The 112,410-nt window shown below is 39.7% G+C and overlaps 2 protein-coding genes and 1 long non-coding RNA gene across 5 annotated transcripts; 2 read left to right on the top strand and 1 right to left on the bottom strand.

The window, feature by feature from the left end:
* Positions 1-3,996: 3,996 nt before the first annotated feature.
* Positions 3,997-16,444, bottom strand: TMEM175 (transmembrane protein 175). Its single transcript, XM_033084831.1, has 10 exons — positions 16,287-16,444; positions 15,957-15,995; positions 14,790-14,887; positions 13,644-13,695; positions 12,779-12,814; positions 11,363-11,446; positions 10,593-10,757; positions 9,221-9,299; positions 6,759-6,900; positions 3,997-6,209 (listed from the first exon to the last, which is right to left on the bottom strand). Exons 1-10 carry the CDS (start codon positions 16,398-16,400, stop codon positions 5,546-5,548), a joined length of 1,473 nt encoding a protein of 490 aa, XP_032940722.1. The 5' UTR covers positions 16,401-16,444; the 3' UTR covers positions 3,997-5,545.
* Positions 16,445-16,529: 85 nt separating this feature from the next.
* Positions 16,530-38,120, top strand: LOC117010400. Of its 3 annotated transcripts, XR_004420655.2 has the most exons (7): positions 16,530-17,309; positions 18,320-18,425; positions 19,523-19,607; positions 23,445-23,522; positions 28,193-28,410; positions 29,823-29,995; positions 35,162-38,120. It is a non-coding gene; the product is annotated as an uncharacterized LOC117010400 (long non-coding RNA). The 3 variants fall into 3 exon arrangements; XR_004420654.2 differs by lacking the exon at positions 35,162-38,120 and having other exon boundaries at positions 29,823-31,546; XR_004420653.2 differs by lacking the exons at positions 28,193-28,410; positions 29,823-29,995; positions 35,162-38,120 and adding an exon at positions 23,616-25,448.
* Positions 38,121-40,960: 2,840 nt separating this feature from the next.
* On the top strand, positions 40,961-109,494 carry GAK (cyclin G associated kinase). Its single transcript, XM_033084757.1, has 28 exons — positions 40,961-41,294; positions 47,334-47,395; positions 49,251-49,310; positions 50,211-50,325; positions 50,754-50,896; positions 53,115-53,240; positions 54,328-54,417; positions 61,838-61,973; positions 62,411-62,523; positions 63,083-63,194; positions 65,364-65,487; positions 73,117-73,166; positions 73,253-73,401; positions 77,087-77,209; positions 78,973-79,106; positions 80,103-80,297; positions 80,864-80,981; positions 83,313-83,392; positions 83,739-83,932; positions 85,752-85,910; positions 86,678-87,151; positions 89,088-89,258; positions 95,708-95,842; positions 96,160-96,279; positions 98,836-99,048; positions 101,018-101,166; positions 102,300-102,476; positions 104,051-109,494. Exons 1-28 carry the CDS (start codon positions 41,153-41,155, stop codon positions 104,150-104,152), a joined length of 3,966 nt encoding a protein of 1,321 aa, XP_032940648.1. The 5' UTR covers positions 40,961-41,152; the 3' UTR covers positions 104,153-109,494.
* Positions 109,495-112,410: the final 2,916 nt, after the last annotated feature.

The following is a 112,410-nucleotide window of genomic DNA, read 5'->3' as shown; positions in this document are numbered from 1 at the left end:
ATCTAGTAAGAGGTATCCGCCCATGGCAGAGGGATGTTGGGACTAGATGATCCTGAAGATCCCTTCCAGCCCTTAACATTCTATGAAACTCCCCAGTTAAGCCATTTAAGTAACAGATTCAGGCAGTCAGTGCCTTGCCAGTCTCTCCCACCTGCCCATATATATAAAATTATATGTTTTTTCTGATCACAGTCATTACCTGCAGATAATAGCCAGCAACTGGCTATTCCTGGGCGAATAAAATGGGGTGTTTCAGTTGCAACAATAGCTAGATTGTGACAGCTGCTTCCCGTCACATTCCGTCCCTATTTCTGCTGCTGTTCTGTGCAATTAACTCAAAAAATACCAACTGAAGTGTAGCAAGTACTTTATTGACAGAATATCACACAAGAATTCAAAGACCACTGGACAGCTCAGAGCCTAGCCATTTATTTCCATGTGTGAAATTCAGATGAAATCCGTTGTTTATTTCAGTATGGAATCTTCACTTGCTAAAAGGGAAGAAAATACAAACATGGTTAGGACTATTAGCCACTCCCATGCAGAACTAAAACATGCAAAACATTGGAGCTATCAAACACTTATCGTTATGTAATTTCTTTCTGCCTAGTATTTACGATTCCCACTTCTGTTTATTCAGCAAAGTTGTAATTCACAGCTATAGGGTGAAGGCAAACTTTTAAGTTTACTCAGTAACAGAAAACAGTTTTCTGAACTGACAAGTCAAATAAGCCCGGAAAAAGCTATCACTACAGGTACGCCCATCTTTAAGGAACAGTCCTCAGCAACTGCACTGTACATAATGAGAGTTTTAACAATTGCTTTTCTGAAAAAAAACCAGACAAAACCCATTGTTGAGAGCAACAGACCTGTCAAATTTATGCCACTTTTAAACAGATTAAACATTTTACAACAATAATCAAGAAAATTTCCTTACTAGGTGGCCTAGCAACATTACAGCATAGCCTCTAACTAAAAATTCAGAAAGTTTCATCTAACTAGAGCACAGATTCATTTAGTCCATGACTAATAAAGATGATGTATTCAAGAAAGCAAAACAGCTTTATCGCTAGTAAGTCATATACAAAACATATTTGAATTTCTGTGTGTGTATTTAATTTTAGTGTTTTGTTCAATGCTAGTTTTGTTTAGAACAATGCAAATATCACTCTTTAGCATGGAAAGAGTTACTGAGCATGTGTCTGCACCAAGAACAGCCCGAGTTATTAATCAATTTTCTTAAAATTCTTCTTTGTTCTAAGCCTATCTAAAAACCCTAGGTGAAACAAAGCCAGAGAGCACATTCCTCTGCATGGCAGCAGGGAGGGAACCCGCTGTTATAACTGTACAGGGAACACCAGAAATAATCCTAAGGACAAGGGAAACAATGCTGCAGCAGGAATACTACAGGCGGAAGGGAATGAGAACAAAAGCAAGCAGTATTAGTTGCAAGTGATGCCCTCTAGCACACCCTCTTCACGTGAGATACAACAAATGAACCTGTCCTCTAACACTGAAAGATACTGAAAATAAAAAAAAACAAGCTGACCTCTAACAATACGCTGTGACGCCACCTAAAAGTCTCAAGTTGCAATTAGGTACCGTTGCCTGTGTCCTACATTCAGCCATATTTATGAGGTTTCTACATTGCATGGAGAAAAGGGTTTGCACATCCAACTGAAAATGGGACATACTGTCACAGTTGATATATGGGTTCAATTATTCCTCACAGAATAACCAGCAGCTTTCAGTCGTTTGCTTCCTCACTGGAAATTCAGCTGTGGCACAAGTGTTAACTCTTGCTCTGGCGAGCTTTTCAAAATGTAGGCATAATTAAACAGCAGCAGTATTTACTCCTCACACGGCCCTAACCACCGCCTCCAGGGATTAGCTGCAGGCCTCAATTTCTCCTAAGAGCACGGAGGTGGAACACCAGTCCTGCAGCCTCACACCTGCAGGACAGCGTGGAATGAATACACTAAACGGAGGAACTACCTTCTGCAAGCTCTTTTGCAATCCGCTCCAGTTCTTCACGTTTCTTTTTCTCCTCCGCCTCTATTCTTCTCTCCTCTTCAGCAATCGGCTTAAGGTAGTCTGCCATCAACACAATTCCCTTTAAAACACAACCTCCCGAACCCCCGGCGGAAAGCTCCGCTTCTGCGGGCTCGCTCAAAAAGGAGCAAAAGCCAGTTTTGCTGGCAGAAAGGCACATTTCCCAGGGATCTGTGGCTTCACACCAGCGAGGCCGTTCTGGCAGGGCCTTGGCCGGGCCGGGGGAGGGAAATGGCGGCCGGGCCATTTCAAGGTGCCCTTGCGGGGCGGGCGCGGGGGAGCGGGGAGCGGCCGCCCGGGACGCCGCACTCACCGTATCGCTTCTTGCCGTAGATCATCCCCACGAGCAGCGCCGAGTACCGGGTGAACTGCGGGAGGCAGAGACAAGGACGCGCCCTTCGCTGAGCCCACAGGCACGGCCGCCCCTCGCCCCGGCCTGCCGGCCCGGGCAGCCCTCCCCACGTTCCCGGGACAGCCCGGGAGAGCTCGGGTGATCCCCCACCACCCTCACCTTGATGAGCGGGGACACCTGCACCGGCGGGATCATCCTGGCTGCGGACGGACCTGAGCGCGGCGGGAGGAAGGGGCGGGGAGGGAGCAGCCGTGACCGGGAAGCCGAAAGCTGCGACTGCTCTGCTTCCCGAGCGCGGGCGAGTCCGTCACTCAAAGAGCTCCGGCGGCGCGGCCCGCAGCGCCCCCGCCACAAGGAGGGGCTGAGGGAGCTGAGACTGTGCAGCCTCTGGGATCCCTGGGGGATCTTATCGATAACAAAAATAGACACTTTTTTTTTTTTTTTTTAACTCCTAAGGGTAATTTGATATTAAAACCTGACGAGCCCTTGGAAAAAATTATTTTTCACTGTCAGGGTGGTCAGGTGTTGGCGTTGGCCAGGGAGGTGGTGGAGTCAGCATCTCTGGAGGTGTTCAAAGGCATGAAGATGTGGTACAGGTGCTGTGGTTCAGTGGTCTGGGGGTTACAGTGGCACTGCCGGGTGGAAGGCTGGGCTGGGTGATCTTAAAGTTGTCTCTTCCAACCTTGTTGATTCCATCATGCCATAGGCTGTTGAGTGGTTCTGGTGTCTCAGTCTGACTGAACACAGACCTCTGCACCCAACCAGTCTAGCCAACCCCAGTTTAAACGGGAGGGCTGGACTAGATGGTCTGCAGAGGCCCCTTCCAATGACATCCATTGTTGTGATTCTGGGATTGTAATAATTACTGTACTTCAATTTGATCTTCATAGATATCAGAGCCTGTGGTCATTAGTAATTCTATAAAGAACTACTAGTTACAGTTACATTTGGGAATGATGTTTCTATTTGAGAATGACACAATTCAAATGAATGCAGCTTATACAAAGTCTCATACTATGTTTGTCCTCAGGTTTAGGTTCTGAGATATTACCAGATTTGGGTTGAATAATGCTATCTTGACTACACGCAAAAATAAAATTGTTCTTTCTGCAGAACAAATTACTTATTTGTAAGTGGGGTAAACAAAAAACCCCAAACCAACCAACGCAAAAACTCAACCCAACACAAGCAAGCAACCAACCAGAAAGATACACACACACACACACACACACACAAAATTAAACAAAAAATAAAAAGGAAAAGGCAGTATTGAGCCAATAGAGTGCCTTGTAATACTTACACATTGCTTTATACAAAGCATCCTTATAAACACTGGAATTAAACTCCTTGGTCAGATTCAGTTTTTGGGTTTCATTTTCTTCAGGTACCATAAGAAGTAGAATCAACATCTCTTTACATCAAATTAGAAAACATTTTGCTGATTTATGAAAAAATATAACCCACAAAACTGCTGAAACTACAAGGGACCCTGGTGATCTTGTAGGAAAAAAACCATCTAACATAATTTTAATTACAGACATCAGCCTTAAAGTTCACCTACAGATAAGAAATAAATGGCTTGAAGTTTTGTCTTTTCACTGATTGCAATTTATTACAAATACACATATTCACTACTTACTCTGTGCACATTAGACACAAAACCATACAGAACCAAAAGTGCTTTTATTAAGTATCAGAAAAACTGCTATACACAACACAATGCAAGTCATTTAACCACAATTAGGTATAAATCCCCTTAAATAGCTGAAGATAGTCTTCACAAGAAGTATGTAATATTCACAATTACATATTTCGGTATCAAGGTGCTTCAAAACAAAAGCACAAGTGCTTTCAAGACTGATCTCAACTGTAACAAGATATTTGAATTTGTTTTCACCTATGATTTCTTCAGGCATATTTTGCCACTTTTTTTTTTTTTTAATGATGAACAACAAAATTCCCCAAATGCCTTTAATTATGGCATTAAAGTTGTCAGGCACTAAGAAAATTCAAGATACAAATTAATCATTCTGACAAAAGGAAATGTAATGGCTTCAGCTGGAGGTTAGATGATTTGAAAAGCACAAAACTTATCCAGCTGCATGTAAGTATTAAAAAAAAAAAAAAATTAAAAAATCAACATATCGTGGACAGGAACAGGGATTAGTTTCTTCTGCTGTCTTCCTGAGACTCAGAAATCTGTGGGATCCCTTAGTTGTCCACAACTCAGGAGAAAGCTCAACTCCCTTACCTGATGTGGAACTCTCACACATTGCAGTCTCATAATCTCCTTGAATATGGCACCATGCCTTCCAAGCAACAGAAGGATGTTCCACTGACAGACACAAAACAGACATAAAAAAAGCCCAAGAAACTCCTCAGGTGAGCAGCTTCTGCAGAACAGGAAAAACCTTAAGTCTAACCACAGAGCTCTCTTCCGTCAGAAAATATCAAAGCTGGTTGAAACTTGGATGCAAAGCCACAGGAATTCTCATTTGTTACGTCCTTTTAAAATAAGAATAGATATGCCCAAAGAACTTGTGTTCAGATGGTTTGGAAGACTGCTATCACTTGCAGTGATACCAATTGCAACTCCCATCTAAACTCACACACAGTTAGATTTCCAACTGCTATCCCCTGTTTATAACTATGCAGAACAGACAGTGAAACCATTGAAAAAAATTAAAAATTGAAAAAAAAAAAAAAAAAAAGGAAACCAGTAACTTGTATGCACATATGTTCTGCTATGATGTGCTATCCAGAATGCAGAGGTCTCCATGTTTTCCATGCCTCACATTCTCTTACATAGAAGCTCAGCCAACTTCTGTGCCTGTGTTTGGCTGGGTATCTGCATACTTCTTAATCGATCATTGCTGCATTTACATGTCAAGCAGCATTTTTTCCTATAGGGCAACCCTAAAAGAAGGGAAACATGCTTTTATTTGCATCCCCTGTTTACCCAATATTTTCAAGAGCAGATTTTGGAGAAAGGGTCTTGAGCATGACCAGCTTAAACATAAATATGCCCCAGTTATGGTCAATACAGGCTTTGGTTTACATCAATATAATCCACACATGAATATAATGCGAGTCAGAGGAACTGGAGTTGATCTCGTAACTTCACATGCACTGTGCAGAAATTTATGACAGTGTTTCATTTGGAGACAAACATGCCTCCTCTTCTTCTAACAGTACAACCTTCCGTCTGGAGAGAGACATCACAGACTTTATGGCAGTTAAAGAAATTCTAACAAAAATGCGCAAAGCAAGAAAAGCAAATGGGATTACAATCTGCATAAGATGGAAAATTGCTGTGCTAAATTCACTCAACAGGCAAGTTAGAAAGAAGGCCCCAAGGCTTACACAAGGGTAGAGAGCCAGCTTGGCAAACATGAAGGCATGCTCCTTGCCACCATATCTAGCAAAGGGGTGCAAAGTTTCCTCTTCATTGAGAAGGGCTGTAGTCCATATTGCAAACTGAAATATGCTGGCAAAGAAAGTGATAACGCAGCTGACCTGAATGGCTTCTATTTCATTATGAGACTTTTCTGCAAATTCACTGGTCAGCTGGTAAGCTAGTGGAAGCCCTCCAATGAAAGCCAGTGAAAGGATGTTGAGCAGTCCCATTAATCGGGTAGCTTTTGTTACATAAAGGAAAAGAGAGTGATGGACAAACCACAGGAGACCAATTGTAACAAATGACCCAAAGTAAGCAAGGTAGTTTGGCCCATATTCACTTAAAGCTTCAAGAAGACTGCCATGGAACTTCTCCTCAACTTCTCTGGGATCAGGAACATTGTCTTCACTGTGGAGAGAAAAATGACTTTACTTTGCATATTATTGTTATTGAACACATCTGGGGCAAGATTGAACTACGATGCCTTACTTTGAGCAAGTAGTGAACAACAGGACTCCTTACTTCCCTAATTCATAATTTAGAAACAGTGTTTCAAATAACAGCTCTGCAAAGAAATTTTATATAAAAAGGAAACTTGAATGCCCTTTGGCATTCCTTTGGGTTAATAAAGTTGCTACAGTGACTAAACAGCTTTTTTTGATAAAAGGCTTTCATCTGAAAACATAACTAAGCAAAAAAGGAAGATTTGTTCTTGAAGACTATACACTCCAACATGTATTATGCACACTGATGATCATTACTGCTCTGGAATGTGGGTGTTAGAAGTATTTATGGTTTGTGCTCTGTGTCCTTCCTGAAAATCATACTTTAAAGTAACCACTGCAGATTTTGGAAGTCAAAGACAATGTTTGATTAATTTTATTTTCTCAAATATTACACACAGACAAAAAAATATATTTAACAAGACAAAGTGTAAGAACCAGCACAAAGCCTTACCATATATCCAAAATGAGCAGGGTTGCTACAATGGCATAGACTCCATCACTGAATGCTTCTACTCGTTCCTTACTTAGAGGCTCACTGAGGTAAAAAGTGAAGGTTTCTAAGCTATGATGTTCCTCCTCTTCACCTCTCCGACCTGGAAAACAAATCCACAGGCTTAATAATGAAAAGAAATATAAAATAACATAGTTCAACAACCTACTGTGACCATCTTTTTTCCCCATCTGCCAAAACTTTTCTTTAGACAAGAGGATGCCAGCCATCCACACGTCAGTGACTTCACTTTTTCTGGCATGTGTGCCTGTCCCTGAAATTTATGTTTCCTTCACGACAAGTGCTTCAGGAACAACAAAACAAACAACCACTCTGTCCTTTAAACTGTATGGCAAACCATTTCCACCAAGTGAATAATGACTCAAAATTGAACAAAACAAATTAGATGCTGTGCCTCAGGAAGCCCAAATAGCTGTAGGGCCTCTAGGACAGCTTGGAGAAGTTACGCTACATGGCAAAAAGACACGTGTCTTGCTGAGCTGGGATATCAAATAATCTCATTAAAAAATAATTCAAGCCTTTGATCAGAAGGTGTAGCTTTCATAATAAATGTCGAACACATCTCTAAAGACTGAACTTAGAACTGCCTGGCTAGCCAAAATACACTGCTTCAGCTGTACAGAGTGGACAAAGAAAAAGGTTAAGGTTCCACAGGAATGGAAAGCAGGTGTCATCACAAGAAATCCAATAAAGCAGTATTTTAGGCATCTGACAGGGTGAGAGGTGGAGATGGTACCTGACCGCAAACCACAGCAGTCCCATCGCAATAAGCATGGACAGTATTTGTACATGTTTATTCCCAGGATCTCAGAGTCTGGCTTCGTCCTTTCAGAGCATTTCTGCCTCCTTGTTATGCTGCCACATGGGGGAGTGAAGAGTATACTCCCCTTTGCACTGTAAACAGACAGACTCTACTAGTCTGAACAGCAGCAGTAGAAGTACCAGCTTGGTACTTCTTTTTCTGACACAGCTTGAGAGAGTGAGTTCCAAAGACACTATCTGTTCAGTGGTTTTGTGGCCCTTTGCAGAGGGACACTGCACCTTTCGACCAAGTAGGTTGCATGATATCCCCTTCTCCTTTTATTTTAGCAATGGCAACCTCTTAGCATTCAAGAGCAGCTCAGGTTGTTGCTATGGTTATGCAATTGTTAGTCCTGACACAGGGAGGACAGAAAGCATGTGAGTGAAGGAAGCGTGGTTTTAGGCTAACTTAGGACATGTGTGAAGGCACCTCTTTAGGTCATAGCAGTTAGATTAATGAGATGCAATTAATCAGAATCCCTGATCAGTTAGCTGTTGGGAGAAAGTTTGGTTTACAGGTGCAGTGCTTGCCTATTTGAAAACGTGCGACTGGTCAGCATTGCAGCCAAGAAGGTGATAAAGGCATAGAGCTTGCTTCTTTATCTTCTTCCATTTCCATGATCCCTCTTGAGGAGGGAAAAGGGATAGATAGCCTGCAGCCATCATTCATGTATCTACATGCACTCATATTATCAGGACAAACCAGAAAGGTTTTGCACCAGGCAACGATCTTTAAATGTGTTGTACCTTACACAAATCTCATCACAATTATGGGAAACCACGGAGCAAGGGAGACACTGTTCAGAAGCATACCAATAAACCCTAAAATCACTATGTTCTGAGACCGAAAATGAAAGCAGAACTGAAATTACAGTAATTTTATGACTATAAGGCACACCGGACTATAAGGCGCACCTCCAGGAGCTGGCAAATTTCACAACTTTATCCATTATATAAGGCTACTTTTTTTTTCAGCAAGGAGATGCACCGTGTTCAACAAAGTAACAAATTAGAAATGGAATTGCGGGATCATGTGGTTTACTGGCAGGTGCTCAATTTGCAAACATTTTTCACAGATTGGCATAGCCTTTAAATGCAGTCCCAGGCGCCCTCCTTGTGCCACGGGCCTCAGCACTCCTGCACGGTGCCGGCTGGCGAGGAGCAGCTTGGGGCAGCAGCGGCTCGTGGTGGTCCGGGGTGGCTCGGGGCTGCTGTGGCACGGCCGCTGCTCGCACTTCCAGGTTGGCTCAGGGTGACCGTGGTTCGCAGCTCGGGGCTTCTGTGGCCACCTGCTCCCTCCCTCCCCGCACGGCTCCTGCCGGGCCGGGGCCACTGGCTCCCTCCTTACCCGCGTGGCTCTTGCCAGCCGCGGCCACCCACTCCCGCCCCACCTCGCAGCTCGCACTTCCGGGTTGGCAAATTTCGCAACTTTGTCCATTATATAAGGTGCACCGGACTATAAGGCGCACTTCCGGGTTTGGATCAAAATTTTAGTCAAAAGGGTGCGCCTTATAGTTGTGAAATTACTGTACTTTGTTCTGGGCTGTCTGCATAACATGACAGCCTAATCTGAACATGTGCCTAGGAATTTTGTTACTCACCAAGAACTTTGTTTTTACACCATGTAATTACTCGAGTAAGATGCGGAAAAACAATTACGAGTCCAAGTAGTACGTAAGACTGTTGGAGAAGAAGATGAACAGTTTAAATACAGTTATCAAAATACAAATTACCTTCCAGATTTAATATAAATCTCAATCTTAGAACTAATTGCATCGAGAAAAAGAAATCTTGACTTTCAAAAAGGCTCAGCTAAAATGCTCATGCACCTCCTGAATATTGCATGTGGAACCAAACACTGCTTTTTCCTAGCTAATTTAGTACTATTAATGGGGTAAACTAAAGCAAGGAAATAATTTTGCGAACAAAAAGTGCGGGAATAACTGCTTTGGAAGTTGAAGTATGAATCCTGTATAATCCTTTGGCTCTTTCCAATTAATGATATTCTAAGATTCTATTTGTGTCACAAAAACACATTGGTGGGTCCTAAGTGGTTCACAGACTTTGCACGGGTCTAAGCATAGGAGCAACTTGGAGACTAATTTCACCATTGTTAATATTAAAAACAAACAACCAAACTACAGTGAACGGAGTGTGGAAGAGGAAAACATATTTTCAGATAAAACTAGGCTTTTTCATGTTTTGACTCATAACTCTTCTTTCATCCAGAGCAACCTGATTTCTCTCAAACTTGGGGTTTATTTAAATACTGCTAATTCCTGTGGAATCTTTCCCAAAATGCAGTTAAGTACATCTTTTCCTAAAGAACAAGAGGCTTGGAAGCTCAGGATACATTCAAAAACTGGATTCCAATTCCAGAATAGGGCTTCCAGAGTAGGGATTCCAGAAAAGAATTAAAGCTATTAATAAGCAGGAGCAACTCACTGACATGAAATAAAGATGGAAGAGAGAAAAAGGCTATGTAAAAGCAGTCCTTAGCCAAAACTATTTGTTTTGAGATGCAGGTGGGCTAACTGGTCTCCCTACTCTGTTTGCTCTTGCACCCTAAGAGTATACAGCAATTGCATTCACTCTTCTTCAGTTTGTGCAATGTTGTGCTCATTTCATTTAAGTTTCTATATTACCTCAACTACTTCTGAAGCACAAAAGACTAAGGTAGAGTTTAGAAGACCTGCTTAAAACAAACAAATAAAAAAAGCAGGCATAGCAAGTAATATTGAAGCAGAATATTCTTTTTTAAAGATACAAACTCATGGATCAAGTTACAGGTTGATACATGTGTATTTAATCACATACACTCAATGCAAAATAGTAGTCATGATTACAACGCCCTAGAACTGGCAATTGAGAAAGTCTGCATAATTAACATGGATGTCATTATTTTCATACACAATCCTAAAGACAGCTAATACAAACTGCTGCACCTGTTTTCTGTTAACTGAGGGAACTTACCAAAGGAATAAAGAAGAAAGAAAAGATGGCTGCTAAAAAGCATAAAACTGGTCCTCTTAGGATAATCTTTAAGATATGACGTTTGTAGAAATTCTGATTTTCAGACTCCTGTATCTGTTGATTCAGTAAGTGTGGGTGATAGAATCCATATGCTACTATCACAGCCTGCAAGGAAAAGAGCATTGCTGAACTTATTACATGTAAGTATATGCAGGATTTCAAATATAAGACATAGAGCTATAAATCAACACATTCCAAAACACTTTCAAACTTATTCTCCCATATGCATTTGACAATACACTGCATGTGAAAATTTTAGTCTCCTCTGCAGAGCCAGTCATGACCTTTGATCCTTGATGAGGAGGAATGAAGACCTCTGGAATAAGGAACTAAAGCAACAAAGCACTGCACCAGGAGGAAGAGTGCTGCTGGACTTGAGGCTGGAAAGCCTGTGTTCCCTCACTCACAGCTGCATGGCTCAGAAAGACATCAGCAGGAAAAGTCAATTGCTCTTTCCCCAAGGCATTTTTACTAAGAGTGGGAAAGGAATTCTGTGAACACTGAGATCAGCTGACTTACTTGGATAAAACAGCTTCACGGGGCAATGAACTTGTGTCTTACATACAGGTACTGTATTATCATAACGGGCACAACTTGGAAAAAGAATGCTATACAAATAACATATTTAGCAATTTGTTAAGACACTTAATTTCAGTTCTACACAAGAAAGTCTATTTTAAAGTGAAAATGTAAATGGATAGCTGTAATACCTGTATAAGGCCAATGACAACAGCACAGACACTGAACAGGAATATGCCAAAAGGTATCCCTGGAAAGGAGGCCATTAAGGAAAACTGGAAAAAAAATCAACAAGATCATATATTTAATTAAGAAGCAATGTAGGAATACCAGTAGAGAAACAGAAGTACTCTTCATTCAATATCGAAACTTATAAATCTAAATAATAATTTGCATTTCATCATAATTCCATTAAATGCAATTTCTAGCCGCAAATACATGCAAGCATCCCAACTAAAGGCATCTGGAGAGATGGTTTTGTTCTGATGTTGACAGTGCTAAACCTTAGCCTCTTTGGCACTGTGCCTCCTTAATAATTACAGCATGGCTTGTACCTGAGCATAAAGTTTAACTGGTTTTGGATGACATGATGTCATAGCTTTGAAAATCCTTGATACCAGGATACCTTTTTGAATCTTTGTCTGCCTTCATAGCTTCCTGTTGTATTAATTTCTGCAGCCTCTTTAAGGGAGGATAACAAAGGAAAAAAAAAAGCAGGGCGTACTATTAAGGTAACATTGACAGCTTTCCAAAAGTAATTTCAGTTTCAAGGCAAAATGAAAAGTATGTTCTCCTGCTGATAAAGATCATCTTACTGACCACAGCCTTATTTTTTGCAGATGAAATGTAAGACATAAATACCCACAGAGAAACAGGTGCCTGTCTTACACATACAACAGTAAAGATGCTGAACTGTTTTGTTCTGTTAATATATTATTCATTTACAAATATTCTTTGGAGGTCCAATGACCAAAAATTGTGCAGATTTTAAACATGAACCATCAGCTGCCAGAATCAACCATGCAGAGCAAATCAGAAGTTATACCACAAACTGGGTCTAAATTACAAAAGGAAAATGTCTTATCTTATAAGGAGGAGCTTGAAACACAGTTTTATTTATCCTACCAAAATTCTTTCCAGATAACCTGGACCTTTTTCAATACAGTTGCTTTTTTAAAAGAAATCATGGGGAATTTTTTACCATGAGGGTGTTGAAATATTGACACAGTTGCCCAGTCCCTGGAGACATGCAAGGTGAGGTTGGATGGGGCTTTGAGCAACTTCATCTAGCTGAAGATACTCCTGATCTTTGCAGGAATCTTTAATGGCCCCTTCCAACCCAAACTATTCTATGATACTATAACTTTCCAGGACTGTAAATTTTGTTTCCAGAATACCTGCCAGGTCTAAAACATGCAATATCTGAAGGTTATAAAGTAGCTTCATGAATTTTAAAGATGCAACACTTGACTACAATAATGGGTTCAGGGTTTATACTACAGCAACACTTTCCTGGATTTCTAAATACTTTGGTAAAGTCTTTCCAAATAAATGAAGAAACAAACACCGTAATTCAAACATATGTCAGATTTTAGAAAATTACTTACTGTATATGGCAAGAAGGTTATGATCATCATACAGGCCTAAAACAGAAAAAGCATATTGAAACCCTATGTATTTTCGGGACACATCTTCAATGAGGGCATTATTTGCTTTGTATTTTACAAGGAGATCAAATGCATGTGCTGCATAATGAAAAATACCCACATTTCTGAAGTTGCTGAGTTTTGACTACAACAAATGTCTGGTTTTGTACACATCTTCCATGTTCTCTATCCAAATTATACACACTTATTTTAGAAAACACTACGGTTTTGTTACTAATACTCCAGCTAAAATTTTTGCTACCGTTTTTAAGAGACTTCTTTCTACAGTAGCAATGCTAAGTGTGCCACACCTTCAGTGTGATATTTCTGATTTGTCAAGAACATTAATATCTGATCGTAAATATTTCATATCTAAAAAAGCAACATTTAAAAAACCCAACTGAACAAACAAAAGCATAAAGAAATGCACTGCTTCAAAAGCTACATTAGGTAAGAATTAGATGTCTTAGGCTATTTCACGGAGTTCCAAAAGTGCTTTTATTAACAAAATCAGAATAACTGAATGGTTGCATACTTTCAGAGAACAGAGCTTAAAATAACATTGCAAAATACTCCATTCCCTGAATGGAGATGAACTTCAGACTAACCTGCTGCAGAACTTCTTTTGGTTTATAGTAAAACATTTGCAAGCTAAAGCAAGTTATTTATCAAGCAGTCACATTGAAACTAAAGATCTTTGCATTTTCCTGACTTGGAAATACGTCAGAGTTACGCTATTTAATGTAGAAACTTCTGGATACTCACAGACACACTTAAGTAACCTGTATCTGCTAGTTAACCATCCAGCTTGCCTGACAAGACTCACCAGATTTAGAAGAGCCAGGACATCATCTATATGCTCTATCACCTGAAACAACCTGTCAAGGCAAGGCAAAGTAAGGTTATCATGAACAAGTCAACTCACAAAATGTATTTTACATATATAAACACTACATACACATTGTACATTCATGGTAGTTTTATGATAGTATGATAGATACAGTTCCTTTGCCCCAGAATTATAAAAGTATTCCAGGTGCTAACAAAACTCACATAGCTCAAATATGAAAGTAATTTGTTAAAAAATCTTACAAGCAAGATACAATCAAGTTCAATCATGGAGCAGTTATTAAGAACCTGGCTTCTATTTGAATGGCAGAGTATTTTCAAAATCTTAAGGCTTAGAATAATCTCTCCTGAAGACACAGCACTCAAAGAAAAAGCTTTCCTTGCAAATGTCCCCAGATTTTGTTAATGAAACTCCTCATTCACAAAACTGTCACTTAGAATCAACAGTACCCATCACCCTCCACAAAACTGGGAGACTTCAGTGTTTACTTATACAAGCCAAGAAAAGCACTTGGAAGGGATGTGAGGTATCAGCTTCAACTGCTGAATTACAGGCTGCACGCCTTTATCAGAACACAGCCAATCCACTTGCATAGTGACATTTGTAAATTAAAAAATTCAAACAAAACCTCCCCTGGTTCCTGTGTGACGCCTGCATGCCAATTTCTTTTTGACCACCAAGAAATGGCAGGTGGGGGTGTCCACAGCTCTACAAAGTACAGAGTCTGCAACATTACAATCGCTTTTGTGACAACTACTGCTGAGGATAGAGAGACAAGCTTCAGGCCACCAGTACTATATCTGTTCCTTTGTTGTGGAGCATGCAAGTTACAAATTCATGTTTTCCCAGCATAATTAGAAGTCTAATTGCATCTAGCCTTCACGGTAAGATGAAAAGTAACTCTAGAAGATACATAATGCTTGTTTTTCTCCCTATCACCGTGGTAGCAGAGTAAGAGTAGCCATTCACTGCTAAGGGTAGCATTTCTTTACAATGATTTTCTAATATTATTCAACAAAAGACAATTCAGAAGTCTGGCAGCAAGACAGAGATACACCAAATACATAGTTATCTCCTGTACTTTCTAGCTTTTAACTTTAGATTTAAACACTGTGCTCCTACCTTACATGAGCTGCCCATGCCACTGTGACTATTAAAAAGGTCATCAAGTAGACTGCAATTTTTGCTAGAAGAAGTTGCTGAACACTTTCACCTAATTTCTGAAACAGAAAGTGACACCCAAGGAAACAAAATTTATGTTACAAAATTTATGTTACAAAATTATTATCTGAAAAAGAGACGTACAGTAATGTAATGTATTTTTGGAAAATGCCTCCCAAGAATGCAGTTCCCATTCAACAATCTCTTTGGTACATTGCAGAGAAGCCAATTTATTAGGAACTTGTTAAGTAGGCTGAAATATGGCACTTGATGTACCAACACAGCTCATCAATCTGTAAAAGGGCTTCCCAGTGCTCTATCCAACTTGATTCCCATTTATGCTCTGTCACTACAATAATGCATTTTACAGGATGGGACACAATATGCCTCTTTTACTTTCACAGCATTGATTTCTGTAGTAGAAGCATCCCAGAGGTTTCATGTGACAATTGTTAACAAGGAGAAAGAAGAGGGCTTAACCTCAGCAAATTTTGCAAATACCACCACAATGGCTTAAATAGACTCCTATAGTATATATCTGCTGATCTTATCTGAGCTTCCTAAACTAAGATTTAGGTCTGTTTAAGAGTAGGAAAAAAATAATTATAAAAGAAAAAACCTGTAGAACTATTAATGTTTCCTCAAATTACTAGGTATTCTCAGAATTAATTTCTTTTCTGTAGTATTCTTTTTCACCTTTTTAAATGCAAATTACATTTATTACGAACCCAACTTTAAAACTAGCACTCAGACTGTGCTATATAAGTGGCTTCTCTCAGTGACATTAAAAGTTAGTTAAAAGCAAGAAGACCAGATGCTTTCTGAAAGATCTTTCGGTCAGATGGGCAGTTCATTTATCACAGAAAAGCAACTAGATTTAATCTACGGCCTACAACATATAGCTCATTCAGGCTTTATACCACAACATCTGCATATAACGCAAGTCTTAATCTAAAAGTTTTGCACCCGAAATTCACCAGCTTCTCGCCCTGTGCGAAATTTCTCTTAGGTTTAATGTTGGTTAATGGCTTCTGCTTTTGAAAGTAACTGGAAACGAAGCGGGCGTGCTAAACGAGGATGTTACATGTACTTGCGAGGACACAAGGAACAACAAACGGCACGTGATACCTGGTCAGGATGTATTTTTGTGTGAGCCACCGGCAAAATCTGAAACAACAAAACGCTTATTAGCACATGACGTTCTTTTCCTTGTGGAGCACTTCCCTAAAACCACACAGCCTCGGGGTGCCCGCGGATCGCGCAGCCAGGAGCAGCTCTGGAAGCCACAGCCGCTCTCGGGGCGCGGCCCGGCCCGCCACGGCCGCCGACATGTCGCGACAGCGGGGCGGGCGCGGCCCCGCGGGCGGGCACGGGCGCCACCCGGAAACCCGGGACCAGCCGCGGCTGCCCCAGGCTGCTCCCTCCGTCCCTCCCTCCCTGCGGCCGCCGGGCGCTCACCATCACGGTGGCGATGATGGACAGCAGCGCGTCGCTGTAGGCCAGCAGCCGGTGCGAGGTCTGCGTGCTGCTGCCCGGCTCCGGGCCCAGGGCCGCAGCCCGCGGAGCCGCCATAGCCCCGCTGCGCTCGGCGGCGGCGGGGCGGTGCTGGCCCTGCCCTCAGAGGGGCGGGGAACGCTGCTCTCGGGGACAATGGGCAGGTGTCCGTCAGTCCGCGGCCGGGCAGCAGTCCCGTCTTCAAAGGGCCTTCCAGTTCACCTCTCCGTCCTCCTCAGCAGCGTCCCGAATCTAGTGACACACACCGGTCAGGAAACATCAACAGAAGAGGCACAGGAAAGCATCCCTCTTACAAAAGAGACTGATATTCCTCAAACAAATCCCCTTTTTAAAATGGCAAGGGCATGTCAGCAGTTGAGGGAGGTGATCCTGTCCCTCTGCTCAGCCCGGGTGAGTGCTGCATCCAAATCTGAGCTTCCCGGGACAAGAGAGACGTGGAGCTCCTGGAGCGGGCCCCGTAGGTGCGACAGAGGGGATTGAGGCACTGGAACATCTCTCTCACCAGGAAGAGCTGGAGGAGGTAGGGCTACTCAGTCTTGAGACGAGGCGACTGAGAGGAGAACCTCAGGAATGTCTGTAAATATCTAATGGGTTGGTGCCAAGAAGATGGACATGGGGTCCTCTCTGTGGTGCCAAGCAATAAGATGAGAGCCAGCAAGTAGAAAAACTGCACCTGAGTATGAGGAAGAACTTCTTTGCCGTGTGGGTGATCACAAACAGGAGCAGTTTGCCCAGAGAGGTTGTTGGGTCTCCCTCGGTGAAGATACTCAAGAAGCATCTGGATGCAATCCTGTGCCATGGATTGCATAACCCTGCTTGAGCAGGGGGATTGGACCAAATGACCTGCTGTGATTCCTTCTGACCTTAGTCATTTTGTGATGCTGTGATCTTGTGAAAAAAAAGACCTGTGGAACTACAAGCTAATCAGTCACCTCTGTGCCTGGTGAAATCCCCATGGAAACTATGGTAAGGCATATGGAAAGTAAGAAAGTGGTTAGTGACAGCCAATGTGGCTTATTGAGGGCAAATAATGGCTGACGTGTGATCGTCTTTTGCAATGCGGTTACAGAGGTCATGGGTGAGGGGAGAGCTAGAGCTGACATCATCTACTTGGACTTGTGCAAAACATGTGCACCCAATGCCTTGGGTTGGAAGGGACATTGAAGATTGACTGTTCCAACCCCCCTGCTGTGGACAGGGACACCTTTCACTAGACCAGTTGCTCAAAGCCCCATCCAACCTGTCCTTGAACATTTCGAGGATGCAGCATTCACCACTTCTCTAGGCAACCTGCTCCAGCGCCTCACCACTTTTATAGTGAGAACTTCTTCCTAATATCTAACCTAAACCTATTCTTTCTTCAGCTTAGAGCCATTCACTCTTGACCTGTCACTACATGCTCTTGCCCAAAGTCTCCATTTTTCTTGTAGGCTCCCTTCACATACTGGAAAATGACCTTCTCTTTTCCAGGTTGAACCTTCCCAATATTCTCAGCCTTTCTTCATAGGAGAGGTGCTCCCTCCCTCTGATCATCTTGGTGGCCTTTCTCAGGACTCATTCCAGCAATTCCATGACCTTCCTGTGCTGGGACGCCAGCACTGGTTGCAGGGTTCCAGCTGGGTCTCACCAGAGCAGAGCAGTGGGGCAGAATCCCCTCCCTCCCCTGCTGCCCACGCTGCTTTGGATGCAGCCCAGGACACGTTTGGCTTTCTGGGGTGGGAGTGCCCATGGCTGGGTTATGTCCAGCCTCTCACCCACCACAGTTGTCCTGATCCACATAATACTTTCCAGAGGGGTGGTTTTCACTGTTAGTGACTGGCCTGTTGCAGCACACTAGCTATCACTTGTGCTGGCGCAGTTAGGCTGCTTCTCCAGTCATTGCAGCTGAGATACAATTTTACTTTATTTTTTTTGAGGGTTGGCTTTGTCTCATTTGTTCAAGTGCTCTGCCTTCATTACTGATTTTATTACCTCAGGTACCTCACTACTGGGAAGTCTTCTGAAGTGAAGTTGTGCCTTTTCCTATAATTGAAGACTTCAGAATAAACACACATCTCTTGTGAGATGTTTGCTGGTGGCCTGGTAAGCAGTGTAGTTTACTCATGGTGGACAGTTGTGAATCCTTCTGTTGTCAGTGAAGTTGCACCTGCATTTCAGTACCACTCTTGATGCTCTGTAACATGCATATGTTTTGGAGTGACATTTTCAGAAGTGACAAATGATTTAGAGAAGCTGAACTCATCATGATGTATAGCAGCAGTGTAGTGCTCAGAAGATGAGGGTTTTTAAGACCAGACACAATTGTTGTTATTCCTAGGCAGCTTTTTGACACTGCTGTATTCAGGCGTTCTGGTGTGTTGTCGCCCTGTGAAACATGCCAAAGGGAAACAGTGCTTCCAAATGGGAAGCCCTTCTTTGCTTAGTTTGGGTACTTGAGTCTATCTGTTTCCTACTAGTTTCTGTCCATTGAGACAAAAAGTATAAGTCTTTAAAATTAATTATGAGAGCCTGACCATTAACAAATAAAAAATTTATTGAGCTAGGGTATAGATTTCAGTTTCAGAATTCAAGGTAGCAAACTTGTAATGAACCCACTGCCTTCATCCCTGCATCTAACAGAGCATGCTGTTTTGTTGTTCTGCAGCTCCTGACTTAGCCACAGTATTGTGGAAGGAGAGAGCAGTTCTTCCATCTGGAGCTGTTACGAACATTTGTTCTCACATAAAGACTTTTCTGCACTGTTAACTACTGCAGCTGAGTAAGAAGTATGGATGCCTAGTCGAAACATCATTTACCCCTAAAAATTCAAATAAAATCTGTGTTCTGTGTTACTATCTTAAAATGCTTTTTAGTTAGCACTTAGAATAAAGAGTAAGAATGGAGGCTCAGGAAGTCTGCAAGATCACTGAACTTTGGATTAGCTATGTTCACATTTCTTTCATAATGATACACTTCTGCACAGTCTAGGAGGTTAACCTCACTGGAGTCTTAGGAAAGAAATCTTTGTAGCAGTGCATTGTAAAAGCCACACAGATCAGTCTTAGCTATGGAACCTTTGGAGAACAAGCAGGGAGGAGCAATGACATCATCTGTTTGCATTAAGACATTAACATTTCCACTTCACCTTCTGCCTTTGTTTCTTCTGTGGTCCACTTGTTCTGGTTCTTTCTCATTTGCAGGCCTGCTAAAGATAACAAAACATGTCAAAGAAAAGAAAAAAACTCTTTTTTTATACCTCAGAATCTGTTGCTGAAGGACATTCTGGTAAGTAAAAATGCTGATTGTATCTTTGCTTTTATTGATGCTCACAATGCTCATCAGAAAGCTATCTGATGAAAGTTCAATGATATCCCTCCCAATGGAGAAAAGAAAAAACAAATTACAGTAAATTCACGAATACAAGCTGCACTGACTATAAGCCGCATCTCTGGGTGTTGGCAAGTATTTTGTTTTTTGTCCATAAATAAGCCGCACCTGAATATAAGCCGCTCTGTTGTTCGCAGCGAGGACCCACGTGCAGCAAAGTTGCCAAATAGTAACAGAACGGCGGCAGGGCGGGGTTTACTGGCTCAGCTAAGGCTGTGCAGGCTTGGCCCGCTAGGGGCTGCCAACGGGGCCAGGTAGCCCAGCCCGGCGCTGCCACTCGGCGGGGCCACTGGGGGCCAGCCGCCGCTGCCACTGGGCTCAGTCACCACGGCCCGGTGCTGCCCTGTGGTGGCAGGCAGGGACGGAGCCCCCCCCGCTCCTGCGGCGGCGGGCGGGGATGGAGCCCCCTGCCGCCTCCCTGGGCCGCGGCACTGGCGGCGCAGGGCCCCCCCGTCTCTCCCCCGGGCTGCGGCAGAAGAGGGAAGGAAAGAGCTCTCCCTCCTCTCTCCCCGCCCCCCGTGCTGCCTGCAGGCAGCCAGGCTCCATCCGCGGTGCAACAGAGTAACAATTTCTAACAATCGCAAAATGACGACTTTGCAGCAGCTCGGCTCGGCACTCTGGCTGGCACTTCTGAGGTTGTAAATGTCAGAAAATTATTCACATATTAGCCGCTCCTGAGTATTAGCCGCATTTCTGGTTTAGGAGCAAAATCTTAGTCAAATTGGTGCAGCTTGTATTCGTGAAATTACTGTAATTATTTTGAATAGATTTTGGATCACTGTCTTTTTTTGCTTGATGAGTATTTGTCTTATTTGCATAGCATGCAATATAATGTGACATAGGTAACTTTAAACTTTTGCTTGAGAAAAGCATGGGTCAGTCCACAGGTAGAAGTGGAGCTGCCATGTATACTAATGCTGCATTTTTTAAAATTCTGTAATGAAAAAATGTAGTACTTTGTGCACATATATATTATAGGTGATCTTTCAACTTTGATTCTCTGAAATGTTTGGAATATTAAGCATTAATTTGCATGAGAGCTGCATTCCAGATGCTGCTGTAATATTGCATATGTCTATTTGTCACATTGTTTTTGGTAACACAAGTTTACAAAAAGTTTAGAATGTATAAAACCATTGTATTTTCCAGGTCTTGAACTGCAAGATAATGCTTCAGCTCTAATTGGTGACTAAATTCAGCTATCTGTCATACAGCTTTGTTTGCAATAATATTTATTTAGAAGCGATGGTAACTGAGTCACTGAAAGAAGTTTGGACCTCCAAGACACATAGTAATGACTCAAATTTACAGTAAAGATAGTACTTTCAAATGGAGCATTTTAATGTTCAGAGTAAAATAACATTACCTCTTACTTTTTCCATAGTAGAAGAAAACAAACAAACAAATAGAAAGTGATAAATAGAGGATGGTGTCAAATACCAAGGGTTTGCGGTGACTTTTTGCTGTGCATCCATATTCTTACTCATTAGAGGCAGTGGTACAGTGTGAGTCCAGCTATACTAGCCTATCTGCCCTGCCCCTAATGAACAGCCTAACAGCTCTGAGACATCTGCAACTTATGGCACCATATCTTGAACCACCACTTGTTTGCTGTAAAACAGTGCACTGCATGTTGTAATGGTGCACATAGGCAATGAAACTTACCAGTGGTTAAAGATTATGCCGTTCCTGCTTGAGCCTTTGGTGTGAATGAGTTTCTCAGTCTTCAGACCTCGGTTTTCCTCAGGTTATCAAACTCGCCAGGTGATGTGGCATTCCTAATTTTATGCCTGCTTGCACAAATAACTTCTGGGTGTGAAATTATGACCATGTGTTGTTTCTGCCTTTTTATCTTATGTCCATGTGTCTTCAATCAGTGGTCAGTTTTTATCAGTGAAGGTGAAGTATAACTTACAGAACTGATCAGAATTCTTAACCTTTGAGTGGCAATAAATTTCAGGAAGATAATGCTTAAGGTGGGAAATAAGGCAGCACAAAGAGCTGAAGACAGGATTTACAGTTATCAAGATGGTGGGGTTTTTGTTTTGCTTTTTTCTAAGCCTCTAAATTGTTGGACTTACTTTGCAAACAATTAAGAAATGCAGTTAGATATTTACCTTTAGCTTGTTTGGGGAAAATTATAGAAATAAAATGTGAAAAGTACAGAAATTGCTGATTCACATTGTGAAAATTATGTCAGTGAAGAACCAACCTGTGCATTTCCATGAGGAAATCTCATTAAGACATTGAGACCACTGTAGCCTGTGTGAATAGAAGCACCTCATGTATTTTTAGCACTCATGCTTTGCTTTTGGATATAATTTGTATTTGAGTGTGGTGGTATTGATGGCACAATGGTTCATCAAAACTACCTGCTAGCATTTCTCCCTTTTCCTTGCTTTTAGATTATGATGAAAGATAATTACAGTTATCATACTAAAACTCTATTTATACTTAAATCCTACTTTGAATTACAGATCTTCTGGAGTACAGAATAGCTCTGCTCTTGATTTATAATTTCATCCTGATGTTCATATGCTTCGAGGCCAGATTATCTGTAAAAGTAAATAAGTAGGTTAAGGTGGCTATTCAGTCATGCTTCTTCATTTATTTTCTCTGTGAGCCCTCAAGAGATGCTGTTTTTAATTGGCAACTATGTGTATAATTACATAGACTGTTACAAACACTGTGGGCAACTGGTTCAGTACAGACGATCTTGCAGATCCAGCTGTGTATCTGTGTGGCTGAACATATTTTGGATGGCTTTTTTTTTGTAATGATGGTGGGTGAAAATTAAGTCATATTCCTCATGTTGGTTTTGAAGATATGCTACCTCTCTCAACTTGTAGTTTTGAAGTGATAACATGGATTGCTTGCACTGGTTCAGTTATCCTGATGAAACAATACCAATTTGTCCTCTAAATTGTCCATTAACTTTTAGCAAACCAAACTCATTTGATGTACTCAGGTCTTGTGTGGAAAATAGGTAATAGGAACTAAAGATAGTATAGGTAAAACTTTTTTTCTCCAGTGGTTTCTTCATGAAACAGGAAGACCAGGATTTCAGAAATATAATGGTAAAAACTTGCGAGGGGCCAATGCTTGACTCTGAGAGAATGTTTGCAGATGATTTTCTGAACTTGAATGAGCCAGATAGCAGTGCACAATTGTAGGAGCAAACTTCAACATGATGTACCCTTTTTTAGGGATAACTATTCCTCTTGTTATCCAAAAAAACTGACACGTGATATTTCAGAGGTCCACACAGCATGTACAGAAGGGATGAACACTTGCATAAGTGCATGCCTCTGACAGCTATAAGATGCGGATCAAAACAGGTAATACACACAGAAAATACAACACAAAGTTTAAAATAAAAGAGGAGAAGAATGCAAAACTGCCTAAGCTTAAATACTTGTTCCAAAATTACTGCAAAAGTATTTTATTATCCTGAAATTATCCTGATTATTTCAGATGCCTTTGTAGGATTTTTCATTGTCCCCTCACCAAGGAGGCTGCTGGCCTGTGCAAGTGATAGTAAAATGTCAGAACTGACTTGAGGAGAGGAGTGAAAACAGGGTAAGATGTACCTTTTAGAATGTAAGTTGATAAAATTGCTTCTTGGCAGATGCCCAAAAGTCTCTACACTCCTGGAAATTATAATTTATTAAGAAATCCAAATTTTTTTTAATCACAAAAACGAAATGTGATATCTGCCTTATTTTTATCTTCTAGATAAGTTGTGTGATAAGCTAAGTGATGCTGTTCTAGATGCTCATCTCAGAATTGGTCCAGATGCCAAGGTTGCCTATGGTAAGTACAATACAGATAGAAAAACAGATTAATGAAGTACAACATGTAATCGATGTTTATATAATTCCTTTTGTTCCGTAATTTCTCCAATAGCTGGCTGCCAGTCAAGACTTTCACAGTCAGTAAAGAACTCAAGTGTGGCATTCTGATTCAGAAGGGAAGGTAAAGCAGGAAAAAAACTGCAAAAAATGAAGAGAATAAAGGAAAGAAATAGTACTCCAGAGCAAATTTAAAATTATGAAATATAAGAAGTACGCTAGGTGGTATAATGGAAAAGTTGGGTTATCAGGGTGGGTGTTACTGAGGAATCTAAGAAAAGCAGGGAAAAATTGAAATGTGGAAAGATACTTTGCACAAAGTGCATGTCTTCACAGAATAATTAGGGTGATCACCCTTGTTCACAGGAGGATAAGATCATTTGAATGTGATTCTGATCACGTTCTGATCACATTCTGATCACATTCTGATCACAGTGGCTTGCTATTTTCTGTGGCTTTCCATTAGGACTGTGCACAGATGTTGTCACTAGCAATAGAGGCTGTGAACATGTTACCAAATTGGAATGAGCTGGATTGCCACGAAAAAAAAAGAACACAGAAAGGGAATGTACCTAAACAGTTTTGCAAATGCAGTGATTTTCTTTCTAGAACAAGCCACCAAGGCCATAGTTACACAGAGGACTAGCTGCATCTCATAAACACAATGATCTAATATTTTTCATCTGAAACCTCTCATGATCCTTGGTACACAGATTTGAGCAATGAGATGTGAAGAGAGGGTTTAGCATATGTGTTAGACTTGATAAAGCTTGGATTTCAATACTTCAAGCAGTTACATTTCTAAAGCTGCTCAAAGTTGAAAATGGTAACAGAACAATGCTGCAAAAATGTCAAGAAAAATGTGTGAAAGAGATGTGAGAAACAGGTGTGACATGACAACATAGATCTAGTAGATCATATTGTTGTACCAACATTTTTTGTGATTTCTGCTGTACATTTTTACATAAAACAGAAACGTTTGCAGACCAGATGGACTCTGGAAATAAAACAAAATAAAATATTAAATGATTCTGCACAAAATCTCTAATGAAGAGATCTCAAATCTCTTCACAGCTTCTTGCTCCAGGACCTTGACGAAGCTAAAAGTTTTTGTGGTTGCCAAGGACAAATGTACTGTACTGTAATAAAAATATATTTAATATATTGAAGATTGGTAATACCATCTGTTAATAAATTATGTTCCTTTTACTTAAGGAGAACACTGAGCTGAAATTCTTGCATTTGGAGAAACAGCCGCACATACTTGATCTGCTCTTATAGACATTTGCTTCTAGCCAATGTGAAGATAGAGTAATTGGCTATGATGGGCCCCAAATGTATGCAGGCTTTTAAATTTTCTTATCAGCTGAAGAGAAGAGTTGTTGGACACACAAAGACCTATAAGTGTGCTAAGGTTTTACACAGAATTTCCTCTGTGATTAATCTTTTGTTCACAGAATCATCTTCAGGATCTCTCTGTTTAACTGTAAAAAGCATAAATAAAATTCTGACATTTTACTGACATATTTTCTCCAGAGTGTGTGGCAAAAACTGGACTGATTTTGCTCTGGACAGAGATGACATCTCAAGGTATAGTAGACTATCAACAAATTGTAATGAGACCCTTAAGAGGATAGAATACGATGACTCTTCCAAAGGTGAATGACATGCATGGTGCTGGTAATACTGATTGTGGGTTCAAATGATGTATGGATGTATGCGCCATTCACTTAGGAATTGGACTTGATGATCCTTGTGGACCACTTCCAACTCAGAATATTCTGTGATTCTCTAATGAGATCCTACATGATTCATGGATCTGTTCTGCATGTGGCCAAAGTCATGTTTCTGAAGAATAAAATGAAGTGCGTATCTGGGCCTGGGAGAAGTCTCACAATTGTTGTTGATATGTGTTTCTCACTGATGATATTGAAGGAGCTATTTTAAGGTGGCATACTTGTAAATTACTTATTCTTGAAAGTGTCAGGTATCTCTTGCTTTTCTGATGCAGAACAGCTAGTATTTGGACAAATATCAGGAGGTGGTTACATCTGTAGGTTTGTACAATTAAAACTTTAACACTCATGTTCCTTGTCGTTGGGGTGCACAAGCCTGTGACATTGGAATTTCACACCAAAGGAATTCTTTATGTATTCTTTATATGTATCCCAAAGGAGTTTCCTTTCAGCAGCTGAACTACTTACATCACTACTCCCCTCCAGTCTTCCCTTTTCATGTATGATGTGTACGTTTTCTTTTAATTCAATTGAATTCTAGAACATACTACAAGAAAAACTGAATACCAGTTTCTGGTAACATTTTCCACACTCCTCTCCCAGGTTTAATACCCAAACGGTTTTAACCCTAGACAAAATAAGTAATGCCATAATAAGCAATATCATAATTAGCATAACAAGCTTTGGCAGAGTAACTTGTAGGATTGCATGTATTCTATCAGTTTCAAGAATTCAAGTTTGACTTAATAGCAATAACTTATCCTGAAACTGTTAAATAAATGTGCCGATTGTCTGCTTCTGTTAGCAATAAAAAATATATAGTATAGGAAGCTTACATGTATAGAATTGTAGAAGTTTTAGCCACAATAACTAGATAATCCTTAAAAACTTCACTAGCAATTTGTGAACTCTCAGGAATGTATGAACTAACTTTACAGTAAGACTGTACTATAAGACTTGCACAATTTTAGTTGTCCTAGAACAACAAGGTAAAGAAATCAAGCAAGCTATCTCCCATGGCAAGAGTGACGATGACATTGTAGCAGGGGATCGAGTAATTCCAGGCACTTACTCAAATCTAGTTTAAGCACAAGCAGTTACAATTACAATTGACAGGAACGTTAAAAACTATTATGCAAATTGCAAGAATTTGGAGTTGAACACTCAGTAATCACTGTGCACTCTCTCAACACCAGAAGCGTGAACACAGCCTTCACCAGTTTCAAGGAAGGTGGTTTTCCCCATATTCAGTGGCCTTTACAGGATAGAGCCACAACTGAGGTTTTTGTCAGTTCTCTAAGTTTGAATCTTTCAAGTCCTTCAGCCTGGCAGCAATTTCTGTGTCGAGAAGACTGAGTGGTCTTGATGAGCTTTATGTTAATGAAGCCTTTGCAGTGGGTTCTTATGGATGTGTAAGGCAGAGCCATTTTTGGGAACTAGCCCCTGCTGTGGCTGTAATTTTTGCAAGTAAACGTTATTTGGGACTGGCTGTGTGTGAAGGTTATTAACTCTGCGTGTTACTGCTGTCTCTTGCTAAGCTTGCATGATTCTGAAGTACTATGAGGCAAAGACAGGTGCAGAATGCAAAAAAAGAGCATGGAAATGGGTGGCTTATGTGCTCATTTTTCAGTGCAGTTCCTCAATTAATGCAGGGTTTGATGTTTGGCTATGCCACTGATGAAACTGAGGAATGTATGCCCTTAACAGTCCTCCTGGCACACAAGCATTAAGGGCCCTGGAACAGAGTGGAACGTGGCCCTGCGTCAGACCAGATAGGAGAACATGGGTTTGTAACAGATGCAGCAGCTGTAAGGGTGAGAAACAACAGAAATAATTTACCCTATCTGCTACTATATTAGAATTTATGTTTGTGAAAAATGGTGCTGTCATTCTCATGTTCCAAGGTGATGTGAATTTCATAGGGTATCTTTGTATATAGCACATATGTTTGTTTAAACTGTTTTATCAGTGTCTCATAAGGTGTCTTCAAAACAATACTTGTATCTTCCTTGTTTTCCCTTGGAGATATGGAACATTAACAAATTACCAAGAATCAGGTTTGGAGTTTTTTTGAATGATTACAATCTGCTGGCAGCTGTGTTGCTGTGCTCAGTGAATTACTCACTGAGCCTACTGTAAGAGTGAAGCACTTTGTTTCAAAGACAGTAAACTCTCTGTTTTCTGGGCTGTGTAACCTTTTGGACAGGAAAGGTAAACATATATGTGGTGTTTCAATTACAACAAAGTGTTTTTGTCCTAATTTCTTGGATCAAGCGCACTGAGTTTTACTGCTGCTGTTGTTGCAATACATGGATTGTGCCTCTTGTTAGGAGTGTACAGAACATGTCAACAGATGGATTTATGATGTGTCTATTCAAACATGTTTGAAGAATAGGAAAGTAGAGGGGCTGCTTTGGTATGTGAGAGAATGGGTACTAAGGATGGAGCACTGCTAGTTTATACCTGGATGTACATAAAAGCCATGTAGAAAGGAGCAAAGGATACAGCCTATCATATGATCTACAATTGTTCATTTTAGCAGGGCTCTCCAAAATTTATTTTGCCTTTACTTTGATAATGCACAATTTGAAGTTATGTTAACCTAGCAAACCAGATTAATTAGCATCAGCTGCTAACACCATGGGATTTTGTAGCTTTCTTCTTGTTATTTTAATTCTCTATGGCAGTACACATAATATCCTGTAGTTAATCCTTTTGGTAGTGTTTTTGCTTTCCTACAGTGAGTTTAAGCATTGACAACAATCCATCATTTTTCATCCCATTTCCCTTCATCTGTTTATCTTTAGTTGCAGAAAGTAAGTGAGGTTAATTTCCAGCTTTCAGACAGGTGCTTTTGGCCCTGTGTGGTTATAATTCCTTTTTTTTTCCTCATTAGGTCACAATGAAATACAAGGAATGTAGTGGTGCACTGGAGCCCATCCTAGTGCATACACTTGTGATTTCAATAAATCATGCATGAACATACTGCTACAACAAATAGACAATGGGCGGATGGATAAAGTTGTTTAAAAAGTCATTCCAGAGAAGTATCTTGATGAGGATACCATTTATCATCTCCTTCCAAGGGACAAGTTTGTAGAAGGTGGTCCTAAGGTAGGGTACTTTGATAAACAACAATCTATCCAGACTTGGACTCCACCACAGGCTTGTAAATGTTCTCTTGAACAGTAGTGCAATGGAATGGTATACCTTTAACCAAAAAGTCTTTGTATTTTTAAGGAAGCTTCAGTTATTTCTACTAGAGCTTTCCTACTGGACAGCTGTCACCTTAACTAAAGCTATACCTGCTTAGAGAGCCACATGTACACATTCCTGGATCTTTCTCTTGCTTCCAGAAAGTATTTTAAGTAACGAAAACCCAATTCTTAAGTTATGTATTAAGGTGGGTGGATGGAAGTATCTCTTCACTTCCACAATAAAAACCAAAACCAGAAATACCAATCAATCTGGTGTCTACACTGAAATTATTCACAAAGCTGAACAAATTTCAAGGGAGACTTAACACATTAAGTATCAATAGTCATTAGAATTTGATGTACGTTCTGCTTTCCAGGTGTTTGCTCTAGATAAGAAAGCCACTGCTATGAAATTGTAAAAATTCACGTTACACAAAACTGTCTAGTTTGTGTAAAGCGTTCAAAAGGATTAAAACTACAAGGTGTGCTTTTAATCTGGGATAATGAAGGGATATCACTTCAATAGAGAAATAAATGTTGACTTTTCTCCCATGTTACTTATTTTCAGATTTAAAAATAGTGGATTAATGCCATTTATCCTCTTTCAGGATGGAATTTTTCAGCATTCTGGAGTTCAATTATCAGCATGTAGTTGCCAGCTTTATTAATCTGGCAGAGAGGCTGTATATCTCTCTTGGTTGAATAAGTTGGATCAACTCATAAAGTTATAGGAGGCAGACAAATCTATGCAAGAATTTGGGACCATTGTCAGGGGCACAGGAAGGAAGAGGGAAGTGTAGTATCACTTGTGTAGTGTAGTATCACCACTGAACCATTAATTTGACCTGAGCTTGAATTTCTCAGTACTCTTGTGCTGACAACATTGAGCTGCAGTGGTGTGAAGCCCCTGCTTCCCATTTAGTATGTGTATCTAGGTGAAGCTTGTTAACCTTTTAGATAGTATGTGGTCTGTTTTTGTCTAAGTTCTTTGCCTTCATCAAAGTGTTGCTGAGTAAAGACTGACCAGTAACCCAGAGAGAACATTTCATAATTGCTGATTTGAAGGGAACATTCTTTTTGTCATGTTCACAGTTGTGCTGCATTGTTAAAGGTTTTCAAAAGTGACTGCAGAACAGATGGCTTAGTAAATTTCTGAAGAGTACTCCATCCATCTAGTGAACTCTTTCATTAAGCAGTTGCATGAGAATGTGAACACTGTGAACAGTGTCCTATACATGACAAATACTAAAGAAAGCTTTACTCAATAACGTAATATGGGATTGGAAGAGCTATTGTGTCTTGTAATAAATTTAGTTATTTGTCCTTCAGGCTGATGCTGGACTGACTGGGCATAAGATCATTTCTGATAGCTGGGGAGCCCATGGTGGAGGTGGATTCTCTGAAAAGATCCCTCCAAAGCTGATCATTCTGTAGCATATGCAGCTCACTGGATTGCAAAATCTCTGGTGAAAGCTGGTCTCTGAAGAAGAGTATTAATCCAGGTAAGAGCAACTGTAAAAGTAATACACAAAATTCTGACATACAAATTCTTTCTCAGAGTACACTCCACTATCACAGCCTCTCTCCAAGTTCAGAAAATCTTTTCTCATAGTATAATGGGGCTCCAGGAATTTTTTAGGAGCCTTATGAGGGAAGCCAAAGATGACATGGGCCAGGATGGTCCTGAAACAAAGACTGTTCTCAGTAATGTTCTTTCTCCAGCTCCTTAGTCATGCCAGGTCTAGGTACTTCTTTACATCCTCCTTGCATTTTGGGTGTTCTGCACACACCTGCATGCCCAGCACCGCAGCCTGGGCTGCACAGCACATTACAGTTATGAGAGCACTTCCTAGGTGTGGCTGTTTAACTTGAAACTTGCAATATGGTCATATTGGTTGTAACCAAATGTTCTGTTTTAAGATGCACTTGAAATTACCTCACTTTGTTCCTAGTATTCTCCTCTGGTATAGGGTGTAACTAAAAGCAAAATTTAACTGTTTTAGAGTTGAAGACAAGAACAACTTTCATTAGTCTTATATGCTCAGACAAAAACCAATGCACTTCCTCGTGCATGATTTTTTTCCTAACTAAGTCAAAGAAGTAGAAGTAGATATTTTACTGACACCTTGACACTTCCACATTAACAGACTGTGACTATAAAACAGTGACATTTGCCAATTCAATTTGCAATACTAGTTTATACAAATACTTATTCTGAGTAGCTGCTATGTCCTAAGTAATTACACAGTATTTCCTAAGTAAGTTCAATGTAGCAGCAATCTGGCCAATGTTTTCTTGCAGTGGTGTGGTAAAAACTTCTTGCTTTCTCTATGGAGCAGAGGAGAAGCCCACTGGATGTGATTATGATCAACAACACAGTATCCAGACATCCCAATTAGCAACAAGGCTTCTTGCTCCAGACACTGTGCATGTGTTTGACACCTGATAGTTTGCAGCTTCTCAAGAAAATGGTAGACTGGGAATAAGCCAAGCATAAATGACTTTTAGTTAGCAAATTTTTGATTTTTTTTTTTGAGGGGAAAAAAGGACAAACTTCTGATATCTTTGTATGCACATTTTGAGGGTTATTTTTGAACATCTACATCACTGATGTTTTTTTCGTTAAGTGGGAATGTTGTTATTCCAGTAATTCTCAAAGACCCTTCTTAAATACCCGAACCTGTCTCTAGACAAGGAATGAGTGATCTCTTTAACAGCAAATTATGGAGATCTCAGATATTAGCAATGAAGATAAGATGGCAAGATAGAAGACCAGAAAAGCCAATGTCCTTTGAAGTCTTGAAGGCTGCATTAAAGATTAACAAAAGGAAAAATGTGGAAATGCAAAAGTGATTTCAGCCCACAGTCTGTGTGCTACACTGAGACCTTGCCAGCCTTCACTGAGGCTGACAACTGAGCTGCCTCTCCTTTGGATATTGTTTTCATGCTAACCATCTCTCACAACAAAAGGGAAAAAAATGGATAATAGAGGTAACTGCAGTCTAATTAGATGCATATTAACACAATATTATTTGTATATCACACAATGTATATAGCACAATGTTATATGTATATAACACAATATTATTTAGTGTTATAAAGAATTGTCAGCTTGTCGGTTAATAGTAAACAGACATAATCTCATAATTAGCTAAGGGGAAGATAGTCACGATTAGAATTGCTTCTAAAAAACCAAAAGTAATGAAAAAAACTGCAAAATCAAGGCATACATATTTATAGAATTCAGAGCCTTTAAGGCACGAAATCCTTGCATCGAGCTGAAACTGAAAAATGGAAAATGGCAGTAGCTGAGGATGACAGAAAGTACCTCTTTTGTTTTAAAGGAATGTCATCTATGTCTGATATTTGACCAGGTTCTGAGCAAAACATAATTTTTTAAGATAAAAGATACCTTTTTTTAAGCTAAAAGGTATCTCCTAACTTTCCTTATGGCGACAAGATGTTAATAAACTCTACTCTGATACATATGATAAAAGCAGGAAGGACTGTATTAATTGTATTTGGGTTGTATGCCTTTGTTCTACAGCTATCATATGCTATTGGTTTCACACCCTCTTGCCATCTCAGTATTCCACTATGGAACATCAGACAGATCTCAAGAAGAACTGCTTGAAATTGTCCAGAAAAGCTTTGATCTATGCCTTAGAGCTATTATAACGTTTGTGTGATGTTAGTACTTACTGTATGGAATCATATTTTTAATGCTCTCTCTTACAGTTTAATTATCTGGCTTATAACCATATGAAAGTCATCTCATCATAAATCTCTGATTGATGTAATTTCTGCTCTTCCCTCATGCTCTTCTGCTCATGCACCTAGTACAACATACAAGAGCCAATTGATAAATCAGGTCACAAAGTACACTGGATAAGTAAGACCAGGTTAAATTACACCATGTATATCTAGCAGTAACCTGGTGGTGAGCTGTGTTGCAATTCATTAACCAGGTGGTAGTGTGCCTGTTGAAGCAGAATTAAAAGTTTGACATTGGACATAGGCTTTCCAGTCTGTTTACAGGGTGTGTAGGGCTCCAGATCTCTACCTTATCTGAAGGGCAACAGAAATACTGGCTCTTTCTGAAAAAAGTGTTGGGCTGTGTGCCTTTGATATTCAGGTGGCAACAACTTACGAGACAGCTGAAAGGCTTTGGTGCTGTCATATCACAGTTTGGAGTCAATTAAACTTAACTAAAAAGGAATCCATGCTTCTTAAATGCCCTCTTAAGATCTGAACTACCGTAATAAAACTATTCTAATTGAACTATTGTAGAAATTTAAAAACCAGAACAAGGACAGCCATGAAATAACATTATTGAGGTGAAAATTCACTTGCGATCAGAAGTGTCACTGAGGCTGCCGTGAAATCGGACAGGATATACAAACCTATTAACACTGCCTTTTGCAGCCCAACATTTCTGGAATATTTCTGGGCCTGACATAGCAGGTCTGTTAGACAAATACATTCCTTGCATTTAAAGAGGAATGGGAATTGCTCTTTTCTTTGGGAGAAGAAAGGACTGGAGGAGAGGAGCAGATCAGTACCTTTCCTTATCAGCCGTTAACAACTTACATTCCAGTGAGCTGTAATGTGACCCTAGCATTTTTCACCGTTTTTCCCCCATTTGTGACTAATTCATTGGATTCTTTATGTAAACTTCAAGGCAGCAGAACTTCTTGCCTTTTTGTAGTACGGCTTCCTGAGACCTAAGGGTACAGGTTGATCTTCTCGGTCCTGAGTAACTTCCTAATCTCTTGGCTGATTTTCACCAAACCTGATAGACTGGACCTCTTAGACGTTTTGTGAAATATTGAAGTAATGGAGAGAAACACTATCTCTTTCTGCCTGTATGGAAGCAACCTCATTGTGAGTTCCTCCTCTGTTTTAAGTCTGTGAGACTCACGCAGGCGTTCAAGCCTGAGATAGATACCAGCAAGAACTCGAGTCCATGCACATACTTATTCGTTTTGAGCAATGCAGATTTTAAAATGTTCTAAAATGCCAAAACATAAATGCTACCAATCTCGTTATTTGAGGAAAATGCTTTCAATGATTCACTTCTGGTTTAAATCCAGAGCTACTAAAATTATTACATAATTTCTCTATATTCCAGAACAATCTTGAGCATATTTGTCTCTGAGGGAAAAAAATATCAACATGTTACTGAATGGGAAGTCTCTTTTTTTCCATTGTAAAGGAAATACTTTTCTGACAAGCTATATTAACATTCTGCTGGTGTGCTGAGCCTTTTGCATTACTTTTCAGAGTATGCAATATATATGCTGAGGGCAGAGCTGACTTATAACTTTCATAGTCAAAGATAATGCAAGGAATGATGGCAACTTCTATTGCCATAAAGGAATGTTTTCCAAGTGTAATCAGTTCACAAATATAATCAAAACTGTTCTTTAGCTTTATCATTATGGCAGTTCCTCGCTAATAATTTGTGGCGATTTATCTTGATTTGTTATATTGAAAAATGCTGCATTTTAAAACTATGCTAAAATAGTCCTGAAAGTGGTGAAAGCAAGCAGGAAAGGAAAAAAGCAGGCAATAAACCATGAGCATTGTTGAATGAATATTTCCTTGTTAAACATCACCTTGCAATATTTAAAATCCTATAAATGATGCTGGCTGTCCATTTTAATCACCTATTCATTGACATAGTTCATGATGTCTTACTTTTCATTTAGACAGCTGTCGTATTTCAATGGCATTTGGCTTAGGATCAAGCACACATGATTCCTACCATAGCCATTGGAGCATGGGACCATGGTCCACAAAGTATTACCTGAAACAAGACTTAGCTGCTCTACATCATAAATGTCTACATGACTGAAAGAATGTGTATTTATTATCCTGTCAGTATTTCTACTTCTTTCCTTCCTTTGTCATTTCTCCACCAATCTTCTCTCCAGCAGTTTACGACATGAATCATCTATTTTAAGTGTGCTTTCAAAGATAATTAAAGCAAGGTAATACCAAACAGAAGAAAGCCCAAGCAGACAAAAATGTTTCAGGTCTTTCATGAAATGAAGAGAAACTTCTATAGATACCTGTAGTTAATGATTTATCGAAGCTGCAATCCACTATGTTATGCAGTCTAAAAGGCGGTAAGCATGACTTACACCTTCATTATGATTTATATGGTCATAATTATGTAATGTAAAGCTCTATTCTAAACAGAGACTTTGTGTCTCTACATAAGCAGTTCAACTTCCACAGTTACTTAATTTAGTAGATCATCATCACCTTTGACAGCTTCTTTTGAGATAATTCTCTTTCTGCCACAGAAGCATTAAAAAAAATTCCATACAATACTTGAAATAATAGAAAACACATTGATGCTTGCCCAGGTATAGCTGAAATTTTTTCTTTTAAAATGCTTCTGGACTGTAACATTTATAAAGACTACAGGCATACTTACTACATCTCTTAGACATTGGAGGAAAACTCACTATTTCTAATCACTTAAAAATTAAAATTATAAGCTCTCTATTTTTCTTTCTGTAAGTCTATGAAGGGAAGGAAATAACACCTAAGTTTTATTATATTCTAGGGATGATACTGATAATCCTCCAGATATATCTAGATCATAATGTATACTGGAGTAGAGTTAAGTGTAAGACTGTTCTTTTTTTTTCATTTAGGGAGCTATATTTGAAGAGGCCAATTTATGAAAAAACAGCATGCTATGGGCACTTTGGAAGAGAAGAATTTACATGGGAAATACTCAAAAAACCTTGTGTTTAAGCTTTTCAAAATGTTTCATGTTATTGACATGCATTTTAATAATCAGGTAAAATTCCAAGCAGTCAAAGAAAAGACTATATCTACCTTTTTTAAAATGGCATTCTGTAGTCAATAGATACTCTAAAAATTACTTGTGTTTGATTTCTAACTTTCACGGTCTCCTTACAGTTTTAATGCATGCAGCTCTATCTAGGATAGTATTCAGCTTTGATTGGGTAACATATGAATAATTTAGGCCTTTGACATGATCAGACATTAAAATGGTTGTGGATATTGATGCCATTCCTATACTGCCTGAGAAATCTGCTATTGTGTGCCCAATTAAGTTTGTAGTGGATGAAGCTGGTGAGGTAACTTTAGGAGCTCCCTGTGAGAGGAGAGCAGAAATAGCACAAATTGCTGTAATTATTTCACCCAGAACTTCCACAACTTGAGTTAAGGTTCTTCAGTTATGTAACACATTAGAAGATATAACCCTTTCTGAACATTGGTCATTGTAGCCCTACATATACCTAGCTCTTAGGTAGTGCTATTAGTTTGCTTTGAACCCTATGATTTTGTAATTGTATCTGTGAAAATTGATGAAATCCTACATTGTAATTTTTTGATTTATTTATAGTCATTCTTTCAAACTTGAATTTTCCATGTCTGCATGGATTGGTTGTATAAATTTTCAATTAAGTTTATTTTGGCCACTTCTGAAATGTAGTAAAATGTAAAAAAATACTTGGAGGACATGACTTTCCTCTTACTTTCCTGACTGAAAGCATAAAATGCAAAAAGGGCATTCAAAATCATTTAGCTTCTCTTCAAGAACTAGAGAGGATGAAAATGCTTGAATATCAAAAATAGCAATTCTGGCAAGCAAATTTATTATTAAATTGGTAACTAAGACACAACGTTGAAATGCTGTAACTTCTGTTATCCCTGGGAATTTTAATAAACAGCTAAGCAATATGGCTAGCTTGCCCCTTTTAACAGAAAGATAAAGACTCCGGTGGTAAGTCTAAACAAGTGCAAGTAGCTAATTATATCCTTTGTCTCATGCAAGTTTTGAAAAGCTTCTTCCTTTCATGCAAAGACTGATCAATCCACTGCTCCATAGACAGACCAAAGCTGAAGTGAGGTCACTGTACATCTGTCCCTACACCTTACCTGTCCTGGTACAGTTTACTTGATTTAGCACAGGAATGCTGCCGTCAGTCCTTGTGACCTCCTATACCTGAGGCACATTTTTCTTCCATAAGAAAAGAAAACGAATTTCTGCAATTATTTTGTGGGTATTTTTTGCAGTTTTTTATCTAATGACAAAGTTTCCTTTTTAATCACAGGACCCTGGACCCTATCATTGCCTGAAAATAACCCAGTTTAGTTTGCATATGGCCATGTAGGCATAAAATCTATCATTAACCTTTATGAAAATTTGTTCAAATTGGTATTGTCTCAGAAATGGTAATGTATCTGGCTAATTCTGAAATGACAGAATAACTTCCACTTTTAGTAATGTGGGGGTACAATGTTTAAATGGCAAGGGATTACCACACAGTAAAATGACTATAATGACCTTTTGAAAGGAAGTTCAATAAATGGATATATAGTGTCAATTTTACAGCTAGTATCAATTTTACTGTCATAATACTTCACTCTTCCAAAGTGAAACAGTCATGCTTTAGTTCTCACAGAAGAAGACCATTTTGATAAAGCCTTTTGTTAAATTTAATAAAGAAATTATTTGTTCAAATGAGGTATGTGTTAATCCTGGTTTACCATCAAACAAAGAAACAAACAAGTAAAGCAGCACCACCCAAAAAAGCCACAGCTTATTTCAGACAGTAAGAACATTTTCCTGAAACGCTTCTTTCACTGTGCTTTCTGGCTTCAAAGTTAAATACCTTTTCTTCAAGAAATTGGATAGACTCCAACTCTTTCTTTCCCTTGATTGGTGTTTCAAGGAAGTCAGGGGCACTAACTGTAGAGGAAATCCCTAACTACAGACTAGAACAGGTGCACTGTACATTCAATCACCAGAGACCCTGTCCACAAGTTTCACCAGTTTTCTAATAACCAGTAAATTAATTTTATTTATACAGGGTAGCTAATTTTTCCTATATAAAATTTTTCTAAAGAAGAGCAAAAAGATATATGCCTTGTTTGAAGCCAGCAAACAGAGAAAAGATACATCTGCTAACTTTGTAGTGTCTAATCCAAAGCTAGAGACAAAACTATTGCTCCACAAAACCAGTGAAGTAACTTTTTAAAAATCATTGGCATATTTTCCTATTATCAGGCAAGAATAACGTAAGCTAGAAACTCAGATGTAAAGAAAGGGTTCCCAAATCAATAACAGCAGTTATTGCTGAAAATTTAGCAAAATTAGAATGTAGCATACATACATAAAGATCAATTGAAACATCCCTATTTCCAAATGCTTCAAATACTGCTTTGTTAACCTGGTTATTTTAATATCAAATGAACAGACTCTTATTTGAAATATATGGCTAGGGTGCATTATAAAAATCTCCTAATATATAACAGGTGATAATCTGCATAAGAAAAAGCCCATACATCAGAAGAACACAATAGCTTATGCCTTGTGTTTTGCAGCTAAAACAAAAAGAAACATGAATGAAAAATTAGTGCTGCACAAAATTACCTGGCTGTAACATGGAAGTGCTACTGGCTGTTCACTTCCCAAAGCTGCTGATTCTTGCTGGTTGTGGGAGGTAGAATGAAGCCTAAATATTTCAAAAAAGAGTAGTTTCACTCAAACTTAGGCTAGCCAGTTGGGAAAGAAAATGACTGAACAGAATCGCTGTTGAGGTAGGCATGACATATGAATAGACACACAGAAGGCCAATATCCACCCCCTTTTTTTTAAATTTTTTTTTTATTTTTAAAATTTTTAAATTTTTTTTTTAATTTTGAACCAAGAATGCAGCTGCTAAGGATTTTGCAGGGCCCTTGCAAAAATCCAAGCAGACAGCAGAGGGACAATATTTCAACTTACAAAAACCCATTCAATTATTCTCATCTTCAAACTTAATGCTTCGACCCACCTGGTGGCCAGTGTCTGCCACACATTCCGCTTCAGTTATGGGACCATCCATCCTGTTCCTTCCAGTGTGGTCCAAGTACAGCTTAACACAGTGAACAGCAGCCCAATGAAGGCCATTCTCTGTCAAAACAAACATATCTGTCTTCCCCACGCTATTAACTCTACTGGGCCAGTCCCCATACCAGTAATTAAATCCTTAACCCTTATCTTAACATCCTTATGAAAGTTCAGCTGTTTAGAATTTAAAGAAGAAAAATAATGAAATGTAGGAGACAACTGTGAATCAGGCGAAGGGTGCAAGAAGTTTAACACATAAACAGTTTTATCCAATCTCACTTGAGGTGGTTCCTCTTTGCAGGATAGAAGTGCCAGCTTGGCTCTCTAAGAGTGCCTTAGGTTGTGATCTGAGTAGAAATGGAGGGTCTCTGCATGCAAATCAAAACTATTAAATTAAGAATGGTCAAGCCTTTTCTGTTTGCTTTCTGTTTGCTTTATGACTCATTCTTTTGGACTACATCACAAAAGCAATTGCAATAAGAAGTACAAACACTGAAGAAGTATTTAATCTTCCTTCTGAGATGTACTTCTAAAATAGATTTTCAGCTGTGCTGAATCTAATGAACCCTATATAGATCTATGGAGACATTATTAAGTGTGCCATTTTCTAGCTATATTTTGATTAAAGGTTATATAGAGAAAAACAAAGTAGAATGCTAATTCATTGCAGTTTAATTAATATAATCCCTAAGAAGCTGAAAGCAATTACTGGAATGAAAATTAAAGTGCTATCTTTACTACATGCTAATAGACAAAAAGAACTTTTCATTTAATAATTCCCTAGTTTATGGTTCTGCCCTGCCTTGACCTTATGACACAAGAGGAAATCCCTTCCTTACCACCTTCCCCACCCGAGGTTTTTGGCCAGATGGATTTGTAGTGCATTCTGGGTGAAGCTGTAGAAGAAAGAAGACTATGTGAGAGTTAAAAGGGGAAGGCTGGAGCAAAGATTTTAAATCAGGAGCTCAAACATCCCACTGGAGTACAGTGTGGTTGTCAGAACTGGAATGCAGACTAGTAACAGATGGCACAACCTTGTTTCCCTCTACTTTTCAACAGGAAATGTGCCAGCATATAAATGGATAAGACTTACAACCTCTGGAAACTTGAAAAAACCCCATAGGCCTCTAAAGCTCTATAAAAGAATACTTTACCTTTTTCTGACCAAATATTCTTAAAAACGGTAGCATTTTACCACACTTTTGCCTCAGCAATATATGAAAATGGGGTCAGGTCTCACCACCGCAGAGCCTTCTGGACTCAATGAATGATCTGCTTGACCTCTCCAGTATAATCCTGGATATTTAAAACAACAGGTCAGTAAAATATTACCCAGGTTTTCTTTTAAAGTTTTTAAATCTAGAAAACGTCATTCATATCAAGGCTCTCCTATCTTATCTGCAGTAGTTGCAGTGCCAAATCCATCCTGATTTTTTCAAGGGTAAGGTTCCTGCTGCCTATCCTACATTTTTTCTTGTACCTCCTTCACGTGACCCACACCGCAGCAGTTTTGGGAGGACTGTCTGCCCGTGGGGGAGATTCACATTGCAGCAGCTGTTGGAGGACTGCTACTCCTGCGATTTGGAGCCATGCTGGAGAAATTCACAGAGAATTGTCTGCCATGGGAGGGACCCCATGGTCTCACAGGGGAACGACTTCTCTCTCTGTGCAGCAGAAGAAGACCTTAGGTGATGAACTGACCAAAACCCTATGCCATGTGTCCCTGCACTGTCGGTGGGAAGGAGGGAGTGGTTGGGGGAAGAAAAGTTGTTTTTAAGGGCTTATACTACTTCTTATTATCCTCCTTTGATTATGTTAGTAATAAACTCACTTGGTATCTCTAAGTTGAGCCCGTTTTGCCCTTGGCGTGTTTTCTCCCTGTCCTTATCTCAACTAAGAGCCCTTCGTTAAAAGTTCCGCTGCTCTGCCCAGCTGTAGCAGAGGCGTGTGAGGGCACGGCTCCCGTGGGTGCCTGGCATGTCGCCAGTGTCACAGCATGATAGTGACTCAGGAGAGCCTCCCCACCGCGCCCTCGCGTGCCCTCCGGGCGGCGAAGGCAGGGCAGCGGCTGGCCCGTCAGGATCGCGGGGGAAAGCACCACACGTGGGAAGATCCCGAGGGCAAACGAACAGGAAACGACGGCAGCAATGCTCTGTGTGAGAAGCGCAGGTGCTGCTCAAGCGCCAGGGCTGCCTGCGGACAGGAGAACATTTATCTCTCGTCGACTGCCAACCTAAGGGTTAACATGCGGAAACACACCGCTGCCTGGGGAATGGGGACTCTTCCTGAGGGAAAGCGCCGCGGGCACGGCGAGGAGAGCTTGGCGCGTTCCCCGCGGCCTGCGGGAACCCGGGCGGGAGACGGGAGCGGGAGGCGGTGAGGGGAGGCTGCAGGAGCGGAGCCGGGCGGGAGGCGGTGAAGGGAGGCGGTGAGGGGAGGCTGCAGGAGCGGAGCCGGGCGGGAGGCGGTGAAGGGAGGCGGTGAGGGGACGCTGCAGGAGCGGAGCCGGGCGGGAGGCGGGGCGGGATCCCGCTCCCCCCGCGGGGCGGGGCCGCGCCCGGCCGGGCTGCGGCGGGCGGGCGGTACCGGGAGCGCGTAAGTGACGCAGCGTTCCCGGAAGCTGCCCGGAGCCGAGGGAAGAGCGGCTGAGGAGACAGCAGGGGAGGCAGGTGGGCTCTCGCCGCGGCTCTTGGTGGCTCGGCGGAGCCCTCCAACTCCATCCCTCTCTATTTCCATCCCTTCCCGTCCCATTCTATTCCGCTGCCTGCTGGGGGCCATGTCGCTCTTCCAGTCCGCCCTGGACTTCCTGGCGGGCCCCGGCTCCCTGGGAGCCGCCAGCCGCGACCAGAACGATTTCGTGGGGCAGACGGTGGAGATGGGCGACATGAAGCTGCGCATCAAGCGGGTCATCGCCGAGGGTAAGAGCGGGCGGCAGGGCCGGGCCTTGTGGGGCGGACCCCGGCGCTGCGGGGCTGGGATGGGCTTCCCCGCGGGCCTCCCGCTCCCGTTTTCCAGTCTCCTATTCCTGGACCGGGAAGGTTTCCTCCTTGGCAGGCCGCGCCCGGGTGGGGGCGGGCGGGCGGCGGCCGGGGCGGCGGTTCCGGCCTCCCGGGAAGGGCTGGCGGTGTCCGTGCCGCTCCGCGCCCGGCCGCTGTCCGGGCACGGTGTGCCGGGCCCGGGGGTCGCAGCAGTGCCTGGTGTTACTGTCCCGCCTCAGGAACCGCCGCCGAGAGCCGCTGGGTTGTGTGGCCGCTTCCTCGCTTGCTTCGTGGTTTAAAATGCCTTCACCCCGTAACAGAGCTCAGGGGAGTTTGTAACATGTCAGGGTCTTTATAATCTACCGAGGACCTAATGGAAATTCTGGATTGCGTATTTTGATTAATTAATTAATTTATTTTAAATGACTATGTATAATATTATGCCAAACATGCAAGGTTGCCTCTGTTGTTTGGAGTTGTTTGGAAGACGGCGGATTGCAGGAAATGTGCTTTAAACACTCGTGTCAGGAGGCTGATCTTACTGTGCACAGAGACTTTGCTAGAGTACAAGGAGTTAAACGCCTGGGCAGTTTCCAGTTTCAGTGAAGTTTTGGGCAGGTAGCCTGGCGCACGTCTTGTTAATCTGTTTCAGAAGAAACGATGTTTGGTAGATGCAAATTACTTGGATATTAGCAAAAATTTAGATTGTCTTGTGCTTGTGGTCAGAGAAAATATTTCCTCAAGCAGAAGAACTATTGAAGCTAGTCTCAGAAGATTGTAATATGGACTTTTCTGTAATACTGCAGTTAAATATTTCATTAACTTTGTTGAGATAGTTGATGTTATTTAGGGTAAATACTTCAAAGCTCTGTTGAGAGCTCTTTTTCATTATTGGAGTTTGCTTCTATAGTTTCTTCTGTTGAAATCTTGGTGATCAGCATAGAAGAAAGATTTGGTTAAGGTTATCTACTTCAAACCATTTGTTAGCTACTTAAAAATTTTTATGCTATGGAACAAAAGCAACTAGGTCTTCACCACTACTTTATCTTCTTAAAGGCAATAATTTGTCGCTTGAATGTTCAAGTACTTTTGGCATATGGTCTTGGAGAAAACCTGGCAAATTGCATTTACAACAGTACTAAATGTCATATCCTCCTGTTCCGCCTTCAGCCTTTACTTACAGCTTCTTTGCAGTCAGAATTGTGACTGAGATGTAGACACTCGGTGGGATGTGAATGCTAAGAGAACTGTCTGTGCTGCTGATACTGTGACATTCTTGCCAGCAGTAACCACAGCAGTTACCAAAGGACAAAGGAAAGTTTGGGCAGAAAACTATTTTTGAGGCATATGTGCTATTTGGTTCTTGGTTCTGGAGCAGGTATTTTAATACTTTGCTTTGACAGCAGCCTACTGTTTCCCAGAATCTGACATAGGCATTGTAAAATGTCAAGGGAAAGATGCCAGGTTAGACGACTTAAAGCAAATAGAGACATGCTTTAACTCTACAGTTCTTGACAACTTGTCTGTAACTGCTACTTTGTGTTCCATGTTTGTCTCAGTGCTATGGTTTTATTTTATGTAGGTTTTTTTCTTATTTTGCTAACTAAAGTTGGGCTAGCTGCTTGCTTTTTCTGGAAAGTATAATTTTCTAGCCAATGTAGCTGGTCTAAAAGAACCCTTGTGGTATATTGAGTATAAAGATAAAATAGATAAAAAATACAGAATGTAGAATATCTCCTGCTGTTTTCAGACTTGAATTTGTAGCATATAGTTTATTTCGTCACTCAAGTTGCATTTATCTTTCACCTCTGTTGTGGTCCCTTCTAATGCATGGGTCCACAACTGTGGCTTATACGTATTGCCTTCCATGGTTACAAATATAGAATCTGTTTTTCTTGTAGATCAGTTCTTAGATGCCAAATTCCCTACTGGAAAGTCCAGTGCTGCTTTCTGAATCTGGATTTCAAATCCCTGGTGGACTGTGTGTCATCTGCCAATGCAGACAGAGACCGTTTTCTGTAGGCTCAGCTTTGTAGCTGGTGTGAACAGAGCCTGTGGTTTAGCATTGCACAGTCTCGTGTGGCAGCACAGGTTCAGTTGTTCCCGTAGCCCACAACTTCTTCCAGCTCTGTAGTGTGCAGCAGTGCTGGTGCAAATCCATATTTTGCTGTCTCTAAGGCAGACTTGTTGCACAGGTCGCTTGGATGCATTTTCCTGGTGTGGTGCTGGGGTGGGATTGGGCTGATGGCAAATACAGGGTACAGCTGCAGGAGTCTGACAGTAACTTGTGGGGGATGAGCTGGTGATGATCTCTTGTGCTGATACTGCCTCTAAGTGCAAGAACAGACTAAGTGTGTCATAGATTAGCACTCCTAGAATATGGTATCCTGCTTTCTTTTCTGCTTGGACATTTCAGTAGCTCACTTCAGATAAGATTTTAGAGGATCTTGGTGGGGGCCTTAACATATAATTCCTACTTGCTCTTGGTATGATGGTGGCTTTGGGGGTCATGGCTCTCTTGCATCCTGTGGTTATGTGCACAGACACACTCACAATTTTACTTAAGTAGAATAGTTAGATTTTCTGCCTGATTTTCCTGCCTTCTTTTGTATATGAGACTGAGCAATTTAGAATAAACCAGGTATTTGGTTGCATGAAAAACAGGGAACAAGCAAGTTCTGTAGCACACGTTTAACAACCATTCTTCACGTATAATGAATTCTTATACTTCCTTTGCGTTACAAACATTGACAAAAGAGCACATAAGAAGAGAAATATGATGAGAAAAAGAATGCATTATTCAATCTGTTTGATCTGAGTCTAAAGCTTTTACCATAATGAAAAAATCATTCAGAAAGAAAAATAAGTCAGAAAGCTAGCAATAGGCTACAGACCTAAATGGGCATAGACTTTAATTTTTTTTTTTTTTAGTTTAAAAATAGATATCATAACTTAAAGCCACCTCAGTAGGTGACTTGTTACAAGCTGCTTTCTGCCAAGGTGAAACTTCTGCAATTAAAGCAGCTTTTTCTTTTCTTTGATACTTCAGAGCTTCCTAAGTATTTTGAGTGTGAACAGGCAGTATTACAGTTTGTCAAGCTTATAGAAACAATTCTATGGTCTCTGCAACTACTGGATTTGTGGGATAATGATAACCTAATTCTGTCCAGGTTTTTGGGTGTAAACCTCTAGCAGCAGAGGCACAGTGAATGCTTAATGTCAAATTTGTGTGAACATTGTTAGTTTTATTTGCTGACAGATAAGGGAAAAAAAAGATGATTCCTAAAGAACAACTAAAGTACCTGACCTAGCGGCTTTCCAGTTTACATTCTCTTTCCTGTAAAAATGTAGACAATGTTTTCAACATGGAACAGGACTATTCTGGTTTTTAGAGCTGTTGTTTCTTGGCTGTGGCAATTCCTGCTTGCAGGGGAGCTCTGAAAGTTTCAATATATTCTACCTTTCTGCTTCTCAAGGGTGTGGGAAAATGTACAGACCTTTAAGTTTGGACCATCCTTCATCCTTGAGGCAGTTTCATCATGTTACTAGGACTTCACAATGGACACAAATGCATGACTGGACTTAAAAAAAGTGCTTGTGGTTCAGTGCTTGGCAACAATAACAGAACATCTTTTCTGTTTTGATACCCGAAAGCTTTTCTATCAGAGTAAGATGCTCTAAAACTTACAGTCCAGGCTAGAATTGTAGTGTTTCAATCAAGTTATAATTGAAGCATAAACCACTGAAAGTTGATTTGAAAACAGATTTGGTCAGTATTTGGGAGGGGATTAGACAAGTCTTATCAAATAGTTACAAACAGGAAGCTGCTCACACCCTCACTTTCTCGTGACTACTTAAGTGTGTAATGAAATGGAGTGAATTACAGTAGCAAGCAGTGTTATGGCGTGGTTGATATCCTTATTTTGGTGCTTCTCCAGCTGTCATTTTACTGAAGCTGCTTATCTGAAAAAGTAATTTGTGAAGAAATGAAAAACAGGGACATGATAAAAAAGAACAGTTCCAAATCCATCTTGATGTGTAAATGCACTTAAGTTAATCAGTATTGAGTGATGCCTAGTTTTAACTTGAGGGTGCACTACAAATCTCTTGGTTGGAAAAGCAAAGGTCTTCAAATCTCTGTAAGAGAATGATGAAGTAGTGACAGGAGCACTGCCTGAGGCCTGTGGTGGTGCAAGGGTAAGTGTGGAGTGCTCGCTAATAAAGCAAATGAGGTGGAGTTAGTTCCTGGTTTTCATGAGTTGGTGTGGCACTCTGTAGTGAACCTTGATGTATGAGAGCTTGTGTCTACAGAGAAGAAATAAACCCAGTTTTCTTCTGTAATTTCTGTACTAGAAAATAACTCTCTGAGACGGCTTTGGAGGTCTTGGGCTGTCTTCTGAGAATGGGGCTCTGAAATGCCTCAGCAATGCAAAACCTGTCTCTCTGGGCAGTAGCTGGGATGGGTGTGTACATACCTGTACACTGGTGATCTGTGTGGGGGAATACTAAGATGATTTTGCTGATACAGAAAGCCTCAGAAAACTATCTACAAATCACTTACATGAGTGGAAAAAATGTGTGAAAACACCCCAAATGTAATTACATTCTTTAGATAACCCTAGAAGCTGGTCTTCTCTTAACTACTGTTTTACCATTTGCGTCGTTTACGTCCATTGAGGCTTGTTGAAAGTGCTTTGAAAATTATTTTTTCTGAATGTTTGCAAAATATATTGGTCAGGAGGCTTGGAGTAAACTGTTATGGCAGAGGAGAAGTTTTGCCAGTAAACTTGTCCCTACTGAGGGTATATTAAAACCCTCAGGGAGCCAGCATCAAACTGTAAATGAAACTGCTTTTAAGATTGAAGCAGTAAGGACTAGTTTTGCCTTTTGTGTAAGAATTGTTTTCACTAATAACAGATGGTTTAAAAAAAATTAAGTTAGAAGTACCTTCATAACATACTCTAACTCCTTTGGTATCTCATAAAATCCATTTGATTAAGCATAGTATGTGCTGTAGTGCTGCAGTAGTAGTGAACCAACTGCATGGAATGAGCTGAGTTGTATGGAGCTGAATTGTGTTCAGGTGAAAGAGTGAAACGCCAAAATGGGAAACTTATTTGAAGCTGATGTTTTGAGAGGGGCACAGTTGTGAAAGGTGACCTAGTTGGCCACAGCAGTTGGGTTCTCTATAAGGCAGGTGCAATGAAGGAGGAATTAACCAGGCGTGATACCACTGACTTTTCTGTGGAGATCTGCAAAGTTTAATGAACTCCATTCTATTTAGCATTTCAGTAATTGATAATAAGGTAAAATCACTGAAGTAGAAAAGTATATTTTAAGCTAGTTATGTACTCTCAAACAATGAGGTTTTGCTCACTTGTTCTTTAGCAAAAGGAAGTGTTTGAGAAAATAGATAGTTTGACAAAAGGAGTTGGAAGGGAAATATTTTATGGAATAACACATTACAATTTAGTAAAAAAATTATCCTTATTGGAATGTGTGCTTCAGTGCTTGAAAATCTTTCTGTTTTTAATATGAAGCCTGAAGCATGACAATGATCTTAAAAAATAGGAGGTGTATACTATCTTTCGTAGTTGTTGCTGTTTTTTATACAAAGTGTTAGCAGTGTAATACCAAAAATTTTAATTGAAATAATCAGGTAATATTTACATTTAATTACATACAAAAGCTGTACTGTGTTTTGGTTTTATAAGGTCCTTTCTTAAAAAAATGGCATATTCAGACTTAACAAAATTCAGGGAAGTAAGAAAGTCAGTGTGCTCTTGGTGTAGGTAGAAGAAGGGAATAGAATATCTGAACTCTTGCTAAGTAGCAGCAGTCTTGACCAGATGCTGAAAAATGTGTGTTTGGTACATTCAGAAATGTATCTAAATTAATGTAGTGATTTTAAAGAGACTAAAAAGAATGATGTGCCTGAATATTGAAATTAAAACTGACTAATGTACCTTCTTCTTGTAGGGGGTTTTGCTTTTGTCTATGAAGCTCAAGATCTTGGAAGTGGCAAAGATTATGCTTTGAAGGTAATATTAATTTACTTCACTGTAGGTTTGTAAGGTCTGTCTTTTAGCTTGGTATTTTTAGCATGACAGTTAGTGCTTGATGTGTGCCACTGAGCAAGTAACTTGAAAAAATCCAATATATTAGTGGTGTTTGTAGCCCACTATTTAGAATGATCATTCCAGTTAGAACCCTGCACTTCTTACTTAGGTGACAATTGTCCTTTTAAGTGCTCCCGGTCTTTATTTTTAATTTGGTGTAGAAATTCATTATCCTGTCCAAAACATTTTGTTGCTTGGATAGAAAGAATATTTCATAGTTACCTGAAGGGGAGTACAGGTATCTTTTTCACTCATCAGAAGCAGATTTAGCCACCTTCTTACTTTAAGAGTAAATTTCCTTAGTATTAAAATTAATGCTCCATACTTCGACTCATTTTTTAAACATTCAACTTGGTAGTTTAGAGACACTTCTCTGGATTCTTGGTTTCTAGAAGCTTCTGGTAATCAGCTTCTGGTAAACAGTAGTTGTATGAGGGATGGGAGAGGTTGTTTGGCATTATACCACCCGGAATAACTTCGGCTTTTTCCATTTCATTCCACATCCTACAGTAACAAAACATGTCACCAAAGCCATACACTATACATGTTCAAAAGGTCTTTTAGAAGTAGCCCCATTAAAAAATACCCAGTAGAAGGTGAACCATTACTGTACTTCCTCTGTTCTGTAAAACTGGTACTTTTGTGGCAAATGCTCAGGCTGATTGTAGTGAAATGCTGCTTGCAAATCCAGGTAATACTGGAAACAATAATGCTTAATTTTGCTACTGATTATACGTAGCCTAGCTTTTTCAATGGTACTTGTAATCTGGAGCAGTTTAGTCTAAAGTGAGTTGAAGGTTGTTGCCGAATGTTTCAGACAGAAGGTGACTCTTGCCCTGTTAGCCCGCAGTGCTGCAGCCAGGAGACTCTAGGGCTTTAGATATCAGAACTGTCAGAGTACAGTAATTTCATGATTACAAGCTGCACCGTTTTGACTAAAATTTTGCTCCCACACCGGAAATGCGGCTTACACTCAGGAGGGGCTAATATGTGAATAATTTTCTGACATTTTCAACCCCGGAAGTGAAAACCGAGGTGCCGAGTCAAGCAACCTGCCAGTAAAACCCGGCTTTACACGATTGTTACACATTGGTTACTCTGTTGCGCTGCGTGGAGCCAACCAGGCTCCCTGCAGGCAGCGCAGGGCGTGGGGAAGGCGGGGGACTCCCTCCTTCAGGCAGTCCAACCCGGGGGAGAGATGGGGGGCCCCCTCCTGCTGGCCCCCCGGCCCGGGGGGCAGGCAGGGGCTCTCTCCTGCCGAGCGGCAGCGCCGAGCTGGGCCCCACGTGGCCCTGTCGGCAGCCCCGAGCCCTCAAGGCCCGAGCGGAGCCAGTAAACCCCGCCATGCCACGATTCAGTTACTATTTGGCAACTTTGTGGCACGCGGGTCCTCCCTGCGAACAGCAGAGCGGCTTATAATTGGGTGCGGCTTGTGTATGGACAAAGAACGAGATGTTGGCCAACACCCAGAGATGCAGCTTATACTCAGTGCGGCTTGTAATTGTGAAATTACTGTAGTTACTTTTGAGAGTGTCAAAAGTTACAACTGTCCAATTATCACTAAACCTGAATAGTCTAGGTAACTGGAAAACTGGGTATTATTTGTGATAGAATGTGAAAATGTCCGATAAACCAGCCTTGTTTACTGCCCCATTACACTTCATTAGGTTTGTGACTATAGTTTACCCTTCATATTCTGTGAAAAAAAAAATCTATGCACTGTTGCTCTGTAAGTTTCAGTAACTGTATCTTCTCAATTACTTTGTTTTTTTGACAGCGATTGTTGTCTAATGAAGAGGAAAAGAACAAAGCCATCATCCAGGAAGTTTGTTTTATGGTATCCTTTTCTGTAACATACTTGACTACCTGAGATTTCTGGGAAACAAAAGATTGCTGTACAGATTCTTCTTTTTCTTCATGCCTTACACTGCCTAAGAGGTTGAGGAGACGTTGTGGAGGTCTGGGTTCATGGTTATAAGAATACATTATAATATATAATTTTCTATACATTTTCTGTCTACTCTGACATTATCTTGCCAATAATCCAATGTTCTTTGGATGTTTTTTACAGTTCAGAGTCAGTAAAGCAGGTGTACAACATGGTGAAGGGTTAATTGTTGCTAACTTTCTGAGATAAGTCTGTGAAGTGCAATAAATTCCTGGAACTCTGAATAGAGATGCATTAAGATTAGATTAATGTGAATTGTGTTGATCCAACTTGCCTTTTTTTAATAGCTTTGTTCTACTTCCAGTGTCTTTGCTTTTCTCTCTTCAGACTTGGTGAATGCATCCTGTGAGTATATTGTGTTTGTCTCACAGTCAGTGTATGCACAGACAGGCATAATGCAATGTAACTTCCACTGGCAGGAGCTAAGATCACTTACATTGTACTTCCCTTTCCATAGCTCAAAAATGATACCTCAGATTTTTTAACTGAAAGGTTTTAGCATGAAAAATTATTACTAATGATGAGAGGGTAAGTTCCTTGCCCTTTTAGACCACTTAATTGTTTTGAATTCTATTTTAATTACTTAAAATTGAAGGTTGGCATACTTAATGCTTACCCTAGATTGCTTTCTCAGATTTCTTACAGCTGAGACATGTATTTCCCTGCTTTGCCTAGGGTATTGATTGCAGCTGTTATGCTTTCTGTGGTTTTAAGCTAACATTTCAAGCTACTGGGTGCAATAGTATCAGTGAACCTGGGAGTCATCTTCCTTGAACGTGTTATCTCCAGAAAAAACTTTCAGGTCATCCCAACATTGTCCAGTTTTGCTCTGCAGCATCTATAGGAAAAGAAGAATCAGACACGGGGCAGGGAGAGTTTCTTCTGCTTACAGAGCTGTGTAAAGGTAAACTTTATTTCTTTTCCCAGCAGTGCGCATTGCTTCTGGCAGCTGTTTTGCACAGGTTGCTTGTTAACTTACAAGCTTAGAATGGCTGTAGAAGATAGCATGGCTCAGTGGAGCTAGAGTTCAAACTTACCTTTTATAGGATAAAGATCGTGGTTTTTAGGCTACAGTTTAACCTTGTCTTAAATATGAGGTAATCATTAAGTTTTTTGTGTTTGAGACTAGTCAGAGAAGGGAAGAGTTGGAGTAGTTCCTTAGTGCACTCTTTCTTTTGTGACTGTAGTCAGTATGGACTTGCTATTTTCAGAAAATCTATTTAATACAACTCAGGACTGTAACTCTCTCTTGACGAGGGTCTATTTGTGTCACGCTTTCAGAATTTACGATGTTCCCCATGTGCTTATGTGAATTTCTCTCATTTCCTGCAGGACAGCTGGTGGAATTCTTAAAGAAAGTAGAATCCAAAGGACCTATCTCTTGTGACACAGTTTTGAAGATCTTTTATCAGACCTGCAGAGCAGTGCAGCATATGCATAAGCAGAAGCCCCCTATTATTCATAGAGACTTAAAGGTATGTTACAATATTTAAATAAAGGCTGAACTTCTGAATAGCAGAGGAGCCTCTTGGGCTGGATTCTTGAGCATAGCGCATAGATCTATTGCATTGCCATAACTGCTGAGTGTTAGTGAAGGTCTCCACTGAAATTCTTTGCATCTCTTCAGACAACGTCTTTTCCTTGTGCTTGCAGTTAGGAACCGCTTGTACTCTATCCAAAACAAGCTGGCAGAAAAGTAGTGTATCATGTTTTGCTGATTGAGTTACCCTGAGTATTTTGTATTTGGTAAAATAGTTAAAACTAGTGAACTGCAGTTCTGGTTAATTAGATGTCTTAATGGAAGAGTTAAAGCTTTGAAGGGGAAGAACGTTGAATTATCTGTGAAGGATTGCATTGCCATTAGGACTGTGTAGTAAGCTGTTAGTTTTAGAACTGGTAACTTGCATTGTGTATCAGTACTTGTTTTTAATTTGAATTGTAAAATTTGGTAGGCATTATTCATGTTAGACTTTTGTTTCTTAGTAGTATTTGTTTTATTAGCCTTTACCTGGGATCTGTAGGGTTATGCTGTATAAAATGTTCTACCTTTAGGAACTTTGGAGATTTGAAAGGACTTACCTGAGTTTGAGTTTTGTATTTTGAAGGTGGGGTTCACCTTTACCTGTTCAATACACTTTAAATGAAGAAGCCCTAATCATCAGTGAGATTCTGCTATACTGTGAATAGATTTGAATTTTCATTAACATAAAAAAATAAGGCAGAGGAGATTTTTACTCTTGGAATAGCATTTAAATTTCACATGTCTGTATCCAACCTGATCTGATTTCATTTGAATATAATAACAGGAAAATTTGTTCCTCCTTAAGTAAACATGTACTCAGTTACTTTGGGGAAAGGAAAATAAGACCACTTTTCTAGAAGTAAATGTGTTACTTATTTTCAACACTCCTGATGAAAGTTTTGATGTTAGCTATTAGTATAGCACATAAATATAAACCTAGATTTGGTGACAGAGCTTTTTTATTTGCTTTATACCAATGAACGGGCTTTCAGGTCATGAAGTTGTGTCAAAGACATGTTAACCATTCCTCACTGAAATTTCTATATGCCAGCCTCTAGCTTTTGTAGAAAAGGTGCGTCTCTCTTCTGGAAAAAAAAGTAAAAAAACCTATTTACAAATAAATATACAATTTCTTTCATAACCAGTTGCATAGACATTGAGCTAATGCTGTAATTCAGAATGTTTTTTTCTTCTCAAGGAATGTACCTTCCTGACAGAGATAAAACATGGGAAAAGACAGGAATTTGGTTTTGTGCTGATCCCCTGTTGCTGAAGCTACAAAACAAGATTAAATGATTGTTGTGTTGCAGGGGGCAGAAGCCTTACTACAGTCAGGAGCCAAATAGATTTCATTTAACTGCACTACCTTTTTTAGCAGTCTAAACTAAGATCAGCTTAAGGTAAACTATGCAGCATAGAAAACCGTTAAGTCAGAGTTTGGAACCAATTAACTTTGATACCTTTTCCTAACTTTATATAGAGGTACAAGTTTTATTTTTCAGTCCTTTCATGATTATGACTTCAAGTACATCTGCCCAATACTTTTATAATTTCCTTAAGTTTCTTGCACATTTCGATAAACAATACAGGACAGTTGGAATTTATGAAGGAGAAAAAGGCAGGATAATGGATGATGAACTGTTCAGGCAGCATGTGGTCCTCAAACAGTTGTTTTTTGTCTCTGCACAGAGTCACAGTTGCCTCTTGGTGGGTGTCTCCTAGCAGCCTGCTTCCCTACTAGTACCTTCCTGGTTTTTGTCTGTAGCAGTCCTAACCTCCATTCCACTAGCAGTTAAGCTAGCAGTGTTCAGTTTTGTGTCTGAAAACATTTGGATTCTAAGACACTGCTTCTAAAGTTCTCATCTGAAAAACTGGCTTTTTCTTAGGCTTTAATGAAATTACCTTTTTTCCCCCCCGGGTTTATTTCTTGCTCTCCTAAATATTTCCTGCTCCTGGTGTGCTTGGTGCTTCCTTTTGAAACTTGCCTATGTTGCAACCATAGAAAATGACAGTACTCTCTGAAATCTTCGTTCTCCTGTAAACAATATTTTTGGCTAAAGTGATTAATTTTTAAATGTATGCACAAGTGAAAAAATGTGTAAAAGTGTGTTTAGAATACAGGGCAAAAAAGGGCACTTTAAAAAAATCTATTGTTCTACATCTTTTTGAAGGTGGAAAACTTGCTTATCAGTAATCAGGGAACAATTAAACTTTGTGACTTCGGTAGTGCTACAACTATAGCTTACTATCCTGACTACAACTGGTCTGCCCAGAAGAGAGCACTGGTTGAAGAAGAGGTGAGACTATTTTAATGTGATTTAATTTAATATCAACAGTTGATTAATTTAGCTATTACTGCTAATCTAGTATTAATTCATGAGGCACCTCTAAGAAAACGGAAGATGTTTTCAGTTAGTGTTATTTGTAAAGTTTTGATTTTATATTTGTTTTGTCAAAGTTCAAAAGCTGTCTGCAGTTATAATCATAGCTTGTGTTCTTTTGCTACATGTAGAAACACTGCTTCAGCATGGTCAGTGTCCATTCTGCAATCTGCTGTGAGAATAGAAGTGTTTACTAGGGCTTCTTCTAATTGCACTCTTGACAAGAAGTTGGTTGTGCCACACTGATTCCCATCTTCCTTCCAGTCTGTTTTTCTCAGTTGAGTGATATGTCAATGAGAGGGAAGTCTGCTCAGCAGAATAGGAATGGCAGTATTGCTGTGCCTTGGACTACAGTAACCAAATCCAGCATGCAGTCTACTTTGGCAGTTGCTCTTAGTTTAGAGTTGCAAGTAATTCTAGTAAATTTAATGTAGTACATCAGTGGGAGAAATACATTGAAGTTCGTGTGTACAACTTCTGACATCACAAGTCCCCGTTTTGCAATCTGGTGTTCTTGGAAAGAATATTCTTTTCACTGATGAAATGATGATGTCATACCACTGTCTTGTATAGTCTGTGCAAAAAGGTACTAGAAAAGGTCTTTTCAGGTGTTCTTATGACCAGAGTTTCATTTTGAATGTTATTTGGATATACTGTTATCAAGTGTGCTGGTAAAGTGAGAGACAATTCACTTATTATCTTTTTCTTTACTTTTGGTATGTTTTCCTGTCCATTTTTACCTCATGTAGAGCAGTCACTTTATGTGCTTTGCTGTTTGGGAGGACTCTTGACTATCACAGTCAGTTATTTGAGTATTCCTGTCTTCATGTGACCTTATGTCAAAGCTGTTGTGACTATTGCAGGATTCAACTGATGGCTTTTTCCTTGACAAGTGTTTCTGAATTTATTTTAAAAATGGACATATTATCCATTCTACTTGGAGAGCTGTTTCCTTGGCTGAATGCTGATAAAGCTCATTGTTCCAATAAATTGTCTTCTCCAGATCACAAGGAATACAACACCAATGTACAGGACACCCGAAATGATAGACTTGTATTCAAATTTTCCAATTGGTGAAAAGCAGGATATTTGGGTAAGAAGCTTTTTTTTTTTACCTTACTGGATCATGGTTGCTCATGTCATAGTGAAACTGACTTTGCTGGCTTTGTGTTGGCTTTTTGATTAAATAACTAAAGTACCAAAATAAATATAGGATAATGTCTTATCAAAATAAACTTAAATAGTATGGACTCTGTATCTAAATGTTAAAAGAATGAGATGTACTGTTCAAAGTTTTCTCCCAGATCAAGCTTGACTTCCATTTGAGAGGCAATGCGTAACTTCTCTAACATTCAGTAGAGTTGTTGCCTAGTGAAGCTTCTCACCATAAATCCAGAATACCTGGAATCCTTAGATTCAAATTCTTGCCTTTCATGCTCTGCTACTCTTATAATCCTGGGACAGCATTTTTCTGAGTTCAAAATGGTTTTGTCAAGGTATGGCATGTAACTGAAATACTGACAGATATTAAGGATGAGAACAATGCAGACATCATTCATGCTTTGTGTAGAAGGGATAATAAGCTGTTCACACTTACTAAAAAATCTGTAGCGAGAATTAGAGGTAAGCATTAAATCCTCAGCTGTACCTTTTCCAGCTGCATAATGTTCCAGTATGGAGGTACTCCCCAGTAGTGTAATGCTTAGCTACTTAGATTATGGGATGCTTTTTACAGAGGCAGGTGTCAAGCTCTTCAGTTCTTACCTATAATCAGCAATGTGTCAAAAGACAAATTGAGAAAATGTAATGCTGGTGCTTTAAAAGTTTTTTGTGTCGAATCTTGGAACTTTGTTCAGTTTATTAAATTAGTTGCAAGATATTGTGGAAACTCTTGTTCAACCTCTACAACTGTTTATGATGTTCTTGTGGCATGTAAAGAAACACAAAGTAGAACACATTTTTTTATCACTTGGTCTCCTCACGTGCATTAAATAGTGTCAGCCTGAGCCAGGATTACAGAACCACTAGGTTGGAAGAGACCTTCAAGATCATTCAGTCCAACCCATGTCCTAACGCCTCAACTAAACCATGGCACCGAGTGCTATATTCAGTCTTCTTTAAACACATCCAGGGATGGTGACTCTGTCACCTCCTTGGGTTGACCATGCCAGTAATTAATCATTCTTTCAATAAAAACTTTTTCCTGAAAATCAGCTTATATTTTCCTTGATGCAGCTTAAGACTGTGTCCTCTCATTCTGTCAGTTGCTGCCTGGAGAAAGAAACCAACCCCACCTGACTACACCCACCTTTCAGGGAGCTGTAGAGAGTGATAAGGTCACCTCTGAGTCTCCTTTTTTCCAGTCTGCACAACCCCAGCTCCCTCAGCTGTTCCTCACAGGGTTTGTGTTCCCAGCCCCTCCTCAGCCTCGTTGCCTCCTCTGGATGCCCTCAAGCATCTCAACGTCCTTCCTAAACTGAGGGCCCAGAGCTGGACACAGCGCTCAAGGTGTGGCCTCACCAGTGCTGAGTACAGGGGAAGAATGACCTCCATGCACCTGCTGGCCACACTGTTCCTGACACAGACCAGGGACCATTGGCCTTCTGGGCCACCAGGGCACACTGCTGGCTCATGTTCAGTTGACTGTTGACCAGCACCCCCAGGTCCCTTCCTACCTGGGCACTGTCCAGCCACACTGTCCCCAGCCTATAACACTGCAGGGGGTTATTGTGACCAAAATACAGGACTTGACACTTGGACTTATTAAACTTCAACTTATTGGACTGTGCTCATCCATTCAACTGTTGTGTTGTCTGAAAATTTACTAATAAAAGACTCAACACTCTCATCCATGTCATCAATAAAAATATTGAACAGGACAGGCCCCAGCCCAGACTCCTGATAAACACCACTGGTGACTGATCCCCAGCTGTATGCAGCACCGTTCAGCACCACTCTCTGGGCCTGGCCCTCCAGCCAGTTCCTATAACCCTGCACAGAGTGCTCCTGTCCAAGCCATGGGCTGCCAGCTTTTCCAGGAGTGTGCTGTGGGAGACAGTGCCAAAGGCCTTGCTGAAGTCCAGGTACACAACATCCACAGCCTTTCCTGCATCCCACCAGGCAGGTCACCTGGTCACTAAAGGAGATCAGGTTGGTTAAACACGACCTACCACTCCTAAACCTATGCTGGCTGGATGGCACTCAGTATGAACTGTTCCATGACCTTGCCAGGTGCTGAGGTCAGGCTAACTGGCCTATAGTTACCAGGATTCCTCTTCCCACCCTTTTAATGAATGGGTGTCGCATTGTCCAGCTTCCAGTCATCTGGAACCTCTCCAGTGAGCTAGGACTGCTGGTAAATGATGGAGAGGCTTCACAAGCTCATCTACCAGTTCCCTCATCACCCTGGGATGGATCCCATCTGGTCCCATAGATTTATGAACATCAAAGCTGCTCAGCAGTTGTCTGACTGCCTCCTCCTGGATAACAGAGGGACCATTCTGCTCCCTGACACCATCTACCATCCCAGGAGGACAGTTGTCCTGAGGACAAGCCATCTTCATATTAAAGAGTGAGGCAAAGAAGGAATTAGCATTTCTGCCTTCTCCTCATCTGCAGTTATGAAGTTCCTTCCCTCATCCAGTAGAGAAGAAAGGTTGGTCTTACCCTTCCTTTTGCCATTAATACATTTGTAAAAACACTTTTTGTTGTCCTTTACAAAAGTTGCCAAATGAAGTTTGAACTGAGCTTTAGCCTCCCTGGTTTTTTTCCTGCATGCCCTAGCGTGCCCTGTAAATACTTACTGAGGGACCTACCCCTCCTTCCAAAGATGATACATCCTCTTTTTATTCCTAAGTTCCTTCAAAGCCTCTTTGCTCATCCAGTGTGGATGTTTGCCTCGTTATCATCCAATTAAACACAAAACTAGAAATGTATTTCATAAAAGCCTCACTCAAAATGGCAATTGCAGTTTATTATTTTGTTTAAAATAACTCTGGATATGTTAGTGTTAACATCCTGATTGTCTCCTATGTTTTGGGAAGCTCTATTTCATTTACCTTACCTGGGTTGGAACATATTGTTCCATATTTTTTCCTTTATGCTTTGAGTTCAATAAAAATATAGAAGTATTTGACAGTAGAATATTGTCTTGTCGTTGGAAGCATAAATGATTTGTAGTTTGTGGTTAGGTTAACAAAACAGTTTTCCGAAGAAAGCAGGTAGAGTGATTAACACTCTTGAGTCTGCGTGTTTGTCAGTGTGTGAGCTTAAAAGCCAAGGAAGTAATATCTGTCTTAGCAGCATAGATGAAAGGTTAGTTATCAACCACATTGACTCCACAATGGGACTGTGGTTAGGTATCACTATGACTATAGTTTCTTAGACTTGGCTGACTGCTTTCTGTACATTTCCTACCTAAGTCTAAAGATCAGAAAATAAACACTAAATCCAAATAGTGGCATGTTTTAGTTACTTGTTTTCAAAATTAATGTGAATTCCTGTGACAGGCTGTTCCTTGTCGGGTGATCTTTCTCTGTACTTAAAAGGTCCTTTATACCCTCTCACTCTCAAAGATTTCTGAAAGAGCAAAGGAGTTGAATTTGGAAATGTTTATTTAAGGAGCAAAATTTCCAAGTTGGGCTCTCCTTACCAATATCTAATTCAAAAATCATAATGGTTCACGCAAGACATTCTGCACGTTATAATTCAATGTGAGCTGAACAGTCTCTTTATGTTTCATGTACAGTAATTTCACGACCATAAGGTGCACCGGATTATAAGGCGCAGCTCCGGGAGTCAGCAAATTTCTCAACTTTGTACATTATATAAGGCGCACCGGACTATAAGGTGCGCTTTTTTTTTGCAGCGAGGAGCTGCGCTGCGCGCAAGGAAGTAACGAAGTAGTAATGCCTCCCTGCCTGCGTTGCTCCCGGCATTGCTTTGGGCTCCCGGGGCCGCCCCCCACCTCTCTGCCCGCGCTGCTCCTGGTGCCTGGGGCCACCTGGGCTGCCTCCATCTCCCTGCCTGTGCTGCTCCCAGTGCCTGGGGCCACCTCCCGCCTCCCTGTCCACGCTGCTCCGGGCGCCCAGACCACCCCCAGCCTCCCTGCCAGTGCTGCTCTTGGTGCCTGGGGCCGCCCCCCGCCTCTCTGCCCGCGCTGTCCCCCGCACCCGGGGCCACCCAGGGCCGCCTCCCGCCTCCCTACTAGCGCTGCCCTTGGTGCCTGGGGCTGCCCACAGCCACTCTCGCATTGCTACTTGGCTCTCCCACGGCGCCACCCCCCCTCGCGGCTCTCACTTCCGGGGTGGCAAATTTCGCAACTTTGTACGTTATATAAGGCGCACCAGACTATAAGGTGCACTTCCGGCTTCAGGCCAGAATTTGAGTCAAAAGGGTGCGCCTTATAGTCATGAAATTACTGTAGTTTAATTTGACTTAATGTTGCTGCGGTGTAATAGCTGTGTCATCCTGTAGCTGTACTGTAGAACTTTAGTGTGCTGCTTGTTGCCTGAAGCTTGTCAGGGGAAAAATATCAATATTCTCATTTGTTCCAAACAATCCCACCCCTTCCTTATTCCCTCAATCCCCAAACACTATCTCAACCCTCCAAAAACCCCACTGTCCCCCTTAAGGAAGGTTTAAATTAGTTGCTGGTGAAGACCCACTAGCAGGTCAAAAAGTTACTCCTAGTTATTTTTGATTGCTTTGTGGTTCTGCTTTTTTTGTACCTTCTGGCACATGAGCACTCAGAAGGATCCGGGCAACTTCTATAGAGGGACTGTGCAGCTTTGGGACAACATCTTGGGAATGATGAGCACTTGCTGCTGTAGCAGTGCTGATGCTGTGTGAATGGTGTTGGCTTTGAGGAGTTGCCTTGCTGCAACTGAAATTGCCTTCCAGCCAAATTGACAGTTGTTGTTAAAAACAGCCAACATTTATCACAGTTACAATTGTAAGTTTCAGGTAAAACAGAGAAAATTAAAAGCATTCTCCAGCAATTGAAGCAAAAATCAAATGCTAGTAGCCTCCCTGTTTCCTGTGTGTTCAACTGATTTCCTTGGTGCTTTTCTCTACTGTGTGGCTGTGGGTGCTCTCTCCTGATGTGCAGAGCATCTTGAACTGCACAGGGAGCAGTTTCATTCCTCTAACCAAATGATGATCTGCTTTGTAAGCAAGCATTTTGTGAAAGCGTAGGTTGTATTTTCTGTACTGCCCAGCTGGATTAGTTAATGTGGACTGTGTGATGCTTCCACGTACACATTACAGAGTTTTTTTCCCACCGCCTGACAAAAATGTGCAAGAATATGCAGAATTAACGTAGGTACTTTAATTCTGGTCCTGGACTGAGATACTAAGTGTTTTGGAGTACAGTAAATTCACGAATACAAGCCGCACTGAGTATGAGCCGCATCTCTGGGTGTTGGCAAATATTTCGGTTTTTGTCCATAAATAAGCCGCACCCGAATATAAGCCACTCTGTCGTTCGCAGCAAGGACCCGTGTGCAATTAGTAACAGAACCGCGGGAGGGCGGGGTTTACTGGCTGAGCTAAGGCTGTGCAGGCTCGGCCTGCTAGGGGCTGCCGAAGGGGCCAGGTGGCCCAGCCTGGTGCTGCCGCTCGAGGCCGGCCGCCGCTGCCACTGGGCTCGGTCACCCTGGGTCGGCACTGCCCGCGGTGGCAGGCAGGGACGGAGCTTCCCCCACTCCTACGGCAGCGGCGGCGGGCGGGGACGGAGCCTTCCCGCACCCGTGGCGCCGGCGGCGGGCAGGGACGGAGCTTTCCCGCGCCCGTGGCACCGGCGGCGGGCGCGGACAAAGCACCCCACCTCCTCCCCAGGCCACAGCAATGGCTGCGCGGGGCTCCCGTCGGCTCCCCGAGCCGCGGCAATGGCGGCGCGCCCCCTTCCCCCCCTCCTCCCCTGGGCTGCGGCAGAGGAGGGAAGAAGAGAGCTCTCCCGCCTCTCTCCCCGCCCCCTGTGCTGCCTGCAGGGAGCCAGGGCAACGCAGTAACACCGTAACAATCGCGGAATGCCGGCTTTTACTGGCAGGTGCTTGGCTCGGCACCCTGGCTGGCACGTCTGGGGTTGTAAATGTCAGAAAATTATTCACATATTAGCCGCCCCCGACTATTAGCCACACTTCCGGGTTTCCGCCAAAATTTTTGTCAAATTGCTGCGGCTTGTATTCGTGAAATTACTGTAACTAAATCTCTACACTTCAGAGGCTTTAATAACTTTCAGACCTTAGAAGCTGTTCTTGGGATAAATTGACAGCTAAGGGCATGTGGAGATGGTGCACACAGAGGAGTGGAGGCAGTGGGCAATTTTCTGAGGTAACATCTTGAATGGATTGCTTCATCTGTGAGTACTATAAAAGCCCATATGCTTCAGCAGCCATCTGTGCTGGGGTTCAGAAGAAACTTTGAGAAGGAATTTTCCAACTCACTGTGCCAACAGTTAAGCGGAGGCATTGGATGCTTTATTATCAATTTTTTATGGGTGAAATGGAACATGTTTCTGTTATAATAGTATAATTCTGTCAGTATATTTCATATCTTAATTTATTTGAAAAAATATGTACCAATTTACATTTACTCTAGTAAGATATTCAGTTATCCTAGCTAATCCCTAACACCTAGGTTATTCAGAGATTAGAATTCAAAACTCACTTGTGTCTTACTTGTTGTACTCTCAGGTTACAAAAATCTCAAGTTGGACTCATGAAGGAACTTCGAAGTTCCCAGGCTGTGGTAGTCCAGGTTTTGTGATTTTTGAGGCTTGAATGTACTAGTCTGAAAGTTGTCTTAAATTTTATTTGTTCCAATAATTGAATAGCCATCTGACCATAGGGAATAAAGAGACTGTCATTTTGGGGTTATTTTCTTCAAACCTTTACCAGAAGATGCATTTTAGAGAGAATGTTGTGTCTCCCTAGTGTCATTTAACCAACTAAATGTATAAGCTTAACACTTACATAATCACCTAGCTTTTGTATTGCGTGATAATGTGTCTCAATTAGACCAAATTCTGTTTTGATAAATAAAATGTGTCTCCTTGCAGCACAAGATGGAGATACAAAATAAAACTTTTGAACTTTTTTTTGAAAGAATAATTGTGTTCTTGGACCTGTTCAGTATGGCAAGAACGACTCATTTTTGTATGCTTTGAAATTCACAAAATGGATTTTTTGTAATGACTTCTAAATGATTTTAAAAAAAAAGACAGGAATAGTTTTCCCAAGTAACAAGTGATAGGACAAGAGGATATGACCTCAAGTTGCGCAGGGGGATGCTTAGGTTGGATGTTAGGAAATATTTCTTCACTGTAAGGGTTATTGGGCATTGGAAGAGACTGTCCAGGGCAATGGTTGAGTTACCATCCCTGAAGGTATTTATAAGACATGTAGGTTTTACTTGGCAGTGCTGAGTTAACATTTGAACTTGAGGGTCGTAAAGGTCTTTTCCAGCCTAAAGGTCCCCATGATTCTATGCAGTATTTCTGTTTGTCTCTGTAGGCTCTGGGCTGTATCCTGTACTTGCTGTGCTTTAGGCAGCACCCATTTGAAGATGGAGCTAAGCTTCGCATAGTCAATGGGAAGTACATCATCCCACAAAATGACACCCGCTATTCTGTGTTTCATGATCTCATTCGTAAGTTTACGGTGTTATTTTATTCAGTGTCTTAGTGGATGTAGGTTGTTATTGACAGTTGTTTTACTGATAGTTAAATGTTGTTGACATATGATGGTGAAAAAGGTAAACAGCAGCAGCTTAGTTTACTAATAATCCATTATTAAAAAACTATTAAATTTATGTGAAAGCGGCGTTTTTAGTTCTGCTAAGTGTCTCTGATGTTCATTATTAACTGATCCCAAGGTGTATTCTTTGAAATATTATTGACCCTATGTAGTGTTGTTTTTTTTCTCATGGATACTATTATGAGAATTATATTTAGATACCGATTTAGCAGTTTTTCTGCTCTGTTTATGTGTTTGCTTATTGCACTGAATGTATTGAAGAAATTTTTATCAGCTGGGAGAAAAGGTCTGAAGGATTTGTTACATTGTCTAAATCTCCTCTTTTTGTAGGCTCCACTTTGAAAGTGAACCCAGACGAGAGGTTGTCAATCACTGAAGTTGTAAATCAACTGCAGGAGATTGCAGCAGCTAGGAATGTCAATCCTAAATCCCCCATCACTGAGGTAAATACGTCTCATAAGGAGTATTATTGATTAGACCTTTTTTTTGTCCTCTACTGTGTATGTGCATTTAGTAAAAGATTTCAGAGCAGGTCTCCTGTTCCTTAGTATTTTGAAAGTTTTGCACTAATTTATTTTGAACTTCAATTGCATCCATCAGTATCTTTCCAAGGATCTTTGAAACTAAGCCCTTTAAAGCACAGGGACCTTAAAAGAAGTAAAATATTTCTTACTGCTTTTTGAAAATCTTTTCATTCTCTTGGTTTATTCTTCCGTATGCTATCTCTGTTTGACATGCTATATTTTATCATAATTAACTTGTACAGTTAAGTTCCCTATATGGAGGCTCTGCTTACACTAACTTGAAACCCACTTAGGCGTTTCCTGTTCAGTGCTTAGTTTGCACTATATTGCAGCTGAGTCAATTAGTGTATCTTAACTTTCTGGCTTTGTCCTAAGATTCAGTTTACTTGTTCTCACCAAGTAGCAGTAATTTGCCAAGCATAGCAAGATGACTAAATTAGCAAGAAAATTCTCATCTGGAATCTCATTTCATCTTCAGCTCCTGGAACAAAATGGGGGCTATGGAAACAATGCTCAGCCTCGGACATCCATGACCTCTGTTTCACAGAGCTCCAAGCCTGCAGGGCAGCTCAACAATTTGTACAATGCAGGTATGTTCAGAAAGAGATGTCATTTTAGTATAAAGACAATTGCATATCTTCCATGGGGGAGTAAAGTAATTTGGGGGTTTTAGATATTTTGCACTAGTGCTAGATGTTTGGCATTTATATCCTTCCTCCATGTGTTTTTTTTTGCAAGGTTTGATTTTAGGTTGATACATGCAAATATAGATTTCTCAAGTTCATTGCTGTGCAAGATAAAAATTTTGTTTCCTATGGAAAATAATTTAAAGTGCGCTATTGACTGGTAGAGGCAGTAGTGTTTACATAAGTGAGCTAAACCTTAATGAAAGGTTGCATATGAGAAGCAGTCATGGTCTAAAAGATAAGAGCTGTAGAGGAAGAGTCATTAGGTTATGAGAAACAGGTGAAAATAGCTGATTTTAAACCCCAAAATTTTTTGATTCAATGAGGCAATGATATTTGAAAAGTGCATTGTCTAAAAAGCAGCATTTAATAGGAGATTAAATTTGAACTGTTAAAAATTCTCGGGTGTTGTATTTTAATTGAAACATTGTTACCTTGTGGCAGAAGGTACTGAAATCAGGACATAGCCTGAGTTTGTGTTCAACACTGAATCTCTGAGGTAAAAAAAGGGAGAGTTGCCTTTGCTTTTCCAGAGGAGCTATTTAACATCAGGTGTGTTACAACATAGATGGCAGCTATTTGTGGTGTGTTGGTATCACTTTGTGTTCAAATGGGCTTCATGTCTGGCAGACAAGAGAGCTTAATAAAGAAATGCAGAAGCAGTTGTAGGGATTCTGGCTATGAACCGTGGTAGTTCAGTAATGCTCAGAAGTTGCTGACTCTTCATATGTGTTTATTTTAGACTACAAAAAGCTTGTATGAGGAAGAAATAATTCCATAAGCATTTGGGTCCACTTTTCTCTCCTGCCCAAAAGGACTTTTGACCCTCCATGATATTTTGAAGTGCATCTGACAGTGATAATAATCTAAAGCTATTTAGTTTTTCACTTCCAAAAGAGCCATGTCTGACAACCTCAAAGGGAAAAGGCAGCAGTCTAAATTCAGTCTGGTGGCTATCCAGTTAGCCCTTCCAGAAACAGCTGTAGGTGGTACTGCCTTGAGCCTAGCTAATTATGGGAGCATCGTCCAGGCCTTCAGGAGAGGGTTGCACCATGGGACATCAGTGGTGAGGAGGAGGACTTGGGACTCCATCTGACAGAAACAGTGTTGGATTAGCAGAACTAAATGGAATCAACCAAAACAAAATGCCACATTAAAAGCTGACATAGTCTGTAGAAATGGATAGTCCAGAGTGTATTCAGTTGAAAATACTTGATATGGTAAAGAAAATAAACTTGATAGGCTTATTTACATCTAGTTTTTACTATTCTTTCTGCACCCATATTAACTACTATATCTGAATATGGAGCACTTCATTAGTATAGAAGAGATCAAGGGAGTATTTCATATTGTATTCAGTTTTCCTTCCAGCTTGATATTTCTTGTTTGGTATTAATTATGATAAACTGTCAATGAGACAAGGGATATCAATTTTCCAGGGGAAATATTAAAATTGGCTAACATTTATTGCACTAATAGTATGTATATATCAATTTCTGTGGAAGAATCCAGTATCCTAATACAGTTATAATCAAAAGTCTGTCTGGTCGTCTGTTTTGTGCAAGAATGCCTACTGTCTATTGTATACAATCATATTAATAGGGATATTGTGCTGTGATGTTATGCTATCTGGGATGTTATTGTGCTTAAAATTTAAGCTTAACTATGCCAGCTGCTTCTGAAGCCCTGCATTAAAATGTATCTACTGGAGATGGTTAAGTAGATCTGCTAATGATAAGCTGCGCTTTAGAAACTGGTACTAAAAGGCAATGTTTTGCTGCATTGACACTATGAAACATATGCCTTACTTCCAGAGTTTTTTACCTTGTTTTCTCATAAATACAGACAGCAAATTAATGTGTTAAGTATATCACTAGTACTTCCTGACTGCAGGAAGTACTGTTTTTTTGCACAGGTCATAGTTAAGGAGAACTTTGGAACTGTGAGCCTTACAGCAAGGCATAGCTTGTATATGCATTCACTTCCTTCCGGCTTCATAGGCAACATACTTTAAGTCATATCCTGGAATGGGCTCCATAATAAAGTACAATTATTTTTATTCAACTACTCTAGGCCTGACCGTTGCGGAATGTGACCAGACTTATGGAGGGTTCTTTGATATTCTGAGGGGTGGAACAGAGCGATTTTTCACTAATATTAAGGATACATCTTCTAAAGTTATCCAGTCTGTGGCCAAGTGAGTAAAAAAAAAATAATTAAACAATTGTGCTGATAAGAGTTCTAAATGAAGGCACAGGAGTTTACTCCAGAAATGGTAAATTCAACATATTTGTCCCAAGTTTGAGCTGTAATAGCTGATAGCTACACCCCTGAGATTTTATGTATGATATTAATGCAAAAGTTACTTCAGCAGTCATATACTAGAATTGAAAATGTTGCACTAAGAACCTGTCTGTAAATACTGCTTACCCTACTGTATTTTACATACTGAAAACTTCTGAGATGAGAAGGTGGGAGCTGGTAGTAGCATGGAGAATTGAATTATTAGATAGGGCCTTCATGAGTAAGAAAGGAATTAAAAAGATGGAGTGGTGAAAGGTACTAATCAAGGGAATAGATGTGAAGAGGGGAAGAAACCTGCAGGGAAATAAGGTCTTCAGTTCAGTTTCCAGGTGGAGTCCTATGCCTTCAAGGCAATGTGAGAGGAACTGCAGTTTGTCTCCTTTGCCCTGTATGGTGTGTATGAATACTCTCATGTTTAAACATGTATGTTTTCAGATTTGTATTGTGTGGTTTTTTTTTTTTTTCTAATCAGGTTGTCAGTCCCATTTCAAATATTTCTAATACTTACTTATGATCAATATTAATCAGTCTATACAAATTACACATTTTTAGATCATAATAAAATTCTATACACTATTAAAGGGTTTTCTTAGTTCTAATAAGAGCAGGTAAGTCACTACTGAATACTGTGTCTGAACTAGAGCCTCCAAAAGAATACTGAACTTTATCTGTGAACTGTATCTATTTCTCACTGTAGGCTTAGTTCTAATAAGAGTGGGTAAGTCACTACTGAATACTGTTTCTGAACTAGAGCCTTCAAAAGAATACTCTTACACTTAACCTGTTTAAACTGCCAAATATGGCTTAGAAAGGCCATGTCCTCTATTTTTTAAAGATCGCAAAAGCTTCACTACTTTGGTTTGTCCTTAAGTTTTCTATAGAAGTAACTGAGACAGTGGCATTAAACCTTTCTCCCTGGGAAAACACAGGACAGGGAGGTGTAAAAGGGGAACAAACTGTTGCATAATGAAAAGCAGTTTTGACAAAATTACAAGCCCTACTTTCCCATGGCAGTGTGTTTGATCTTACTATGTTTTTATTGTACTACATGCATCTAAAGTACACTTACACTTCACTTTCTTATTCTCTTTACTCCACGTGAATTTCTGGGCGCATCTCCATCATTTAGTTATATTTGAAGCAGTTTTCTCTTCCTGCTCTTGCACGTGGTTTCTTCCTTAAAGGCTACTGGAAATTTAATTACTTTTAAAAATTTCATCTTGTGTGGTTTTTCTCTTTTCTAGCGATGGATTAAGACTGCCTAAATTGTCTTTTTAATGGGTGGCTTGTGCTGTGCCTACACCTTATTTTTATTTCTCTTACCTTACAGATGTGTGTAACTTTTTGCTTTATGTGATTTCCTTTGCTTCCATAGTAAGTGTAGTGGGCAAGGAATAAACAGTAACTGTACATCCAACCACATCTGCAACTCATCTAGCAACTTCTGAAGTACTAGACAGTGAGTACTTGCTGTCTGAAAAGATTCTGTTCAGTTCTCATGCTCTTCTCTACAGCTGTTTGTTTAGATTATACTGACTGTCCAAAATAAGTCTTGCATCTGTCTTATTGTTGAGACTTAGTATGCTTCTTCTCGGTTGCTAGTTAGAGTTCTGTTGCTGAGCACAACAGCTTAGTGCATGCCTTGTGGAACTTACTAAATATTAGTCAATGGAAAACTCACTGCGTTTACCTGGTTTGAATTACAGTAAGTCATATATGGATGTTTACTAGAACTGAGTATCTTGAAAATGTGATTGTTTGACCTCATACTGTTTTGTAGCTTTTAATAGGTAGGTATATTGTCATATCCAAAGAAGATCAATTAGCCTGAGACCTTTTCAAGCTACTGAGGAATACACATTTGCATGGACCATGGTGGATTGACAGAGGATTGTCAGATAGCGTGTTATGTCCCAAGATTCATCATGAGAAAATCAGTCTCTCTTAGATGTTTTGGCCTTGGTTGGTTGAAATAAGGGGTTTTTGTTGACTCTTGACCATCACCTGTGACACAATATTGCGAAACTGTCAATTTTTTGTTAAAGTTTTGCACTATCATAAGCAAATCTTGGTTTTGCGGAGCACCCTCTGTCTCCATAGAACTGTGTTTTTCTTTTCTTGTATTATCTGAGTGGATTTAGTCATTGGGCTGAGAAGTGGGGAAAAAAAAGAGGGACTGCTCCAGGCATGCAATTCTGCTAGTGAGAATAAGTAACTTTAATGCTTATTTTCCAGTGACTGAAAGACAAACTCTCTCCATTTGTAATTTGCCAATGTTATTTAGCAGCCCTGAGTTGTCTAGTTTTCATTCTTTGGATTGCCTTTATTTTAAATTCTTACTGTATTTGACAGTCTAGTGAAATGGCAAGACATGAATTAACATGACCAGACTGTTCTGTAGGGCCTAAAGTAGGCTTAGTTCCTTTAGTATTTAAAGTTGCTAGCATTTAGCATTGACTGTTCTGCTGAGAGTTCCACCACTGAGCTTATGCATTCTTAAACTGTGTTTTAATCAAGCTGAATTGTTAGTTCTTTGTTTGCATCTACTGTAGGGCATGTTGTATGTCTGTCATGTTCATTCTCTGTCTTCACAAACTTGTGTTGCGGATATAGCTGATAGAGTCGGCAATGTGAGAATACCTCTTCTGCTGTTGCATCTTTGGCTGCCTTTCCAAAACTCCTCAACCAACGTAAGAAGCACACATTCTGGAAAAATTAAAATGTCTCTTCCTTGTCATGAGTTTTCCTCACCCCACTTAAGCACTTTCCATGTTGGAGTCTATTATTTCATTAGGTAGGCTCTCTCCTTCCTACTTATCATTGCTTTTCTGAATTACAGTTACTTCCTTTGTCTGCAGACAGACTTCTATCTCACTGAATCCAAACTACAGTGTACGATTTAAGTATTTTGTTGTTGTGACAAACAAATTATATTTTCATTTTCTGTAACTACCTTTAGCTTGATTCGGATTTTGGTCTCTTGTTAGTCCTAATAAATGCTAAAGTCTGAAAACCGAAACACACATTACAGGCTGCTAGGAACAGGAGAGTTAATGAGGACCATCTTTATTGTGCCCCAGGCCACCTCAGTTAAGAGTGTCATAGCCTCTGTTGCAGGTTCAGGTCGGGCAGATGCAGCAGCTTATAGTTCAATGAGAGAGGACGAAGAGCAGCAGAGGTTTAGCCCTCTTGTTACAAACGGACTTAATAGCAAATGGCAGGGTGGAGATGGAGAAGATATGCATTGCTTTGTGAAGTGGCACCATCTACACAGACAGTAGCTTGGATCCAGCAGATGTGTCCATGTGTGCATGGAAGCTTACCTACAGCTGCACAGCCACAGCGTTTCTCTGTTAAGCTCATCAGTTTCTTGCTTGTGGAGCTTCTGTGCCCTTGACCAGTTTTCGTGCTTACTGAGGTCTGCATCCATACAGGTTACAAATGCCCTGACAAAAAACATAGCTAAATATTTTAAGGATTGGATCTTCACCGGTATTGAAAGCAGCAGGCAAAACTTGTGATCCGTCTTCCTTTGCTTTGTCAGAACAGTTTCTTTTGCTGAAGAGATTACAATGTAGTAATCTAGGAAAAATTATTTGGCTTTATGCTTGCTTTCTTTGCTTTTAATTTGTTTCTTTACCATTTTATTTCATGGATCTTTGCATTGTACTAGGTGGTTGCATGATTAATTCACTTTTATGAAGCAAAACCAAGTGGGAACAGAGAGATATGGATTTTAGTGCTGTTTTTCTTCCTGGCTTTTAAAAAATAAATTGGAAAAAATGATGGATGGATTTTTTTTTCCTAATGCTGTAAGTGTAGAGATGTCTGGAGGAAGACTGCACAGTGTTAGAGCAGTATTTAACTTAAGGGTTTATGTGCTCACATTGTAACTGTGCTGGTTAGTGTGTTATTCTTTGTTCTCTATCATCTTCAGTTGTTAGTAAGCAGGAAGTATTGCCATAAAATTTTGTTCTAGTTTATTTTGTGAGTTTAGTTGCTAATTTTAGTTTCATTGTTTTTATTTCCTTGGAATGGTCTTTTGTTTAATATTACTTACAGTCTTTAGGTCCATCTAGTCTCTGGCAAGGATGATAATGCCAACCATTTACACAGTGAGAAGTTTTTAACATGTAGTTAGGACTTCTTATTTTTGCTTTGATATTTATTCTGCAAAATCAGAATTCATGTCTTATTTGCTTCATTTCATAGAGTCAAATAGTAGTTTTGATTGGAAGCAGCATCTGATTCTAATCCTTGAGCAACGGGCAGGGACACCTTCAGCTAGACCAGACTAATACAATCTGGTCTCTTTCAGTTCAAAACCATTCCCTCATATCCTGTCATTACATGCCTTTGCAAAAAGTCCCTCTCCAGCTTTCTTGTAGGCAGGCCCCCATTAGATATTGTAAGGAAATAACCCTATACCTCCATACAGAGACTAGATTAGTCTAGTCCTGCCCCACAATGAAGTAGTCCCAGTAGTTTTGAAGAAGCCTGGTATAATCAGAAAAGTGACTAAATGTTGGTGTCCCATTGTACTTTTTTGTTGAGCTTAATTAGACCCTTGAGAGCATATGGAGTTTCCCATGTTGGATCGCAGACAGGCTGAAAACACTTTATGTATCTCTATGTTTGCATGCTTTTCTTCTCTTACCACCTGTCAATAAAACTGCTGTCCAAATGAAATTCTTGCTGTTAAGGATATGAAATGAAAGACTTTATTTGTGATTTTTACTTGGAGAGTTTTATCTTGAAATGCATAGAATGCTTAAACAATGAGAAGAATACATGTTTTTTTCAACTTCTTACTATTTAAAGAAATGATAACCCAAAGTTAGAACACTGCTGAAAACAGAGTACCTTGTGTTAAGGTCTTACTTCTGAAATAGGTGTGAAATCTTCAGAATAAAGTTCGATGAATTCAAAGACATGGTGACATGTTCTGGAGACTTGTGTTGATTTTACAGTTAAGAAGCTTTATTTTAATTAAGACTGCAAAAATTCTGAAGCTTTTTTCAGTGTGATAGACACATACTTGGCATACTCCTGCAAAATCCGAAGCCTAAGTTGACCATGCTGGACTATGTTGTTGACTACTAAACTGCACTCCTGTATTTATGTGTGTATGGTGAGATCCATGTTCCTAATGTTGCTTTTTAATTTAGACAAATATAAGAGCCAAAGCTGAGTTGAGTTGTGTTGGTAGTAAGAGGTCAATGTCTGAAAGTCTTCCTGAGGGAATGGGTGTGAGTACTGTTGGTTTTTTGCTCTTAATAGTTTTGGACCAATGTCACAAGTTGCTGCTTAACTTAGGTGTTAGGGTATTGAAGGGATAATGGTTCTGTGTTATACAGCTGTCATATTAGTTGGTCCTTTGTCTTGATACCAAAAAAACCTGATATTAGAATGATTACATGTTTTCTTGCTTGAATCTGCTGAATGTAACAAAGAAATATCATTTTACGCATCTCATCTCTATAAAGGACTACAATCATCACAGATTTTACTATACAATTGTTATTAGCTCTGAATGTTAATTTCTGCCTTAATTTGTTTGGCTGCAACAGAAATACCACCTAAGCTTACATGATGAAGGTGCATAAAATTTGGAATTTGCACCCTCCTTATTTGTACCTCCTTATGCAAGGTTTCTCAAGGCTGTGGGTTTTGGGTTTTTTTAATGCTTTGTCTAGCGAGACTCAAACTTCCTTGTGGTTTCAGTTTGAGACAGGGAGTCATTATCACTGCTAGGACACTGATTATGCCATTCTGCATAATTACTGTTAAATGGCCTTGCATTCAGAAGATTTTTCGTCCCTAATCTAAAATCCTCCTCTCTATCCTTGTATATTAAATCTACATTTATATATACAGTATGTATTTTTAATCAATCCCTCTAATCTCCATCATGACTATTACTAGCAAGCAGTAAAGAATCAAAACTTAATGTTCTCTCTTGGTATTTCAAAATTTGAGTGCGGTATCCTAGGTCTGCTCTTCTAAGCAGTATCTTGAAATTTTGTTGAGGTACGAAAGTTTCATTAGTGCTTCTGAATTAATTTAATACACATCATAGTACTTTGATGACATTTTGATATTCTGAAGTTATTTAAGTTACAGATGTCTAAATCAAATTCTGTTGGTGAGATTTGTTCTTGTTTTGCCAATCCAGGAGTGCAGACCTGTGTACTTATATTCAAGGTCGTTGGCCTGCAGTGGGTCTCTTCATTTTTTTTGCCTTCTTGCTTTTTTATTCTGCTACGTAGCAGAGACCATAGAAACAAAAAAATAATAGTGGTCTTAAATTAGTTAATTGTTGACATAATGTAGATTATTAGATAAAGGTGCAGGGAGTTGACCTAAGTATTACTGTGAGATTTTTTGTGGGGGATGCATTTTTAAGCTGTGCACAATTGTATGAGAGAGAGATGAGTAATGATTAGTGTCTTTGCTCACTATGGGAGTTCTGGAAGTGAACTTTTGAAAGAGCTATTTAAATGAGGAACAAAATTCAGGTACCCTCTATGATGAGTGCTAGTAGCTCGGGGTGCAGCTGCAGTGGGAGCCCGAGACAGGAGGTCAGGAATTAGCAACATTTGGCACAGCAAAGGGCACAGGGACCTGTGACCCAGCCAGGACAGTGAGACGCAGCAGCACCTAAGGACTCAGCAGGAAGACCCAGACTTTGCCACTTACAGACTCTGAGAGTATAAAAGCCCACCATTTCCTTTCTTGGGAGTGGTCGTGGGAGGCAGCAGCTCCAGCTGTTACTCTGTTGCTGCAGGAGGATTAAGTTACCTAAAGCAACCATAGATCTGGGACTCTGCTAAGGGAAACCTGGGGTGCGACTGGTGAGGAAACCTGGTCTGACTGTGAGTGCAGGGTGTGTAGGGAATCAAGCAGGGCATCCATCGGTTCTCCAGCTGCACAGGGGCTTCTGTCCTGGCAGCGACAAGTCTGATGCTGGTTTGAGTGTGACTGCCAGAGTCCTTCCTGAATGGCTAGACAAGGAGGTGTTCTGAACATTGTTCATATGGAATTTGTGTATTGGGCAGCATGGCCGTCTGTGCTAGATAGTAACATGCTAGAGTTACGTAATTTAAACTTTGATGTTCAACTAGTAGTCTTCATTTTAAGATGAATTTTCATTAAAGATGAATCTTCATAATGAATCTTCATTAAAGATGTTAATGTATCCTCATAGGCTTTCAAACTGACACCCTACAGTACATTTTTATAAGCAAGAGCAGGGGCTAGAGAAGTGAGTTAAATATTAATGGCATCTGTACAAAATCTCACAGATGGTTTTGGTGCAACTGACTTAAATAAGTAACTGCTTAAACACAGTATCTGTTCTGAAAACTCTGTTCTGAAACTCTTGAAATGTGAACGTAAAAAGCCTCAGATGGAAGAAATGAAGTGTTATTCATAGTGGTGGGTGCCACGTGAGAGATCTGGCTTTTGGAATGGCTTGAATGGTTATACCTCCTAGTATTAACACCAATGTGTTCTCTTTCAGTTATGCAAAAGGAGACTTGGATATATCCTACATCACTTCCAGAATTGCTGGTATGATATCTATATCTTTCTTAAACTTAATTTCTCCTTGGTCTTAATATATGAAAAATTTCAATTGCAATTTGTTCTGTCTTCAGTGATGTCCTTTCCAGCTGAAGGTGTAGAATCTGCCATCAAAAATAACATAGAAGATGTGCGGTTGTGCCTGGACTCTAAACATCCTGGCCATTATGCTGTGTACAATCTCTCTCCAAGAACATACAGGCCTTCAAGATTCCATAACAGGGTGTGTATAGTTTTTGTGTATTTCTCTAAAAGGCCTTGGAACACATTGTTTTTATTATATCTTCAGCTTTTTATTGTAAAATAGGTTAAAGCAGGTTAATCAAAAACATTACAAAAGAATAAATATAAGCACAAGGTCAAAGGGTAACCTATATTCTCCTTGTCTTTGCTTTAAATCCAAACTTAACTGGTAGTAGACTAATCTTTAATCTGACTGACTAAAGTTTGTTCTAGGATAGTGATATCTTTGAAAACATGCCCGTGTGTCTTATGTATCTCAAATATAAGTGGAGAATACTTACAGTAATTAAAGTCTTACTAAAATGTCAGTCTCTCCTATATCCTACCATTTTCCTTTATCAAGGACATGGTGACTGATTTGCATAACCTGTTCACTGGTTTCTCCTTGTCCCTACATACCATTTGGCTCCCATACGACTCAGCCATAGCTGACTGACTGTTCCTACCATCTTCAGTATTGTTGTAGCTTAGCTAAGACTCCATTATCCTTCCTGGCAATTTCTCTGATACTCATATGAAGGTATTTGCCTAAATCAGTAACAAAGTATTGAAGACTTCTTGTTAGGTGTTGAGATATTGGATACTTCAGTGTCTGCTCCTAAGTAAACTTCAGCTGTCCTGTAAGAGGCTCAACAGTTGGGCCTGTTACTGTATTGTGAGTTGTCCAACCCCTTAACAGTCTGTAGTGATCATGCCCCTTCCACACAATACTGTTTGCCAAGAACAGAGTCTAGAACTGTTATTTGTTACAGAATAAAAAAACCTTTGGGGCCTTAGTATGCAGAGCCATCCTTAGTATTGTTTCAGTTATCAGAGTTGACTTAACATGTCAAGGTGAGATATATTTAATGCATTCTTTCTAGTGCTATCACTTCCTTTTGTTTCCTTGTAAACAAGATAAAGTATTGTTACACCTGAAAAAAATCATTACAGTGTCTTTGGATGAATGCAATCAGCTTCTTTATCTGTATCTGGCTCAATATGAGGTTCAGGCAGAGACTATTCAAGGTGGAAGGCAAAAAAGCTTGATTATGCAGGAAATCTACTGCATGATTATTTGTAGCAGGTACCTCAAAGCAAAATGTTCAGCAATTCTTTTTAGCACTAGATTGCTGGGAAGTTTGGGACTGATGTAGTGAACTGATTTATTCCACATCCTGCTGAGTGATCAGTCTCTGTTTATGGAATTATAAATTTGTGACTGGGAATTTGCCGATGTTTTTTTTTGGTTATGCAAGTCTGAGGTGTACAGTCAAATGGTATTTTTGATGTGTTGGTACTAAGAATGGGAATATGATCTTGGTTTTGTTGGGAAGTCTTACTAGGTCATAATTAGTTGAAACGTTGAAGGTTTGTGACCACTTTATTGTCTAGGTGTATTTAGGAAGGCAGTTATTGTACTTGGAAACAAACTGTAATTGTATTTGGAACTCTTAACTGCCTGTTCTTGAAACTGAGATGTCCAGCAGTGCTAACTAACTTAATTGTTCAGTGCTGGGTGGGAGCAGCTATGCCATGTAGGAAGCTAAAGAAGCTTAATTTTACTTTAATGCTTGCAAAAGGTGATGATGGCAAGCCTTTAAGCATGATCAGAAGGGAATAGCTTCTAAAATTCTTAATTCTAATACTTTGCTTGGAAGGTATGTATGAAATTGCGTATTATTGGTTTCTTTCTGTTTGCTATCTGTATGGAACTTCTGAAAATTTCTTTAATCTTGGTTAAAATTAATGGTAGTTTTGAAGTCTTCTCTGCTAGTTTTTAGTCCTTGGAATTGGTTGCTCTGAGAGTTTGTGCACTATCCATCTTTCTGCTAATTGTCAGTACACTTAGCGCTTAAAACACAGCTAAAGAAACAGAAAGCAATGTTGTTTTTGTTACCTCTTGTAGGAGACCTAGTGTTTGAGTAGAAAGTAAATGGTAAATGTCCTGGTTTAGGGCAAATTTGGGAGTAAATTAAAAGGAAAAAGTCAGTACTTTTTGCTTTATTGAATACATGTGTTGTTTTAGGCTGTGTTCTGGTCTGAAGCTGCAATGCTTCAATGTAATTTGCAGCACTTTTGTAATGCTGTGCTTTGAGTTCTGTCAGCAAACAAGCCCCACACAGCTGCCTGCTTATTCCTTCCTGGTAGAACTGGGGGGCGGGGGGGTGTGAATCACAAGGTAAAAGTGAGAGCTCATGGGTTGAAGTAAAAGCAGTTTGATAGGTAAAGCAAAAACCACAAGTGCAAGCAAAGCAAAACAAGGAATTTATCCACCTTTTCCTGTGGGCATGCAGTTGTACAGGCGTCTCCAGGAATGCAGGATCCATCATGCATTATGATTACTTTGGAAGACATACGCCATCTTTCCAAATGTTTCCCCTTTCATTCTTTTTCCCTCAGCTTTATGGGTTGAGCGTGATGTCCTGTGGTATGGAATATTCCTTTGTTTGGCTGGGGTCACCTGTCTAACCTGTGTCCCCTCCCAGCTTCTTGTCCACCCCAAGCCTGCTCGCTGGTGAGGTGATGTGAGAGGCAGAAAAGACTTTAGCTCTGTCTAAGCCATACTTACCAGTAAAAAAAAATCTATGTGTTATCAACAAATACTAAACACAACCTCATTTAGTTACTGTGGAGAAAATTACTCCAGCTGAAACCCGCACACACTACTGTTGTAATATTGGGGATGTGCTGAAGCCCACATTGAATCCTATGGTGAACAGGGATACAAAGGACTTTTTTGCCTTAGGTTTTCTTTGTTTACTGATGAGTTTACATAAACTTGCACTAACAAAGGAATATGCAATTTAAATCTCTTGCAAAGTGATGCTTTCTGAAATGGCCTTATTTTTTATTTTTTAATTAAAGTACTAGAGTACAGTGAAAAGTTGTAGGAGACTTAGACTGGTTATTTCATCCTTTTTTCCTGTACTTGGCACAAACACAGTTTTTTGTGATAATCAGTTCAGTTAATTCATCTCAGAGTAACCCTTAAACTCTATCTAGGAAGTTCAGAAAGTTAGGAAGACATGTTGCTGATAGGAAAACTTGGTCTTCAATATCTGGCAATTGTAGTTGAGACTGAAAACAAAAAGGAAAAGCTTCATTTGTAACTTGCTTCCTTGATGCTGAATATATGTACTGTTCAGATGTTTCAAGTGCCTTAAGAAACAAGTTTCGTATACTACATCCTTACTGGGCAGTTGACTTTAAGGGTATAGGTTTTTAGCAGTGAAGCTGATATTTTGTTAGTGTTTGGAAGCAGTAATTGTAAATGGAGTATTACTGAACCATATAAGTTCTTTGAACAAAGGATAAATATTAAAAGAACCCTAATCTTCTGTTGTTGAGTTTTTTGGGGGTTTTCTTTTTGTTTGTTTTTTGTTTTTGCTTAAGTATATGTGCACAAATTAGGTTGAAAACTGTTTTATTTTACTCCTTGCTCTAAGAGTTTTTCAGGTAATAATCTGAGTTTTTGATACTTCTTATGCAGCAGATTTATTGACAGAACTGAAGTTTTATTGCACTTCATCCTAAAAAGTGGTGTTTATACTGTGTAACACTACTTTTCTTGAGCATCTTACTTGATTTCTACATTAAGGTGGCAATAAAGTGTAAAATTGCCTTGTAGACATTTACATTACCTAAGATGTGTTTCTCACTGTCTCTTGTCTCTCTCATTGCAGGTTTCTGAGTGTGGCTGGCCAGCAAGACGAGCACCAAATCTTCAGAATCTCTATAGCATATGCAAGAACATGCATTTGTGGCTAAAACAAGACCAGAAAAATGTTTGCATTGTGCATTGCCTTGTAAGAAATTGGTTTAAGTCTGAAGTGCTTTGTTCAGTAGAGCTTTAAATTATAAATAAGGGTGCTAGTATCCATTCAGTTTGTGACTGTTACTGGCTTTCTTTACTAGAAGCCCTGGGGTCAATTCCTTCCTGTGTTTGTAGGGAAGTTACTTGCATCAATTTTCTCCTTGAAGGAATTGGTAGGGTAATGTAGCCCTTGCTTACTTCCATTTAGAGTGGAAGGCACTGTACATACAGGCAATGTATAGGCAAAGTAACCTTTGGAAGGAAAAAAAAAATCTGCTCTACTCCTTTAGTATTTGCTCCAATTTTGTTATCTGTGTGTTAGGTCTATACTGCATATCCTGTTACTGTCCATTTAGCATGCAATCTGTAGCCACAGGATTTCAGAAACTGACTGTAAGACTTCTGGTTTACTTGCTTTTGCTGGCAGCAGATTGCTCTGTAGATTTCATTATTCTCTAAGGTGTTACTAACTTTGATCTAACCAGAAGAAGCAATAAAACTGTCTGTAGAGCTGCCTCATGTCAAACATGGTGGGGGCAGAACTGAATTTAAAGAATACTTTGCTCAGAATTTGAAAATTAGGTCATTCTTACATTTGTTTAAGAGAATTGCATGTGAAATTTTGACATTCTTATTTTGCTGCAGAGTAGAAGCAAAACATAACCATATGATAAAGGTTGTAATGCTGCTGGAAGGCATTCAAAACCTGTCTGGTGATATGGTATAACCATCAATAGAGAATATCACTATCAGAGTCAAAACCAGGATTTGTTAATCTGACAAACCATATTTGTGTTATGTAGTGTTTTGCAAGTAAAAAGTTAGTTCATGTCAGCTCCTTAAAGCCATTTTCGGTGCTGCTGTGAGGTTAGGCATCTAAATCTGTATTAATGCTATGCTTCTAATACCTCAGTGTCATGTGATTACTGGTCAAGTATGTAAGAAGCAGATGTGATAAATTAGCACCAGTTTTTGTAACATCTTTCCCTGAAAGTGTTTTGTTCGAGGTACCAAACTCATTCCTTTTCCTCACATGTGAGAGAAACTTGTATATACATGGCTTTGTGCCAGATGTGATGTAAAAAGTCTACTCCAGAACTTTAAGAAATGAATGATAAAATTTCTATTCCATGTTGCAGACGAAGAAACCTGGAGAAGTCCTGTTCTGTCAGCCGTTATCTCTTCCAAATCTTTTGCCTTTTATAATACAGGGATGTGTCTGGGATATGTGTGTAGCTGGGATTCCTACAGAAAGAAGCTTGGTGTTTTAATTTCTTTCTCTTGGTTTCTTGGCAAGCTATTAACAGTTTTAGACAGAAGTCTAAAGAGTTTAATGTGGTTTAGTTCTTCTGAATCTTTGTACTTCTCTTGCAGCAGAAGTCCATGGCTGTCAGTCAAAAATAGCAGTGTTCTGGGATTTCAGATAGCAGCCAAGAAACAAACCTAGAAAATGGGTATTAGTGACAGTAAGGTAAAGAATATCAATTGAAGATTTCAAATACTGTTAAACTAAAGTAGTTATTCACATTTCAACAAGAAAGTAATATGTAGTATCTTTTGTATGGTGTGGAAGTTAAATGAAAAACTTTCACATTGAGATAGATACTAACTTCAGATCAAATAATGGCACTAGACCTTGGACATCATGACATTAAATAATGATAGGATACAGGATACATAATGAGATGTTATTCAGTAACTTGGATAATGCTTTTTCAACTAGATTTACTAAAAAAACTACATTTTTTTTACTAGGATGGAAGAGCTGCATCTGCTGTTGTAGTTTGTTCCTTTCTGTGTTTTTGTCGTCTCTTCACTACTGCTGAAGCTGCTGTTTACATGTTCAGTATGAAACGCTGTCCACCTGGCATTTGGCCTTCTCATAAAAGGTACTGTAAGGTACTGTTGAAGCAAGTAGTTATTCAATCTGAATATGTTACAGGATGTCTTTAGAAGTATAAATTAATTCAATAATGCCTGTATTCAGACATCCGTGTTTCCAAGTGTTTTGCTGTATCGTGAATAGAGGGTAATTCTGCATTTTCTGAGTCTGTAAGTACCCATCAGAAGTGGTCAAATATGCTCTATTGTAAAGAAGTGTTAGGAATGAAGACAAGGGTATGCAGAGCTTTAGAATGTTTTCTTAATTACAAAATCCTCTTTCACATGTGTAAGACTTATTTCGTGTTTCCTAGTTTATTACAGTAGGTTTTATTGTGTCAGAACACTGCAAGCTCTGAGGAAATACCAGAAATTACTTCTGACAATTGGGTAAAAATGCCTGGAGGTTGGTTTTCTTGAGTGCAGGCAGAGATGGCTTGCATATACTTTGACAAATGTTTTAAACTGTTTATTTGATTTGATTTGATGGATCTCATAACCATGAAGTATGAGTAACAAGTGACACTGGTAGGGTGTTTCCTACAAAAAGGATTAGATTTTTGAAGGATAGGAAACAAGTATTAGTTCAGGATAAATGACAGATTATGTTTTTGTACACATTTAGTTCATGTATACTTAAGGGATTCTCCACTAAATAATAGATACTAATCAGGACAAATTTAAAGCGTTTAGGAAGATTTGAGTAATCCATTATGTGTAAGGTACAAAATGAATAGTTCTCCTAGTTCACTGTTTTAAGGCCTTTGAAGTAGTGACTAGTTTGTTTTACAAGTCATTATATGTAAAGCTACAGACGCTTTTGTGTCATTCTATCAGATTTGAAAATCCGTTTGCTGGAGGTGGTGGTAAATGTTCCCACTGTTTCATGTTAGCACTTTACCAATGCTTAGTGACTGGGTAAGAACTGAAGTAACTCGCTTATGTGTTTATCCGTTTCTTAGAAATGTGCTCTTGACTAAATGAGTACCTTCTTGTTTTGGCAGATACATTGAGTACATGTGTGACATGATGGCTGAAGAGCCCATTATTCCTCACAGCAAGCCCATCCTGATCAGATCAATTGTCATGACTCCTGTTCCACTTTTCAGTAAGCAGCGTAATGGCTGCAGGCCTTTTTGTGAGGTTTATGTGGGAGATGAGAGAGTAACCACTACCTCCCAGGAATATGACAAAATGAAGTAAGTACAGATTATGACTTGCTCTGAAACAGCAAGTTGCTTTTTTCTAGATTCTAACATTTACATGTTTCTGGTTTCTTCTGTCTCCTTTTAACTGGTCTCAAAAGGTAAATCATGAATGTGGTCGTTACAAAAGCTTGAATCTGGTCTTTCAGAGCAGTGGGGGTGATGGTGGGTTGGCACACTGGACACTGTGAGGCCGTGAGGAAGACCGCCTTCTCACTCTGTGTGATGTAAGACTGGGAACATTGATCCCCAATGTACTTGTGCTGAGCATACAATCGTGTCTCAGTCATGGAAACTGTAAGGATCCCCCAGGCATGGCAGCTGCAGCGTGACTGTTTATAGCCCCTGTACGGCTCTGGTGTCTCCACAATTGCATGTGGTACTAACACTGTTAGGTGTGGGTAATCATAGACAGAAAAAATTAGAGAATACTGAAGTCCTTCTAGCTTTTCAGCTACTGAAGGCTATGGAGAAAGCAGGCTAAATATAAAGTAATACACAATTTAATCTCTTTTCAAATGAAAGTAATTGTGGTTATGCTTTTTGTTTTTTTCCTTTAGGGAGTTCAAAATTGAAGATGGGAAAGCAGTAATCCCACTGGGTATAACAGTCCAAGGGGATGTTCTCATTGTGATCTATCATGCCAGGTCAACTCTAGGAGGACGACTACAAGCCAAGGTAATGATAAATTTAAGAGCCTGAATGGAAGATTTGCTTTTTTTTTGGTTGAAATTTTGTATCCTACTAGTTATCTACTGAGCACTTTGCTTTATTTACTATTCTTTTTTCAGAGAAATGTTTGAGGTTTTCATTCACTTGTGAATTCAACCTTTTGAAGCCTTCTGAGTATGTCCACTCCTGCTAATGCCATACATGTACATGCTTTTCTGGAAAGTACTTCAGTATTGATAATCGTTATATTTGTAAGGAAAGCCTCTAGTCCAGTTTTTTTGAGGCAGCAATTATTATCTGTTAAGATCCACAACAAGCCAGAGCTTTTTAATTCTGTTGCACAAACTGCAAAAAAAGGAAAAACACCACTCAGTAGAAAAGTGGGATTCCAGAGACTGCATGTACAAAACAGGCTAGAATTATCCATGTGGTTTTATAGCCTGTTTATAAAGTCAGATGCAGTTTTTGTAGCTAAATTTCTTTTGTCTTTGTTCTATTAGGTAGAATGTGTATTTCCTTTTTTTAATTCAACTATGGATGCAAATGTTTTGCAAGATTGAAAAAAACGTGTTAATGAAGCCTGTCTTCAAATTTCTTAAAAGAGAGGCGTGTTCTTTTTTTCTCCAGTAATCCAAGTTAATTTTGGAAATCCATGTAAAAGATAAGGAAGGGTAGTGGAAAGTTTAGAGCTTGGAGCTCTGTGGAAATTGGTCAGACAGTTTTTCAACCAGTTTCGGTACATGTGGGACATACGTCTGTATGTATGTATTCATACATACTTAGTGTTACTGAAATCGTTATCCCTCTGTTTTTTTTTCTGCTTTGTGAGTAGAAAGATACCAGATCTTGTCATGTTGTAGATGTTGAACAAGACCTTCCAGAACACCTTAAGACTAAAAAACCAATTAAATGATTCCTTAATGCACAAAAATAACTACTGTGTGGTTTAAGGTCATCTAGAGAAAGGCATAAAACTGACAAAATTTAGCCAAGGTTAGGTTATACTCCTTATACCATCTTTCATGATATGAGATTCTTTGATGTGATTTCTCTGGCATTTATTCATTGATAGAAAAGACTAGAATTTTCTCAGCTTTTGGCTATAACACGATACATCTATAGTGTTTGTGATGATCTGGATTTAGAGGTTTGATGGAACAATTTTCAGTGTGTCCTTAGTTTTATGTACTGTAAATTGCCCCCTGAAGTTCTCTGCAGATCTCTTACAGAGATTACCCACCACATTTCAGGATTTTTCCTGTGTTTTAGAGCTAGGCTTTGTGAATGTCTTTGACTTTCTCACAGCTAATTTGAGAGGGACTTTAGTTTATCTTCTAGGAAAGTGATGGTAGGGACAGAAGAATCGGAGAAGCTTTCTCCAGTATGTCCATGTCTCTTTTGTACTAAGGCGCCCAGCACTGGGCATCACAATTACTGATGAGGCTTCACTGGTGCTGAATACAGGGGAAGGATCAACCTCTCCTTAATCTGTGGCAATGCTTTTTGTGTTACTTGATTTCTGGCTGTGATGTTCAGGTAAATGCTCATTTACAAGGAAAGCTTTCATAATTCCATTTTATTATATAATATTTTCTGGACTATTACTGCATGACTTCTTTTTAAGGACTGGCAAGACTATTTCACAGGTGTTGTGACTAATGCTAGGAAACAAATACTGGCTACATTGATCCGTGAGCTGTAATTTGGATGAGCTACCTGAATGTTCTGTAGTAGCATTTTCTGGACACTTGTATTCCCATCGGTCATGGGAAAGTGGTTTTTCTGTGAATGGGTGAGTGATGAGTCAGTTCAGAAAAGCCCTACAATTCTGTCTGGAATGAATGGCTGACTTTAAGTTGCACAGAAAATAACTTCTTTGCATGCCTTCTGAAGTGTCCTTTTAAATGTGCTACATTTTAAACTGTTTTTAATCTAGTCTTTTATATGTGACGCACATGTATTTCTTGGTTAATGCATCGCACAATGGATTTTTCTGAGCATATACTATTCAGAAAAGGAACAAGGGTAATACAACTTTAGCCTCCAGAACAGGATCTGGACTTTAGACTTTGATAGTCTATTTTGAGGTTAGTGATGAGACATATCTGACTGAAGGTCTTTAGGTTTGTTAGTGCTACTAATAGATCTATCTATGTTCTGTTTCAACTGCATCTAAATCTTACAAGGCAAAGTACACTTTTAATTAAATGGAAATTTTTGTTACAAATGCTTCAAAATATTTTAATGCTGAAAATACTTTGCATTATGTTAAAGGCAGAATACTGTACATGCTGTTCATATGGATTTATATAGTTTCCTGTTTTTTGTTTTCAACAGATGGCTTCAATGAAGATGTTTCAGATTCAGTTCCATACAGGCTTCGTGCCCCGAAATGCCACTACAGTGAAGTTTGCCAAGTATGTTGACATGTTTTTGGAGGAGATTGGAAGAAGTTTTCTTTGAACCTGCTTAACCTCCCAAATGTCAGCATATAGGAGGGAGAGGAAATATAGTCAGTACAGGAAATAGATGACCTTGATTGCAATAAGAGTATTTTGTTTACTCACCTTAAAGTCTTGTTCATGGTACAAAAAAAAAATTGTACAAATAAGAAAAGTAAATTTAAAATGGGAAAATGAAACAAATACAGCATTTCTATTGTCTTACTAATACTAATTGCTTTGGAGTTTTGTTTTGGACCGCAGTAGATCTAATCCAGTTAGCCATCAGTATCAAGAAACTTCTTGTCTGTGTCTTTTACAGATATGATCTGGATGCCTGTGACATACAAGAGAAATATCCTGATTTATTTCAAGTTAATCTAGAAGTAGAGGTGGAGCCCAGAGATAGACCCAGCTGTGAACAGCCACCTTGGGATAACATGAATATAAAGGGACTGAATCCCAAGATCCTCTTCTCCACCCGAGAGGAACAACAAGAGATTTTATCAAAATTTGGTAATGAATCCCTTGAAAAACTAGAGAATGTGAAAGAGTTTTATATGTACTCAGTGTTTCAGGCCTTTGTTTAGTTTTTTATGTTCCATTAATTGAAAGAAATCTAAAACGATTAAAAAGTTTAAAATATGCATTATATGGAGGAGCTTAAGTTATCCTCCAGTAATGGATTGTAATTATACCTGTCTTACTTTCACTGTGCTTACATGTACTAGCTTTGAAACTATGAATAAGCCATTTCCAGGGAGTGACTCCTAGCAGAATTGTAACAGTCAGTATTTGTAGCCACAATGTCTTGAAAGGGATTTAAACTGTTGCTAAACTGGCACCAGTATCGTTTCACTTAAAATTATTTGAGCATTCCTCTCAAATGGTTTTCGGTAAGAATGTTTTTAACAACATTCTTGTGCATGGCCATGTAATGTTGTAATTAATTTCCTGAACTTGTCCTAATATGTTCCAGCAGACTTTATTTTATTAATTCTACATATTCAGTGCTTCATCAGTGGATGCCTGCTTTAGTTTCAGTTAATGCTGTTCAGTGTCTTTCTTCTCCTGGTGTCAGTGATTAGCTTTGACATTTTCATTCAGACTCTTAAGCCTTCCCTGTGCTTTGAGGATAAAGAAGCATGACGAAGATTACTGCAGTGATTTTAGTGACACATGTGATCTCACCCTATGCTGTTAATATGGTACATCTCAAGTATGTTTCTTTTCATACAAGATGGTTGCTGCTGGCCTTTCTTGTAAGCAGGATATGTGTTGTTTGTATTATGATTTAGGCCATTTTCTACATAACTTAGCTTAATCGTTCTTGCGAACACAACTGTCAGTGTTTAGCTTTACATCACTGTTGATGATGAGGCTCTGAAATTACTCTTATTTTCTTAAGTAATTTCCATTTTCTGATTGATACATGAAATGTAAGGATTTCAAATTACACTAAAAGTATTTCTTAATATTGATAGCAAGGGAATAGGACAAAAGTAAGTGCTGTGAACTTTTTTAAAAAAACTTTCCATTAAAATTTAATTTGTTCTTTCATTAGTCATGATCATTCATGTATATTTTCTGAGATGAACTGTTTTTTCAGCATCTGTAAGCTACAACTGAGAATGTGGAAGGAGAGTGAAAAAGTACTCTACCAGTTGTGTATTTAAATTTAGACAAATAGGTTTCTCCAAACCATCCATTTTTTTCAAATAGTGGACGACTATTGACTAATTTAGAAAGTCTTCTCCCTTTGCCTTGAGGAAACTTTTGTTTTGAGAGATGATACCACAGTAGGTAGCTGTGCAACTGTATCTTGCACAAGAATTACTTAATACCCAATTTCAGTAAAATAAGAAATATAAGAAGCAGTTAATAGCAGCATACAGTGTATTAATCCCTTTGTGGTGTTTAACCACTCCATGTTCTTCACTGGCTTTGCATATTCTGGGTTTTTCTACGGCTGCATTTGCTTTTTTCTGTTTTTCTGTCTCGTTGCAGATACTCTTCATGGCTCTTGCATGTTTTAGGGGATGACTGGTACTAGTGAGGTGTTAATTACGTTTTCCTACAAATGTAAATGGAATGTTTGAATATTACTCTAAGATTCTCATTTAATGTCCTAGTTCAAAACAGGGTTTTACCAGTTTTTGCAATTGAAAGGAAATTAATGATAATTTCAAAGGTGATGGGGGCAGGAATTTACATTTAGAGAGCAATAGATTGGAGGTAATTTTTTTCCTACAGCAGTCAGCCTGAACGACAAGTATCAGCTGCCACGTGGAGGATGAGAAGTTTCCCTCTAAGGGCTCTGGCTTCTGTTTTATAGGGAAACCAGAGTTGCCTAGACAGCCAGGTTCAACTGCACAATATGAAGCAGAGGCATCCCAGTTGGAGCAGTCTTCAGAAAGTGCACCTACTGATACAGAATCCCCACACAGCAGTAGTACTGATGCAAACAACTTCTTTCACACTCTGGACTGGAAAGGTACACGTTTTTCTCTGAAGTTTTTCTCTGTGTGGTTTATGTTTGTCTTGTATGCCTTCCAGTGAATGCTTAAGCCTTCTTAGGCAGAAGAAGGCTCTAATTCACTAACCATGAGAAAAAGCTATTTTAAGAGTGACCTCTGCAGAATTACAAGTGGTTATTCTGCTTCCTTTGGATAAACACCAAGTAAGGGGGTTTGGTGTTGAATATAACTTAAATGCTGAGCTAAATTTTTCTTTTTCTATAAAAATCCAAACCTTAAAGATCTACAAGGAAGCTTTTCACTCCCACAGCCCCACTTTGGCTGAGGAACAGAGGAAACAAAGTAGATTAGCCAGTGGGGTTCAGATCAGTAAGTAGGACTAAGAAAACATAATTTTATAGCACACCTGTAACTCCCTTTCCTGGGGGGAAAAAATGTCAGCAGCTGCTTATGTTTTTTTGAGTGCAGCAGTTACTGAGAAATCTTGTAAGCTCTAAGAGACACAGTGATCTGAGTTGAATGTTCTAGTCAGTCTCATTTTGTAAAAATTCGTAATGCCTAGCTTTGTAGAGTGACAAATACAGTAGTCAGATGCTGCTTCTTCTGCCCTATACAAAGAGGTGGCAGGCAACATGTAGTTCCTTTTTCTTCAATTCTTATATGAGTTTTGGTTATTTAGGAATTGATTTCATATGATGTCACCATGAACATTTCTCTTACCCTAGACAGAAGAATAACACTGGTTATTTAAAGATGTTACTGTTTTGGTTTTTTTCTGTTCAAGATGGAAAAACTCCAGAAAGTGGAATAGAGGACAGTTCATCTAAAAATGATTGTGTTCAGCTGTCTGATGACAGGGAAGAGAGTGATCCTTCAGATGAGGAGTTCCCGACATTTACAGATGAAGGAAGTGCAGCAATTGTTGATGAAAAGGACTCTACTCCAGAAGGAGAGTTGCTTTTTGAAGCCAGTTTTGAAGCTCCATCTGCACCATTACAAAAATCCCTCCCTGAAGAGAATGTAGACTTGCTGGGACTAGACTCTGATATTTCAGCAGAACAGAAACAACCTATCTCAGAAATAAACTCTTCATCAAGTAATGCAGACTTGTTGAACAATCTGTTTGTGGGTAGTGTGTCACAGGTTTCAAGTGAGCCCACTGGAGATCTTCTTGGACAAGGAACAGATTTCTTTTTCAGCAGTCAGTGTCCAGCTGCTACTCAGGTTTCATCTTCAGCAGCAGCAGCGATGTCTTCAGGTATGTGAGTTTAATATCAGTATTTGTCACCTGGGCAGCACATGAAAACTGCTGCTTGCATTGTGCTTAGAAAATAAGTACTGTATTTCAACAGTATGGTGAAGACATGTCAGTCTGCAGCAAGTAGATTAGGTGTTACTTCTGCATGAAGGAGACAAATTTGTGTATGCTATCCAGATATTCTGTTACGTTTCCAGCATCTTACTAACTTTAAACTCTTGTAAATAGAAAAGTATTAAGTTTTGAATTTAAAAGTAATTTGGTATCTAAAAGAATTCTTAGCCTTCCCATACGAATGTTATATGCTAGATCCTTTTCTAAATCCATACCTTTCCTTGTTAAGGCATAAAATTGTCATAACTTGAACTTTATATAAAGTGATGGCAGTAGACACATGGAGCTGTTCTGCTTAGGTCAAATGTCTGTGTGGGGTTTTGAAGTGTTAATCAAATAAGGCTTCTGATCAACTGGAAATCCTGTAAATTATTGTTCAAACCAGTAGGATAATGATACTGCTAAAAGACGTTTTCTTGCTGGTTTTACTGATGTTGTTAGCAGGTCAGTATCCTTAAAGAGAATGCTGTGTAGTGCTGTCTATTTGGTATTTAAACAAGGTGTTTTAGTTCAGAGATTTTCTTCTTACCAGTGGATACTCATCTCTTTCTCACTTTTCAGGAATAACAATTCTCTGGTAAGGTTTATGGGGATATTAGTCGCATAAGCTGGGAAACCATTACAAGGATTTGTTTGTTTGTACAAAAATAATTCATAGGTACTAGAAGCTTTCATCTATAGAAAAATAGAAGTATTTTTACAGATCATATAGATGATTTAAGATATTTTCTTATTTTGAGGCAATTCACTATTGAACTTTGTTACTGTGGTCAAGGAAGAATAATTTTAATTTACCATTTTTACATAGATATAATTCTACAAAAGGAAACCTTTATCTTTCTTTAATCATGTCAGTTGCATGAAACACCTGAGCAGTAGTCATGTATATATCTCATTCTTGTAGTCATTGTCATTCAGTGTATTTCATTGAATTTTATTAAGAGTGATAATTGCAGAAATAAAATTATTTAGCCACTGTTATATTTTGGCTTGCACAACAAACTTATACTTGAGGTTTTGTTTATGTGTGATGCTACAGTAAATTTGCTTGAAATGTTGAGTCCTTACAAATGTGGTCATTACCTGAGAATGTGCTGGGGTATTATAGCAGGATTATTCCTTCTCTTCAGCTTCTGAGTGAATCTGGCAGAATTCCCTGGGCTCTTGAGGGGTTTTGACCCTAGAGGGCAGCAGAAACAGGAAGATCTAAAGCTGTGATTCCAGCTGACTGTCACATGTTACTCCATGCTGACTATAAATACTCTTCCAGTTAGTTTTTTCTTCACTGGGATCACTAGAGACCTGCTGAAGTCTTCTATTGGTTTTCATTCTTGAGTTGACGTGCTTTCTGCCCTAGAATCGCCAATGCCTTCAAGTCTGAATGGTAGTATGAGTGTTTTACTTCATGTTCTTTTTAATAGTATAATAGTCCATTTTTTCAAAATCTGTTGCAGATTTGGTATTACAGATTATTTAATTAATGTTATTCTTTTGTGTGTCAGATGCGCACTCAAGATATGTCTTGAGTGGATGAAATTAACAATGTTTTTGAATTGTATGCTGCTTGTTAGAAAGTCTTGCAGCTTTTGTTAGAAGACATAGCTGTTCATATTATGTATGGCTGAGATTCCTTTTGTATCATGTGAAAGTTCATTTGTCTAGAGGAAAGAATAAGTGGTTACTCTTTGCCACACAAAATTCACAGAAGGCTGCTGCAGTTGCTAGCATGAACTTTACTTTTTGTGTGTGCCCTCAGAGGAGCAAGGCTTTTTAAACTTTATTATTCTACCGTTTGTAATTTTTTTTTTCTGCTTTTTTTCAGCCGATCCATTTGACCCATTCACAATGTCATCAAGTTCAGAGAATCAAGCCCTCTCTGGTCCAGACCTTTTTGGGGACTTCCTTCATCCAACCTCAACATCTACAGCTAATACAGTTCCTTCCACACAAAGTTCACTTCCACCTTCTTCCAGCTCAGATTTCTTAAATTTAGGTAAGTGTGCTTCTGGTGTTCTATTTCTCAACAGTTTCTTCTCCTCTGTGCATTTGTCTTTCGGCTTAGTGGATTAGTGTCTTACCAGATCCACTTGTTGTGATTGCTGTTTTAATTAGCTTTGTACTCTGGAAGTATGGAGCAAATGCACCAAGAAGCAAGTGTTTCCTGTATAATGTCATGCTATTTTTTTATCATGTGGCAAGATTTCTTGTATTGCTAACCATATGTTACGGATTGGATTTTTCTCTCAATGATCTAATAACTGAGGGTACCCAAACATCTGTAAACTTACTTTACAGACGATATAGTATGCTATGTTGACTGTACTCAGATTTTATAGATTTTCTGGAGCCCTTGGAAGAGAAATGAGCAAGTCAAATTATAATTTAGCCAGCTCTTAGAAGTGCAGGCTGAGGCTAGCTTGCACCTTCCTGACCTGAATGTATTCTGGTAATATACTTACAAAGTACATTATGTAATACTCTAATCTTATTTGTTTCATTTCTCTGATATATTCTTGGCGAAGCCTTTTCCTCAGGCAGTTATTTTAAAATCTATTAATCTTTGAACAAAAATCTTTGTGATACATTCAGTCTTCCTATCATTCTTTAAGGAGAAACAGACATTTGCAAAAATGGTGGCGTGGTAGAACTACTAAAATCAAAGCTTTTTAAAATCTGACTTTGAAAGAAAAATGTGGGATCTCTACATAAGAATATGAGTTGTGATCAGTCTGTAAGGGCTCTTCTCTGCTACCCATTCCCCTCTTCTATACAGGGGCTTCCCACAGGGTACAATCTTTTGAGAACACAGGTGTGTGTAGGGTACAGTCCTTTAGGAAAAGATTGCTATAGGGATGTGATTCGCTCAGGCGCTGCGGGTCCTGCCAGGAACCTGCTGCTGTGTGGGCTGCTCTCCCTGGGCTGGGGCTTCATTGAGGACGTGTTCACCTGTGTAGGACTCTACAGGCTGCAGTATGACTATTTTTTCTACCATGGTCTTTCACGTGTGTTGCAGAGCAGTCTCTGCTCTGGCATCTGGAGCAGCTCCTCCAATTCCTTCTTCACTAACCTTAATGTCTGCAGGACTGTTTCTGTCACATCTGTTCCTCCTTTTACAGTTGATGGGCAGCAGTTTTTGGGAAAACATGTTTTCCCAAAGACATCTAGTTTGGGAGGCTCAGCTGTGGCTTGTGGTGAGTCTGTTGGAGCTGACTGTGTCCAGCAGAGAAGCCCAGGCCTCTTCTCATTCAGGCACCTACTTACAGCGTTCAGGTAGCTAGGAATAGTGGTATCACACGCGTTTTCCTGAATCCAGGGTGATTTCTTCCCAGAGCTTTTTTCATGCGGTTTTGACTTGCCCCTCTTTGTTTAGCAATTGCTCTAGTTGACCCTGTGACTGAGTGATGCAGTTTGAGTGTTAACTACTGACAAACTGGATGGAAAAAAATGCATTATTTGTCTGACTAAGATAAGGGCTTCCTCTTTGAAATAAAAGTTGATTGCCCTCTCTATCATATTATTAATCATTATATTCCAGCTGTGGTTGATTCTGCTGAGAAGCTTCCACTTGCTGCCTCCTTTGCCATGTTTTTCTTGTGGTCCTGTTGATAGTAACAGCCATATGTTTCAGTTGTGTACTTGTTTTATGCCACCATAGCTGTTCCTGTGTGAGGTTACCAAACATAAATGTTTTGCTCAATAGAAGATTTGATCAATATTCATTTGTGGAGCATTATCTCCATCAGATTCTGCACCTGGGTGGGGCAACCTGAATGCAGACAGACTGGAGAATGAGATGAGGGGGAGGAGCATCATGGAAAAGGGGGTCCTGGCTCATGGCAAGCTGGATGAGTCAGCAGTGCCCTGACATCCAGGAGGTGCAACCCTGTCCTGGGGTGCATCAGCACAGGCATGGAATCACCAGCCAGGCAAGGGAGGGAATTGTTCTGCTCTGCTCTGCACGGGGGCAGCCTCACCTTAAGTGCTGGGGGCAGTTTTGGGTACCACAATCTAAACATAGACATTAAGCCATTAGAGAGTGTCCTAAGAAGGGCTGTGAGTATGGTGAAGGGCCTTAAGGGGAAGCTGAGGTCACTTGGTGTGTTCAGCTTGGAGGAGACTGAGGGGAGACCTCATTGCAGTCTACAACCTCCTTGTGAGAGGAGGGGCCTACATTGGTCAGATCTCTGTGGTGTCCAGTGACAGGACCTGAGGGAATGGCTTGTAGTTGTGTTAGGGGAGGTTTAAGTTGGATATCAGGAAAACGTTTTTCTCCCAGAGGCTGGTTGGGCACTGGGACAGTGGGAAATGGTCACAGCACCAGCCTGACAGGAGTTCCAGAAGTGTTTGGAAAATGCACTCAGGAACATTGGGGCTGTCCTATGCAGAGCCAGGAGTTGGACTCTGTGATCCTTGTGGTTCCCTTTGTAACTCAGCATATTTTATGATCTTAGCCAAAATCTAACTCACTTGAAAGGCAGCACCTCTGGAGATTCTCTGGCTGATGTGCTCAAAGCAGGGTCAAGTAGAGTGGGCTGTTCAGGACCGTGTCCTTTCTGTTTTTTAGTGTTTCCAGCACTATAGACTCCACAACTGGACAACCCATGTCAGTGTTGGAGAGATCTTAGAGGAAATAAAGTATTTTTTAATGGAGTTCTTTGTGTTTCAATTTGTGCCCTGCTGCCTCTTGTCCTTTCACTGGGCAACACAGAGAAGAGTCTATCTAGGTCTTTTTTCTTTTGTTTCTTCACATTAACTATTTTTTACACATTCATTAGAATGTTTCCAATTCTTTTCTCCAAGTTTAATAGTACCAGAACCCTCATAGGCAGAAAATCCTTTTATGTATTGAATGAAAGTGGTAAAAACAAAATATGTATCTCTGTTCACTAAATGTTTCTCTGCAACCTTAAGGACCCCACCATCAATATTCAGCTGTTAATAACATTTGAGCAAGTACAGAAAAAAAAAGGGAATATTTTTCTATCTGACTTCAATGCTTATTGTTTTATGCTTAGTCCTTCTGATTTTGCTTCATAGCTTGTACCCCCGTAAGTTTATTAGGATACCTGCTATTTTAATATAACTTCTGGAGCTTTCTGTCAACATAGGAAAAGATACTTAAAATGTACCGATTTTCTCTTCAGCCTATCATTTTTCATTGATTTCCCAATATTTCTCTATTGCTATGTAGTCTTTAAAAACTGTATGGAAGTGGAGGAACTAGGGTAACATTTCATACTTCTTTATATTCATCTTTCAAATGAGAGCTTATATGTATGTTTAGCTGAAATGATGTATATATTTGAGCCTTTAGCATTCTATCCAGTTACTGGTATAAATTTTATTCAGTGAGTCAGGTATATTAATAGTTATGTTGTTCTTAATGTGAATTTTTGAGTCCTGAAAGGACTAGTAACTGGAGAAGAAAAGACAAGAACATGTACTCAAGTGACATATTTGGAAGAACTGTGTTAAGTGAGCAGAAGACAGTGCAAACATGAAGTCATTAAAAGGAGAAAAAAAATTTAAACTAAAAATAAATTAGTAGTAATGGCAGTGACCTTTCAAAGTTATGAGAGTTGGTGACTCTACTGTTGGAGCAGTTCTAAGTGTCTATAATCAAATTTGCGTGATAGGTAAGTTTTGTTTGTTAGTAAATGATTACTAAACTGCTACAGATACCACGAGAAAAGATGTTTCAATGAACACAAGTTCAAGACTTGTGAACTTTAACATTGTATTTCTCAGACACGGGCTGAAAATTTGAAATCATAGGAGTTTTAAAATGAAAGATAGTTCTTACACAGTATCTGGTCTCTTAAGGCGTTCTGTTCTATAATAGGAAAATTTTGTGCTGTTGCTGCTAAACACCTGTGTATTAACAATGTAACTTCATTTTCTTCTGGATTTTTTAAAGTAGCAGATCGTCTTTAATGCAGGTTGAGTCGAGAATATATTTCCCTCAAAGACAGCAGGAGATTTGGAAGGTGATCAAAGGAAACTTGAGTGATCAGTATAGTTTTCTCCTGAGAAGTTAGTTTTTGTGAACTTGAGTTCTCAGACAGGCTTTAGAAAAGGTGAAAAAAACCTTGCATTATACTAAACCAGCCCCTTGGTTTATAGAGAATCCTGTTGTCTGTGATTAAAGGATTTCCTGTAGACACGACAGGTTAAATAAAGAAAACCTTATGTGAAGTTGTATGTAGTAAAATGCAGGTCTTTTATTTTGGGAAGCTAGAAAGTGTGATCTGATTACCACGAATTTATTCTTGCAACTTAGCTTGGTTTGAGCAGTGTTAGTAAAGAGCACAGTTCTTTGCCCTGGCCTCCAGTGGTTCATTGTTGCATGGCTAAAGATTATCAACATGCATCCTAAAAAACATGAGACAACCAGGTTTGGATCTGCATGCTCATGATCTTAATTGCTTCCATTTTTGGAATATTGAGCTGTAGTTCATGTTTTAGCATTTCTTTAGATGTTCTGCTACTTTATCTTAATGTGACTGTATAAACTCCAATGTGCCTGTTTTGAAACTAGGGATTCAGTATGGTCTCATCATACCACTTCAGAATATGTAGAAGTCAAAGTGTTGTGTTGATAACACTTTTTCTTGATGTTAAAATCTGACATAATGCCCACTTTGTAGAGAAGATAGCATAGGAACAAATAGTTTAAGGAGGAATGGGTTATCTGTTCAGTATATTCTACACTGCATTGTTTCAGATTTTTTCTGGTAAGGGTAGTGATTGTATATGAGTTTTTACTATAAATAGTGAATGTACTTCTGTATGCAGGAGTAGGCTACTTCCTGCTTAGTTCAGAGTGGGGGAGGTGATGGACTTGTCTGCTTTTAAGCCAACTGTTACAAAACAGCTTATTCTCGTACTATGTTCTCAATCCTTCAAATGCATTCACCTGTAATTTGATTTGTTCTTATTTCTCTCAGCTTGTTTTCATAATAATTAATTTCATGTGATGTCGTTACTTTTCTTATACTCTTGTAAAAAGACTTTTAATAGCAGAGATTGTAGATTTCCAGCCTAAAAAAGCAACATTAGTATTAATTCAAGGCCCACTTAACTTTTGGTAGTGGAATATGGTGCAACAAAGTTCTAAGCTGGTGAATAGGTGCTGGTTTACAGCCAGTGGCACTGCTGTTTAGCAGATAGCTAGGGTCCCGAGTTTTGAGACAAATATATACCATTTCTCCCATGGTTTCAGAGGCAGGGAGATGAAGCTTGTGTCTGAAGAAAGGACTGGAAAATGGTGGGTACTTCTTGCAGTTTATCCTGATGTTTTCCCTCACATGCAGCAGAGAATACTGCTGAAATACAGGCTTTCAGCAGATGTTTGTTGCACAGGATTTGATGTGCTCACTTTGCAGCTGTAAGATCTAATTATAAATGGTATTAGTAGATTGACTATAGGGTATTTAATTTGCTTCTAATTATTTCCTTAATTAAGAGGATTTGATATTATTATTTAGAATGTAGAGCTGAGAAGCTGAGACAAGTGGAAGGCTGTGATATAGTAGTTGAGGCTTTCAAAGCTTAAAAATGTTACTGCTTTTGTAAGGATGGCTGGGTTAACTTTCTAAATGCTATGTCTATGAAATGCACCACTTAGAGCACTGCTAAATGTATTGACTTTACTGAAATATCCCCTATCCCTGTAGCACTGACAGTTGTTACAGCATTAAAGTAGAGGTTGCTGTCCTGTTTCACTGTGAGTCTCCACAAACTGTGCTCAAAGAGAATGCTCAGAGCTGGCATGCAGTTTGGAGTGTTTCATACATAGCATATCTCACTCTGAGGATGGCTCACTCACCTTATAGTTTGTATGAGTGAGTAAATGGGGAATCATTTGGAAGTATCAGATTCTTAACCTTTTCCCAGGTAAAAAAAAATCACTCTTCCTGTATCCTGCTCTTCAGTTGTCTGCATTCATTTGTGTGTTACACCTGAAAGAGTGTATTGGTTGGCCAACAGGCCCCTTTGTCACAAGAGGCCTGGATTAGGCAAACCTGCAGTTGGAAGTGACCTGGCTTCACCTGCGTAGCACCCGGACTGCAGAGTGATGAAGAGCACATGGAGCTCTGCTGCTTTCCGCTTGCCCGCTGTGTTGTCAGAACAGCAGCATGCCCTAGAGCTGTACCTGAGCTAGTCTGTTTGGTCAGGAGACCTAAGCTGCTAAATTCATAGCATTGTCTGCACATGAAAATACCTCATCTATGAACTGCATGGGATGCTTTAAAATAGAAATTAAGGAATTCCACTGGTATAACTCTTCTGAGTCCTGTTTAAGACTGTACAACTGTTACCAAGAAATTTAAGTGAGCTGTGTAGCTGACAATGTGGTTCACCTTCTGTTGGTGTTGGCAAACATATATATTATTGTGATGGTTTTCTTAAACACAAAAACATTTCTTTTTTCTTCTGTAGGCAATTTGACACCAGAGCCATCTAAAATAACATCATCTACAAGCCACCCAGATCTCTTAAGTGGCTGGGATTCTTGGGCAGATTCCTCAACAACCAGCAATGTAGCATCACCACAGCTGAAGCCTGTTTGTGAAGGTATTATGAAATGAAATTTTTCCATTAAAGGAATACTCCAGACTGTGTCGGTTTAATCACCTGAAACTGCTGGACATATTTTCATGCATTTTTAATTTGCTGCTTAAATGCTCCTTTAATAAGGCGCTTTTAAGTTCAAGATACAGGAATTAAATTGTTTCAATTCTCTGTAGTAACTGTGATTATTGTAACAGGAGAAGATGCTGTGAAGTAGAATGTTGGGGAGGTTTGCATGAGGTGTTGTGGAGATAATACTTTTATTTTTTCTCTCAATTTCCAAACAGGTGAGGTAAGTGATATGTCTTCTTATTACACAGGCCAAGCTTTTACCACCGGAAGCCAGTCCAGTGTGTCTTCAGGTTTGTCTTTCAGCCAGGCAAAAGCTCCAAACTTTGATCCTTTTGCTGATCTTGCCAACCTGGGATCTGGTCTTCCAGGTAAGATCTTACTTTTGGTAGACTGTATTAGTGCTTCTACTGTTTGATTTGCTTCTTGTACCTGTAAGTGTTACTGACAGCCTATAATAGAAAATGTTTTCTGTTAATTTTTAATGACCAACGTGAGGTATTTGCTGAGAGCTGGTGAGTAACAAGAAAAGATTGAATCTTCCAGATATTTTGTGAAACATCCAGAATATTTCAGAAGATAATTACAGCTGTGATATAAGAACAGTAAAAATAATGTTTCAGAATCTAGTTGAGATGGGAAGAGAAACTAGGAGCTGCTGATTCAATAACTGAGAGTGAAATTTCTTACCTAGCATTGATTAATATTGTTCTTGAAGGATTTAAAATGAAAGCAGGATTAAATCAATTAAATTTTTAGTTCCAAAGTGACAGTTAATTCAGTACTTTCCTTTGAATTCATTAGACTTTCACAGATAGCTCTGCTACTCACATCTACCCTGTTTGTAAGATGAGCACAAATCAAGCCCATACATTGCACACCAGTACCAAAAGCATTAGGAATATGGGTCAGTTTGCAGTGGAGGGCACAAGGAGTTCTGGAGGATGAGACACATTGCAGAGTAACTCTTTTTCCAGAGCGTTTTATTGGCCTAAGGACTTAGCCCTGTAGCATTCACAAAAGAGCTGAAGTCCTTGCATTTCAGAGCCCACACTGCCGTAACAAATGTGACCAGCTGCCCAGAGTACAAGGAATGATTCAGAACAGCCTGGTGTTGCTGAATTGCATAAACCTGCTTTTCCCTTAGCTTAGAGCCGATGGAGGTTTTACCCTGTTGCCTTGGCAGTTGGCACTGTGTATTGAATTGAATAGCAGGGGAATTCTTGTAGAAACACTAGGTAGCATGCAGTGTTTGACTTCTTGATGTTACTTGGGCATAAGCACTGCAAAATTCTGGTGTTGAAGCAGTACCAATGAGGCTGCTTTGCAGTAAAACAAAAATATTCTAGTTTAATAATTCAGGTTAATACAGGTTGTCAAATCTATAGATACTGTGACAGTAAAAAAAAGTCAATTTATCTTTGACTTGAAAATGTACATATTGCCCACACTGAATCCGATGAAAGAAACTGAACTCATTTTAGCCAGATTTAGGTCAATTCATTACTCTTTCAGTTAGCTTTCAATAGGAAAAATGGCAGCATTAACAAGTAGCCAGATGTCGCTGTCCTAGTTAGCGTTCTCAGGCTTGAATGAATTTTCAAGGCATCACAAGAACTGAAATTCAGCTTTGGAATAAACTGGAATACCACACTGTGTTGTGTTTTGCATGGGAGTTTTTTGGCTTCCAGGTACAAGGCATTTTTCTGGGAGAAAATTTATGAGAGTGCAGGCTGCTTAAATATGAATGCCATATAAACCCAAAAGAAAGAGTAAGCTAAGAGTAGTTAATAATGGGGTATTAGCATACTGGTAGGGTACCAGTAGTGTTCTGTGCTGGTTGGTGCTATCACATTCTTCTTTAGGAATGGTCTTCTATAAGAAAGTAGGAGTGTGGTGTTGAAAAGTTTCTGTGAACAGTGAGGCATTGACTTGTCCTACAGGAAGAATTTGTTGGCCTTGGAAACTGCAATAGTGAACATGGAATGCTTTGAAAAAGTGATAAAGGTGAAAGAGATAATTTTTCAGTATGCAGGGTTATTTGTTCTGACTAGTAACAAATCTTTTCTCTGTAAATTTCACAAGTTGTCAATGAGAACTGAGTTGGCTGCAGTTGAGTGATTTCATGAAAAAGCAATGCATTCCTAGATTTTATTAGGTGTTGTATTGCAATATTGTGTTTTATCAGGTGTGGTATTTTAAGATGTAGTATGGTTATCTTGTACATGGCCCTGGGGACACATCCTCTTATGCGAGTTAGAAGTATAAGCAGCTACTACAAAAGGGAGGCATCAAAAGAACTGAAGTGTGAGGAGCCATTTTTGAAAGAGCAAATCAAGTTTACATTGCTATGTATATCCAGACAAGATTGGCCTATGCCACAGGAGGATGATTACAGTATCTCCTGCAGGCTGCAGAGCTTAATCATGTGCAGTATATTCCCTGTGAACGCTGCTGTAGAATAATCTTCTCATCTTCCTTAAACAATAGTGCAAGGAATCACTAGAGACTTTGAAACCATTCGTTTGAAAAATCTTCAATCTGTTACCATTTTATGTAATTATTTATTATGCACTGCATATTAGCAGAAATATAATGAAGTGGGAGGCAGTACTACTGTCACAGGTAAGTTATCTCCGGGCCTGACATGTGCCTGACCCTTCAGTTAAGGGTGCATGTTTTTGCTAAAACTGACAGTTGAGACCTTGAGTTGTAAGAGAAAACTTTCAGTAAAGCCTCCAGCTCCTGCCATCCAAGTTACTTGTTAATGAGACTCTTCTTTTTGCACACACTGTCCTATTACATTTTCTCTTGTATGGTGATATCACTGTGAGCTATGTGGTTATATGTCAAGGCCAAACTTTCTTACATGTATTAAACAGGTAACAGGCATTGAACTGAACAACTAACTTAGTATTTATTGTTAGGTTCATCTACTGGTGGGCTCCTGGGCAGTGGATTTAGTCAGAAGACTGCTCCATCTCAGAAGCTGGGAAATCAATGGCAGAAAGCCCCCAAACCACAAACTACTACATGGCAGTCCCAGACTAAGTCCAGCACAGCAGCTAAGCCCAACTACACAGTAAACTTGGGTGTTATTGGAGGACGAGAAGAAAGAGGAGTCAGAGCCCCAAGCTTTGGTGAGTTTTCTGAAAGTGTTTTACTTATAATGTCCCATGTGTAGTTAGTTGGGTAGGCTGTTACCTGCAGAAGCTCTTCTACCTTCACATTTTTATTTACATTTAAGTTGTGTCTAGCAGAAAACAGCAAAACACTTGGCAAATCTGGTGTCCTGCTTTTCTAAAGCTATCCCAGTACACAACAGACAAGCTGATGATGGCACAGATATATGTGAGTTTGGGCATAAAATCTCAAGGCCAAAACTACTCACGCACATGGGTACTGGTTTTGTGTGGGTGAGGTTTTGAAAGGTAAATTTCATCCATCCAGGGAGAGATGGTTGATAATGTTAGTCTGTTTGTGATACAAAGGTAAAGGGATACAGTGTTATTCCAAACTGAAGAAGAGTACAGTAAATTCACGAATACAAGCCGCACGGAGTATAAGCCGCATATCCGGTGTGTTGGCAACATTGATGTCTTTGTCAATAAATAAGCCGCACCCGGAATATTAGCCGCACTTTAGTTCACCGAACTTTCACAAAGTCGTCATTTAGTAACACAATCGCGGGATCGCCGGGGCTTACTGGCTTACTGCCGACCTCGGAAACATTGTTTCCAAGTGAAAAAAGACACACCCTTTATTTACAAGCCAAAAAAGACAGGAACAATAGTGTGGTCATTTTGTGAGCATTCCCAATGGATCCGTGTTGCCTTTAAACAGCCGCTCAGCCAGGCAGCTGAGCTCTGAGTGGAGCCACATCTCCGTGCTGGCACAGGAGCGGCCGCTGTAGCCCTCGCAGCCCCGCGGGGCGAGTGGCCGCTGTAGCCCTCGCAGCCCCGTGGGGTGAGCGGCCATTGTAGCCCTCTCCCTGCGGGCTGAGCGGCTCCCCCAGCCCTCTCCGTGTGAGCCGATCGCCCGCTTCATCCCTCTCCCTGCAGGGCGAGAGGCTCCCCCAGCCCTCTCCTTGCGAGCCCAGCCAGCCCCGCAGCCGCACAAGACTGAAAACACTTTAAAAAGTACAGAGAAATATCACACACTTTTATCGAACTGCCGAGGTAACTCGCCAAGGTAACTCACCCCGGTAACAACCCCCGCCCCTCAGTAACGCTGCCATCCACAGGCAGGCAATAAGCTGTTCTCTGATTGGTTCATCGTCGGAACAATGGGAAACCATGGATTTCAAACTGTTTCGGCTCAGGACTGGACTGGTATGATACTAGGTAAGGGCAGATATCACATTTTTGTTCATAAATTAGCCGCACCCAAATATTAGCTGCACTTCCGGGTTTCCACCAAAATTTTTGTCTAATTACTGCAGCTTGTATTCATGAAATTACTGTAGCTTGTCTTGATGAAATGCCGAAACAGGTTATGTAATTCCTCTCCCTTAAAAACACATGGACCTCAGCTGGACAATGACCTAACAAATGTACCTGGTTGTCCCTGTCTTTAGTGGGGATTGGACTAGACAATGTCCAGAGGCCGCTTCAGAGTTCAGTTATTCTACTGTTCTCTGAAATCTGTTGGTTCTGTAATGAATATTCATGTTGGTATTTTATCCCTTACTCTACATAAGTTTCAACCTACTTTGATGTTGGCTACGTGCTTTCAGCGATAGTATTAAGTATATGGTTACTTGAAAAACTGTCATGTAGCATTTGGAACTAACAATGGAAGAACTGAGCCACTTAGAAAATCATGGATAGATGTGTGCTCCCTCAAATCACTCCATGTTTTTAGAAAGGAGGACATGGAAGTATTTAGTCAGAGGTTAGCATGTGAGGTTATCTGCTCTGCTGAACTGAAAGTTTGTTAATGATCCATTTTATTTCTATCCTTCTTAGTTTTGTCGCTTTTGGTGTCACTGAAGGATATTGGTCATGGTAGTGATAAATGCCATCCAGGTGTCCTGAGGGCAATATATTTCCCCTGATAATATATTCTCTTGTGAAACTTTTCATTAATTTTTTTTTTCTCTTTTCATAGGTCAAAAGCCAAAAGTTTCAGAAAATGACTTTGAGGATCTCTTATCTAATCAAGGATTTTCAGCAAAATCTGATAAAAAGGGACCAAAGACGATTGCTGAGATGAGAAAACAAGAGATGTCTAGAGATATGGACCCCCTGAAACTCAAGGTTTGTTTAGCAGTGATTTTGATTTAAATGAAAAATTGATCTTATGCTTGGAACTGCTGATAACAGAGCAGAAGGATACAATGGCTAACAGAGAAGCTAAAGGGTCATGGATTAGAGAAGATGGATTTAGCCTATTGTATGCTTTAAGAATGCTTTAAGAATGAGGCATGTGAGAATAACTGTCTTCAGGAGGACATGTACGTGGATTTCCTGGTTAACAAGTGCTGCTGCTGTTCTAAGAAATTACTAGAAGGTGCAGTTCTGGAGACAGCCTGTATAACTAATTTGGGTGGTGTTCCTTGCTGTTCAAATTATTTTGACCCGTTAGTCATTGATACCTTCACATATTAATACACTTCCAGTTTTGTAGTGTTTATGGTGCTTTAGAAAAGTTTGTAAACTAACCTTAAAGGGCTGCTGATATTCATTTTCACTAAGTGTCCTTTCTGAAGAGAGAGTGCATAGCTTGCATGGGTACCTTTTAACAGAAATTACTGTAAATGGAAATAAGTACAAATGTTTAGTTACCATCCATGTTGGTGGTAGTAAGCATTCAGTGAGAACAATGTATGCCTATATTATGGCTTGTCTATTGCTGTTAAAATCTGAGTTTTTCTAATTGACTAAGTGCTCTAAAGAGCACTATAGTCTGTGCACCTCTGCAGATTGCTTAAGTAAACATGAATTATTAGTAGACACAATCTTTTGTAAAAAACTTGTACAACAGAAGTTTTAAAATGTATTTATAGTTTTGTATAAATCAAGTAATAATTTGTGTGTGCCCTGATAAGATTAATGTAATATCTACTTGTAACAGATATTTTTAATTACTCCTGTCATTTCTCTTGACATTAATTTTACAGGGGTTTGTAACATGTAACTATATCAATAATTTCTCTTGCGGTGACTGAATTTCTGCAATCAGATAGTAACAATGAGCTATTCCCTAGTGGTAGATGCAAAATATCACTTTTGGGTGGGTAAGACTATTAAATTTGGGGAGTGAGTGCAGTAGACAACTGTACTTGAGTTGTGTTCATAATAATCTTGCAGAGAGTGAAGATTATGTGTGTAGAGGCTGCATTATGTGTGTACAGTGCTGCATTCAGTTCTATATTTTCTGATTTCCCTAGATTCTTGAATGGATTGAAGGAAAGGAGAGAAATATCAGAGCATTGATATCCACTCTTCATACAGTGCTTTGGGAAGGGGAAAATAAGTGGAAACCGGTCAGCATGGCAGATTTAGTAACTCCTGAGCAAGTAAAGAAGTACTACAGGAAAGCAGTGCTTGTAGTTCATCCTGATAAGGTGAGTGTGTTCCTCTGATTTATTTATTATTTGTTATAGAAGGAATACAAACTGCTTTTACCATGTCATAGTGGTTACTGGCAAATGCCTTGGTTCTCAATGAGCACCCTAGATGTTCTTCACTGTGCTTCTGTTGTTGTCTGAATGTGGTGTCCTACTGCATTCAGGTAGTTACAGGGTTATTATCATCCTGACACAGCACAGAATTGAACAAAGAAGTGTTAACAAATGAAAGATCTCGTGAGAGTTTTACTGAGCACCAAAGTCAGTTGTGCTGGGTTCTGACTGAGAGATGGCAGATTTAAAGCTGATTTGTGTAATCTGTTTCATTTCTATGAGCTGGTACTTCAAGTCTTTTAGAACTAGGATGGAGACTCAGAGGCTGCCACAGCAAAACTAAAAGGAAAAACCTGCTGAACCTCATTTACTAAACCATTTTTACTCAAAAAAGTAAACTTACTAGAATAAACAAATTATCGGATGAAAAATACATCATTAATATTACACTGTTGTTGTCTTTTAAAAAATATTTAATGCATCCCAATGTATAAAGGTAGCATCTTGTTCTGATTTCTAGCATTAGCTAGAAAGAGAAGCATTGGATATAATTGGTTTGAATTTAGTGGTTTAGTGAGCAGTAGTCCGAATACCATGTTGTCTTGTGTCCATAAACAAGCAAGACATTTTCTTGTTTTCTAGTTCCCCCTGTCTTTTGGTGGTTTTGGATATGTGTCTTCTTCCAACTTTGTGATGGTTTTTTAGGTGTTTGTAAGGCCCTTGATACATCAGTGTCAGAACACTGCTCTATTTAAGGCATATTTGTCTTCCTTGCTCTTTTATTCTGACACTTACGTGTTAAAGCACTCTCTAAATATGTCGATAAAGTACTGCAGGTGGCAAAAGCTAAGCAGCAGGAGAAGGGGAGAGATACTGGAGGGAACTCTGGGGCTTCCCTTTTCTGTTGAAGAGAACCATCTTTTGGGACTGGGTTTTTATTAACCGCAAGGGTTGGATTGTGTTGGCCCAGAGCTAGGGCTGCTGTGAAACAGGCAGGGAATCAGGAGTGTACTATCTTTGAGTATGGAAGCAAACACACAGGAAGTGCTGTGTCAGTCCACTTGAGTATTAGCATCAATGAGTACTCATCATGAGTATTGCGTTCGCAACCAGCAATAGGTTTTTCTCCAGGGAGTCCCATCCAAAAAAAGTTGTCTCAAAGAGGACTTTGATTTTATCCTTGTACACTACTGTAAGATCTCTCGTGAAGCAATTCCAAAAATGACTTAATTTGATTAGTAAGTAATAGTAACCAAAACTGTTTATGAAAAGAATAGCTTTGAAAATTGTTTTTAGCTAAATTTCAATTATGAATTGTACTGAAAGCTTGAAAGTATTTAAAATACTCATGGCAAGCTTTGGATAAGCTTGGAGAGAGTTCTCTGTCAGTAAAATTATATTCACAGAGGAGTCTATAGCTGTTGAATAAAACAGCAAATATAAAAGGGGTGGGATCTTTTCTATATTACTTAATTTCCAGTATTTTCATGCTTATGGCACATTCTCTTTTTTTCCAGGCCACAGGACAACCCTACGAGCAATATGCCAAAATGATCTTCATGGAGTTGAATGATGCATGGTCAGAGTTTGAAAACCAGGGATCAAAGGCCCTTTTCTGAAACTTCTCCTTTCACAGAACTGCTTCCAGAAACTGGAGCTGGGCATCGTTATGACTTTATTGCGCCTGAGATTTGCGAAGCGCTTTTCCGTGATTCCAGCACAGTTTCTAGTCATGCACTTAAACGTGGGGATGTATTTTGTAAGCTGTAGAGTATAAAGCATTACATAGATGCATTAAGAAAAAAAGCTGCTGAGTACCTGTAGAATTCACAGTCTGGGAATAAAGGTTTCTCTTCAGTTTTGTATAAGAAAAATAGAATTTATTGAAGCTAAGTAACTAGTGATAGTCTAGGATTAGTTATAAATCATTCCAACTTAATTCATCTTTGCTGTACCTCTACCGTCCCAAATTTGTCTGTTACTTTGAGTAGTTTTGTGATTCAGTTTTGATATTTGGTGCCTGTCGCCTTCTTCAAAGTGCTTTAGTTAGCAGCAATGAATTTGCTTGGCTTATCTCAAACCTAAGGGTGTATATTTTCATCTGTATTTTATATAATTAATCTGATAATCATTCTGTAAATAATGTTTTCTGGTAATATCTGTGTTCCTTACAATAGAGTAGCAGTTTATCCAAAAAGACACCACATGTGGGAAAGTCAGACAGGGTTGTTCTTGATTTTATTTTTTTTTTGCATATCATGAATATGAAAAGAAATTTTTACTGAGATCGGCATGTTCCTGCTGGTTTTTTTTTTTTAATTTATTGAATTACTCTGACCTATGCTTATTTTCCTACTCCTTTAAATGGTGTCTCTTGCTTCTGAATTCAGTGGAACTTTCCTTTCATTGCACTTCAAATACTCTGATAGAAACAATGTTACTTTGAAACTTGAAGTGTAAGCACAAACTTTTTACTGTGCTTTGACTTGTCTGAGTATTAAATCACTCATTATCATCTGGTGAGCATTTGCTTTAACAAACATTTTGCTGCATGTTTGAACTTCTGTATTTTTGAGATATGGATGGCGTCAGTGCATGGGAAAACATGGTATGTCTTGGTAACAAAACTTGCCATGTTTTCTCATCCCTGTTCAGAAGGCACTTTTTCACTAGTGCTGAGGTGGATGATGCAAATGACCAATGACTGTTATACTCTGTGTAGTAGCAAAATGCAATTTTCATATCAAGTTTGAAAACATTGAAAATCAGTGCTGGGGTATTAAATCTTCAGCAGTGGACTCTTGATACCAGACAGTTGGGCGTTCAAGGGGATATTTTGATCACTTGCCTTTTTATACATTTTGCATGCTTATCTGAGAGGGAAGCTGTATTATTAGCAGAGGTAACTGTTCAGCTGAGCAACATCTGAACAGGAAACATGAGATTTTAATGCCACCTGAAAGGTGTGTTGAATGAAACTTTCCACTGCTGCACCAGCCCGAGAGCTGGTGGATTAGAGACTGCTGAATACTTGCAATGTCTAGTCTCTAGCTCTGATATAACACAGTTACTTATCAACCTCTGATCAAAGGTTTTGTTTGTGTATATTTGCATATATATTCAGCTGCTGTGATCTTTTTTTTTTAACGTGAAGCTAGGATCAGTTACGGATCTGGAAGTTTGTATATCATTCATAGCTGCTGTTGTATTTCAGTAACTGCTTTGAAGCAGTCTTAAATCTCAGTAGATTTCTTCATAAATGTACGTGACTTGCTGTCTGATTTAAAGTAAGAGTTAATCTTTTTCCTTTGGGCAGTTCATGAATTCTCTGTGTATGTGTTCTGCAACCATGGAAATTAAAGGCTTCTGCTGGTAGGATAGGTTTGTGGGAGACCTCTTTACAGTTGTAGGGCAAATGCTATCTAGTAATAGGTTTAAAAAGATGAACACAGATTTATAATGACTTTGACCATAGTGCTATATACAAGTGAGAGATAAAGCATTTCTGAGGGGGCTGCTTAGAATAAGGAAGGACTGCTTTAAAAACCCATGTTCATTCAGCATGAACAGGCAATTTAATTTTGAGGCATACATTTTTAATTGCTCTTTTCTTGAAATATATGTTTAAAAAATTAAAGCATGAAAATTTGGAGGAAAGTATCTTCCTCTGCTTTGTATATTTGGTAGCATTTTCTGGACGATGTCTACATTAATATTTTTTTAATTTCTCTACTCTTGCTTGCAAAAATTTTCTTGAAACATCCGAGAAGAACCTTAGATGTGATTTTAAGTTAGCAGAGAACATGAGTGCAAGTATTGGAACTGAAGATCTCTTGAAATTAGCTCTCTCTTTTAAATATTATGGAAAATCAAGAAATTTGGCTATGGATTCTTCCAAGAGCTGTTAGAGAATTACTGAAACTTCAGTCAGGGTGACAGAGCTCAGCTATAAGCACTCAGTTTATTTTATAACTTAGTCAGCTCTGGTTCTCAGTGGGAGAACTGGCTGATTCCTCTGTCCTGCTCCTTTCTACATAATCGAATTTTGCTGCTAAGAATCTGGGAGAGGCTTGGTTTGATAAACTGATGAATCTTGACAATGAAACTATTTTGGGTAGGGTGTTTTGATTTTGGTTGTATTTTTTGTAACTGTGCCCTTTCTCTGTGTTACATATAAGAATGTGCAAACAATGGGGATTTCATTAAGGTTCTGTAAGCAAACTGTAATTTGGAAATTAAAAGAAGTTCAAGTGGTGAATATGAACATAATAAATGGAAGTTTTGTTTTCTGTGCAACACAAAGCAGCATGAGGACTTGAGGACTACTAATGGTGTTTCTATGGTGTTACTAATGGTGTAATGCTTACACATTAGGTGCAAGAACCTGGGAAGAAGGAAGTTAAAGTATATTTCATCAAAATGTGTGTTGAGTCTTAATGTTGCTTGTATAGGAAAGAGTAATTTGGAAGAAAAACATCCAGTTGTTTGAATTCATCCTAAAACAGTAATAAAAAATGGTAGAAAATCTGGGAATGAGGGCTTTTCAACCTTTTGCTTTGTACTTGCTCATTGTCTGTCTGCTGTGTGGACTAGGAGTGCACTCAAATTATAACACACACATTTCACTGTGTGTCCACAAACTGAAAAACTTTCAGAACAGGCTTCAGAAGGAAAAAAAATTAAATATATATATATATTAATCAGAGACATGGCTGGATTCTCTCTTTGCTACAGATGTTTATTTTCTATTCATGTTAATTGTTCATTGCACACTTAAGTTTTGAAGTGTTGAAGCCACGTCCTGAAAGCTGAACTTCCTATCTGCTTCTGCTAGCTATGAAGCTTGAAGTTGAGGTCACTGGGTGTTGCCTGCATGTCGATACTCTGACTACCGAGCTTTGCATGTGGCACTTGAGGTTCTCTTACGAAGCACCTCCTTGACTCTTACAGCAAGTTATGGTGCCTGCTGGCCCTTGTTGGTTGTTCCTCTGGTAGCAACACCTGACTGATGTCATACGTTGTTTGCAGCATACCAGGGCTCACTTTCCAAAGGTAAGTAGGCTGAGATGGTTGTTGCAAGAGGAAAACAGCACAAGATCAATTAAAGGAAGAGTAGAGAAGAACACTAGGGCTCTAAAGTACATCTGGTGTAGTGTTTTCTAATTCTCTCTCCACTGACCTATTGCTACCTACCTCTGCTAAACACAGGTGTAGGCTAGTAGAGAGAACCTGCTTTGCAGCCTGCTTTGCAGCCCTTTTGGAATGCTGCTGACTGACTGTAAAAGGTGGGATTACCAAGTCCCTGGCTTTTTTTTTTTTCCTCCCCAGAAGTTTCTATAAAGCAGGTTCAAAAAATATTTGGGCAGATTTTCAGTAGTTATTTTTAATTACATTGCTTGTGTTAACATTGGTGTTAGATTTGGGGAGTCCAGCAACATAACTTTTGAGACAGAGACATGGGAAGAATTGGTGTTGAGAGACAGTGTGGCTAGAGTCTGCCTAGTAGAAACTAGTGATGTATTTCAACCAGAGGAAATCAGTTGATGTCTTCAACCTCGGGCATCCCTGTTTGGTGTTTCCTATTGCAGGCAGAGTTCCTTAGGAGCAGCAAAGAGTGTTAGAAGTTAGTTAAAGCTTGGAAGGAAAAGGTCCTCAGCATTGTTAGCTGGGTCAAGTTCAGCTATTTTGCTGATCAGTGGTAGCTTCTTCAGCAAGTACAGAAGAGAAAACTTCCAAAAGTGCTGATGAAGTACATTTCCGTGGAACATTGGCAGAGTCCTTGGTGTTGTATTTGTTAGGGTAAATAGTGCTCATGAAAAATGCCTTGTTTACCTCCACGTTCTTGGTAATTCTGGACAGCTCCTTCCATTTTGTCTTGCCAAGCACAGAGCAACAGTTCATTTGTGTAAGCTATATGCACAAGATTAATATTTTGCACAAACCAAAGCGGAGTTTGAGCATAACATAAATCTCATCAGGCCTTTGGGGGCTGCTGGGTTCTGTGCACCATTCCACTTCCTGAGGCCAGACTGCAGTTTCCCCAGCAGTGGCAGTATGTTTGCATACTTGCTGGCCACTGCACTCTCTGCTGCTCACAGAAGTGTTTTCAGGGATAGCATAAATGTGGAAACCTTGTTGCTCCTTAGCTGTGTTCATAATTGTCCGACAATTGCGACATAATGGCTGCTTTGTAAATAAAGCCAAATTAATCTTGTATGACTCAGCTGACGTTTTCAGTCAAGAACTTGCAGGTGATTGACCTACAAGAGCTGTAAGAGGAATGTATCATTTCCCACCCTTTGAGCCAGTCCTTGGTGCAGAGCAGCTCTTGCACCCAGAAGCCCAATGAGGAGGAGCTGAGCTCTGGTTTGAAATTGATGAATCTTGCAATGCTTGCTTACTCTCTCTTTGGGTGAGCTTATTGTGGACTGCAGTTTAGACTGCATTAAGCTTCCAACATATGCTCCAAAAATATAAATTCAGTACTTTTTATGAAGGATATGTGTTGTCATAGAAGCTTTTATTACCAAAAGGGGATTAAGAGGCATTGTGGGAACTCCCAAAACTCTTTAGTGGAATGTACTGTATATTTGCAATGTAGATTTCTAGAAGTGATTGTCATCTCTTATAAGGTCTTGGCTTGTTCTGAGGTCCTTATTGTATTTACCTATAGTTGTGATTGGACTTTCAATACCTGTTTTTTTTTCTGATTTGGAGTGTGTGGAAGGACAGAACAGACACTCAATTCCTGGTTTTGCCACCTTTCAGGAAATGCAATGTACTGTGTAATTTTGCTACTAGTGAAATGAAACTTATATCTGTATGTATATAAGGTAAAATAGTCAAATTAAGCCTTGTTTAAAAGTAGATTTAATGTTTGGTACAATGTCCTTGAACAGAATATTTTGCTTTGAAATGTATTACAATTTAACCAGTGATCAATTAAAACAAATGGAATAACTTTGTGTATTTCCTTCTTTACCAAGAGAGAAATGGCCTGAGCACCCAAAGCATTTTTGCTGTGTCTTCCAGAATGATCTGCAAAAGTTAGAGAAGTGGTTCTCATTAATAAGTTCAGGTTCACTGAACCTGTTAGGACCTAAGCGTCTCTTCGGAAGTGTCTCTTGTGTTGGAGAGGCGTTGCTGCAGTGTGCCCTGGGGTTTGACAGCTGCATTTTCCAAGTCCCTGTGTTGGGCTGAAGAGGTGCTTGGAATGCTTTCCTATTGCCCAAGGGAAGCTCTTGCCTAAGTGCATAGCCTTAATCCAAGGGAAGAGAGCAGGAGCATATGGACACTACTGAGGCAGGAGAGAGGAATATGAGCAGCCTTGTAGGGATGGTGGGGGGACACGTCCAGTGATGAAGGACTGCAGGAATCTGAGGGAATGTGGCATGGAAAAGGGTGAGCTTCTGCTGGGAGCATACTGACAAGGTGCCCAGGAGCATCTTTTGACTCCATACTCTGCAGCAAGGATGGGTAAGCAGCATCTTGTACAGGTGGGAACAAACCACTTGTTGACATTGAGAACGTTTCCTTTTAACTTTAAAAGCACAAAAGAGGGGATCCCCAAGGAGAAGGGTGGAAAACAGGGAGGAGATGACAGAATGGACAGGCATGACCAAAGATGGAGTAGAAGTGCATGGGGCAAGAAAGAGAAGCGCCAGCTATCTGAATTCTCTTAGGGAAAGAACATTGCTACTGGGTAATGTTTTTAATATTCTGCTTACTACTTTGAATAATCTGATGAGTTTACAAGAATTTGTGGTAAAAATTTATGGTATTCTCTCAGTGCCAAGATGCTAAAAGACCTTTCTCCTTGTCTCGTGAATGGAACTTGCTACCACTTTTGGTGCGGGTCAGTTTATTTCTAATATGCGAAGATGCTGAAAAATGCATTGATAACAACTGCTGGTCCTTCACCACGGCAACAAAGGAGGATAATGTTAGTCAGTGTATCTTTCTTTGCCATATGCAAGGCTTCTGGCTACTCTCATGTGTAGAAAGACTTGAGTTGGGAAAATGCAGCAGATAGAGATCCTGAAGAGTCAAACTAGCAAGCAACATATTTATACCAGGTGAGCAGAATGCATTCCAAAGAAATAGTATGGCCATGAATTCAGTATCAAGCAAAGCACACAGGACAAGAGTGAATGGGGGATTTTTAAAAGGCAGCAGAAACACTGTGTACTGTGGTGCGCAGAGCAGCCTGCAGCAATCAAAGCCTTCCAAGTCTACAGTTGTAATCACCTGACCTGGGTACTGTAATGTTGGAGAGGATTTGCCCTACCTCAGCACTGCCTCTCTTATGAGAGTAAGAAAAGGACTTCTGGTCGATTTTTGGGCAAAAAACTCTGGAAAAGGGAAAATGGAGCATGTAAGTAGGTGAAGACTTGCTCTAGAAGGATCCCTTCCAGTACAAACTTACAAGGAGCTCCTCATCTTCTTTAATCTGTAATGCTGTTGGCTGTTCTACTTGGGTGGCTTCAGCTTCTAATGAAAGCTCTGGGCACACACAAAATAATGGCTGTAAAGTTTTCTGGTACGTAATAGTGCTGGCAGACTCAGCCATTGTTAGCTGCTGAACTGCAATGCTTGTTTCTGTGTGCATGGTCGGGTGAGGAGTAGGGCAGCACAGCTGCTCTGCAGGGGATGGGATCATCAGTGCACTGCTGCCCTGACAACATGCAATGCATCCGGCACGCTTGTAATGTGCCAGAAGAAACCTGAAGAAACAGCTTATCCAGCTTGCTCGGGAAGCTGATTTAAATTGCAAGCCTTGGTTTGTCATGGCAGGGATGTTGTAGTGTGCTGTGAAGCACTGAGAATTCCATAGTGTTTGAGTTGGGTACTCCTGCTAGGTCTGCTCCTCTCCTGATCCCTGCTGGCCTAGTACTGTCAGTCTCATTATGAAATTCAAAAGTGCTGCTGACAGCATTCCTAGAAGGTGTTAGAGGAGTGTTTGACTCAAAGACTTCCCTCTTGTCAACAGTTCCAAGATTTCATCCTTCTCTGGTCTTCTGGAGTTTCTGAAGCACTGGATTCACTAGGCTTCATCTGGAAACTGACCTCCAGCAAAGCAGAACCAGAAACAGCCTACAGCAGTTAGCTGCTGTGATGTCTCTTAGCTCCTTTCTTGCTGCACACCTGCTCTGTGCACATCCTAGCAGTGGCTCACCTTGGAAACAAGTAAGGTGCCAGGTTCTGTTCTAGGGATGTATGAACCACATGATCTGGATTCCTACATGTTTTTTCAATGGACTGAATTAAGGCGTTGAACCCAGTGTACATTTGATCTCATATCACACTGAAATGTTTTTATATACTGTGGCTAAATGTACCTCTCATGCCTTTACTGACTCATCATGAAACCAGGGATGAATGCAGGGTTTTTTTAATTTTCATTTTATTACCAATGTGTGTGGGGGGTTTTTTTGTTTTTGTTTTTTTGGGTTTTTTTTCCCCTCAGCTACCTTCACTATGGGAACTGCCCTGCCTTTTTCTTCCCTTACTCGCTTCTCCTCACAAGGCTTTTCTGCTGCTCGTATCACCATCAGCCTGACACCTATTAGACCTGGAAATTCCTCACCTGCTTCTGTGCACACAGTGCAGCTACAGCTCCACTCGTGCAAGGAATGAGCCTTTGTCAGACCTCTTTATTTCTTTTCCTGTGTGTGGGACACCATCAGGACCACACCTTCTCTGGAGGGTTGATCTGCAATTGTTTACCATCTCCAGATGTACGACAGGATATCTGGGGGTTTCTTATAAAATCTTCCTAGGAATTCATGCAAGGAGGAGAGGCAGAATGGACATCATTCTGTGCTCTGCTTTTTCTAAGGTGGGCAGCTTGTTTTGGCCCATCCTCGGCCCACCACTC

Source organism: Catharus ustulatus, chromosome Z (assembly GCF_009819885.2).
Source record: "Catharus ustulatus isolate bCatUst1 chromosome Z, bCatUst1.pri.v2, whole genome shotgun sequence".
In the NCBI taxonomy this organism is placed as follows: Eukaryota; Metazoa; Chordata; class Aves; order Passeriformes; family Turdidae; genus Catharus; species Catharus ustulatus.
The sequence above is the reverse complement of the archived record's forward strand: the minus strand, read 5'-3'. Positions and strand labels throughout refer to the sequence as shown.

Coding starts and splice junctions, on each gene's coding strand:
- TMEM175 (XM_033084831.1), bottom strand. CDS start 16,400: ATGGCGGCTCCGCGGGCTGCGGCCCTGGGCCCGGAGCCGGGCAGCAGC. Junction 13,696..14,789: donor GCATGGGCAGCTCATGTAAG/GTAGGAGCACAG, acceptor TTGCCTTGACAG/GTTGTTTCAGGTGATAGAGC. Junction 11,447..12,778: donor TAACCTTCTTGCCATATACA/GTAAGTAATTTT, acceptor TTTTTTTTCCAG/TTTTCCTTAATGGCCTCCTT.
- GAK (XM_033084757.1), top strand. CDS start 41,153: ATGTCGCTCTTCCAGTCCGCCCTGGACTTCCTGGCGGGCCCCGGCTCC. Junction 61,974..62,410: donor TGTGTTTCATGATCTCATTC/GTAAGTTTACGG, acceptor CTCTTTTTGTAG/GCTCCACTTTGAAAGTGAAC. Junction 83,933..85,751: donor AGAGATTTTATCAAAATTTG/GTAATGAATCCC, acceptor TCTGTTTTATAG/GGAAACCAGAGTTGCCTAGA.